The sequence below is a fragment of the Lepidochelys kempii genome, chromosome 1, assembly GCF_965140265.1.
Source record: "Lepidochelys kempii isolate rLepKem1 chromosome 1, rLepKem1.hap2, whole genome shotgun sequence".
NCBI classification, from domain to species: Eukaryota; Metazoa; Chordata; order Testudines; family Cheloniidae; genus Lepidochelys; species Lepidochelys kempii.
In genome coordinates, this window is record NC_133256.1 from 146,466,618 (window position 1) to 146,610,796 (window position 144,179).

The window sequence follows — 144,179 nt, forward strand, 5'->3', positions numbered from 1 at the left end:
GACTGAGGGAGCCACTGGGGCAGATAACTAGCTGGAGTTCGCAGACTTTCCTCAGTAAGGAGAATGAGGACGAATCCTTAAAATATTCCAGATATAGATTAGGAGGGTCAGCTGACAGTGTATGGTCTCTTGCTTCTTCTGAGCCTTTTGACCCACTTGAAAGAAAGCCATTGAGATCTAGCCAGAGTGTGCTTTGGCACATTCCTCAAGCATAGCTCAAGGCAGCACATATGGAAGACATAAACCAACACCAGATACTACTCAGGACATTGTGGATGATATAAATAGGTGATGAAGTTGCTTTAAAAATATCTGTTCAGCTGATTAGTAATAATAATAATAATAATAGTCCAGGTGCTACTCACAGCATGGCTTCCAGAGACATTTACCCCCAGATACACACTGGACCAGCAAGTCAGGGTGAAGCTGCCTACTTAGAACATTCTCCAGATACTGCACCTTGTTCGCTTGCACCCTGCTCAAGGTCAGAGGGGCTTCCAGAAGATGGGATGCCAGATGGACAAGCACTCAGCTTGGTTAATCCGCAGAATTTGCTTGATTCACGTGAAATGCTGATGTTGTCGGAGACAGAAACAGCAGCATCGCAATGCTCCTGTAATGGATCCTTTGCCGAAATGAGTCAGGAAAGTCCTGGCTTTATCCACGGGATTAAGGTGATTGCAGCATTATCAAAGAGCGCATATGGCAGTGGCACATTATCAGCTGCAGACAGAGTGTCTGACACTCATAAGGTAAAAAGCATCTATGTATGTGAGAGTGCTGAGAAGCAGTGTGTTTTCTACTGAATACAGGAACATAGAAAACAAAGTAGGGTTTTCATGGTTTGGGGGACTAGAAGTGGAATATAATGCTTTATTGTTAAAATTCAGATCACGTTGCTAGTGGGTGGAATTTCCAAAATCATCTCAAGGAGTTAAGTGAAGAGCTCCTATTGAGTTTCAGTGGGAGTTGGGCCCCTAACTCCTTTGACACTTGAAAACCCCACCCAATGATTGAATGTTTTTTCACGTGACTATTCCATGGCCTCTGTGGTCCCCGCTCCTTGTGCACAGGGGAGCTCAAGAAGCCAATAACAACTGGCATTGGTTGACTGTCACAGCTAAGAGGCCAAGAATTGAACTAACCTCTTGTACCTAGTGGTAAGGTGAAAGGTGATCTCACCCAAACAGCCTGGACCAAATTCACGGGGATAGTTGCATTCTGTGCTGTTCCCTCTCACGGGAATAGACAAAGAACCTGAGACTCCAGCACTGCCATTTGTCAGCCCTAAATTCACATAAACATTTTAAAGTAATGGAACCATATATAAATCTTGCTATCACCTCCCCCTGCTGCCTCTGCCTAACTAGCTAAAATGGGTGTTTGTTTTTTTCTTATTTCTGGGTTTTTTTTATTTAAATGCATACATATATCCTCTTAAGTTGAGAAAATCCACTCATTAAAAAGAAAAGGGAAGGGAAAAAACAGCTTCTGTTCATCTCCATTTCTAAAGCACACAGCAGGAGGGCTCGAAAGAGAGAATGGGCCTTTACAAAGAGCCCTGCTGTCTCCCACACCAGAAGTGAAGGAGGATGGAGGTTGGGAGTGTGCGGGGAAAGCCAAGGATAGGAGAGGCACAAGGACAGATGTGGGAGCAATGCTCAACACACTTAGAATGAGGGGGAACAGGAGAGGGGAAAGCAGCTTTATAGTAGCTACTAATCGTATTGCTGGGGTCAGGTAAGGCTGCGGAATTTTCTTTGGAGTTAATAGATGCTTCATGGGGTAAAAATTGCAGATACTCTTGTTTAGGGCTATATGTGGAGTGGGTTTATTGTGTGGCTGTTGATGGGCATAAGGAAGGAGGAGCTGCTTTATAAAAGCAGTTCAGGGCTGCACTTGGGGTTAAGAAGCACTGCAGCATGTCTTCTTGTTCGGAGATCAAAGTAGGAATCAGGGCTTCTAATCTGCCAAGTCCTACTGCCTGCCTCATCATCCACCGCCTGTGCAAAGTTGGGCTCAGGGAGAAAATTAAACCGACGCTGATCGTACCAAAACAAAGCAACGTCAATCTATTTTTTACTTGACTATTTTTAGCAATGCTTGTTAGCATGTGGTAACTGGTAGATTTTAAAACAATACTGTTATCAAGGGGTACAATACCATTGACAACCAGCTTCGTTATAGTTATTAGTACATGAAAAAAGGAACAAAAAGAGTTACCTTCAGCTTCACTCTGGCAGGAAAAAGATAGTTTACTAAACAAAAAGAGGCAACAGTGGAAAAGAAATGCGGGGCCTGATTTTCTCATTTACACTAAGATTCCTTTACATTCGTCTGGCAGTGCAAAGGGGTCTTCAGATGTGCTTTATTTACATTCAAGGCTACTTCAAGCCTCAGTGTACGTGAGAATCAGGCCCCTAAATTTCAAGTTAAAGATTTATTGAGAGTAAGGCTGTCAAGTGATTAAAAAAATTCATCGTGATTATTTACGTGCCAGATGCGCTAAAGATTCATATGTCCCTTCATGCTTCAACCACCATTCCAGAGGATATGCCTCCACGTTAACGATGGGCTCTGCTCGATAACAATCCAAAGCAGTGTGGATCAACGCATGTTCATTTTCATCATCTGAGTCAGATGCCACCAGCCGAAGGTTGATTTTCTTTTTTGGTAGTTCGGGTTCTGTAGCTTCCGCATCGGAGTGTTGCCCTTTTAAGACTTCTGAAAAGTCATGCTCCCCACCTCATCCCTCTCAGATTTTGGAAGGCACTTCAGATTCTTAAATCTTGGGTCGAGTACTGTAGCTATCTTTAGAAATCTCACATTGGTACCTTCTTTGCGTTTTGTCAAATCTGCAGCAAAAGTGTTCTTAAAATGAGCAACATGTGCTGATTCATCATCCAAGACTGCTATAACATGAAATATATGGCAGAATGAGGGTAAAACAGAGCAGGAGACATACAATTCTCCCCCAAGGAGTTCAGTCACAAATTTAATTAACACTTTATTTATTTATTTTAAACAAGCATCATTAATATGGAAGCATGTCCTCTGGAATGGTGGCCAAAGCATGAAGGAGCATATGAATGTTTAGCATATCTGGCACATAAATACCTAGCAATGCGGTCTACAAAAGTCTCGTGCGAACTCCTGTTCTCACTTTGTGGTGACATTGTAAGTAAGAAGAGGGCAGCATTATTTCCTGTAAATATAAAGAAACTTGTTTGTCTTAGTGAGTGGCTGAACAAGAAGTAGAACTGAGTGGACTTGTAGGCTCTAAAGTTTTGAATTGTTTTGTTTTTGAGTGCAGTTATGTAACAAAAAAAATCTACATTTATAATTTGCACTTTCACAATAAAGAGACTGCATTACAGTACTTGTATGAGGTGAATTGAAAAATACTGTTTCTTTTGTTTATCACTTTTACAATGCAAATATTTGTAATAAAAACGATAAAGTGAGCAGTGTACATTGTATATTCTGTGTTGTAATTGAAATCCATATATTTGAAAATTTAGAAAAACATCCAAAAATATTTAATACATTTCAATTGGTATTCTATTGTTAAAGAATGTGATTAAAACTGTGATTAATCTCAATAATTTTTTTAATCGTGATTAATTTTTTTAAGTTAATCGCGTGAGTTAACTGCATTAATCAACAGCCCTAATTGAAAGTGATGGCAGGTATTGTAATTACCTGTGTACAATTAACTCAAAAGAAAACCAGTGGAGAGCACATACAACCCAGAGACATACTGTATATTAATAGAGTAAATTTGCCAAGCACCAAATGTTGCTGTTTCAGACAATACTGAACCTTTCACAATAGGCTGGATTTCCTATCATCCCAAACAATGTGGGCAGAAATTCTCCTATGCTGTAGGCTGACAATTACCCTGCACAGTGTCCTTTTAAATAGCTGGATAGTACACAAGTTAGAATTATAAATGTTGGAGCTGGTCAAAATTAAAAGTGGCTTTCACAGTTTAATGAGTCCTGCCCCTTCTCTGTGCATTGAAGTGATGTTCTGAGCTGATCAGATTTTGCACGAAGCAAGTGTTCAGACCCTCTGATCCCCCTGATATTGACTGACATTTTGAATGGCAGGCCACAACTGCAGCTGCTCCAGCAGTCTTGCTGGCTGGAGCCTCATCTCTTGTGCTCTGTATTGTTTAAAGCCTAACACAAAGGGTGACATGGATGTAAATGGAAGGCAATGCCCTCGCACAAGGAGCTTTGGGGATGCTGAATTTGGGATGCATGAGCACAGAGTGACTAACTAAAGACAATGAAGGTAAAATGAAAGAAACAGCTGTTAAGTTTGGACAGGGATTTAAAACAAAAAACCTGAAATACAGCCTTTGTGCACAAAACAATTAAAGAAAGGGACCTTCTTGATGGCAGCTTGTCTAAAATAAGCCTTGTGTGTGTAAAAACCAGATAAATCATTCCACTTGCTACTGAGAGTCTGACGTGGTATGATGTTTGTGTGATTATATGCTGATGCCTAGAAGATGTTTTTGCAGCATATAGTATTTACATACCCTGAATACTGATTATCTGCCAGAAAAATACATTTATAATTTGATCTGCTTAACAGTCATTACCTTCAGGGACATTTTTGGCTCAACAAAGCTTAAACGACTGCAGAAATTTCATTTGACCAGTTCCTTTTCTCATCTTGAATGCACTGTGTTGCTCCAAGATCCCACTTCTATCTGTTGAGTCTTTTATCAATATTTATAATTTAGTCTTTGATGAGATCTAATTTTAATGGCTCTCTGCTTGTGTAACTGTTTATTCAACTTTAAAAGTTTACCCTATACAGATATAGGTGACTGAAAAAGAAAATGTAAGCCGTATCATAAGGATATAAATGTTCTAAAATTATACTTCTGGTTTAGGTGTTCATTCAAATACATAACCATCCACAAATTATGATGTATATATTATAGAGGTAACAAGCTATTTGCCTGACAAATTGTTTGCCTGACATTTAAAATACCATATTTAACTGGGTCTAATGGTAAATGGTTCTTCTATTTCAGCTACATGGTATATTTTTAATATATAATTTAATATGTGAACTCGTTCATTGTATCTGTGGTCTCAGCTGCTTTAGAGCTCTCACTTTGCTGCCAACAGCAGACTGTTAATAACTAAAATACCCTTTGTTATACTTTAAATACTAGGCAACAGAGACAGAAGAATCTCAGGATATATCCGTGCATCTGCTGCAATCCCTGGCTGAGAGAGCAGAGGAAATTAATCAGCTCATGAAGAAAGTGCAGATTGAAAACCAGCAGCAGTTGGAGAAATGGGGCCTGCTTTCTGCAGAAAATGAAAGCTTCAAAAAGGAGGTAAAGAGGATTTTACTCATTTTTTACTGTGACTTTTCTGTATCTCAAGTGTGTGATGCCTCATTCTGGTAAAAATAGCTGTGAAGTCCTGAAAAGAGAATGATGTGTTCATGCAAGGTTTGTTTTAGAATCACTGAATTGGAGAAATGTAGGGTGGGAAGGGACCTCAAAAAGTCAATAAGTCCAGCTCCCTGTGCTGAAGCAGGAGAAACTAAACCTAGACCGCCGATGACAGGTGTTTGTCCAACCTGTTCTTATAAACCTCCAGTGATGGGGATTCCACAATTCCCCCTTGGAAGCCTATTCCAGAGCTAACTACCCTTATAGTTAGAAAGTTTTCCCTAATGTCTAACCTAAATCTCCCTTGCTGCAGATTAAGATCATTACTTCTTTTCCTACCTTCAGTAGACATGGAGAACAATTGATCACAGTCCTTTTCAAACAGCCCTTAACATATCTGTAGACTGTTATCAGATCACCCTCAGTCTTCTTTTCTCAAGACTAAACATGCCCTCTTTTTTTTTTTTTTAAACCTTTACTCATCATGTTTTCTAAAACTGTTTTCATTTTTGTTGCTCTCCTCTAAGGGTATGTCTATACTACCCGCTGGATTGGCAGGCAGCGATCGATCCAGTGGGGGTCGATTTATTACATCTAGTCTAGATGCGATAAATCGACCCCTGAGCGCTCTCCCGTCGACTCCTGTACTCCACTGCCGCGAGAGGTGCAGGCAGAGTCAACGGGGGAGTGCCAGCAGTCGACTCACCTCAGTGAGTAGGTCTAAGTATGTCGACTTCAGCTACGTTATTCACATAGCTGAAGTTGCGTAACTTAGATTGATCTCCCCCTCCCACCCTCCGCAGTGTAGACCAGGGCTAAACTCTCTCCTATTTGTCAACATCTTTCCTTAAGTGTGGCACCTAGAACTGCACACACTACTCCAACAGAGGCCTCACCAGTGCTGAGTAGAGCAGGACAATTACCTCCAGTGTCTTACATAGGACTGTTCTGTTACTACACCTCAGAATGATATCAGCCTTTTTCGCAACTGCACCACATTGTGGACTCTCATTCAGTTTGTGATCCACTATTACTCCAGAACTTTTTCAGCAGTACTACCATCTAGCCAGTTTCTCTCCATTTTGCAGTTGTACATTTGATTTTTCCTTCCTAAATGAAGTACATTGCACTTCATTGAATTTCATCTAGTTGATTTCATACCAATTCTCTAATTTATCAAAGTCATTTTGAATTCTAATCTTATCCTCCAGAGTGCTTGCAATTCCTCCTATGGTTGGTGTCATCAGCAAATTTTATAAGCATACTTTCCACTTCATTCTCCAATTTTGAAAATATTGAATAGGACCGGACCCAGGCCTGACCCCTATGAGATCCCCACTACATTCACCCTCCCAGTTTGAGAGTGAGCCATTGATAACTTTGAGTATGGTCTTTGAACTAGTTGTGCATCCATCCTTATAGTAATTTAATCTAGACTGAATTTCCCTAGTTTGCCTATGAGAAAGTCATGTGGTACTGTGTCAGCTGTCTTCCTAAAAATCAATATATATCACCTCTACTGCTTTTCCCTCCACCTACTAGCACAGTAACCCTGTCAAAGAAGAAAATATAGGATGATTGATATATATAATTTTTTTTTAAATAAACAGCACTTTAAAAAATGAGAGAGACAAGTAGAACAGAGGGCATATTTCTTTAGTTTGATACCAGTAACGCTAGTTGATGTAGTGTCCTGATCTTGCTGCACTTTACACTTCTGCTGCTAAATGTCTGGGAAATTAGAGTCACCTGCCAATATTGCATAGAAGTGAAACCTCTGAATACATGCAGATAATTATCTGTGCTCAGGATCCCTTTCAACATGCGAAAGATATGAAATAAACGTATTGATATTGCACATGCAATTCTTTGTTACCCACATAATCCTTTGACTCGGTCTTTTGTGACCAGTACAGTTCAACTATATTTAATATTATGTCTGGGGAGAACCCAATATGACCTTAGAAATTGTAAGAGTTGGGAACAAATCTTTATAAACTACTGATGATTCCAGATATTTGTTCCCTTGTTCCTCTTTTGAAGATACCCAAAAAACAATAATAATATAATTGGAGATTTGTTGTTACTAGTCCTTTCTCTCCACTTTGCTACCCCCAGAATAGTCACAAGTAAACAGAGGGTTGCAAAACTCAAGGATGTGTCCATGTGTATATGGGAGGGGTTATATATTTGTACAATTGAAAATAAAACCATTTTTGTCTCAATAGCAGGGCAGTTAATTTTAGATTTGGTACTGTTGCATTGCATATACTTTAGTTTGATAGCTTTCCACTGGATGCTACATGTTCAGTGGGCAAATTTGATTCAATATTATGATTTTTTTTTCTAACAAGCAGGGTGTATAATTGCACACACAAGTTTAACAATTGCACATGCAGATGAAAGACCGGCATGCAAAAGTTACTAGAATAGACCCTTTGAACTTTCAGTTACCTGATTCGTTCAGTCACTGCAAATGAATGCAACTTGAGCATGGAATGTCCCACATAAGTCCTTTGAAAAGAGAGAGAAGCTTTCAATCCTCGGTTAAACAAAAAACCTCTAGTACTACAGCATCCCCCATAACCTATGAGCAGTGTGCACCTACTACCAGGGGGTGCATTCAGACAGAAAATCCCAGTTGCACCTCACGTTGATCCACAGACACTGAACATTAAACCCCCAAGTCGTTACTCACTCACTCTGGCTGGGGAGACTGATTGTCCAAAGTCATGTTCTAATTGTCTAGTTGGGCCCTTTGGATGTGGTCAGCAACTTATTACACCAGTTCCGAGTTGTGTCCCACTGAGATCTCACCAGCACAAAGACATTTTAAAAAACCCTACATCCATCATGCTTAATAAGCTAAAAAAATTTTTAAAAAAATTCTCTCCTTATCCTCTTCCCTGTCTGTGCTCAAAACAGACAGTTGAGGGGGCTGAGGAGCAAAGCAGCATCTAGATGGGGGTGAAGAAAGGCCTGGATTGGAGGACAGTGTTAAGTTGTTGTCTACTCCTGGAGTTCAGATGCCTGGCTGCCAGCAGGTTGTGGCCCACTGGTCACGGTCAACTCTGTCATAAAAAAGAGAAATTACAAAATTAGGAATTCTTCAATATCTCCAGTTTCATATTTGTGAAATGACGTGGTGAGTTGAAGGAGGCATTTGAATCAGAAACTGCTGCTGGGTAACAGCAGAAAAGAGGGACCCAAAGAGTCCAGAGAACTTCAGAAGAAAAAAATAAAAAGACAAATGTTATAAAAAACTAAGTTAACAATAAATAGATTCAAAATGGAGAAAACCAGTCTTTTACCATGAGCTGTGTTTCCATGGGAAGGATACATTGCACACACCCGCTTCACCTCACAAATAAAGGTCTTTTAGCAAGGATACCAGTGGGCAAATTCTTTCGACTCCCATTGAAGTCACTGGGAAGACTCCCATTGACTACTATGATGCAAATCAGGGCCAAAGTGCACTTTCTGGACCATTGAAGGCCATCAGTTTGTGGTCTCCTGTCTTGCAGTATACTTGTAACTGTGCCATCACCCAATCAATGCACACTCTGTTGCACAACTTATTGGCACTCTGTGCACAACTTATTGGCACACACAATGCCTGCTTCTCTAATACCCCTCCTCCTTCCCTGTTTCAAAGTAGACATGCCATTATACATTAACGTGATCACAGACATACATCCTTCAGAGCTGAGGAGACATGTTTATTTTGGCCCACCTGCTGTTGAAACTGAGAATTTGTCCTTGGTGTATATTACCCATTGACAAAGGGTTTTGATTGAGTGATACCTGGAAAAACAACTGACATAACCCCCTTTAATGACAATTTAATGCACTCAGTAACAGTAATGCTGTGCATAACATCAAGCAGGCAAAGTGAAAAAAATGTTATTTGAAGTACATTCAGTTAAGTTGATATAAGGATCAGTCCTTGAATAAAATCAAAATTATTCATTTAGCTGCAGTATATTGTGAAGTAACATTTAAAGCAGCCGCAATAACAAAAGCTACTCTAAACGCCCCAACATACAATTAATTCATTTTTTTCATCCCATTTCCTTGCCTCTCTGTTTCGCTTATGTGAACAAATAACCAACTTCAACCGAAAAACCGGTTATAAATTGGTGGTACTCAGGATCACAATGTGCAGCCATGCAGCTAACACCAGCAAGGAGTTCCTTTAAAAGGGGCTGTAGCAAATCTGGGCCACAGAAATGAAATGCTTCGGAAACAGATAATCTGGGCTCTTCACTAGACAGATGGCAATGGCTGGAAAGGAGATAAAAATAGTTTTGAACTGTTGAGCTGCTGCAGATGCATGGTCAGAACAGAAGATGCGCTGCAATCCTGAAACTCAGGGCAGCTTCACATTTTTATTTACTAAGGAGCATAAGAATGAAGGAGAAAACTAGGGAGTGAAGAGTAAACGTATGTGTAATAGTAAGAATGAAGAGAAAACTAAAGCAAGTAATAAAAGGAAGAAAACTCCGGAAAGCTGTTAACATTTCCTTGGTAATAAATGCTATTAATGCTAAACAAATGGATTTCATTATCAGGAGGCAAGGAGTTTTAAGGAAAAGATGACAACTCCCAGTCACCTCAGCTTGGACCACAGCTCACCTTTAGTACTACAGCAGCAAATTGGTATGAAGCAATGTCATTTATCTGGGTCTGTTGTTCCTTTTCTTTGTCGGACACATTCACAAATTAGCACATCTTTCACCCAGCAATTGGAAGCTACAGTAGAACCTCAGAGTTACAAACTGACCAGTTAACCACACACCTCATTTGAACCCAGAAGTACACAATCAGGCAGCATCTGAGACCAAAAACAAACAAAAAAAAAGCGCAAATACAGGACAGTAATGTGTTAAATGTAAACTACTAAAAAATAAACGGAAAGCAGCATTTTTCTTCTGCATAGTAAAGTTTTAAAGCTGTATTAAGTCAATGTTCAGTTGGAAACCTTTGAAAGGACCATAACATATTGTTCAAAGTACGAACAACCTCCATTCCCAAGATGTTCATAACTCTGGGTTCCACTGTAGCTTAAAACAAGGAGCTCAGGTAGAATTTGCTAAATGACATATGGGTATAAAATATCACTAAAGAGTTTTAGCAAGACTAAAAAAAAACAAGAACATTTAAGGTTGATCTGAACAAACTAGGATTATTATTTGTATTATGGTAGCACCTAGGTCCCCAACTGAGATCAGGGCCTTGTGATTCAGATTAAGAAATGATCCATGTTCCAAAGAGCAGACAAAGGATTTGGGAGGAAAGGGCTATGACATATAAGCAGAGTTAACGAAGGGATGATTGGGAAGTGTCATGTAGTTCCATGATTTATTGTTGCTGTGTTTCCCTTTCTTTCTCCCTCACGTTTTGGGTGGAGTGTTGGTTGGAGGACTTTGGAGGGAGGAGATAAGGTTTTTATGAGCCCTTGTGTCCGTAGAAGGGGGCTCTCCCTGCACAGTTCTTGGTCCAGGGACAATGTGGGGAAGGATAATCTCTATAGAGTCTAAAACTAGGCACAATAATGCTAAGGAAAAGGGAGGATCCCCACTGTACCTGTAACCTAGGTAATAGAGAGATTATTAATGATATGGAACAAGTTAATAGGAAAGATGGACATGTGGACTGGAGACATATGTTCAGTTTCTGGCTCCTTTGCAAACTTTCTGTATGAGCTTGGGCACAAAATCATAAACAACCCTGTGTCATTTTCCTCATCTCTTGTAAACCCTCGTGTAGGGGGTGTGCTGGTGGCAGGCTTCCATGATGCTGTGGGATTCTAGGCCATGCTACAGCCCAGGACAGGATGTTCAGGCACTGCTCTGACTTACCACAAGGGCTTGTTCAACCCTGGAGCAGCGTAGAATCTGAAGGACACAATGGTGGCATTTCTGTACTCCATATCCCTTCTGCCACGCCCTCCCTCCCGCACTGTTTCCCTGGTCTGTGCAGCTCAGATTTGCCAGGCTCTTCCTGGAGTTCCTGAGCTTTTCCTCTGCATAATCCAAAGAGCTTTAGGGCATTTTTGAAAAACAAATTCAACCAAGCTGTAGAAAATAAGAGCTTGTTACTTCCTTGTTGGGGTTTGTTCTGAAGTCATGAATCGTGGTTCCTGAGAGCATTTTAAAATTAATCTCTCCTTGTTCTGTCTGTTAAATGAAAATATTAAACTAAACATTTCCATTAAATTCTCATATCTTCTTAAGGTTCATATGCTGGCTAACACAAAATCTCTGGTACTGTAAGCAAGTTCTCTGGCCACCTATATCAGAGTTACTGCACCTTTATATTTACCTCAGGTGAAAACTTCTATAAAAACATTAACAAAAGAGAAGTCACATGAAGAGGGAGAAAAATCAGCCTCTGTTTTTAGATGTTACACTTTGAAACAGTCTCCATTTTGTAGGCTTTTAAAATGTCAACAAATTGACAGGTCATGTTGCATTACAAAACTGCTTCTAGGAAATCATGGTACTCCGCTATATTAGGTAAGGGCTTGTAAAGACTGGCTGATGTCCAGAGGCCAGGTGAAAAATTAAGAGGTTATTCTTGGTTTCTGACAGACCTCATGACTGTCATGTTAATATATTTTTAAAACACATTTCTTTTTGCACTCTGGGGTCCAATCCGGCACTGGGCACTGCTGCAGTGCCACTCCCCACATGCACAAAACTTCCTGCTAGTAGATCTCAGTGCAGGGTCTAGGCCGGGGGTTCTCACACTGGGGGTCATGTGAGGGGTGGGGGGTTGCCAGAGGGCACGAGGTTATCATGTGGGGGGGTGGGTCATGAGCTATTAGCCTCCACCCTCAAACCCCGCTTCACCTCCATCATTTACAATAGTGTTAAACATAAACAAGGTTTTTAAGTTTATAAGGGGGGGGGGGGTTGCACTCAGAGGCTTGCTGTGTGAAAGGGGTCACCAGTACAAAAGTTTGAGGACCACTGGTCTAGGCATACACGTACAGAAAATATATGTAGTTCTTTATCCAAGTACTATCTGAGAACTTACTCAGACCTCATCACCATTGTACCACACAATCATTGGACGGCATTCCCCCTCATAACTCTCTTCATGGTGTAACAAAACATTTTCCCCAGTTTATAGTTTATGCAAAGCCATACAAGGAGCCTGTGGCTTGTACGTGAACTCAGGTCTTCTGAGTCCCAGTCTAGTGTCCTATTCACTAAACCATGTATTTTGCTTTATATTGCCATATTAAATGCTATGGGTGGAGTAACGTGAGTCATGGAATTTAGTTGCAACTCTTACTAACATTAAAGGGAGCCACACATCAAAACTCTTAGCTTATCACATTGATCATTTATTCCTGGTACTCCACTTTGCCCTCCACTAACAAGCTGATCCAATATTTGTAAAATAACTGTACAAACAAAAAATGACTATTTAGAAACTTAATGGATTTTTTTCCCTTGAGCTTTCTTTTCATTATGTCTCTCCTCTAATACACAAATAAGGAATCATATGAGCAAAAATAGGGTAGCAATTCCACATGGGAATGGGCAATTTTAATCAATAGAACTTCTTACTAACTAAGACCCTGATCCCCTAAACACAGACTTACTAAACTCTAGGCACATTAATAGTTCCATTGACCTCAATGGGACTGCTCATGTGCCAGAAATTAAGCACCGAGAGGAGCGTACACAGGATCGGGCCTCAAAAAAACTTCTCCGTATTCAGCTTCATGTTGTCTTTCATTCCATCTATATTGCATTGGAAAGACACTTTATGGTTGTTCAGTATTTATTAATCATAAGATTCAGCACTTGCTAAACATTAAGCGTTTCTCAAACTTCATTGCACCGCAACCTCCTTTTGATAACAAAAATTAGTACATGACCCTGAGAAAAGAAACCAAAGCCTGAGCCCAAGCTCCGCCGCCCCGGGGTGTGAGTGTGTGTGAGAGAGAGAGAGATAGAAGCGCCAACGCTGAAGTCCCAGATGCAGGGGGTTGTAACCTGAGCCCCACCGCCCAGGGCTGAAGTCTTTGGGCTTCGGCTTCAGTCCTGGGCAAGTCTAATGACAGCCCTGGTGACCCCATTAAAATGGGGTCATGACCCACTTTGGGGGCCCGACCTACAGTTTGAGACCCACTAACCTCTAATCCCTTTGCCAGAGATGCAGCTACATTTTAGCTGGATTTGGTGTCAGAGTTAAGACTTAGGAGTTCCCAATTCCTAATTAGATGCTCGGAGCACTAGCCCACAGCTCTTTCTCCTTAGGAGTGCATTGTCAAAGAACGAATGCAAGGTATGTTTCCCTTTTGACATATCCAAGTCACACACGCTGATACGTTTGTTTTACAGCAAGTCTTAAGAATCAGGTTGGTGATCTTCTGGGGGCCAGAGAGGCTGCTGTTCTGGAGCTGGCAAATGCAGACGAAGAGATTTCACAATTGAAAAATGAAATGGCTCAATTAAAATCTGAATATCTGCAGAAGATAAAAGAATGCAAAGAAGAAAATCTTCTTCTCGAGGAAATGGTAAGGAATCTCCCAGGCCAGAGAAAACCTAGCTCAGGGGTGGCTCTGAGCCACATACGATAATCTTCAGAAGTTCGAGAGCCGGGACGCGCCTGCCTTGTGGGGAGGGAGGTCTTGGGGCTTCTGCCCTGTGGGGATGGGGGTCTTCTGCCCCACAGCTAATACCTTCTGGGGGTCAGGGCTTTAGCTCTGCTCCTACTGAAGCCCCGAGACTCCCCATCCTGCTAGGCAGAAGCCTGAGGCGACATGGGGGGGCACCTAGGGTCATGTTCCGCCCCCCCATCTTTGCAGAGTTTGCTGGCCCACTTGGTCACATGCTGCTGCCGGGCCTCCGCCGTGCATGGCAGCTTCTGAAGCTGGCAACCTGGGAGCTACAGCTGTGGGGAGAGGCAGCAGCAAACACCTGAGAGCTGCAGGGAGGGGCCACTGAGGGTAAAGAGCGTAAAGTTTGGGCTTGGGGGGCATAACTCAAGCTGTTGGGGGGGGAACCTTTAAATTGTGGCCCCCCCCACTCTCAGCAGGTACCAGTTATCTCTGGCAGAAGCCCTTAGCCCCATCACCCTGCTGCAGGGCAGAAACCCCAAGCTCACCCCACCCCAGTTGGTATGTGGAGAATGGGGAGGTGTAAGAAGAACTTGCACTGGCTGTGCTAGCTCTGTAGTACAATGCGAACATAAAGCCGAGGGGAATTTGAATTTGGAGGCCTTGAGTTTCTCCAGCTTTCCCTTCTGGCTGATGGACAGCGTGTTACTGGCAAACTCAGGAGAAAGCCACAGCCAGCCCAGTGTGTGACCTTCTGGAAAGGGGAAGGAGGGGGGGGAAATGAGCAGAGCTGTAAGGGGACTCAGTCTCACAGGTCTGTCCCTTCTCACAAGAGTCATTTACATTTTACGCATTAAAATGCATACAAGTCTCCGTTTGGTTGGCCAAAAAAAGCAACACAATGAATGTAAACGGCTGTCTTGTATTATAGCAAAATGAACCAAGGAGAATATCTGGTTTATCAAACAGACTCAGGCCTGTGCATTCTCTTTCCTCCCACTCCCACCATGCTGGCTTTGCACTGCGTTTTTACCAACTTGCTGTTTTTTATACAGTACCTCTAGTCTTTACAACAGGACATCAAGCTCCATCTCATTGAACAAAACAAAAGTGATCTGCTTCACGTACAGTAATTAGGCCCTGATCCGTCAAGTCCTTACTCCCGAGAGCAGTCCAACTGAAGTCAATTCCTTCCTCGCATGGGATTGTCCCTGTGCGTAAGGTTTCTAGGATTGGGCCCCTAACTGAAAGTAATGTCTCAATGTTGACAAAGTAGCTTCTTTAATAAAACAAACTTGTTTTTAGTAGTATTTATGAGCAATTGAGGAAAGGGCAATATGGTTATTTCAATTCCAGTTTTAAAGAACAGCACCGAAAGCTACTGGGAAGCATCTACACACACTGCTTTTATGGCTATAATAAAATTTGCTTTCAGTTTTAAAGGTAGGCAACGTAGTATGGGGATTTCATGATACACTTGGTGATCTGTATGGCTCATGAACACATGTACATTTCACTCCTTGGCTGATAGATTATTAGAGTCACAGCCTGCGCTTAAATGGCTTAACCATATTTTGCATAATGCCCTGCTATTACTCTATTAGCATCATTGTTGTTATTATATTTCTCCCGTTTTTTTATCTTATAGGCTTTCCTATACTACTGCAACTTCCCAAGCAATTATTCTTGCTGTGGAAAGCATGCAGGTAGAATTCAAAGCAATTCTATGCATTATTTTAACTCAGATCTGTATTTAAATGAGCATTACAAGAGCTCAGAGAAGATGTATTTGACTTCAAAAGCACATTTAAGAAGTTAGCTTCTGCTTTCTTATGTCTGTACTTTATATAATCTCAATCTCTCTCTCTCTCTCTCTCACACACACACACACACACAAATTTCTCTCTCCAAAATGTAAAATCTCTCCGCAGCTACTCTCCAGGCATTATCTAAATGCTATAGGCAATGAAATAATGTCATGCCTTTTTTTATTTTAAAGATGAACAGGGTGAGCAAGAGACACGCTCCACTAGCAACCTACGAGCAGGACCTGCATGAAGAGATTTTTCAAATAAGACGCGAGTCCAGGAGGTTGAGAGAACTCTGTCACCAACTAAATGAGGAAAACCACAGACTGAAAGAAGAGCTATGGGATGTTAAGAGGGAATACGAATGGCTAGCGCAGATGGCAACAGCCAGAAAGAAGGGTAAAGCAGGCAGCCCAAAAATGTCATTTTACAGTTTATTTCTCAGGCTCTTTAGAGGCCTAGGAAAAGACAAGCAATGAAATGCATGACACTGATGCACGGCATTTAAAACATTTTAATGGTTCTACTTGAAATGGTTAGAGTTTAAATAAAATACTTCATGAAAAACATGTAGCTCCCCTCTACAGCATGTGATATCCCATCATTTTGGAAGTAAAATACAGAGCAGGGTGTTCTAAACTCGGTTCTGTATTTTCTGCCACCGTGAAGTACACCATCTTACCCCAGGCTCTAATAAGAACAAGAGCTATAAAAGAGTGTCTTGGTGAAACGTAATGCACACTTGTTTTATTTCTAAGACTCCAGCTTTTACTGGAAAAACCAACTAGTCAATTTGTTTCAATTTCAGTCATTACTCTTCTTCCATATATTGTACCATGAATGTGGTGCCTTGCATAAGTACACAATTTACAACCAGGGCTGTACACTTCAGAACAATTTTTCTTGTTATGATTGGAACTCTGTGCCATGCCGATCACACTTGAAACTGGGCAAGCATGCCTTTACAGGATGGATGTTATTCACAGTTTGAATTCTATTATGTACACTCAACCCCAAGGGCTCAGGATAGCCAACAGGCTCTCTCAAGACAGGTTTCGGGCCTATAGAATGGTCCCTAAATCTTACTCGGTTAACTTTCTGCTGCTCTCATTTTAAACATTCCACCTTTTCGAAGCGACAGTTCCCCTTTAGCAAAGTTTTGAGCCCCAGTCTGAATGATCTTTGACAAATGAGAGACTGATTGAAACCAACTGGAAAACTTGTACGTGTAAAAAGGGCAAAGCAGGACCAATCAATGGTCCTGCTTGAAAAGTCATTGGGATGGGAGAATGAAGGACACAGCTATGGAAGAATGAATAGACAAAGCAATGGCACCATTCTGTGCATATAGAAGCTGGTTCAAATGCTCATTAGAAAGCACTAAAAAGTTATAAATGAATTAGATACACTTTTTTTTAAAGATGAATTGTATCCCTTCTGTCATTTACTGAGGGGACACATTTGAGCTACTGGAGCCCTTATTCATAAGAGAACAGCTACTGAGCATTGCAGCATGCACACATTCCAAAGAGTCCACATATTTGTTGCATTGAAAGCCCTGATTCAGCAAAAGCCTTAAACATATCCTTAAGTACAGGGCTGAAGCCCCATTGGCAAATGAAGGCCAAGGAAAAGGTTGGAAGAAGGAAATGAAGGATGGAGAGCAACAGGAAGAGCAAGGCTTATATTGAAGGGATAAAAGGAAGGAACAAGACAAAGCAAACAACCAAATCAGCACAGTGCACCTGAGTGAAAATGGTGGGAATTTAGATAGATTTTTAGCAATTAGAGGTGTTTCAAATCCTTCAAAGATCAAAACCTCCTTCCTTTACAAAGTTTAAACTTGAATGTTCAGAAATCAGCCTATTTATTTTTTCATTTCAGTTTTATTTGAAAAATGGTCTTGTTAATGTAAAAATTGCCATCTTTCGCCAGCGCTTTTTGAATCTCTAAAAACTACCCTGAGAAAAACTGAGAAGTGAAAGGCAGGTAATTTGACAATAGACATATCAATAGACAGTAGGCAAAAAAATAAACTCTGCATTCAACTACCCTTTTTTAGGCCAGACCACAACATTAATTCCTTGGACTGATCTTTGCAAGAAAGACTCTCAGACTAGAAGTCTATCATCGCAATATGGGTAAGTCATGGGAGAAATGCATGTAATCTTTTTCTATTAACCTTACGCTAGCCAGGGAATGACACTATAAGCCAGCAGTACACATTAAGAAGAAATGAGTCAAACTGGACATCATGGAAAAAGCTGCATGAAGTGTAAAATAATGGTATTACCATAATCAACACTTTACTCCCCTCTTACCAGAACAGCAAGTTGCACTCCAGCCTTTACAAGCCCCCTTTGTATTTTGTTTTTGTACTCAATGCCCATCTATGCTGAGCAATTCTATAGGCAGAGTTTTTACTACCTAAACAAGTAGTGGAAATACATAATAGATGTATCTTATTCAGTTTCCCACCCACAGAATGTGATAAATTGTACCTTCTTGTCAAAAATCTGTTTTAACCAACCAGTATGTCAGACTCTGTTTTGGATATGATGTGCTAAGATTTGGGCAATTCTGATAAGATGGTATAATTCTCTCCAAGCTCCCATCTGCTTTCACCAGCTTTGGAAATCTTTGTTTTGATATGAGTTGTATACCTCCTCCCCCCAAAAATAAACCTAATGATCATGGTCATGATCCCTCATGTTCTTTAAAGAGCAATAAACAATCAGTGGTAGTGTCTTCCCATATCTTTGCTCTTCGCAGGAAAGAAGGTTTACAAACAGATGAGATGAATGGCATTCCCAGCAGCAGAATGGTGTCTGTACTCGAAGTTTTCAGCCCCCGTGCGTGTGATGGTAAGTGATGTTGAGTTCGGAAATTGCCATGCTGGGATTCAAATTTAAAAATGGGCCTTCAGTGGCTTGTGCTTCAGTAATAAAGGTGTGATACTGGGATTCTTAGCTGTATTTCCAAAAACTTGCCAATTGAAGTCTTACTGGATTAACACGCACATGCAATGAGCTCTGTGCGGGCTCCTTATGCACAGCTCATTACAGGGCTATGGTGTGAACAAGTTAAATGAGGATCCAACATAAAGGATCCAGATAGAGTGGCTATCATTTTATCTTTCTGATGAAGAACTTTACTACTATTAGTGTTTTCCTTACCAGCTGCATAAGCACTAAGTTTCCCCCATTTTTTAATTTAACACCACAAAGTCCAGGGGTTCTCAAATAGGGGGTCACGAGGTCATTACATGGGGGGGGGTCGCAAGCTGTCAGCCTCCACCCCAAACCCAGCTTTGCATCCAGCATTTATAATGGTATTAAATATATTAAAAAGTTATTTTAATTTATGGGGGGGGTCACACTCAGAGGCTTGCTCTGTGAAAGGGGTCCCCAGTACAAAAGTTTGAGAACCACTGATGTAGCCTAACGCCTACATTTTTAAGCCAGCCACACTGCAGTTAAGGTTAAATGATCCATAACCAGTGCTTCTGAGATGCCTTGGTCTATAAGAGGTGATAAGAAAGAACTTCTCTTTTGTCTTCTTACCTTCATCACTTTTATGTGCTGTTCCTGATAGCTGAAATATTGCTTAAGATCCATAGTCCTGTACACCAGTTTAGAAAACTTTGATATACAAGTGATTTATGACATGAGTTTAAGGATGATGTTTTTTTATTGTTTACTGCTTTCTGCATTAGAGTGTTCAAATGTAAATAAATAATAAAATCACATTTATAGGCAAAAATGATGTGTAACTGTGTCAGAGAATGGAAAAAATAGCCTTTTAAACAAATTGCTTAGCTAGTATATTCCTTTATTAATAAATAGAATAGTAATTTTACTATTAAGCCTCAGGTTCGTCATAATAAGCTTAGCTTTGCTTTTCTTAATGTGGTATCAAATTCCGCTTTCTGTTTAAAACTAAGATCTGCTCCACCATCCATGATGGTGGCTGCTAGGTGCTACACCATTACAAACAACATAATAATACAAGACTATGAACCCGTAGTGAATTTTTACTGCTCAAAACAGTAATTGCATCTTTGCAGTAATATCAAGAGCTGGTGAAGTTGATATGAGCAAACCTTTTTCTTTCTTTAGAAAGGCAACAAGAACGTTCTAAAAGCAATGCCTCCTCAGTGTCTATGAACAGCGAGTCTACGGAGATTCTGATCACTGGATACCATGATACAGGCTTAAAGAAAGAATCTAAGAGAAACTCAAAAGGTACATTGTTTTAACTACATACTGATTAGAGTTGTTCATTAAAACTCTCTCCAGGTCAATTGATGCTTTTTTCTATTGCATTACATAGAATTTTTATTTCCAATACCTTTTATATCAGTATATATTCTACCTGAACGGAAGAGTTAATTCTGTGGTCAGAACCCTGCTGGTGGTTAAATAATCTTGCCATATTTTCACATGCAATCTACTGTTGTATAAATATTCAAACAAAGCATTGTGACTGACCTTTATTCATACTTTTGGGAAATATTTGTATCAGAATGATCACTGCTTCTCAGCTGGGATTACAATAGTACTTCTTTTTGAAAAAGCTGAATATTCACAATAGCAGTCAAACATGTTCTCTGATATATACAGTAGGCCCTGGGGTTCAGATACTGCACTGATAGGTACCCTGAAAGTACTTTAGATATGGAAGTGTGTTGTACAAATAACATCAAGGAAGCTTTTAAAGTAAATTCTAATCATTTAACTCTTGTAAGTATTGTATTTATTTAGTTCTATTTTCCCTAAGAAAAACCCACAAGAGGGGTCTCACCCTGTGAGGACCCTCTTAGACATACCATCTTTGTCTACCCATAGAAGAGGCCAGAGACCATACATGGCTTGGGATCTTGTAGATCACAGTGGGGTGCCGCAGGAGGCCGTTCCCATCTGCATGGAAGTTTTGCAACCCTGCACCAGCCCTGGTTTGGTGGCTCCTTGGCAGCACAGCCCCAGATTGATTTATTTTTTTGATCAACTTCCTCATGGTTGTGGAGCTCAGTCCCTGCCCTTCCCCCAAGCCTTCAAGGGGGGGGGTGGGTGCAGTGGCTTATCCTTCCTGGAAAACTAACACACAGACGTTCCCCTACATGCATTGATCCCTGGGAGATGAGCTGTTAGGTAAGAAAGAATCTGTGATTAATAGGGATTGCACACCTGCTGTTAGAGATTACTTAGCTTTAAAGTGTCATCTGGAATTTCCAAATTCATAGATCACTAGCTTCTTTTTTCTTTTAATTATGCAAAGTTAGGGCTTGTGAAATGCGCTGGCTCTTGGGTTCGGGAGTCTGAATCTGCTGAATCTATATCACTAGTAGACAGGAGCAGTGGCTATTCAAGTTCCCTGCACTGTCTTGAAGTACTTCAGCAAGGTGCTAGAATCATAGACTTTAAGGTTAGAAGGCACCATTATGATAGTCTAGTCTGACCTCCTGCACAACACAGGCCACAGAATCTCACCCACCCACTCCTGTAACAAACCCCTAACCTATGTCTGAGCTATTGAAGTCCTCAAATCGTGGTTTAAAGACTTCAAAGTGAAGAGAATCCTCCAGGGAGTGACCCGTGCCCCACAATGCAGAGAAAAGGCGAAAACCCCCCAGGGCCTCTGCCAATCTGCCTGGGAGGAAAATTCCTTCCTGACCCCAAATATGGCGATTAGCTAAACCCTGAGCATGTGGGCAAGACTCAACAGCCAGACACACAGGAAAGAATTCTCTGTAGTAACTCAGATCCCACCCCATCTAACATCCCATCACAGGCCATTGGGCATATCTACCACTAGTAGTTGAAGATCAATGAATTGCCAAAATTAGGCTATCCCATCATATCATCCATTCCATAAACATATCAGGCTTAGTCTTGAAGCCAGAAACGGACTACTCTGTGTATGCGCACAGTTCCAGTTCATGGCCAGTTAGTCTTTGGACCCACCTTTGAGACTACCTGTAACTCTGCCACTTTTGATGATAGGATATTTAGTTTATTTAGACAAATCAAACATATGACCATTAGAAATTGAATTGTGTCCGCAGTTAAGTTCACATGGGTCAGCTGATAACCACTTTTGCCCTAAGCGGAATTGAACCAGGGACTGGTATTGAAGAACTTCATCTATCATTATGAGCCATTCTGTTGATGCATCAATGTATTACTTCCAGACAGATAAGGCTAAGTTGCCGTTTGTAACCAAGTTTGGTAAAAATTTCTGAGGATACCTTTCTAGTCTTCGGTTTAGAAAATCCATGAACTATGTACAACTTCAGTGCACCCTCTGACCATGCTGATTTTATTGCTGCTTTCAAGATGGTGCATGTGAGGAGATCCCAGAACCATGTGATGATGATGTGTCTGCAATCAGCCAGCACAATAGGACACGTCATCGGAACTCTCTACAGCATGATGCAGATGTAACAGGCAGACTCTCTGCAACGAATACCTGCAGTAAACATGCCATGAGCAGGTAATTTAGAATTAAGCATTAAGTTAAATAATTAATTGTGATTAAGGCAAGACAGTTTTGCTAGACATTTTAAAGGTTTCTAATCCGATTAAAAATCTATTCTAAAATAAACCCTACCCAAGCAGAGCTTTCTATTATGTGGAAAGGCAGAGACTTCATGAAGTCTACTACAGACTCAGCTAGTGCTAATCTGCTTTCCCAGAAAATGCTCAGCAGCTTTGGCGATGGGCTGTAGTATAAAACCTTAACATAGAGATGCTGATGAGCATATCCAGAAACATTTCAGCTGTTCAGGGACTGGTAGAATTAAAGTCTCCCTCTCAATTTAATTTTCTGTGAAAAGAAGTGTGTGTAAATCTGCTTAGCTTCCCACCCTTGCCCTCACTTCCTGAGGAATTCGGAATGTTGTGTGAGGTTGAGGGGCTGCTTGTATCACCACTTTCGTAAGTCACTATATTGTTAAAAGCACTTAGTCTCCTGACACACATGCCAGTGGCCTCCCGTGTACAACAGCCATTGTTAAAACGTCAGTTAAAATCTTCAAGTCACTGTCCTCAAGCAAAGATCCAGCTGCAATGGTAATGATATGCCGTCCAGAATTCCCTGACGGGCCACACTTTGTGGCCTTGTCAAACCAGTGGGTGAAGTGGATTCAAGGGTTCAACACACGCTGCTTCTAGTTTCTCAACAGACAAGTTAATTTCAATCACTGTGGTGGAGCATGAGGAAAGAAGCAGCCATCACTCAAAACTGTAGGGCTTTGGTAGATCAAAACCAACACTATGAATTGCTTCTGGAAACTATAACTAGTACAAGACTACAAAGGACCTGTGTAAAACATACCATGCTAGAAGCCCTTTAAAGGAAGCACGCACCCACTTACTAAAGTTCTCAAATGGGCAACCCTGTATAAGGAACCACTGCTGTATGGCAGAGCATCAGTCGGCGGCAAAAGCTTGGATCAATGCAGTGAGGTCCACCTCTGACAGGAAATGTCACAACTTCCAAGCTAACTGTAGGTGAAAAGACCCTCGGCTACTGTGGAACCCAGGGGTAGTGGGGAATCCAAATATGAAGCTCACTTATAAGATAGGCATCCCCTTACAGTAGATGTTTCTTCACACCCATCAGTATCATCTTGATTCTCATCCACAAGGTGTTTCTGCAAATTTGCTCCTCTGCCCTCCTTCTAAGATAGGACCCCCTCAATGTTTATAACTTAGGTTTTTCAAACAAAGAAAAAACTAAATTGTATCTCACTTGCTTTGTGTGCTGTGCCCTTATCATACATCAAAATGTTCTTGTTTAACTAAAGAGTATTGCTGGTTTCACAACAGCCAGCGTGACTTAGCCTTGACCAAGAGGAAGAGTATCCAGGGCCATTCAGTCATTGGACGGAGGATATGGGACAAAGGGGGTCCTTTTTCTTGTTCTTGTTGTGAGGTGGACAGCTGTTCATTAGGAACGGAACAGTTATTTCACATAGGCCAGGAATAAAGAATCAGACGATGATATATTTGGTTACTACCAATCAGGGCTGGGATTGAAGTCATGGCCTCATAATAGATCGTGTTATCTAACAATTCTTTATGAGACATTTTTAGATATACTTTTGGTTTTAAAATATAGAAAAACCACTCAGCCTAATTTAATTTAGTGATTAGGACGGGTGCCGGGTTGGCTGCCAACGTCAGCGAAGTACTATAGACCAAAACCAGGATGGCACCGGCTACGCCAGGGAATGCTGACTTGTATCACTGTGCCAGTGCACACACTCCTTGTTCTCTGAGGACCACCTCAAAGGGCAAGAGGGTAGTACCATTTTCATGCTTATTCAGTCTGGTAGGACGAACAAGGTATTGGCGATCTTGTAAACAGCACAAAATTAAGGTAATATTTGACGAGTTATTACTGTTAGAGAAAAATAAGCAGTGTTCATGATACTTGTCGACTTCAGCTGAATCTTAGGTCAGTGACTTTAGCCCATTGCCAATTAAATGGCTGTATATTTGGGGGCAAACGTTTGTACATGGATGGAATTGGCATGATTGAGTACAAATGCTTCCAAATTTATAGGGAGCAAAACACACAAGCCACTAATCATTTCCACCTTCCCCTCCATCTTACAGCCTCTTAAATCAGCAAGCTTCCCATTCGGAACTCCAGAATATTAATTTCCTATCCATGAGCAATCGGCCCAGGACCATTCACTCAGGAAGTCTGTCATTTTAGGCATGAAGCTTGGAGGGGCTGAAAAAGAGTAGCACCTACAGAACCAAAGAACTTGTGCAGCTAGAGTTCTGATGTCGGATACAAAGCTATCAGTAGCTCTTAGGAGATGAGAGTTAGCTCCTGTTGGTCCAGGGATCACAGAGCGGCCACACATCCCTGCAAGAGTTCCATAGCCATCTCATTTTGCAATAGCAGAACTGGACAGAATGCCCATTGGGGAGCTAGCTGGGGCCAGCACTGGCTGAGGAAGCAGCCTGGCTAAGGGATGTGTAGCCTCACAGTTTCCTTTAGCAGGGTTCCTATGAAGACCCTGGCACAATTTAAAACTGGTCTTCTCTGATACAGCCCCAAAGGAGGAGCCAGTTCTGCTGTGTTGTCGGTATTCATGCATCAGTGAATGTAAATCCTGCCTCTGGCATTTGTACTGAATGATGGCCAAAAAAAAAAAAAAAAACGTTGCCAGCCCTATGTAACAAGAATTCCATCTTCAGTGTTGGCTCAGGCTTGCAGCCCTTGTGAACTGCTGCTAGAAAAAACATCCGAGGACTTTGCCCAGGAAAGCTTTTGTAGGGTCAGTTTTCTTCACCTTGTGCCATGCAGATCATTTTAGCCTGTTACGGTTCAGGTGGCCCATGGAGTACCTATTCCCTGAGTACAATATCCAGTTTGCTGGCACTCCTCAGTGTATTATTTATACCCTAGGTGGCACTTACAGGGTGCATCAGATTTTACAAGCTGTTCAAACATGCACTATTGGTCCAATCCTTTGCCCACTTAAGTCTATGACAAAGCTCCCATTGACTTAGATGGTGCAGGATCAGGCCCAAGTCCTCATAACACCCCCTTGATAGGAAGAGTAATCACCTCCATTTCAGAGGAGAAAACAGAAACTTGTGGACTTGCCCAAGGTCACACAAAGTCAGTGGCAGAACCAGGATTATAACTCCAGACCTGACAGACTAAACAGGGGACAGAGCTATTACCCAGCACTGCCTCTGCACTCTGGCATGCAGTGAAAGGCGGCAGGCATTCATCCGAGCCCAGCCCATAACACGGAGAAGGCGTCAGTCATTAAATTTCTGGAGTGTCATGAGTAATAAAGGAGACTCTCTGTTGGGCTTCGTGGAGAGATCCAACTCTTTGAATAGCCCCAGTCACAAAAATAGGAAATTAATCACAAAACTGACACCTCTCCTGGGAGCCACATCTGTTCTGCTCAGGTCAGCAGCTCCCTCACTCAGGCTGATAAAGATGTACAGCATAGTGTATTCTGATTATTGCTTCTCATCTAGACTGGTGTCTTTTGGTCCCTTCCTGCAGACATGTAAGACACTGGCTGTGCAGATACCACATTACACTATGATCATTTGGGTTTTCAGGGCTGGTATAAGTTTCTTCATGGTGTGAACTGCCTGCTTTAAACGCCAATACGTTTTTGAAGGACCTAGAAAGAAAAATCTTTTTGCAGTCAGTAGATTTAGCTTTGTGCAAGCTGTCGATTTCTTTGCTCGAGGCTGAGTAAGGTTTGTCTGTGTGTAACAAAGTCAAAGCAGTTGATAAATCACAATCTCAGCTAAAGGCCTCTTCCATTCTTTTACTTAACATATATAAAGGGAATTCAGACCTGCACAGGAATCCAAATCTGTCAGGACTGGAATAGATGCATGCACTTTGAGTTTGAAGAACTGTATTGGTTCTTTATCTCTGACCTTATGACCTTTTACACATTCTCTCTTCCCCTCAGTCATGGTTTCTCACTACTCCACTTTTCTCCAGAGATTCTGAATTTGGGAATGAGGCCTCAATCCTAGTTTTAGAGAATTCTTGAACTACGAACAGTTAGTTCAGAATCTTGTCCAATAAAGTGTGCTAAGGGATTTGTTAATCCTCTGCTTTGGTGTAAACCAGACTCCAAAGCTGTTCCCCAGTTTGTTTGCACACTAAGTTTTTATCAGGCACAACGAGAAATACTTAGGCTGATGCTTTATTAAGAAATGGAGGGGTCTGAAACTTTGGCCCCTTGGAGATGAGGGAAATGGGGAATATGCTGAAGGGAGGAACATACATGAATATTTCAGGATGGTGACAGGACACATTAGGCTTCTGATCCACTCATCCAGGACATTTTGGTGTACACATCCACCATAATATGCTTAGTTCAGGTCCTCTCATCTGGAATGCCTTGCTAGGCTCCTGCTGCCTAAGGAGAAGGCAGGTGAAGTCAAAAGTGTTAACTTAGGATGGGAGTGACTCTGCTAGCCTTAAATTTTGCCAGATGGCAAAATCACTCATCACCACATCTGCACAGCCTTCAGAGGTCTTCCCCCTTCCCAATTCCCTAACTTTCACAATGCTTAACTCTCCTTTGATCCTTTTATGTGTCATGGTGCCTTCCACAGGGCCATTTCTATTTGGTTCACAATTCTGGGTGATCTGTTTTAAGGCATGGTGCTCCCATGAGTTTAGTGAGCTGGGTTAAGCCACAGTCTCACGAGTAAGGTAAATTCTTGACACTGCAATTGGTCCAGCAGGCACCAAAAGGAGAAAGGGAGCGAAGTGAAAGAATTGAGAGGCCTAACAATTAGTGACAAAAGATTTACTAGGTCACCTATTCCATTCCCTGACCAAACAGGATTACTCCATATAATACACTTCTAGCACTTCGTTGGATTCATTGTTAGTAAGTCCCAAGTAATGGGCTTTCCCCAACTCATTCCCAGTGGAGATGCAAATTATATTTTTGCTATGGTTAGTAACTATGCAGGCAAGCAATGTTGCAGCAAGCAGTGATCAAGAAGTGCAGTGGGTCTGCTTATGCATTCCTATCCCTTTCTAGTGAAAGAATGTAACAGGAGAAAAATACAAAACAAATCTACCTGAGCTGCCTCTGTGCTGTGGTAGGGCAGAACAACCCTCCCTCCCCCTAGAAATCTTTGTGGATTGGCAATTGAGAATGAAGTTTTAAGAAATGTAAGAATTCTAACTGGAATTCACAGGGCATTTATCCAAGTGGATCACAAACACAAAGTTATTTGGTACTCTGAACAGAAGCCAGCAAACTGAGTTCTTCAGAATTTAAAATTAGTTTCACTCTTTTAGAAAAAGGTTTTGCTTTTAATTTTTTTCTTTTTACACCAGGACTCCTGTGGGTAAGGTGCTGTTACCAAGACGACCATTTGCACCAAGAAGTGTTACAGACTTGACAGTTGGAAATGTGGTGAAATTCTCCCGTCCAGCAGGGAAAATCAGTAAAGGAACTATCAAGTACTTGGGGCACCTGCTTGGGAGAGAGGACGTGTATCTTGGCGTAGAACTGGAGGGCAGCGAAGAGGGAAAACATGATGGAACATTTCAGGGAACACGATACTATTTCTGGTAAGATTAATCCTATAGTTACTTTAAACAAAAAAGCCTTTACTATTCCCCAGAAAAATATGTAATTTATGGTTCTATAAATATTAGGAATTATTTAATATATTTGTCACAGTATATCTGCTGATAAATAGCTTAGGTTTTATTAAATCAAAAATATGTATAACAAAGCAAATGTATTTTTAAAACCATTGATCCTGTTCTACTATAACTTTCATTTCAGTTATACCAAATAAGCAATGCAGATTTTATTTTGTCTGGCAGATGTTGGTGCACCAGAAGTGACAGTTCTTGTCTGTACCATTTACCTCTTTTCTGAATGGTCTACAGCAGGGGGTCAACAACCTATGGCATGTGTGCCAAAGACGGCACGCAAGCCGATTTTTAATGGCACGCTCCTGGCCAGACCGGCCCCGCTCAGCCCTCTGCCAAACCCAGGCTGGGACCCCGGCAGGCAGCAATGTGCCATTAAAAATCCTGCCTTTCCTGCTCTTCTCCGCCCCCCATGGGGGCAGGGTGAAGAAGCTTGGTCCTGCCAGCTGCTGCTGCAGGGCAGGCAAGCTCCCCCCCCACCCCCCCTCTTCCCCCAGCATGCTGGGTTCCTGCCCCTCCTCCTTTCCCTCCCTGCGACCGATCTGCTGATGGCCCTTGCCAGGGAGAGGCAGAGCCACAGCGCAGGAGCTGCTCCAGGGAGGAGACGAGGAGAGGTGGGAAATGGGGGTGGAATCAGGGCATATCCCCTCCAGCCCCCTGCCGTGAGCCGCTTTGGGCAGGGAGCGCCCCATGACCCCAGCCCACACCCCCAGCCTCCTGCCCTAACCCCTGCACCACCCTCACACCCCAGCCTCCTGCCCTGACCCCTGCATCCCCCCATGACCCCAGCCCTGACTCCAGCCCCCCCATGCCAACTCCTGCACCCCCCTCACATGCCTCCAGTTCCCTGCCCTGACTCCTGCACCCCCTACACATACCCAGCCCCCCATGCCCTGACTCTTGCACCGCCGCCCACATTCTCACCCCCACCCTGAGCACCAAACGGGAGCTCCTGCACCACCATCCCCCATTCCCACCTGCACCCTTGCACTGAATGGGAGCTGCCCAGGTAAGCACTCCACACCCAAACCTCCTGCCCCAACTCTGAGCCCCCTCCCTCATTCTAGCTCCTGGCCAGACCCTACACCCCAACCTGCTCCTTCACCCCCAGCCCTGTGCTCAGTGCACTCCCACCCTCAGCTCAGTGCAGAGAGAGAGGAAGAGACTGGGCTAGAACCAGGGAGAAGGTAGGTACCCACTCTATGTGGGCAGGGCCGGGATCCCAGACCGGCAGCGGGCTGAGCAGGTCCAACAGCTGGGACCCTGGCTGGCAGGAGCCGGCGGACAGAACCCCAGACCGGCAGCAGGCTGAGTGGCAGCAGGCTGAACCCACTGCTGGTCTGGGGTCCTGGCCGCCGGCCCCTTGCCAGCCGGGGTCCCAGCCGCAGGGCCCGCTCAGCCTGCTGCCGGCCTAGGTGAATGGAACCCCAGGCTGGCAGGGGGCTGAGTGGGTCGGCGGCATAAGATCAGCATTTTAATTTAATTTTAAAATGAAACTTCTTAAACATTTTGAAAACCTTGTTTACTTTACATACGACAATAGTTTATTTATATATTTTAGACTTCTAGAGAGAGACCTTCTAAAAACGTTAAAATGTATTACTGGCACGCGAAACCTTAAATTAAAGTGAATAAATGAAGACTCGGCACACCACTTCGGAAAGGTTGCCAACCCCTGGTCTACAGAATTATTATGGAGTCAGCAAGTTACTGTCATGTTTCTCAAAACAAGCAATTTTAATAAAAGTATCCTAGATTTTTACCAATTAACTAAGAGTAGGAGGGTTCCACCGCAGTGAATAGTCACCCATTAAACAAATTGCTTAGCTAGCAAAGTTTCCATTTTGCATAATACACTGAATTACAATACAACCATATTTTAACAAGTATAGTATATGCTGGATTAACCAGTTACTGCAGCTTTAGAAATGATGACTCAAAAAAGTGGAAAACAGAAACCAAAATATGGACGACTTAATATGTCTGTGTAACAAGATTCCATCTCCAATGATCAGACAAAAATCCCCAGATAAGTTATCGGTTTCCAAGACAAAAGTTTCTTTGATAATTAAGAAGCACAAGAGATGACTATTATAGATTGTTCTTACATTTTTCTTGAACAGCAACCATTCCTGTAACAGTTAAGCCGCATCATCTCCTGTGACGGAACACACCCAAATGCCCTTCATCAACAGTATATAACATTTTTAAAAGTGAAGTTGGCCACTACTTAGAAAGCAAAGCAAACATCTCTTCTTCTGTCCTTGAGGCAGCAGTCACTCCTCAAAGTTTTCCTGACCCTAAATCACTTTATAAACTGGATTTCGATTAGCCCTAAGAACCAACAGAGAGAGAGTGCATTTGTGGGAACTTCTTCAGGGCCACCAGAATAATAAGCAGAGAGCAGGACCAGGTACAGAGTCACCCCAGGTATCCCAGTTACACAACTAACAGTGATGGGAAGCATTAATGGTAATCAGGGACACAAGACTCCTGGCTGTCCTGGATCGTCAGTGAGAATAGATGGGACCTCTACTCTGAGAGATTGTTAACATCTCCTTTGACAAGCAGGAACTGCCCCCAAACCTAAAGCATGCCATTGTCTAGTTAGTATAAACCACTATACAGACCGAAATACGTATGGCATCCAAAACACATGAAATCCACTTTTGTTCTCATTTCTCCTTGTTTGACTATTGCTGTCCCTTGTTTAGGCTTCAGTCCTTCTTTTGTAGTCTTGTTAGTGTGAGAAAATTTTGAAACCTCAAAATTCTGAGGTTTTTGTAAACAGGAAAAAAAAAATCACATTGTTCTGTGGTTTTCTCCCCCAAGAACAGTATGATTCTTGAGAGACAATGAGCCCATTTTCACTGACAGGTCATCTAGCTTTGAAGTAAAATGAATAAATTTTCAAATTTATTCAGGATAAAAATTGTAATGCATGGTCTGGCCACCTGTCCCTGCTTGTAAGGTAATAGTTGGTGCACTTACCAATCATTTAGCATTTCCGAGACAAGACCAGAAAAAAGGGGTGTCAAGCCATAATGGTCTTCCAAGTTCATAACAAACACAACATTATGCCAAATCAGCAGACTGAGTTCAATCAAAGGTGAAAAAACTGGTTTCAACTTTGGTTTAGGGCAAAGTCCTACTGTCAGTTCTGCAAATCTTGGTATCAGTTGAAATATTGCATATTTAGGAGTAACAAAAGTTTGGAATCCAGATCTTTCAGATCCAAAAGCAGAATTTTATTCTATTAGACAAACCAGATTTTGCTATACTGATTTGCATAAATGAAAAATTTTCACTTTATGTAATTAAAATACATGTGCTTTATTTGGAGAGAGGGAGGAAAGCCGCATTTTGTTCTTCACTACTGTGGGGTTTTTTATATGAGCCTTAAGATAGACCTTTTGTGAACATTAACTGAATGTTTTGTATGGGTTTTTCCCCCCTAGCAAACCTAACAAAGGAGTATTTGTGAACTTCAGCAAGATCATTATGGCATGGGAATAATGAATCCAGGACAACCTATAACAAAAAATACCCTCTCAAATGAGCCTATGGACTTTTACAGCAAGTTACTGGAATGCTATGCCCTTTGACTATCTGCACAGAAATTATATTGCTATACACAGTGCATTTGCCAAAAGTCTATCGATGTATTTCCTACACATTTTATTAGAAATGTTTATTTTAAAATGTTTTCTGGAACCTTTGTAGACCTTTTTGTAAAATAAACATGACGTATTGTCATTCCTGAAGGGAGACTCTTTAATGACTTGATTGGAATTTACTTACCTGACAACAACATAGCATAATCAGCAATTTAGCAAACCTTCTAAAGAAGGAATTACTTGTTAAAACAAACACCTGTTCCTATAAAACTTCACACAGCACATCTATAATATACCAGAAGAAAAAGATTCATGCAACTGAAAATCTGAAGTGTTTCACTGATAGGAATGTTTTATGGAAATAGCTTGCTTTTTGCCTCTGTATATAATTTAAGACCTGATCTACATTAGAAAATTTGAGTTAATTAAACTGGTTCAAACCTGTAATGTAGCTTAATTTAAACCAGGATGACCCTCACTTAAATTGGTTTAAGCTAAATCAATTGAAATAAGGGATAAGCCACTTTAAATGCATCTAGAGGTTTGCACTGGTTTAACTACACCAATTTAAAAATTAATTTAGTTAATCCAGTAAAAAATTTTTAATATAGACAAACCATAGTTATCTCAAAGTACAGGACACACACAAAACCAAAAATCAACCTTTGCAACATTTTAACAACTGCAGATATTTGCCACTAACTTCATTATTATTTTAATGTTCAAATTAAAAAAAAATCAACTATTTGTTCACGTTTATCAGCATGAAGTGTGCTCTTAAAGTAGCATAACAATGAACAGATACAATAAATGCTTTCAGGAAAAGATACTTGTTTTTTAATTTTGAGAAATTAAGGGCTTGTCAACACACAAAACCAGCATTTGTTTAACTAAAGGTTTGGTTTAAAAAACAATGTACTGAAGCCAGTAAAAATCCCACCATGGACAATCATATCAGTTTAAATCTTGTTTATATTATTTTAGCATCAAAGCTAAACCAGAGTAAACCAGATTTAAATCAATGTAAATGTCTCACACATAAAGGTCTAGTCTACACCAGGATATTTACCAACCTAGTTTAACCATTATAATTGTTTGTGTGGATGCAAACCAAAAAAAGTACAGTTATTCTAAGAGTGTTGACATGAGGTGTTATAGAAGTAATCATGGCGGTATAATTATACCAGTATAGTAATTCTGGTACATTTCCCTAGTAACAAGACCAAGTTGTACCATTTTAAATAAATTAGTTTTAAAACTGCACCTTTAGTTAAATTAGTGCAACGTTGGGTGTGCCATTGCTAAGTAATTAGAAGCGTTTGTAGCGTGGAACAAATTCATATCTCATTCCATACTTCACATTCAGTACTTCAATTTCTATTTGGTGCTGATTTTCTAGCTCACATGCTAAGCTGATGCTTCATCTATTCACATTCTGTTGAAAGCAAAGTGTTAAAACTTATCTTGTTTCTTCCACCTTGCCACAACAAACACTGCAGCTGCAGTAAGGATATTAATGTTTGATTTGTAGGCTATGTGGGAGCAAAGTTTACCTGACCAGAGCTGGCTTCCTTTGACAAAACTTGATGAATGTGGGAAGTTTTGTCAATGCCACATTCTATAGGTCAGGCTCCTTGTAAGAGGTCATCTTTTTAGTGATTGTAGATGGGGGAGTAAAGCATGCAGGGAAGAGTGAGACAGCCTACAATGGAGTTATGGGGGACCGATCAGGGATATGGGAGGGGGGAAAAGGACTCAAGGTATGGGGGACCAACGATGATGGTATAGGGCGTGAGCAAAGCTCCTGAGGCAGCATCCAGAGGATGAGTGAAGGAGAAAGCAGAGGAATGTTAGTGTTTTCCAGACAGACTAGCAATGGTCCAAGTGCTCCATCAGTTCTTCTCCACAACCTAGCTAATCAGCAGCTCCTCACATACTAGACAAGGATGCAGCCCACAAACACAAACTTAACTGTGAACCCATAGCTAAGCTTGTACAGCGAGTATGAATTAGAGGACGTGAATGTGTGTGCTGCATATGTGGAAAGTAAATATAAGTTTGTCATGCAGCTAAAGAGTCTGCGTGTGGGCACTGTGTTTGAAAGTGGGGAAGACCTGTACACTGAGGTTATCCTAGTTGTTAATGTAGCCTAATTTGATGATTTCCTTGATTTTTATTGATTGCTGTAACACAAACCACACTTGAGCAACCTTAACGCTAAAGCAACCAAGTTTGTGTGTTGATATTATGTAAGGCAATCCCTTCCCTCATAGTAGGTTATCCCCCACACCTCTCCGCCCCAGTTATGCTACACTGGATTTTTAGAAGCTCAAACATTTCTTCATTTGCTACAAAACAAGAACCCAAGAAACTATAAAAACATTCATGTTGCTCCCACAGTGGAAAGTACTGCTCTCTTCACTGGCATTGGCAGCACCAGGAGGACCCATCCTTGCTCAGTTACAACATAATGGCTTACATTTTAGGCAATAGTCCCAAACTAGAGTTTTGAGCTAGGTTAAATTGGGGATCCAAAGTTAGCTTGGGATTAGTTAGCTTGACTGTTCCTACTGAAGTAAATGGTTAAACTCCCAATGAGTTCAATGGGAGAACAGTTAGGCCAACTCTGAGCACTTCTGAAAATCCTGCTCATGGAGCTTGAATAGTCCTCAAAGTATGGAAACCTTTTATTTAGAATTCAACAAACATCAACAAGCCACAATTTGAGACTGATTTTCATATAAATTAGATGAAATCAGTTGTCCAGCCTCGATACACTTAACCTGAGAAGCAACAATTAGTACCTACCTACCACCATATTTCATACAGAAGGGTTAAAAGGATCAGCTGAAAAGATTAATTCTTATAATACCTACCAGATCACATGACAAATCAATTTAATAAACTTTATAGTTTGAAGAAAGATACTGCGCTAAGGAAAGTACCTTTGCAGTGATTCAACAGTCACACCTGTCATTCTTAGGGAAAAATGACAAAAATTCTACACCATCATATACTTTTCCTCAAGAACTTGGTGGGGTGGGGGGGGGGTGGAGTTTGTGGAAATCTACAATATATGTTCAACTGCCATTAACAACAGCATCTTCTGGAATCAGAATGTTCTCTGGCTTGCTGCTGAAAGGAAGAGAGATCAAAACACTTTGTGAACATCATTTGTGCACAGTCCCAATCCTGCAATCTGATCTGCACAAACCACCTTTGACTTCAGTGGGACACCACACACCTCAAAGGTCTGCCCCATAAACCCACCTGCAAGTTTGGGGACCAATTCCAACACAGAACAGTTCAGAGGCAAATATATTGATTTACAAGGACACAAATGAAAGTTTGATATAGTTATGGGTTTATGGAGAATGCTACACTTTAACACAGAAACATGTTTAGTTGTCAAAGCAAGAAAATTTGGTATTTTGGAAATGTCTTCTACTACACATGAGAACAAATGCAGGATGTGATGTTTTCTTAGTTTATTAATTTATTTTTGCAGAAATCTGCAACTTTCCGAGTATGCACTTTCTGGAGGTACCACACATGCATAGCCTCTTAATGCTTTTGTACAATTTTATCTCTTGGTAATAATCTCATTCACAGCATATACATCTAAAATCTAGAGACATCGTATTTACAGGATTTAACAAGATCTAGTCTTGCTGTTTTAATGAAAAAATTTAACAGGGTTTCACACAGCAGGAAATATGGATTAGATACATCGGTGCCACCATAAATAAATAAATTTCAAGAACAGAGTTTTAAAAAATTCTTTAAGGTCTTGAAAATCCAAAATTATAATATTGCATTAACTCCAATGACCTCTTATTATTCAAACAAGTCAAGAAAAACCTACCTGTATTAATATTTATAGACAAGCAATGAGAATGCCCCAAACTAAAAAATATAGCAAGTTTCAATCATGGCCAACTTTAAATAATTATGTTAACATTTGGAAAGAAAATAAAATAGGTGCAGAACACAAGAAGCAATCTTGACTACAAGACGCTTTGTTTGCGTGCATGTCTTCTCTCTTTATGGGGTGGAGAGTCACAGTAGTATCACAGCATGTAAATTTTACAGTCTCAGAGAAGCAGTTAAGTATCTCTGAGTCTACCTTGAACTATGAAAGCCATTTTCACATTCCTGGGTACACCAATGAATATTAAAAAGGATCAAGATGACAATTTCATTTTTAACTTATTTGATAGTCTCATATTCTTTATTTTTTCCCCATTTTGTTTTGTCCCAATTTCAGCTCTTAAATATTTCTGAATTCAGTTTCAAAGGATTTTACAATCAATCTTAATGTCAACATGTGTTGCCATGGAAAAATTGAAATGAGAGTATAACTGGGATAGATACAGTAACTGAAAGCAAGCAATAATATATTTTTAAAGAAAACATGATTTAGTAGCACATGATTAGGAAGTACTAAGACTGAGCCCAGCTCTTTAAAAATTATTACACCTTCTCATCACACCTCCCATCTTAAGGGAAAACACACATACCACAGACACACAAATGCACAACTCAATCTGACCTTAGACTATATTTTACAAAGTATTTTCTTCTTAGCCCCTACTTGCCCTTCTTCCTCCCAAACAAGCAAGGTTGATAATTACATCAAATTTGAAGCATAGCCAAGTTTAGGATTTCTTTTGGTTTGCTATACCCTGAAATATTGTTCACAAGTCCCACTCTGACTAAAACTTTTTAAAAAACTGGTTGTAGGAATGGATAATTGATACTAATAGATGATAAATATAAAATAAGCTTTTATAAAAGTTAATTTAGATGAATCGTGAAATCCTTTTGAATACCTAAAGTCCAAGTTACCAACCGATCTAGTCTAATAGGATGGTTGAGGGAAAGCTTGTTATTAAAAATAAGTAGTGCATTAACAACACAACGGCATTAGCATCCTGCCATCCACATACCTATACAATCAAAAGTTTTATACAATACAGTGCATTTTATATGCCAGCTGACATTACGGTTTTGTGTGCATTAAATAAATATTACACAAAGAAACCTTTTTTGGCATAGTCTACATTTCAGCTGGAGTGTGAAAGGTGTTGCCTGCTTCCAAAAGCAAAATGAATGGATCTAATATTTAAATATAACTTATGTTCTAACAAACGAAAGATTCAAGTAGCATATATCGTTCTTTTACTGCTAATGTTTGTTCATTAATTTAAAATTTTCAATACTTCTTGTACAAACAACAAATGAACTGTAAAAAGCTCAAATAAAACTCAGCTTTGCTCTTAAAATCAACTTGCCCATTTGATGGCACTCTCTCTCACCCTCCCAACAGCATCTCCTCACAGGTTGCCTCTTTTCTGTCTTCTGCTAGCCGGTGACAGCTATAACTAAGACTAGAATGTCTTTGTAACACCAGAAACCATGCATTTTGGATTATTAGAGCTCACGGAATTAACGAGTTGCATGCATTTTTTTTTTTAATAAACAGCATCTACACTGTCTTAAAACAAAGTGGCACAACTGTTCTCCAGCATGCTACTGTTACTCTCATCTGATGACTGTCATTTTAGTTATTTTTGCTATTCCAGCAGAAACTAAAGCTGTTAAAAAGTCAACATAAATAGGATTGAAAATTGAAATCATACGAAAGAAAAGGCATCATCACTGAAGAACTATGACAGAATTGGTATTGTATTGAATACCTGAATATACATCAGATAATGATGTTGCTAATCTTTCAAGGAAGAAAAATGTTTTCGGTAAAATACTTCAGCTCATCTGTTTTCCACACTGTCCCTTCAGTTTTGCCACACTATCCAGTTATACAAAACAGAATTACAAAAATTTACTCTTATTTTTAACTTCATCTGGACAGCGGGGATTTTTGTTTTCTTTCAGATACGAGCTCCTCATCATACAGTGCAAAATCATCATCAACTTAAAAAGAAATCTCAGCTCTGATGCCTTTGACTTCATTTTGCTTATTAATGATGCACACTTCAATTGATCTCAAGCAGACTTATTAAATAGATTTTAGGTTATGCTGAAGATTTTACGATTGAAGGAACATATTTCAATATCATACCAGATAAAAGGTAGTTCCTGATCTGAATCACAAGATAGCAATTTTTGCTACTATCTTTTTAAACTGCATGGAGGGAAGACACCAGAAAGGCAATACAGGCAAAAACAACAAAAACTCTCCCTTTCAAATGCCGTGAAAACGTTAGATTTCACACAACAAAGTTACAGTGTAAAAATTCAATTGCATGGTACCAGCTTCTTACCGATATGAAAAACATCCTAAATCAGTCTCACAATTTCACATCATAATCATTCAGCTGCCCAAATCCAGAAGTTCTGATTTCACAAATAATGACTGCTTTAGTACAGCAAACTGAAGCATTTAAACAAAACTGATCATTTAATATAATACAATACATTATATGCATAAAAGTACCTGCATGGTTTTTAGTTTGCAAGTGTTTTGTATTCTTCACTGTATTGCAAACATTTCCTGACCAAAATTAAAAAATGCAGCACGCAACTTTTCCAGATCTGCCATCTGCTATTTTATACAGGCTGATTTATTAACAATGTGCAAATAAACCTTTATTGAAGAGCTAACATTGATTAATTCTTTTTCAGCTAAATCAGGATTGGGGCACAAAGTACCTTCTGTGCTGTAAACATCAAGAATTCTTCACAAAATTGGAAGCAGAAAAGGCTTAAGTAACAGGGTGCAAACACTTCTCATACATAATCATGGCTGAGCTCAAATCTTCCAAACAGAATTTGGAATAGTTCTGGCATTTGGCATACATTCACTGTTCTGCTACAGGGCAGTCTTAGGAGAACGTTATTTATAAAAGCATAATTTACTTTTAGCTTTACCACACAAGGACCAAATAAAAGCATGCAGCACTCTTTTCACCAGTTATATGGTAGAATTAGTTCTTAGTTAATTACCAGTGTTGACACTGCTTGGTGAGCACTCTACAAGCAAAAGGGATTGTAGAATCACCTCCGATTCTACTTTTTGTAAGGCTCATACAGTACCTCATTTTTGCACCAGAAGTCAATCTCAAAACAGCAAATTTTTGTGTAGACTTAAATCACCCTGAAAAAAAGCAGCGATTACAAATACCCTTCTCTCTGTTTTCTATATGTTGTAAAATTTACAGTTGCATTTTCCTGTCTTCTTTTTCAGTAGTTTACAATCCAGAAGCACAGGGAGCCTTTGTTTTCCAGCTAGCTGGGACCAGGTAGGTCAGCAATGGCTTCAGTTTGTCAGGATAACTGTAATATTTCACATCATTACTAAAAGTTCTATATTTAAAAATTAAGAGCCACTACGCAGTAACTGTAGCCACAGGATTAAACTGCAGCAGTTATCTGTTTTCCTGTATACATTCTTCAAAGAGTGAATCCTTTTCTGGTTTTGGCTATCCTTTCTGCTTTGCTCACTGCAATGGCATAAGAAAAGAATATTTCCCTCCCCGCCCCCCAAATTTATTCTTTAGGGCAGTACAAGTGGAAACAGTTTCACATCTTTTCCTCCCCCCTTGTAATCTGAAAATAGTTGACTGGCAAAGGCCTGGCAGATGGACTGAAAGGTTCCCCATGTTTCCTTCTCCTATGGCTGTGGGCTCAAGAACCTGTTTTCAACCTAATGCAGACCCTTTCCAGATTCAGGTGTAATGTGGCATTTCACACTGCTCACAGCGGTTTAGCGCTGGGTGGTTCAGAAAGGTGCAGCTATCACAATTCCATGGAGCCCCTTCAAAGTCTTCATCTCTTGGCTGAGTCTGTGGAGTCTGTTTGGAGCTGGTTTGATGCTCTAAAGAAAAAATAATGTTATTTTTCAAACAAAACCTTCATAAGAAAGCATACCATGCAATTTTAGTAAATATTTAGAGTAGATTAAGTAGATTTCATCTGCTAGCTAGTAGTTTTCAGCTGTGTTTTACAGACATCTAAATGGCACTGTACAACTGGATTAGGATTTGAAATTCAGAATGTACAAAATACATACATTATGTATTACCTACTGAGAAGGCAGTCCAAAGCTAATGGTTTTTAGCAGGGAACGACATGAATTCACCCCAAGGCCCATGTAAATGCTACTCATGTATGAGTCTGTACATGTATCAAAGGAAGGGAATTTTCTAAGAGAAAGTAGGTTTGAAGACTCCATGCTAAGTGCCAGGCATTCAGACCCAAAACTAGTCTGCAGTGGGCTGACAGCAAGAATCTTGACATCATGCAGGTCCATTGCAATGCACTCTTGCCCTGTGGTTGCCAGTAAATCAGTATACTAGAATTGCACGTAATACAACATATTTTGCTTTGGTTTGTACAAATATGCCACTAGTAGTGCCTACAAAACTTCCATTTAGGAAGAAGAGTTTGATGGTTCTTCCTTCTGTTGTCCTTTTACCTATTTAAACTACCTGCATCCTGCGTGTTTCATAATATTACAAAGAGATACTAACTTCAGAAGCCGGATAATTATTTTTAGTTTTTCATTTGATCAAAAACTCAAACTTCCAAAAGCTTTATATTTGTTCTTTGAGGCATGACTCCTTTTCCAATTAGATTATTCTTACCATCAACCAGAATTTAATAAAAGCCTATACTTTCACACAGCACCCAATTTACATATTAATTGTTTTACCCTAGTGACTTCTTCCAAAAGTCTTCTTTCCATATTTGTTATTAAAGGCTATCAGTAATTCATAACAAGAGATTTACCACAAACCCCCCCCAACAAATAGTCTAATTCACTTTCCTGCATCTAAAAGTTGACAGTGTAGAATGCCTCAGAGGAAGATAAATGCCACACACCTTTCCTACCCCTTCCTTTAGTCCAGGGGTGGGCAAACTACAGCCTGCAGCCCGCTTCCGGCCCATCAGACGTCTTTATCCAGCCCTCGAGCTCCCGCCAGGGAGCGGGGTCGGGGGCTTGCCCTGCTCTGCCTGCCCAGCGCTCCCCAGCCCCCGACTCTCAATTCGCTAGATGAGAACCATCTTTAGCACGCAGAGCCACACTGCGCAGGCGTGACGTCACCGCACTGTTTCCAGGATCAGAACCCCGCCCTTACATGGCTGCCCTTTCCCCACACGGCCGTGCACCCAATCCCCTCCCGGTCTTCTACGGCCCCACCTTTGAGAGCCTCGAAACCGCCCAGGGGCTGCACCTGTCTCAGCTAGGGTACCTGGTATGGCCACCTTGGTGTCACTGCCAGCAGCGCCCCCAGGTGTTCCGGTACTGCCCCTGTAGAACCCCCCCCCTTCACCCCACACCCCCGAGTCCTCCCTCCCCCCACCTTGGTAACATCCCTTAGAGAGTCCCCCCACGCTACATCCCAAAGAGTCCCCCTCCCCCACCGGGCATTCATGGCCCGCCATATAATTTCCATACCCAGATGTGGCCCTCAGGCCAAAAAGTTTGCCCATCCCTGCTTTAGTCAGTGATAAATTCCATGGAACTAGCATCTATGAAGTTATAGGGAAGGAACTGACGAGTCTGTGTTCCTAAACAAGATAAAGAAAGAAGGCAACACCCTGACAAGCAGACAAACATGTACAATATATTTTGCTAAAAAAATGTTCATAGAGGAACGAGAGAGAGAGAGAGAGAGAGAGAGAGAGAGAGGAGTTTGTGGGAAGATCTGAGGGAGGGTATATTCCCCTGGGAATTTATTTAGGAAAATACCTGGATTTGGTTCAAGAGCAGTCTGCTCTTCAAGAAATGTCTCTTATGAAAGTCAAGGATAAAAGGCATTTCTTGCAAATGTGATTCAACAGTATCCTGAAAAGGAAAACTTTTGAGGTTGGGCAATCATTCCAACCTTCTTTCAGTCTGGTGATAGAGTTTTGAAGATATTCCTTTGCTCCCCTTTCAGCAACGCCCTGAACTGGGGCATGACCCAACTCACACTGGTGTCAAGTAGCTGAGTGTCAGCAGTTGCTCATAAAATACCCTCAACATTTATTAAATATATGTGTTTAAAACTGATCTGTGCCCTAGGTCAAATATACTTAGAAATCAAACCTTTATATTTCACCTTTTTCTGCAAAAATCTAAAACATGTCATGTTGTCAAGACATACTGGAGAAACGAATTCTCAGGTTTCATTTTTCTTAATCTCAGATCTTATCCATTTTTCAGACAATTAGTATTTTGGCCCAGGTTACTTGTTAACTGCTTCACTGTCATGTCTTTGAATTTCTTACAAATTACTTAACCTGAATTTTACCCTTATGTTGGCACTTTCTAGAACAGTAGTAAAATACATACTTAGAAGGATGTAAATATGGCCCAAGCCTATCAAAGTCTGAAAAGTTTAATGAACTACAAATTGATTGTCAGTTTTTTAAATTGCACAGCATTGTCAAAGTGCTACAAACAAAGTACTAGTCACTTACTGTATACAGTATTTGATGTACCATTTTTACCACACAGCACAAACTAATTTACTTTAGATATTGTACACATTCCATCAGACCCCTGACCAAAGAACTGATTTCTGGCACCACACTCTGCTAACTACCTATTTAACCTGTATACTTTGTCTGATAATGGCCTGACAGGTACAGTCCATTAAGAGATATGCCCTTGTCCAAAAAAACAGTTTTAACATTACTATAATTTCAGGAGCTTAATCCAGCTTCAGTTTCTATGCACTCTACTTTTCTAGTCAATACATCCCGAGAGAAGGGAGGATAGAAAAGCAAGCACTGATCAATATCCATTGCTCTCATTTCATTTCATTGTCACACACTATCTTTTGAAACACTACGCCTTGTGGAATAATTGCTTTGTGCTGTTTTCCTGCAAGGCATCAGGGTAAAAAAAAGCAAAGTTTAGGTGTACCTGTGGTAAATTTATCCAACTCTCTGCCATATCCTGACTCCTGCCCATTCTCTACTTTGTTTTCCCTCACTCCCTTCCCCACTGTTTTACTCCTGTTTAAAGCCATAAGACAATTTAGGGTTTGTCTACAAAGGCCACAGTTCAAATGTAAATACCTAAACAGGCTCCTAAATCTATATTTAGGCTCTTAAATAAGTGTCTTGATTTTTCACCCACCCTAGCATGCTGAGCAGTAACTCCCTGGTGTGGACACTGCGAGCGCAAACTAAAACATACCTAAATTTGGGTTAATTCAGTCCTCTTTTAAACAGGACTAAGTTAAAGGCTTAAAGTTAGGCTCCTAAATCTGTACTTATGATGTTAAATAAGCATTCAATTGGATTTAGGCTCCTAAGTGTCTCAATCACTTTTGAAACAGAGATAGTCTCCTTAATCAATTAGGCATTGCAATGCTGAGCACAGCAACACCAAAATACCTTTGAAAACCTGGGTCTAAACGACTTGCGGTCACTGGGAGTCTGTGACAAAAATATGAATTGAATCCAAATCTCCCAGATCTCAATTCTGCGCCTCAACCACAGGATCATCTTTCTTCTGCTAACCACCATAGTATTCTGCAATCATACTATCCACAGGACAAAAGAAGTGAAGTGTGAACAGCACAGAGCAAATAATACTGACTAGGTTAGCCATTGCAAAGTTTTCAGTTTTGGGGGAACAGCCTACAACATATGGACCACAGCACCTGTGGGACTCCTACTACTCTGAAATATTATTAATATTATGAAATTTACTCTCTGTAATTCTGTGGTGACCATTGAGCAGACAATGTTAATGAGAAAAACACAAAATACCAATTCAAATTATGAATCTGTATTACTGATTTAATTTATGTATGCCTACCACTGCAGTTATGTTTATAAAAATCCCAGTAATGAACGTTACGGGAAGACTGAGGCATCCTAATCTAAATAGGAGTTAACCCAAATTATTTATTTTAAAAAATGTGTTAATTGGAAGTTCAAGTTAATCTGAAACCAACAGTAAAATCTTATGTACTTTCAGTTTCTTTTCTATTAATGAGCAGTATTATATATAAACATATGATCAGAATATTAATTTTAAACATATTGATAGAAAATAGCTTTCAGTGCCAGTGTTATTGTTGCTGTATCAACATAGATCTGTTTAAGTGTCTTAGCTGCACAGCTTGTAAAAATGTATAAACACCACAAGTAGAATGTTTCCGGCTACTACTGACTGTATAAAAAGAATTGCTTTAACACTTACTGCAACTCATGGAAAATCTCCTTCTCAGTGTGAGAACTACTAAATAACAATGAGATATACGAATGGTTTTCTTGGCCCTCATTTAGCGACTCACCTTTTTTACATGGTTTTGGTGGCACAACAGGACCAGGTTCTATATTATCATAAAAGTTGCTCATGGCTTTCGGATCAAAGTTACCTGGTAAGAGGAACAGAAATATAAACAATACTAAGCAAGGATATTAGAGAGCATATGCACAACAAGTCCCTTTTTACATGAAGCATGTTTACAGCTTATTGTATCTTTCATATCTTTCTGACTCATACCATATTATCCCATTGCAGCATTTACTGGGCAGGCATACTACTACACTGAAGAAACTAGCAGACTTGCCACATCTCCCTGAAATTCTGCCACTCTTCAGAACTAAGTTGATCAATAAAAGCTTCAGTATTCCACAGACTGCAATGATAACTAATAAAGGTTTAAATAAGCCAAATAATGCCTAAGAGAAAAAGGAGATAACGCTTCACCCCACCCATCTTATTTCCTATGAGGATGCCAATTGTTTAAGGAACTATATACCTAAATTGAGATCTCCTTGACCATATGGAAATGGAATCAAAATAATTGTGCCTAAAAATGGTACTGTTTTGTTAAGGATGCCATACTAAAGTTCTAACATTAACTTTTTTTTTGAAAATAAAGAAATTAATAGCAGCTGCTCCAAACTGCTTCTAAAAACATCTTCTCTTGAAGTTCAACTTTCAGTGTTGTATAAAGAACTCTCCTCTGTAGTGTTTTAATTTTTCCTCTGATATTTCAGCTGCTCTCCTAAATTTTCAGTTTACTTGCTCCAGATTAGTTACACTGTGTCTCTTCCTCTTCTGTGTCACATTTCAAAAGGTGGAGCTCTTAATAAACTGGCAGAGGAACGTACTGCAAACCTACTGTAACTGCAGATGCAGGAGAGAAAGGGTTGTGAACAGGAGCTGCTTCCTGATTGTTGGTTAGAAAAGCAGATGAAAATCAGTTTGGGTTTAAGTGAAGAGTAGCACTCATTTCTGAACAGTTCTCTCTGGTCATACCCTTCTGGGTATGAATCCCAGGGTGTTTCTGTTCTTCATTTTCATTTATCCTGTGAAGTTTCACTGGTCTTTTACATTTCCTATATTCTCAGCTGGACCTGGCACACAGGTTTAATTTTGTGGTTAGCAGTGATTGTGTATATGCCTAATTGTGAATTTGACACCTGTCAATCCCATTTCAGTGTTGGTGTTCTGATATGCAATTTATTTTAAATATGCTCATTTATAAAATGGTCCCCACAGAGAATGAGTTGTCTGCATGCTGTGAGAATTCGTTTTTCAGTTTGCTCTGAAAGTTTTGCAAGTTGTGTCCTTTGCTAGAGGACATTCTCATTCCATATTCTTCTAGCCTTTTTTTTTTGCGTGTTTCTATGGATCAGGTTTGAAACATCCAGATAAACGTTTAAAAAAAGGGGAGGGGGGGCGCTAAGATTCTGTTTGCTCTGCATGGACATCCAGGATCTCATGCCATTTTCTGTAAGAATTGCCACTGGAGCTCCTGATATCCTTCCCAAATTTCATCTCTGGCAGATGGGCTGGATGAATTCCAGTGGTGTTGTATAAAACCTCCTGCTATGAGTTGAGCACTTTCAGCTCCCTAGGGAGCAACTCAGCAATCCAGGAACTACTCAGCAACTTGCAGGATCAAGCTCTTAGTGAAATCTGAGTCATGTTCTATTTCTTTTAAATGAACTGATGCTAAGTCATTCGGGTATCGTTACCAGTGTTTAGACATTCGAGAGGTAGTTTATTTGCTCATGACACAAGTGTTTTGTTCTAGTCATCTGAAAGCTTTCCTCTATGTTTATTTCATGTTATGTTCTATTTCAGCTTTTACTGGATAAGAGGTTTTCTCTGCATAGCTCCAGTTTTGCTTTCTTTTCATAGGGCAGCTTCTATTTGGACAACAAAGTTTATTTCAGTGTGTTGGATTGTTTCATAGATAACTTAAAATGCAATTTCTTTTTCAGGACAGAGCTTCTAGGTGAAGGCCCCAGAGATTTACAATTTAAACTGATTTTTGTAATACATTTACCACAAATTTCCTTCAGTGTTTTTGAAAGTATCTTTTAATTAGAATTATTTGTATTTGCATAGTCACTATGGTCTTTTTTATCTTGTAAGGCTGCTCCATGTGTCTTCAAAATACAGATGTGGCAAGTGTGCTCCCAGTTTGGAAGTGGCAGATGTGACACAGCAGGCGCACACGTAGCAATTTATTTACTACAATTTATTTAGTGTCACAATAAGTCACAGCAAAGAGATACATTTGCAGCAACAATGAATATATCATGAACTAAAGAACTTGAGTATGGAACCATTATCAAGGTATGTCCATTTTTCGATTCAACTATCTTCACAAAGTCCTTTCAAATTGCTATTTACAAGTAATTACTTAATTTAATTTGGGCACACTTTTATTGAGAATTTTATTAACAAAAACCACACTATCCAACCAGCTTATAACTGACAAAGAAAAAAAGACAGGTTGTGTCTTTCATTCTGAAGTAATGATTTGATATCAGTAAAACCCAGTTTTGATAAAAAAAGGAAAAGAAAAAGCCAAAGATCTACTCACATTTAAACACACACCACATTAAAAAACTTATGTTTTACAAAAAAGAAAAAAAAATCAAGTCTATACCTCTAGACTGAAGGAGGTCAACTTCTTTCAGAGTACAGTCAACATTTATCTGGAGCTGTCTATTCAGGCTTCTCAATCTGGTCATTTCCTCAGGCTAGTAAGAAAGGACCCAAAATAGCAATTGTAGGAAAGTCAGCATCAACTCTAATGTAGATATAACAATTATTATATATGTCTCATATGTTAACAGTTCCTATTAATAATGTGACCGGGGCAGGGTTGCCAATGATGAGTAAGTGCAGCTGAAAAAAATCCATAGCGAATGACATGATTTCAAGGGAAATGTTTAAAAGATATTTTTAAAATGAGTTCTCCATTAGGTATTTTGGTGATAAATAAATGTATACAAATTAGTTTTAATATTTACCAGAAAGCAAATTGTGCTCGACTTTTAAAATGATCAAGTTACAAAATCTATGATGGCAGTTAAAGTACTCCTATCCCTTAGGCCAGATGCATATTGCCCTGAGAATCTTTGAAAGGTCAATGACCAAATTTTGTCGTCAGTTGAACTGGTCTAACTCCTAAAAAATCAATGCAGTTGTTACCCCAGAATTTGACATTCCTGTATGAACCCCAGAATTTGACAGTACTGCAGTCAGCAATTTTGTATGTTCAGCCACTGCCAGCTGAAAACCTAACATCACATAGTTAGGAAAATCTTAGGCCCTAAGAAGCAAGGCCAAATAATGGCATGTTTGCAGTTTTGCGATCAAAATAATAAATATAAAATAAATAATAAATGTATTATTTGGACAGCCATTCTTGGTCTTAAGTGCCTCTAACACCATTGACATATAAATGTTATTGTTATAACTAAAAATGTTTTAATAATAAAAAATAAGTAGGTTTGCTAAAATTAGGGGTTATTATGGTGACCCACTGAAAGTCACTATAAATTTGTGTTTTGTTTAAAGTTGGCTGTAAAAAAAAAAATCGGTGAAAAAGTTTGCTTTGGAGCAGTCCAAAGAAGTTTTCTTTGGACAAGAATCTGGCATCTCCGGCAGTCAAACAAAAGAGGGGACCCCCTAAAGCTAATCCTTCAAAGCCATTTCTTAACTTCAGGTAAATATAAATGTTTTAAAATGCTCTAAACCTACTGCAACAGCATATGTATGTATCTGAACTTAAAATCTAATAAAAAATAGTTTTAAATAAAAGCACTCTTGCTTGTATCAATCATTTATCAAACAAAAAAGATAAACCCACATTAATTTATTCCTAATACCACCTAAAAAAATACACAGTAAAGTTACCACTGCTTTGGGTTCCAAAAACCCTGGGTATAGTTACTCCAGATTTTTATCCTTCTAAACTGAAAGCAGCATCTAACCTCTAGTTTGTATTAATATTAGCAGCTGCAGATCAGAAGTTACATTTCCTTCCTACCTCAAGATTACATGCGTTACACCAAAACTTTTAGCCCAACATTTCTCAACTGTGCAGTGCTGCATAGAATGGATAGTGGGAAGTAAGGGATCAACTGATCCATTTCTGACATTTGCATATATTAATGAAAGTGATACATATGGACCTGTCCATACCAGAAACCATACCATACCATGTCCATACTAATTACTAACAGAAGGAATTAACAATGAGTACAGCTAAACTGAGGAGAGTAACTCCCATTAACACACTTGAGAATATCCAGGTGTGACCAGCCAAGTGAATCCCTAGGTGCCCTCAGAGCTTCCACACCAGAGGGTAAGAAGGGGGAGGTCTAAGAGGTACAGATATATTCCAAGCAGTGACAGCAGCCTGGCATACTGAAGCTCCTTTTCAAAAATCTCTGTCCTACATGCATAACCAAACTGTGCATGCCAAGTCTTAGGTATAAAAACTAGACTTCCTCATTAATCTCCTGGGCACTCACAGTATATTTAAAAAAAGAAAAGGAGTACTTGTGGCACCTTAGAGACGAACCAATTTATTTGAACCTAAGCTTTCGTGAGCTACAGCTCACTTCATCGGATGCATACTGTGGAGAGTACACAAGATCTTTTTATACACACAAAGCATGAAAAAATGGGTGTTTACCACTACAAAAGGTTTTCTCTCCCCCCACCCCACTCTCCTGCTGGTAATAGCTTATCTAAAGTGATCACTCTCCTTACAATGTGTATGATAATCAAGTTGGGCCATTTCCAGCACAAATCCAGTATATTTGAAAGCAGTCGTCATTCTGGGGTACAGAAAAGCAAACACATATAGGTTTCACTGTATGCAGAACAAAGTTTCTGAAAGTGTAGCCCATACGTGTTTCTTAAAGTACCAAATATCTGTTTATTCAAAGGAAGAACTGATCTTGCAGACAAATCACATAGCAAAGAGCAAAAATCACTTGCCAATTCAAAGAGTTTAATCTCCAAAACATCTTACTACATACTGTACTTTGTAAGCTGCTTGCATGAACAATAACTGAACAAGGGAGCTTAAAAAAAACCTGATGTTTACAAATACAGATTTCTTACTGTTGGGATTGAGGTTGTACAGCTTACTCTTCTAAGTCGCCTCTGCATAAGATTGTGTTCCATGCTATTGACTTCAGTTTTCAGCCGCTCAAGTTCCTCTTTCTCAAGCTTCAGTTCTTTTGCTAATCTCTCCATCCTTGCTCGCTGATGTAATAGCAAGGCTAGAGCAGTATAGGGAATAAACAGTCAATATAATGCACTTAATTAAAAAACAGAACTCTTACTTTGTGTGTAATATACACAAGTGACCTTTCCAAAATAATAGGTGAGTATAAACATGCAGCCACATATCAGTGTAAAGATGCTTCATGCCAACTGAACTATAGTTTAGGACAGTAAATTCTTCCAGAATAAAAATAATGGCTTTAGACAGTAATTTGAAGTTCATATTACCATTTTGGTCACTGCTTCTTTTTTTGTATTTGGTCTTTCTCCACTGAAAAATACAAAGGCACCTGTACAAGGAGACATCTTCTCAGGATGAAACAGCAACCTAATCATACTACCACTGCACTGTCAAGAATAAATACCAGAGGCAAGAATTAGAGTCTGAAAGACCACACCAGAACATGACCTCACAGCTGCTGTTTAATAATGTCATCTGATTCTCAGAAGACCTCACATATTAGCAAGAGCCAAGCCTGTATTGATTTTTGCAGTTCTATTAGAGACTATACAACAAAGTTTTTAAAAATTGCTTTTGCCCTTTGGAACAGTAGAAGGTTTAATTTCCAGTATTATAAATTCACTCATGTTCACAGGCAAAACTAAGGAGCAAGGAGAATCCCTTATTAAAGGAAGATAGACATAAATTAGTTACAAGAATCGTAAAGACCTTCAGGACCTTTAACTCTGTAGTTAAAGTTGAGCCATTCCTCCTAAATCTCTTTCAGTCGTTAATAACTTCCTCAAAAATGTATGCCTTTGGGATGAAATTTGTCATGTTCACAGTCTCAAGCTACAAGACTTCTGTTGTCATGGGTTCCTGAGGCAGTTGCTGAGCAGGTAAAGATAATCCTACTAGCTAGGAATAAATATTCAATTTTCTCTGACAGACTAGGCAGGATTTTCCTCAATATTTTTACTTTGATGTCAAATAGGAGTAAATACAGGTCACTGGTCTGAGGTTTACCACTTTCTGATCTACTTGTTTTTACTGATGCTCAACTGAAGAGGAAAGATCCTTCTTGACAATGGCAATTGACCGGGGAAGGCAAAGGGAAGAGATTTGCTGCTGGTATGCAGATGGGTAGACTGTCCAAGTAATGGGTTTGCCAGCAGGTTATTCCTATGTTTCTACTGTGAAATAAACAGAAAAAAGGAACGCACAAGGACACACTACTGAAGCTTGCAAAGTGCTATTACATGCAAAGCACCTGCAGTGTCTCTCCTTCCTGATCTCCATTCAGTGCAAAGAGAAATTAAAAATGTTAAACAAAACACTGTATGAAAAATACAATTATATACTAATTGGAAGAAAGGAAAAAACTCCACAGATGGAGCTAAGTGCAGACATGACAGATCTTACTGAGGCAGGGTAGAAAACAGAGAGGAAGAGCCAGGAGCATAAAAATACGGTATTTTTATTGGCTGACACTTTTCTACCTGAAGCAGAAATTCTAAACTTGGATTTTGTATGGACCCTCACATTTCAGAAGCCAGTAGCAATACAGGGATTGAAAACAGGATATCTTATTAAATAACATTAAAACAACAAAACCAGCAACAACCTTTCATAAAAACAGTGTGTGTCAGTTAAGAGAAGAGTTTGAAAGATCATAATTACAGTATTAATTTTAAAAAATTCACAACAGTAATGATACATGGCTCACCAATTCCTGGCTTTATATATTCATTCATCATCCAGTTTATACCTGACATATACAATGCCCTCTCATATGTGCTGCATCTTATTAGGATATAGCATCATGCAATATAATATATCACACTAAAGAAAATCAGTAGTGATGTATATATTTCTGTAACTTTTTCACCATGGTAGAGACTGATAGAAAAGTCATACACATTAATTTGTTTCTTAAATTAGCAAAATCCGAAGATTTTAAGTATATTCCTCTTTAAATCTCAGTTGTGCTACATAAGTGTGTAATGTAAGTTTGCAGAGGCTAAATATTATTGCTGTTGATATTTATATTGCAGTAGCACACACAGTCACTATTGAAGCCCCAACATATAGGAAGATACAGTTCTCTGCCCCAAAGACCATACAAACCTAAGAAACTCAACTGTCCAAATGAAGGAAACTAATTCCCCCCCCCCCCAAAAAAAAAAAAGAAGAAAAAGAAAATAGTATCTAGGGGGAAAAAACCACAGTGCAAAAAAACTGAACAGCAAATAAAACCTTATTTAGCAAGTAATTTTGCAATCCAGAACCCATTTTTTGTCTTAGTCACATGAAATCAGTTATATTTTTCCTGTACAATTGAGTTAATTTATGGAACAATAGTTACTCTGCCAGTTATTAAAGGTTGTTTGGAACTGCACGCCATGAGAGACTGTATGGCCCCGGCAGATAGGGCCAGGTTGGCAACGCTGCCTAGAGTAAATACTAACTGGCTCCACCTCACTCCTACTGATCTCTACCGTTCACAAAGTTTACTCCTGCCTGCTTTCAGTCCAGGAATCAGCAGGGGATGTTGTGTGCACGGAATGGAAACCATCTGGTACAGAGCAATTCCATGTTAAGAGGTTAAAGATAGCTCAGAGGCGACAGTGGAAATGAGGGCCAAATACTGCAGGGCAGAGTTAGAGAGGTGAAATAATGTGAAATAGGAATAAAATGAAGTGAAAAGAAAGGATAGGAGGAGGAGAGAGGAAAGGCAGATAAACTAATCTCATTAGAAATCTAAGTAAAGTATGAAGTAGACGGTTTGAATAATTGCTGCTAATTAGCATTATGACAATTAAAGCTGACTGGCTTGAATGCTTGCAGACTAAACTCTCTCTGTGCAAGTGAGTTCGAGTATATCAATCAGTTTTCAAAAGCTGCAACTCTGAAGAATGGTTTCAGAGTAACAGCCGTGTTAGTCTGTATTCGCAAAAAGAAAAGGAGGACTTGTGGCACCTTAGAGACTAACCAATTTATTAGAGCATAAGCTTTCGTGAGCTACAGCTCACTTCCTCAGATGCATATCGTGGAAACTGCAGCAGGCTTTATATATACACAGAGAATATGAAACAATACCTATTCCCACCCCACTGTCCTGCTGGTAATAGCTTATCTAAAGTGATTTCCAGCACAAATCCAGGTTTTCTCACCCTCCACCCCCCCACACAAATTCACTCTCCTGCTGGTGATAGCCCATCCAAAGTGACAACTCTTTACACAATGTGCATGACAATCAAGCTGGGCTATTTCCTGCATAAATCCAGGTTCTCACATCCCCCCCACCCCCATACACACACAAACTCACTCTCCTGCTGGTAATAGCTCATCCAAACTGACCACTCTTCAAGTTAAAATCCAAGTTAAACCAGAACATCCGGGGGGGGGGGGGGGGGGTAGGAAAAAACAAGAGGAAACTCTGAAGAAAGCACTTTTCTGCTCAAATGTTTGGGTAGAGTTTCCACACAATTCTCTTTTACTTAAGCTGTAGTTACTTGGTATTTGATATTAGGGCTCTCTCAAAGTATTTGTTGCCCCTATCCATAGAAAAACAACCTTCCTCTTTGCATCCAAATCCTGCTGAAAAACCATTTCTGCCATGTCAGTTATGATAAATTAAAGTTTTTTAAAAGTTTAAAATAACTAAATTATTCTACATTTAATCAAGATGTGGATTTGTCTTACTGTGCAATCTTAATATTTTATCCCCTGACTTCTCTTTCCTTTCCTCCTTTTTGTTTATTACCCTTGCTGGCTTGTTGGTTTTGTCTTGGTACAATGTTGTTGGTTTTGTGTAGCTATGAGAATAATTTTGCTTATTAAACAAATAAATACATCTGTTATAAGTTATTCAAATGTATTTTATTCAAAGGACAAGAAGTAATGGGCTTAATCTGCAGCAAGGGAGATTTAGGTTAGATACTAAGAAAAAAACTTAATTATACAGGTATTTAAACTCTGGCTTGCAAGGGAAGTTGTGGAATCCCCATCATTGGAGATTTTAAAGAATAGGTTAGACAAACACCTGTCTGAGATAAACTACGTTTCTTGGTCCTGCCTCAGTGCAGGGTGCTGGACTTGATTGCCTCTTGAGGTCCCTTCCAGCCCCACATTTCTATGAGTCTATGAAAATTATCTAATCCGCATTTAAATATTTGCCTCAAATTTCAACACAACTTTGTAAATGAACTATACAGAAAAGTGTTTGCCTTTGTTAGTTTTAAAATATACAACTTTTCAGTTTCTTCAAATGTTGTCTTGTTCTCTTATGGAACAAGATGGTTTGTATGGCCATTTATAAGAAATCATTAGAATTTGACAACAATCTCATCAATTCATATTTTCCATGTTACATTTTAAGAACTTCTAGTACATCAAAATCTCTTGGATCACACAGGCCGAAAGTTATCTATGTTCTTCTGAATAGGTTCAGTGTCTCTTGAGACACAGCTAGTAGAGTCCTGGACTGTAAAATGCAGTTTAATTTGCTTTTTAAAATTGCAGTAGGCAGTTCAAGAAATTTACCTTGAGTATAAGCGTAGTCATCTGATCCAGAACTGGAACTCCTCTGGTATTTATGGATTCCTTTTTCGCCTCCAGATCCTGGTATTACTGAAATGGGCTGAATAGGTTCTGGTGCTGCAGAACGTTCCTCTTGGTCCACTAAATTTAAAAGATTCTCAGTCTGCACTCGACCTACTGTGATTTTAAACACTGTTGAGTTTGGCTGAGATACCATTACCCGGGGAGACTGCGTTAGTGCACCTGTAGGTCCAGTTGGTTGTGTGTAGGTAATATATAATGGATTAACATTAAATGGTGGTTTTGGTTGACCTGACATACCTCTAGAAGGAGAGCCTGAAGGTGGAGTAGTGGCTGCATACAGCGGGTGCTGGTTTCGTTGAGATGGTTGATTATTTATTGGTGAAGGACTTCTATTCATTGCAGTCCCAGGTCTTTGTGGTGGCTCAACTGTAATTTCTATCTTGTTCATAGAACCTTTGGATAAGCTAGGTCCACCATAAGGGAGATAAGATACTGAGTGACCACCCTGTTTTTGATAACTCTGGGGCGATTGTTGATATGGATGGGGTGGAACAGTTGAAGGACTAGGAGGCATAAACACATGTGAACTCTGATGACCTAATTGGGTAGGCTGTACCTGATGCTGAGGAGAGCCAAAAGGAGAAGGACACTGAGATGCAGGTGGTGATTGATAAGTTGGCTGAGGAATCTGGGGCTGTTTAGGAGAATACTGTGAAGGTTGGTAGTTCTGTTGATGTGGATAAACAGGTAGCGGGCGTGGAGTATAATGTGGAACTGGGCCTTGTGGAGAAGAATGCCACTGTGCATTCTGAGGAGTCTGTCGTCCTGAAGAACTTTGAGACGTCTGCCTAATATATATAGAACCAGGAGTCCCATAAAGATTGCTTGGAATCTGTGGAAGAATTTGTAAAGCTCTGGGTACTGTTTGTCCAGAGGGGAGGTTTTGTGATAATGTAACAGTAATAGGATTTGTATTGTACCGAGGTATGTGCATATATGTAGGAGGATGAGGGCCTTGCATAGCAGATGTGTTCATTCCTGGTGGCATGGAAGATGGCTGTTGAGGTGGTTGCGGAGGAGGAGTAGCTGCATTTCTAGTCTGGTCATTCATGAAAAATGGATTGTAATTAGAAGAAGCTGCCACAACAGCTGGAGCAGAGTGTGGTTCTTGAACTAAGCAGATCAGCTGTTTACCCGCTGTGCATTGTGGATCAATATGTCCATCACTTGAGCTATGTACCAGTGTACGACCACCATTAAGTTGAGCTCCTTCCCCTGCATGGTAGCTGGAAGGGGGATGAATACCCAGGTTAATGTGCAAAAGGCGATTCCTGTTCATTCTGCTGTCATCAGGGCTATGGTACTCCATATATAAGTATTTGTTGCTCTCCTGCGCAAGGACTCGACAACATGCTTCAAGGTTGTTGTTGTTCTAGAAGTAAGAATTGACACCAATTATCTTCAAATTACATTAGTAACTCCAATCAGTATATTCAACTGAAGTTCCAATTAAGCTTAGCTTGAACACATTTTAGGGATAACACTTCACAGTAGCTGGCATACCTATGACTCCCGAAATAAATTAAAGATAATCCCTGTTAGACCATGCTATATAAGAAGTATGTGGCTCATGTTACTTACAGTGAAATCTTATGATAACATAAGCTACTGAGTGACCCACATAAAATCTAGCAAGTCCAAGTTAAGGGAAATAGAATTTGGTAATGGTTATAGCTTTGGCATTCATTCCTGAAATGTTTCTGTTTCTTTAGAAAAGGATGTACATATATTTAACATTATTTCAAATGAGAAAATACTACAAATTAGAACTATTTCACAGCTTGAAACTGAAGTGTTCAAAACAATATTTCAAAGAGGATTAGCATATTACAGCCATCCAGTCTCCATGATTACTGAATTTGCAATCCTAATATGCATCTTGTTTAACTTTGGTTTGTTCTTCCCATTAGCTGTAATTTAAAATAAACCCCAGTGTTAAAAATTTAATTTTAAAAGTGTGTTCACAGTTTGAATGTATTCTGTCTAACTTTCCTTGCAACTGGCCTCCCCTGATTTCTGTCCTTTATCCCTTAGCCTAATTCACTTCGATTTACTCTTTTGATCACCTTCCTCTTTCTAGAAAATAGTTTCAATGTAGTAAACAGCCACAAATACTCACCAGGACTGAGATGTTTAATACAATATACAGAGACTTGGAAGTATTTTCTAAACAGAGTTTAAAAACTACTTACAAATAGTCTGAAAATGGTGCATACTAATATTTTATCATCAGTAATGCAGATTGAAATCTGTCCTTTGTGAAGAATGTTTTTTAAAGATAAACTACCAATATTCTGTGTCAAATTTAAAAAATGAAATCTGAAATATTTTGCCCAAATTATTAACTCTTACTGGTTTGGCTGTCAAACTAGAAAAAAAGGCGCTTTTAAATACAATTAAGGATGCTAAAACAGTGTACTTACCCTATGACATAGTTTATAAAACCCAAGCACTTAAAAGCAAGGAAAAGTTAAAAATACAATAAATCTGATATTAGCCAACTGATAAATACATAATTTAGAACCTTTAAAATGTTTGGAAATTAATAGCCATTTTCCAAGACTCCTTATATTCTGACACTGCATCTTCAACTATTACATTTTCTTTAAAATAAATAAAAAAGCACGCTGAAAAAGCTTGTGCAGCCCTCAGAGGAATGAAGAATCCAAACCCCTTCAAATTTAAGGAGGGGTGTAGTTTGGACTGCACACCCTGGACCTAAAGCTACGTAAAGTTTTGGTTCTGAGTCAAAAACAAAAAGGGGCTTTTTTCCCCACTTCAGTTATGGCCAAATTCTTACAACAGCTGTTCTAACGCTATCTTGGCCATCAGAAGGTCACTCAAGATGTGGAAATGTTGTGATTTCTACTATTTTTCACAGAAATCTTACAGATTTTTTTCCACATTTTTAGAACAAAATCCAAACAAAAACTGTGGTTCAGCCTTGAATCTAAACCCTAATCTAATCTGTACCTGATTGCCTTTAGTCACATTTGACAATTTCTGACCATATACATTTTATAAAAATTGATCCCAAGATTGGTATTTTCTACAGCATACCATAGATCTCAATAGGTCAAAAATAAAACACAGTTATCAGGAAAAAAGTAAATGTATAGATTCATCAAGATCTCCTCTGCCACTGATGCTACATTTTTGAAGGGTTCCAGCACTGAGGAATCAATTCTAATTAGTAAGGAGTTTCACATTTTTGATTAACAGCCATCACTGTAGTCTCTGATGCTTACTGTCTTACGATAAATATATATATTCTATCAATAGACTTATGAGTTACAAATAGCTCTCCTACTTAGGTGATCTGCGAATGGTGTAGGCAAAGTCATCTTTATTCTAGCACTATATTTCGGATGACCTCAGTAACCAGAATAAGAAGGATGTACAGCATATTCTCAGCTAAAGATCTCCTTCTCTCTCATCTTTGGCCCTGTGAAGTCCAGCCCTGTTCACATCTTTGGCTCTGACACATCACACCATGCACCATTCTTTTAACACCAATTTCCATGTCTGTATTTTGCTGGATAACGGAGCTGTCGTAAGTGGCAGGTAGTACAGCATTAAAGCAGGGTCCCCGTGTTCCAGCCCCATAATTACAGATGCAACAGAGCAGCATCAGACACCAGAGAGCACAGCTAACTGCTGCCAGACAGCCACCTGTTACCTAAGCAGAACGCAGTAGAGTCCACGGCGCCCTCAGGTCACATAATGTGACAGACACGAGGGGGAAAGACAGCAGCTAGGAGACATTCCATGGAACACACTATCACCTGTCTAGAAATACCCCATATTATTGGTGTATCCAAGACTTATATAGTTTTAAGTATTTGGAATATGTGGTGTGATGACAGGTCAGCCAATGACTATTGGTTCATCTGCCTTTTTAATTGACATATTGCATAGCCTTGGGCCAGGTCTACATTAGGGACTTATGCTGGCACAACTATGTTGGTCAGGGCTGTGAAGACGTGCGATCCCTGACTGATACAACTGTGTAGGCAGAAGTCCCAGGGTAGGCATAGTTACATCAGCTGTGTTTTTACTAGCATAGCTTATTTCAATCACACAGAGTGGTTTTGCTATACCAGTACAAAGAGCAGCATTACCAGATTACCTGCAACTATACCTAGAGTGCTTTGCATACCGATATTCCCATACTGGTAAAATGCTCCTAGTGTGGACATGGAAGCCTTTTATATACTTCAAAGACTACAAAATAAAATGTTGGAATACAATATGTTAAAAAGAACCCTGTATTCAGATGTCCAGAGTATGTCTGGATACTGTACTTCGGAGACACAGGGGTCCTTTAGCTTTGTCAAATTACAGACATCGGATAGTTCAACTGGTTCATCCAAGAGATCATCTACTTACCAGTACGGAAGAAATGACTATGTCAGAGTAAACGAAGTTCTGTATTACAAGAACATCCTGCACTTCTTATCTGAAAGCAGCTCAGAACTATAAAGGGTGGAGATACTGTATGCATTCGTTTCAGCAGTAATGAAATTGCTGGAGCACTTCTACGGTTAAGCTGTGTCCCCATTTTGATTCCTCCTTAATGGCACTGCTTGGGGAAAAGACTGCAATTTGACTTGGCAAAGGGGAAGTACGAAAGCCATTCTGACCATCCAGGTGGCAGACAAAAGGGGCAACTCCAAAGGAAAATGTTTAGCCTACTACATAGAACCCAACCCTCCTCTCAAAGAAAAAAGGAGGGGATATTCAGGTAAAAAGTTCAGGTAAAAAGTTACCTCTGGTATGCCTTCAGCAGTAACTACCCCCACCTGCTACTTTCCTTGTCCCTATATACTGTCCTAGGTCAGGCGGTAGGGGGTGAAGAGCAAGGAGAAACAGGTGAGTGGAGGCACTGCTTCCAAGGAAAGAAGCAGGCATATCAAAGCCACCATCTTTGGCTCTCACTAGCACAGAGATTCCCAAACTGTGGGACGCATCCTCCTAAGAATGTTTGGAGGGGTGCAGTGGGGCCCAAGTCAGCCCTCGTGGGGGGGAGGGAGTGCCACCCAGTCCTGTTCCAGCCCCAGCTCTGCTCCAACCCTGCCCCCAGCCTTGGCTCGGTTGTGACAGGTAAGGATACCAAGTCCATCTCGCCCAAGTGGGAGCAGTCAGTATGAGGTGTACTCCTTGTTATTTTTACTAGGATTTTTGACAGTAGAGCCAATGGAAAAAGGCATACAGAAGGTCCTTGTACCACGGAAGGAGTGCTTCCCCATCCCTGCTCTGGAACAGTATTGTGGACATTTCTTGTTCAGGCAAGTGGTGAACAGGTCTGTGGCCAGTGTCCCCACACTGCTTGAAAAGGTCATGAAGTACTGCTGGGTACCATTCGTGGTCGTGTGGAACTTGCGACTGAGATGGTCTGCTATTGAGTTTTGTGTTCCCAGAAGGTAGGCACGAATAGCGTGATGTTGTGGGAAATGCACCAGTTCCATAGCTTTACCGCTTCTGCACAAAGGGAGGGCAACCTTGTTCCTCCCTGTCAGCATATGTAATACACACATTCTGTGTTGTCTGTTAAGACTCTAGCGTGCGTTCTCTTGATCAGCAGGAGGAAATGGACGCAGGCATTTCTGACTGCCCTGAGTTTAACGTGGAGGGACATCTCCATGGATGACCATTTGCCTTGTGTTGTAAGGTTTTTTAGATGTGCACCCCATTCTAGGAGGGATGAGTCGGAGGTGAGAAGTAACGATGGGGAAGTTTACAAAAAGGGAATCCTGTTGTAAACTTCTGCTGAATTTTTCCACTGAACCAGGGAGTTTTTGACCTTGGTGCACAGTGACACAGATGTGTCTAGTCTGTCTCTATTTGGTCTGTAGACTGAGCTGAACTACATTTTCAGGCACCACATATGAAGCCTGGCATGAGGTATAACTGCTGCACATGCTGCCATATGTACGAGGAATTGGAAGCAGTGTCTGGCTGATATTTGAGGGCTGTTTCATACTCTCTTTAGGAGCGTGGTCCAGGAAAGGAACCTGTGCTGAGGCACAAGCGCTTTGGCCTGTAACGAGTCCAGGTCAGCCCCTATGAAAGACAGGTGCTGTACAGGGGTGAAGGTTGATCTTTGGACGCTGATCTGAAGACCCAGTTCCATGAACAATCTATTACAGTCTTGGTAACCCGGCGGGCCTCATTAAAGGAGTGGGCTCTGAGGAGACAACAGGTCAAATAGGGGTAGATCATGATCCCCCTGGGAATGTAGGTTAGCAGCCACTCCTGATTGAACCTTGGAGAATACTCTCAGAGCCAATGATAGCCCAAAGGAGAGTATTCTGTACTGACAGTGGTCTTATCCTATGGTAAATCTGAGGAACTGTCTGTGGGATGGTAGGATTGAAATATGGAAATAGGTGTTCTGAAGGTCAATTGCTGCAAATCAGTCTCCCTGTTCCAATGCTGGAATAATTATTACCAGAGTAACCATCTTGAATTTTTGAGCCTTGACAAACCTGTTGAGTGCTCTGAGGTCTAGCATGGGTCTCCAACTGTCATTCTTCTTGGGTATCAGGAAATAGCAAGAGCAAAAATCTTTGCCTCATAGATGCTGGGGTACTGATTCTATGGCTCCTAATCGGAGGAAGAGATCTATTTCTTGTTGTAGTAAACTCTCATGAGAAGGGTCCTTGAAGAGGGATGGAAAAGGGTGTTGGGGCAGGAGAGGTAAAGTTGGATGGAGTACCCATTGTGAATGATTTCCATCCATCTGATGTTATACATTCCTAGGTGCTCCGGAATGTGGCAAGGCGGTAGGCAAATGGGCAGTATAGGTTGGTCAGCTGCAGCGCTTAAAGGGAGTGGTCTGTTGACACCTCAACCAACACGTCAAAACTGCTGTTTTGAGGTGGCTGGTTGTGCTGTGGAAGACTGTGGGCTCGATGGTTTGCACCTGAAGAATCTAGATTTCTTTCTCTGAGGTTTGTAGAAGCTTTGAGTTGGGTATTGGCAGGTGTGGGATTTATGCTGGGGCTGCAGACTAAATTTTCTTTTTTGTCCAAGTATATAGATCCCTAAATGACCGGAGAATAGCCTTGGAATCTTTAAGGGTGTAGAGGTATGTGTCAGTCTTTTCAGCAAACAACTTGGTGCCTTCAAAGGGAAGGTCTTCAATGGTTGTCTGCACCTCTTTAGGGAACCCAGAGAGGCGTAATCACAACGCATTTCACATAACCACTATAGTGAAGATGGACTGGGCCGCTGTATCAGCTATATCGAGGGCTGACCAGAGTGTTGGTTTGGCTAATAGTTGCCCTTCCTGGATGACAGCTCAGAACTGGTCACACTCTGACTCTAGGATCTGATCAATAAAGGTGCTGAGCTTGGAATAATTAACACAGTTAATAATTAACATTTGCTGTTAATGCTTGATAATTTGCATTTGAAACTGCAATGTGTCAGAGGAGTAGGCCTTTCTCCTGAAGAGGTCAAGGTGTTTCCAATCCCTATCATAGGGGACAGATCTCATTTGGTGCTGGCAACCCCGGGAGTTTACGGCATCCACAACAATGGAGTTAGGGCGAGGGTGGGGAAAAAAGGGGTTCTGTCTCCATAGCAGGGAGATTTTTATCAGCCCATTTACACATAGGCATCACCGATGCTGCAGTTTGCCATATAGTTTTTGTGGGGTCCAGGAGAGCCTCACTGATGGGGAGGGCTATTCTGGAGGACGAGGAAGAGTAGGATGTCAAGGAGTTTGTGGTGAGTATCTTTTACCTCCCCTAGGTGTATCTGCAGCATGTCTGCTGCACTTTAGCCAAGTCCTGGAAAAGCTGGAAATCATTGGCTAAGCATTGTGGCGGGGGCATGACTGCCTCATCTAGAGAGAAGGAAGCTATGTTGGTTTTCGATGTAACCTCCTCTTTGAATCCTCCCTCTTCTTCCTCCACAATCTTCGCTGGAGGTTCAGTGACCGAAGGAGAACATCTCGGGGGCTCACGGATGTAAGCTGGAAACCCAAGAAGTGTGTGGTTGATATGATGCCCAGGAATCCCAGTAGGGCTATTGGAGCAGTGGGATAGAGCCTGGTGGTGCCCATGATTGGCTGTACAGGGGCTGATGGTATGCCTGAGGAGCCCCGAATCATAGAATATCAGGGTTGGAAGGGACCTCAGGAGGTCTTCTAGTCCAACCCCCTGCTCAAAGCAGGACCGATCCCCAATTAAATCATCCCAGCCATGGCTTTGTCAAGCCTGACCTTAAAAACTTCTGAGGAAGCAGATTCCACCACCTCCCTAGGTAATGCATTTCAGTGTTTCACCACCCTCCCAGTGAAAAAGTTTTTCCTAATATCCAACCTAAATCTCCCCCACTGCAACTTGAGACCATTACTCCTTGTTCTGTCATCCGCTACCACTGAGAACAGTCTAGATCCATCCTCTTTGGAACCCCCTTTCAGGTAGCTGAAAGCAGCTATCAAATCCCTCCTTATTCTTCTCTTCTGCAGACTAAACAATCCCAGTTCCCTCAGCCTCTCCTCATAAGTCATGTGTTCCAGTCCCCTAATCATTTTTGTTGCCCTCCGCTGGACACTTTCCAGTTTTTCCACATCATTCTTGCAGTGTGGGGCCCAAAACTGGACACAGTACTCCAGGTGAGGCCTCCCCAATGTCAAATAGAGGGGAACGATCATGTCCCTCGATCTGCTGGCAATGCTCCTACTTATCCAGCCCAAAATACCGTTAGCTCTCTTGGCAACAAGGGCACACTGTTGACTCATATCCAGCTTCTCATCCACTGTAACCCCTAGGTCCTTTTCTGCAGAACTGCTGCCTAGTCATTCAGTCCCTAGTCTGTAGCGGTGCATGGGTTTCTTCTATCCTAAGTGCAGGACTCTGCACTTGTCCTTGTTGAACCTCATCAGATTTCTTTTGGCCCAATCCTCTAATTTGTCTAGGTCTTTCTGTATCCTATCCCTACCTTCCAGTGTATCTACCACTGTGTCATCTGCAAACTTGCTGAGGGTGCAATCCATGCCATCCTCCAGATCATTAATGAAGATATTGAATAAAACCGGCCCCAGGACCGACCCTTGGGGCATACCGCTTGATACCAGCTGCCAACTAGACATGGAGCCATTGATCACCACCATTGAGCCTGACAACCTAGGCAGCTTTCTATCCACCTTATAGTCCATTCATCCAGCCCATACTTCTTTAGCTTGCTGGCAAGAATACTGTGGGAAGACAGTGACAAAAGCTTTGCTAAAGTCAAGGAACAACACGTCCACTGCTTTCCCTTCATCCACAGAACGGGTTCTCGTCATAGAAGACAATTAGATTAGTCAGGCATGACTAGACCTTGGTGACTCCATGCTGACTGTTCCTGATCACTTTTCTCTCCTCTAAGTGCTTCAGAATTGATTCCTTGAAGACCTGCTCCATGATTTTTCCAGGGACTGAGGTGAGGCTGACTGGCGTGTAGTTCCCAGGATCCTCCTCCTTCCCTTTTTTAAAAGATGGGCACTACATTAGCCTTTTTCCAGTTATCCGGGACTTCCCCTGATCGCCATGAGTTTTCTAAGATAATGGCCAACGGCTCTGCAATCACATCCACCAACTCCTTTAGCACTCTCGGATGCAGCGCATCCGGCCCCATGGATTTGTGCACGTCCAACTTTTCTAAATAGTCCCGAACCACCACTTTCTCCACAGAGGGCTGGTCACCTCCTCCCCAAGCTGTGGTGCCCAGTGCAGTAGTCTGGGAGCTGACCTTGTTCGTGAAGACAGAGGCAAAAAAAGCATTGAGTACATTAGCTTTTTCCACATCCTCTGTCACTAGGTTGCCTCCCTCATTCAGTAAGGGGCCCACACTTCCCTTGACTTTCTTCTTGTTGCTAACATACCTGAAGAAACCCTTCTTGTTACTCTTAACATCTCTTGCTAGCTGCAACTCCAGGTGTGATTTGGCCTTCCTGATTTCACTCCTGCATGCCCGAGCAATATTTTTATACTCATCCCTGGTCATTTGTCCAATCTTCCACTTCTTGTAAGCTTCTTTTTTGTATTTAAGATCAGCAAGGATTTCACTGTTTAGTAAATATGGCAGGCGACCAGCTTGGCTTTTCTTTCTACACATCGGGATGGTTTGTCCCTGAAACCTCAATAAGGGTTCTTTAAAATACAGCCAGCTCTCCTGGACTCCTTTTCCCCTCATGTTATTCTCATAGGGGATCTTGCCCATCAGTTCCCTGAGGGAACAGGCTTCATAGGAAGTATAGAAGGAGGATGACTAGAAAGTAGAGGTGCCTGGCAAGGTACCGGAAAAGACTCACGTGCTTGGAGAAGACTTGATACCGAAGCTCCAGTGCCAAGAAGGGGAGACTCTGGTATATCAGATACGCTGAACTCTCTTGAGTGCCAGAACTCCTGCAGTCAGGGATCTCACCAGTGCTGGATGGCTCACCATTGACAGTGCCAACGGTACAGAGCATACCAGCAGGATCTTCTTAACCATGTGCTCCCTGCTCCTGTTTTTGTGTATTGGTACCATTGGCTCAGAGTCTATGCCCATCAGGTCTTTAGGCGCATCAATACCTGCTGCTCTAGACCCTCGTAAGCTATGGGTACCATGCTTGGATGGCCTTGGTGTCAACAGTACTGACAATACAAAGCATGCCAGAGATCTTTTATGGCTAGCTCAGGGCTCACAGCTCTCTCTTTAGATGTCTTACGAGAGGGGTCCATGGCTGATTTCTTCGACCCATAGTCCCTAGATGTCGAGGGCTGCAGAGAAGTCTCATGCATTCTGGGCGACTCCTGGCACAGATCCAAAGAAGACTGGAGGGCTGCCTCCATCAGACATTATCTTCTGTTTGATTTCCCTGTCCTTTCAAGACGTGGGTTTAAGTTGTTGACAGAGACCACAATTCTGCAGCATGTAGCCTTCCCTGAAGCAGCATACGCATCAAGAGTGTTCATCTGCCACAGGGATGGCCTCTTTGCAAGAAGAGGCACTTCTTGAAGCCTGGTGAGTTGGGCATACCCTGTTGAGGGAAGGGATCCCCAACAAAAAAGGGGGGGGAATTAAAAGTTTTTCTTTTTTAGAAGATAAAGAAAAACTACAACTAAGACTGAAAAAGACGAACTAGCTACTAAAAATGCTAAAGAAAAGGAAGACGTTAACGATCTCAAATGGACTGCTGATGGCTCCGACTCTAGCCAGAGGCAGTTGAGAAGGAACTGTGGGGGTTTAGCCTGCACATACTGGTTAACCTTATGGTGGGGCACAAAGGGAGAGAGCCAGACACTGATATCAAAGTTTTCCAACCAGCAGCACAGGGACACAAGCACCCCTACAGTGGAGCACCCATAGGGGCATTACTCAAAGACAGAGACAGTTTCTTTAAGAAAAATGGCAAGGGCCTTACTGCTAATAAAAAATCTGGTCTTGTGAAAAATCCAGTAACCCACAGTTTCAATTCAGGTATGAGTGCAACACCTGCCTACATTGAATGGCAGAAGAGAAAAAAGGAGTTTTCCACTCTCACATCCTGAGATGACAGAAACTTGAATAGTGTCTTTCTGCTCAGCCACAGGGAATATCCACTTTCTTTTACCCAAAAAATAAACAAATAAATAAATAAATATTTCAATAGAATGTAAACTCAAAAAGTTTGCTGTTCTCCAAGTTCCTGTTACCTTTTAGAAACTTAAAAATCCCCAGAAGACAACTATGAAATTGAACTGATTTCTAATCAGTCTATTACAAGGGGGTTCCTTTTTATGCTACAACAATAAATGTACGGTAACTGTTACTATGCTACTGTATTCTGCTGCAGCATACCTGGAGCATACACTGAGACACCACCCCTTCTGGAATCTCAGGGAAACGTTGCCGGAGGTCATGGAGTACCTGCACATCAAGTTGCTGACTACCCTGCGCCATGCCAGACTGATGTTGTTCTGGGATTCTCAAGAATGGAAGTCAATAAGCCTTCCAGTGGATATGATCTTCTGATGCTTCAGGCATTTTCTATTGGGAAAAACAGACAACGATCATCATATTTATTAAAATACATCCTAATTCATCCAAAGTAAAAGTGAAGCTAACTACATTCTCCCTCCACCAAATGAAGTTTGCGTATAGACAACCTGAACTGTTTTTTAGATTCACAGATTGAAAGGGGCATGGAATAAACACAGAAACTGAGTCATGAATTTCTAATCCCAGATGTGCATTAGACTCCCTCAGTTTCCCCGTTGATAAAAATGGGATTAATATTAATTTACTTCTCAAAGACATTTTGAATAGTTAAAAGTTTGTGGTGTTTGAGGATATGATGAACTATACAAGGGTTCATTCATTATTTTAATAATAGAGCTATGTGCTAACAGTGACAGAATAGAAGTCCAGGTGGTACAATTACCAGTAGTATTTTAAATTATGTATTTTAGCTAATAATTAGATCTCCAACTCCCGCAGTGCACAAACACCACCACCTTTAAATGTATACCACTAACTAAAATTAGACAACAGCTGAAGACATCAGATAACAGATTTTGTAGCTCAAGTCTACAAGCCTTTCTAATAAAGTATCTGTTTAGACACTTCAGTAGTTCAGGCATAATATGTACCCTACCTTAAAACTGCTCAAAATACAGAGCAATGTTCTCTGGATTTAATCTCTTTCCTTCTCATATCATCTACTAATTAGAAAGAAAAAAAAAATACAGGCACCATTTTTGTGACCTATATAGGAAAATAATTCTTGCTGACTCAAGCAATTAGCCAACATTATCTAATCTTGCACACCAGGAAACAAAGCCATGTCTGCTTCTATTCCATTATGTTAAAAAAATAAAATATTTTCAAAATAGAAATAGGTGTTAGTCTCTAAGGTGCCACAAGTCCTTTTCTTTTTTCAGTAGGAAAAGAATATTTTCAAGCCTTCAAGTCATGTGGGCATCCAAGATATCTCTGGGGAAAGAAGAGTGACCAAGAACATGCAAAGTGATTTTAGGATTACAGTAAGTATTTATCTTGGGTATTCATAAAACATTTATCACCTTCATATTTAAAGGCAGAGAGAAAAGTGTCTACTTTCGTGTCAGGATTCTTTTATCTAGTAGTATTATAACAAGTAGTATTTGAACCAGAATAAAAGTGTACAAAGGACACATGCATCTTGAGTAAACAAGGTTTACCCATTTTGACTAATCAACACAATACTAGCCTGAAATACTGTAGCTGAAGTCAAAATACCAAGCCAAGGATGCCTTCTACAATTCTGGCCAGAAAGTAACTAGTAATATTAAGTACTTACTATAGCTACATTTCAACATACTTTACAAACATTAACTAACCCTCAAAACCTTCTTGTGAGGGAGTTAATATTATTCTCATCTGCCAGATGTGGAAAGGAGACAAGGGTGTTCTATAGCCTGGGTTGCTGACTTAATTCTTTGCTCAGAGTAAGATTATGCACTATCCAGCACAACAAATTCTTCTGAACGTTTCCAGACTTCATTATGAGACTATCATACTTTAGGGTGGACAGAATCTTGCATGTGATTTGTAGATTTTTTTCCAGATTTATAGATAATTTTTTCACACTTTTAGCCTTGACACTGTAAGCATGGCATTAAGAATGTTAAAAAACACCTAGATAGGAATCTTAATTGAAAGTAAATTGCATGAGCCTTTGCTACCCACCTCACCAAAGGATTCTCAAGACTGAATTAAGCTTCTCCCCATACCCCCCAAAATTTCAATATTTCAATATAGCCACTTAAGCAAGAGACTATAAATTGAATATTACACTTTATATTGCACATCAGGATATTTTTGGCAGCTATAAAGTACATGTGTTTATAAAATAATTACTTCAGTGGTAGCAATAGTATTCTCTCCAAAGGTTTGATGCTCACTGTATTGGTACATCTAATTTTGAAGCATGAACTTTTCAGCAGAATATGAGCACTTAAAAACTTGTTCTGTGAAACACTGCCACACAAACGTCAGTGTCATTCCACAGTGAAAAGCTTAGCTGAACTGGGCAGAAAAACAGACTATTCTATTTTATGACTTGTATTTGTACTACATAAAAAATATGCATTTCAAAAAAATGCATTTAAATGCATTTCAGAAATGCTATGTGCCGAGGTAACAGATTCTTCCCAAGCACTCTGAATGGTCTTGACAACAGCTAGTTTCTTGTACCATGCAATGGTCTTCCTGGTTGCATTATATGGCTGTAACATTTGGTCTAATTTTATTAACATGTCTAATCAAAGGTGTGGAGACAGTGAATAAGGAAGTATTATTTATCCCTTCATATAACACAAGAACCAGGGGTCACCCAATGAAATTACTAGGCAGCAGATTTAAAGCAAACATAAGGAAGTACTTCTTCACACAGCACAGACTGTGGAACTCATTGCCCGGTGATGCTGAGAAGGCCAAAAATGCAGCTGGTTTCAAAAAAGGAATAGAAAACCCCATTGAGGATAGGTCCATCAATGGCTATTAGCCAAGATGGTCAGGGGCACAACCCCATGCTCTGGGTGTCCCTAAATCTGATAGCCAGCAGCTGGGACTGGATGACAAGGAGATGGATCATTCAATAAATTAGCCTGTTCTGTTCATTCCATCTGAGGCATCTGGCGACAGCCACTGTTGCAAGACAGAATACTGGGCTAGATGGACCACTGGTCTGACCCAGTATGGGCATTCTTATATTCTTATGACTACTTTATGTGGAAACTGCCACTTTTGGCAATGTACCCAGACCTGAATAAAAAAAATTATGAAAAGGCATAAAGATCTTTTCATGAACAGATGTGCCCTTCATAATCCTACAGAAACTAACACATCAAACCAACCACAGAGAAAGGAACTGTGACAACTGTAATGCTTTAACACAAATTTAATTAAAATTGCATCAGTTAACTTGGTATAAAATGTTTGAGTGGACAATGTCAAACTGTTTAAACTGAGATTTAACATATATTCTGGCCTATCCACATTTTGTTTAGACAAGCTTGTCCTGGTCCATATTGAATGGTCAATGGCCAACAGCCCTGTCTGTGAAGAGTTATCCTCAATATAGAACCATATTTCCTCGGCAGGGTTTAAACCTAGCTGTGTTCAAACTGAGTTATAACACTGTTCACTGGGCTCTGTATAGGTAACTAAACTATGTTTAAAAACAGGTTTAAAACTGTGCTTTAGTCCAGTTAGAAACTTATGCTAGAACTTTTTAACCCAGTCTGGCCAACAATGAAGACATCCAGTGATCACTAGTGTTGACCTGACAGACATTTTACCACTATCTCATCTAGGCAAACAGTAGACGAAATAGTAAAAACAGCTGTGACTGATTGCACTATCACTTCCATCAGTCCTAGAGCAAAAGTGGGACAATTTTCTGATACTCTCAGGGCAGAAACAGACTAGCAGCCAAACAGCCATACAACCCAATTCAACTGTGTTTAAGCAACATTTAAATGCAGTTGTTAAATATGGTTAAACTTTGCACAGAGTTGGTCAGTTGTGTTAAAACTGAATTAAACTGAACTGTTTAAAAAGCCATGTTTACACTAGTTCAAAAACTAAGTTTGACACTAATATGCAAACTCTTCTGTAGGAACATACAGAATCAGATGAGGGATCCATTAAGTCTGCTATCCTGTACGTGACAGTGCCCACAACCAGCCCCCAAAGAAAGCTTCTTCCTAAACGCCAATAGGTAAAGAGGTTGGTTTGTGCCCCTGAAGCTTAACTGTTTAAACTCTTTCCAAAATCTTGGTGTCTATTTTGTTTATTTTTTAATATTTAATTTTGGATATTCTTCTCATCCATATAAATGGCTAATTCCTTTTTGTATGATACGAAGCTCTGGCCTCTCACTCTTTACCTCACCCCAAGAACTCTGTTCTCTAGGGCCTTTCCTACACTATTTTTTTCCCCTTTCTTTTAGTCTCTAACCACTGTCAAGATAAGATACTTCATTATTTGGAGCGTTCTGTCACTGAAATTAATATCCATTAAAGCAGAAACATCAGGTCAAAGGTTTGTTCTCCTGCCACATTTGATGCATACTATTAGTGAACGCTACCACTCACATTCCATACTACTCGTTGGGATCAATAGGACAATCTGAAGAGGTGAAATGTCTTTAAAATCATCATGATATGATGTAAGCAATACAGTCTGCCATAAAGGCACTGTACACAGCTCAGTTGCTGGATACAGAGTTCAGCTCTGTCCACAGTGGTAATGCCACAGTAACTCTATACCCTTTTGACTTCAAAAAAGTAGAGAGAACATTGTCTGAACCACTTTCTTCAAAGGTCAAGAGAGTGCTCATTGATGGGCAGTAGCTAGTTGGGAAGGGATCCTCTAAAAGTCTCCAGATCTGATCTCCAATTAGCTCTATACGACAACCACCACTTACCATACGGGAAAAAGAGTAGGGCGACTCTCAGAAAAGAGGAACTCACTGCAATCAAGCTTTGTGTTTCCATTAAATTCCTCCCTCCCCACATGTTAATACAGTGCTAGGGTTCCACTGTCATAAAACAGTGAAATTAAAACCCCTCTGTAAGATAGAGGGAAATTATCTGAAATCTAGAAAGATGATTTAAACATAAAAGTTTATGCATCAGATATGTTCTGTAAAGTTTCTGTAATCAATTGATACCAAATGTTTCTTGAAGGTGCTGCCAGGTATGCTAAATTTACTCTGTTAGCAGAGACATCAAAAAGTTACAGTACTCAGCAATAAAATGCTGATTTGTTAGCTTGACATTATTTAATCAAATTTGAAATTAATTTAAGCATTCCTTCAGCATTTAGGAAGCTCGAAAGTTACTGAGTTTAAGATAAAATGGCAACGACTGCTGCAAGGATGAATTGTGTTTTGTGCATTTTTTTATTTAATTATTCAAATATGAATTCAGTAATATTGTCACTGTAAGAGACATCTGTTAAATTCTTGTGTTACTGTTCAGCAATGTCAGTTTGGTCATATTACTGAGTGCTACTTTAACAAGTGATTTAAAATGTTACTTTTACCATATACTGTATATCTGCAGGATGTTTTGTTTAAATTATAGGGGTTTTTTGTTGTTAAAATCAGTTTTCCCCGTTGCAATCCAATTCTGAACATTTTTATGTATTTATAGTAAGGATACTTAATTGCTGTCAATGTGTCAAACAATTTTGATAAAAAAAACAAAAGCAGATTTCATAGAGCACTATATATAAGGAATTGTGGATAGTCACTGATATTATGCTTTAAAGTCTGTGACCAAACAGGGAAAAGCAGGTTCTCTCCTAGACAGGAGAAAAGGTAGCTCTCTCCCTGCCTTCAATGTAAATTAAGGCAGCAGGGAATCAAAACAATAGATGCTCCATTTGCATATGAATCAGCAGGAAGATGGGAGGTCAACAGGAAGGGAAAAACAGCAGGAATCCTTCCTGCCTCTTGTAACAGGGTCAGTGAACTTTGGGAGATATAAGCAGAAACAAAAAGCCTTGTGGGAGTCAAAGGGCCAGGGCTCTTGGAATCACAGAACATTGTATCCTTCATCCGAGGCGGCTGAGGTCTCTGGGAACTGAATACAAGTGAGAAATCTTCTTAGACAAAGATTGTAACTTGCTGAAATTAAGTTTTAATCTCAGAAATGTATTTTTACTTGTTTGTATGTACTTATTTTTATCTTTGTAAATGTTTGTATGTACTTATTTTTATCTTTTGACTCATTGTACTTGGTATCATTTAAACCTATGACTATTTAATAAACTTGTTTTATTTTTAAAATAAATTAAACCAATTCAATGCCGTGAATGAAATAAGAGTGTTTGTCACAGTCTAATTAAATTAATGAGCTGCAGCATATCGTCTCTTTAAAGGAACAATGAACTTAAGGTTCTGTAAGTGTTCAGGGAGAGGGCGGAACAGTGCAAGGCAGACAGCTTTGGGGAAGTTCAGGACTCTGTGTGTGTGGGTGGCAAGTGTTGGGGTTACACTGCAACAAAACCAACTGAGTCATGGAAGCCAGAGGGTGACCTGCACGCTTGTAGGTTGGCTGCTGGTGTCAGGGTTGTCAGTCACAGCAGCACAGCACTGAAGGCACCCAGAATTGCAGGGCAGACAGTGACACAAACCCTTTTTGGTCTGGGCTGAACCCCAAGGTATCAAAAACTCCTTTGAAAACCCCAACCAAATTCTGACAGTGCACAAAAAGAAGGAGAATTCCGCTCAACATCTCTTAGCTGTGTTGGCTCTGCAGGACTAAAACGGAATAAAAGTGGTAAATGTGCATTTTTACGATGAAGTAAACAGATATAACTCAATACATACAGGGAGAAAATCTGATGTCTAAGATATTGCTATTTTTATATAGTATCTTTACAGAGCAAAAATGACATTGATTTCAGTTGCATATTGAAACTTATTTGGAAGTTAAATAAGCTACCCCTTTCCATAATTTTTTCTGCTCTCCATTGCATTAAATGCAAGATGTAGGCACATTCAAGATGTACCAGATGTACATTTGCAAAACGCTGACTTAAACAATCTAGGTATGTTAGAACTAGGATTACTGCTATAAATGATGTTAAAACAGAATAGATCATATTTATTTGTATATGGAAATAGCTAACTATTCCAACCGTCTTTTATACACAACACACTGCTGCAATGTTAATCCTTAATTGTTTGTATGTTTCCATATCTCAAAGTCTGCCAGCTCACAACTCAGTTAACCCTGTTTACAGATCAATGACTGGCAGCAGCATGCGATGGATCTGCAAATTTTGGGTGATATTTATTCCACTGTTCCAAGTTCTTTATTCTTCCTGAAAAAACACAAATCTGAATCATACAGAAAAGTACCAAATACTAATCCCCTACCTGAACAACAAAGAAAATGCACAAAGGAAAGCCTAAATGCCTGATGTTGAGGAATGGAAAATATTTTAATAATGACTGAGAAGATTGAGATCAATGGAGTAGAAATGAAAACGTATGTTTAAGCATGTAAAATCTGATTCAATTAATCCAGAGCTATATAGTAGTCCTTCTGCCAAAAAAATGATATCTTGTGGAAAGATGAGATATTGTCCAAAAAGAAATAGCAATTCTATAAGTAAAACGAGATCACAATCAAGTCAACAAGCTACTAGCCATTAAGATCTCTCTCCTTTGTATCTGATCTACAATAGTCATTCATTTTTATCAATTCATTTGTTTTTTCATTACCTAACCTATTATGAGATTGCAACCATATCAATCTGAATGCTGTTCAAATTATGCTTGCTTGATGATGAGCTGGCTGGACAGCCAATTTTTCACCATTTTGAAGTAATGAATTGTGAGAACTTAATCTACAAACAAATGTAGGGTGGGTATCTGGATCTTCAATTTTAAATCCTAAAAGGCATACAATTAGGATTATGTTCCATGAGCAATATTTCAGCCTTCTTCCTGATATGGGTTCAACCTGTGTGTCTGGATCAGTCATGATACCTAGATAAAAATCCCACACCTTCTTAAATAATTTCCAATTTGTCCTTACGTGTTCCGTTAATTTATTTTTAGTGTGGAAATCAGGTTTGGAGACTGAGTCAGCAATGTCAGTCTCTAGCTAGTAAATCCCTCCAAAGCCTCCTTTAACTGCTTTTGTAAATTTACAGCCTTTCTGTGGAGCAGTTATGTAAAAATGTGCTATATGCTCACATATGAGAAGCTTAGAATGACTGAACTTCAGATGTTTTCCTCTACTTCCACTTTAATTTCATCACATGAAAAAATGGCACAGACCTCCTTCCTGTGCTTTTCTCAGCATTCCTAGACATCATCTTTTGCAATTTGGCTGGTGTTCTGCTTTCTTTTCAGATGTAAAATTAATAGCATTAAGTGGGATTTTATTCTTCCCTTTACAGATGATACTTGTAACCAATATCTGGTCATTTCTCATGTTCAACCAATCTTCTTGCCCTAGTATCTAATACAATTCTTTTTGTTCTTCCTTTGATTTTCTCCATTTCTTCTAACAGCATACCTGAAAAGAATGCATCAAGAGCGAAGTGCTTTGGTCATTTTTAAAAACTGCTCATCTTGTGCTACATCAAAGTCAATATTAGCATAAAAGAAAGCTGCAACTCTTTCTCTCAAGTTCATGTCTTTGTCCTCTAGCAGTTTAAAAACTGCTCAGAGGCCTAGAACAAAGACTTAAATGATCACTGCACCTACATTTTAATGATGGATCTAACTTATCACGAGTCTGTTCTTCCTTTCAATAAGTTTTATTCAGTGGCACATTAGATCATGAAGAATCCAACACAATTATTTTCTGTACTCTTCAGAGGAGTATTTTTTTCAACCCTGACCATATTTACTTTGCACTTCAGTTCATCCAGTTGCTTTTTTCCTACCCCTTTAGACTTGTGGAGTCAGAAAAAAAAATGTATTGTCTTACGTAATTACCTTAGGTAATTAAATACATTTATATTAATTAGCAGCTTTCAAATGTCCTACATTAGAATGGAATATCAAATACCAGTGACTTCAACACTTTGAAGACTGAAAAACCCAACCAGTTTTATTCAATAAGCATGTTCTCAAATGCCCTGGTTACCTCCAGAATTTTCTAGGTTCCAACAAACCGAGCGCTCTGCCACCAACCCCCCACTCTCAATCAAAAAGAGATCACTTAACCCAGTACTCACCCATCTCTGCCTAATTAGTGGGCTCCACATTCCCCTTTCCCTCTGTGTTTCTAGATAATTCTATAACTTGTTTCCTAATAAGCACCATAACCTTGATGCTCTCGTCATATCTCCCTTCAACTTTTTAGAATTGCACAAGTTTTTATTTACAGAAAAATTTCTAAACTTCTCAAATAAAAAAAACTTTCCCAATATATCTTAATTTCTTGTAAATACTTCAGAATGATATATAAAGAAAGCAACTGTGTGTGTTTTTTCCCCAGAAATCAAACAAAAATGATTATAGGTTGGGGTTTTTTTTAAAATGGCCCTTGTAACTACTGATGTGAAATCATATCCAATTCTCTAAAGCTGAAAGGAGGCTAAGGCAGACTCTAGATCACATTCTCTTCACTGAAGCAGCAGCTAGCACAGTGCTCAGCATTTAGTAAAGAGCGTCACTCCACTATTATAGTGTAGAAAATGCAGCTCATTGACTCAAATATATATTGAAAATAATCTGGAATCCATTTTAAATATCAAAGTAAGTAACAATTTGAGATCCTATAAAAAGGTATGTTAAATTAACTTAAAGTTACAGTAACAGTCATAAAATAAACATCCCTTAATAAAATCCACCATTAAAAGACAAGGAGTCTTCTGACTGAAACCCTATATTTAAGGATGAGTTCTTAGCTGAAACCAAGTTTCTAACCTGGACTTCACTCCTAAACTAAAATGAACACCCATGATTAAAATGCTGGAGCAAGACTGGAGCAAGCTTCTGAGCTAAATTTAACTACCAGGCTGAAGTAAGATCCCAGGGCTGGAGACCAGTTTTTTAGTCCCTTAGCTCCGCACTTTACTGGTTTTTGCTAATCAGCTCTTTCCATACGATTTCAATAGGAAACTGCAGCACTGACATCTAACGGATTGCATTGTGAAAACTGTATAAATACCACCATTTACAAGCCCACTCCCATGACTCAAAACAGAATCCAACCACCAGCAACAAATACATTAAGTTAATCCTTTCACTGATCTACTATGCCCTGGGTTTCCACATTCTGCAACTTAATTCTTCACAGGGAGAGTTCCCCCTTGATTTTGTAAGAGCTAGTCTACTAGAAGTGCTACCTTGGTGCAGCTGTGCCGCTGTAGCGCATCTGGTGAAGATGCTCTATGCTGACGGGAGAGAGCTCTCATCAGCATAATAAATCCACCCCCATGAGAGGCAGTAGCTATGTCGACAGGAGAAGCTCTTCCACCAACATAGCATTGTCCACACCGGTGCTTTCCTCAGTGCAACCTGTGTGTCTCAGAGAAGAGGTTTTTTTCCACACCCTTAAGTAATGTAACTTATACCGACAAAAGTGCTAGTGTAGACATCGCCTTATTCATACTCCTGAGCAATGTAAGTTATACCAAAGTAAGTGGTAGTGTAGACCTGAACTTAACCCAATGGTGGGCAACCTGTGGCCCGCAGGCCGTACACGGCCTGTCGGGGTAATCCGCTAGTGAGCCGCGAGACAGTTTGTTTACATCAACTGTTCACAGGAACAGCCGCCCGCAGCTCCTGGTAGCCGCGGTTTGCCGTTCCCAGCCAATGGGAGCTGCAGGAAGTGGCGGCCGGTGAATTGAAAAATACGATTTCTTTTGTTTATCATTTTTACAGTGCAAATGTTTGTAATAAAAAATAATAATATAAAGTGAACACGGTATACTTTGTATTCTGTGTTGTAGAATAAATCAATATATTTGAAAATGTAGAAAAATATCCAAAAATATTTAATAAATTTCAACTGGCATTCTATTGTTTAACAGTGCAATTAATCACGATTAATTTTTTTTGAGTTAATCGTGATTAATCAACAGCCCTAAAAAAAGCAATAATTTCATCCCGATAACAAATTCTGACTGACATATGACAATGACCACCTTGCCATCTGTAATGCCCATTAAGCTTACAGATCTTAACTTAAATTAGCAATAAAGAAATTCATATGTTATATGATATTGCTTTGATTTATGAATCCTCTAAGAATGCAGGTAAAGTCCTAAAATAATGTATTCTCAACCAAGTCACCCAGTAGAACACTGTACATTCTTTTCTCAGAAACACCATACATAATCAGTTCTCTGGTATTCCAGTGAAGCTGAAGAGTAAAAACAGTGATCTTAAAGATGAAGCCTAGACATTTAATCTTAGCACACATAATCTAAGCATATTTCTTGTAGTCTATGTAGCATAGGAAGTCTTCAGAAAAGGCTGCTTTAAGTGTAAGTTTTTTCCAAGCAATATCTAATCACTTTTACAGATCAGTTAAGAGGTCAGATTCAACAAGCAATCTGAAACGATACTACTATTTAAGCCAGGGGTTCTCAAACTGGGGGTCGGAATCCCTCGGGGTCACAAGGTTATTACAAGGGGGGACGTGAGTGGTCAGCTTCCACCCCAAACCATGCTTTGCCTCCAGCATTTATAGTAGTGTTAAATATGTAAAAAAGTGTTTTTAATTTATAAGAGGGGTTGCACACAGAGGCTTGCTATGTGAAAGGGGTCACCGGTACAAAAGTCTGAGAACCACTGATTTAGGCATTACAAAACACAGGATTCCCAGAAACTGCCTACTGGCAAAGAAGTGGGTTGTTCAGAGGTTTGATTTACTAGGGTAAATAAATGGGAAAATATTCTATTGCACTAGGAAGTTTGCTTGTTACAGTGTAAACCAGCAGTTCCCAACTGGGGGTCCGCGAGCTCTTTCGGGGGGGGACCCCGTAACTGAAACCAAGTGCCCCGAGTTCCAGCACCGAAGCCAGGAGCGGCATAGGGCTGAAGTCGGTGGCCCCCCCCTACCGCAGCCAGGAGCGGCGCGGGGCTGAAGCTGGCTGTTTTTATATGAAGGCTGGTGAATGGGGAGGAAAGGTTCTGCTGGCTGGGATCTGTTTTGAAGCCAGGTGTTAGGGGTGAGGAGATGAGGGAATACTGCCTGACAGCTGAGCCAGAGGTGTGGCTGTTGGGAAGAGATGGGAGTTGAAGGGAAAGAAGCTGTTCAACTCCTCCCCTAAGTTTCGCCACTGCCCAAATCATGCTCTGCTCCAGGAAAGTTCTGCTTTAAAAGATTAGGCTGATCACCGTAGGTGATTCCACATAAGTAATAGCATACCCATAAAACTCTCTCAGCTCCCTTGCTGCTTTGGTTACATACTTCTAAAAAAAAAAAAGACTACCCACCATAAACTGTATGCCAACAACAAAACATCAAAAGACAAGAAGGAAACTAGCTCAGAAGACAGAATTAGAAAGCAATGAATTTAAATACAAGTATATTACTATTTTTGGTTTGTTGCCTAACAGAGCAGAGCCCAAAAATGAGTAAGTTCTTGGTCAAATGTCTAGTCTATACTCCTAGGCAAGATGTATCATTTCCCCTCACGCTCCTCAATACTCCAGCAACCTTGTAAAGACAGTTACTACTACACATTTTACAGTGATTGTAGAAATAAGTGACCGGGAAGGAAAGGTTGCCAGGACATTAAAGCTTTTATAAATAAGTACGACACCTAGGTGACAACCTCATTCCACTCCATGAAATCTGAACATAGCTCAAGTTAAATTCTCTTTCATCAAGGATTAACTAGGCAAAAAAAAAAAGGGGGGGGGTCTTTAACATTTCATCCCAGTCATGTCTACTATCTATTCAGTAGTCATCTGCACCCAATTATAGCCTTGTAAACATGACTGGCATGTGACCTGGCTGCAGATGCAATCATGTAATCTCACACTCTAATCCTTTGAACAGGCTCTGGAACCAAGACTGGCTCAACTTCAAACTTGCCTGGAGTGCCACTATTAATTAGGTTGACTATTTAAGTAGTTTAAGTGATCTGGCTCCATTGACAATGGGAAAAATATAAAGAAGTTTTGTATGTAACATTTTTATTTATTTAACCACTCTATTTAATGATTACATTCAGTGTAACCGTAACAAAATTTCGTTTTCTCCAAAACTCATGCCAGATAAGTCTCTTTACCCTCCCTACCAAAAGGTGAAGGCAACGACAAACTTATGGAAATGTATCTATAAAAGTGTTTGCCGACTGGAACATCTTGAGACTCCAGCAACTGGATACAAACAATGTGGTTTCATGTGTACACATGTAGCAGCTTTTCTGTCATACCTACCACGCCACCTAACCATGGTTATTAAGTGTATTCTGGGAAGCAATGCCATATGTCAAGGCATATGAGTATTTCTTTTCCAAGAGTCCCCAACCTGCCCTAAATTATCCATCTAGGATTAAAGGATGGCTTACACAACTCCATCTCCTGCCTCAATGATCACAGTGACCAGTTGTTGTGGAGACATTCCTAGCACTGCAGGTTGCTACATCCTCCGGATTCTGGAGTTTGCTGCTTAACAGCTTGGAAGCAGACTGGGCAGAGAGTTACACTATAAAGAACAGTCTCAATTGTAACCTGAAAACAAGGTAGAGGAACACACAGAATTGTGTCCATTTAAAATGCCAAACTAAATCACAAAGAAAGCAGACTTCCGGCAAAACAGAGCTCAGCCCACTGCTGGGAAAATACAGTAATGATCTAAACCAAGTGCAACTGGTCGAGACCCCAAAACGCAACTAATCACTTTTGACTGTATGTGTGGCATTAGCAACTACCTTACAATTGAAATTCACTCAGATGAGGAAGACTGTCCTTCTGGACATGAGTTGTCATAGCACTTTGGAGACTAGCCAAGAATGCAGACTACCACTTGAAAGCTTTGGCATGGGAAAGACAATGAGAGAAATAGTACTGCAACAAAGTAAATGTTACTGATTCATCATTAAAGTTAGCAATGCCAATCAAGTCATTGAGGGCCGTGAATGATGTGAAGACTTCTTAAAGTATGCTGGGGCTACTAATGGAATTCATGTCCCAATTCTTTGTTCATTTCCCCTCTCAATCTGCAGAGCTCTACAACCATAAAATAATGCTGTGGTGGATCACAGAAGGTGCTTCACTTGCTCACCTGTCATGATTCAGGATACCAGAATATGAAATAATTAGACAATGAGCAGGAAAGAGTAGATAAGGGTGCCACTGATGCAGTAAAACCAAGAAATGTGATATTTCTGTGCTAAATGCCTTGGGGACCTTAGCTTACATTCTGTTGCCTTGCAATACTACGATTATGAGATGCTAACAATTAGCAATTAAACTACTACCTCTCTAGTGTCAGAAAGGTGTTTGAGTGCATCCTGAGGGTCTATGTAGATGCCTATTGAAGCAAAATTATATTGACCTGACATATGTCTCTAGTCTTAGCTAAATCCTCCATAACATTTGTGAGCAGATGGAAAAATGCACAACCAACACCACAAAATGGGATATTGCCTATTATCCTAGGCAAATTACTACAATTGTTGGACACACTGTACGGTATGCATGATGAGGGATGCCACGTGCCATTATTTTTTTCATACCGACACTGCAGTAGTAGAGTGCAAAGAGGACACAGATCTCCATGTTTCTGTGCTTACGCTACATGATCTTTTATTCCTTTTATCTTTTTATAGATTAATCGGCTGTTATTTAATGACTGCTGTATGTAATAAAAGGATGATGACTGAAAAGTGTTTTCATGGATTCTATGCAGACAAATCATACTACAAAATAAGGTTGTTTTTCTTCATGAAACACTGATAAACAAGTTTTTCAAAACAGAGCCCATGTTGGAAATGGAAAAGAATGTTTAAAGCACAAACATGTTGTTTACTTACAGCTGAGATCACGTTCGGGGATAATTCTTGTTGTCCTCACAATACTCATAGAAAGCAGGGCTGCACTTCTGAGACAGGTAGGGTCCTTCATTTTAGAAGAAGGAAATGACTCACTGCCACTGAACTCATTATGACATTGATGGGAGATGGGGCTGGAGCAGTGTGGGGTCCCCATCTGTGGCCTGGGAGCAAGTTGTTTATTCGCACCACAAGAGTCATTGCCTTAAACTATTGATTCCACATCCTCTAAGAGGCATCCATCTTTTCCTGCATCTTCCTTTTTTTCCAATCTCTTCCCAGGCCTCTCTGTTCCTTTCATTTATGGCCACCAGACCAGGAGAGCGGACAATGTCATCCTCATGATCCATCAAGATCTAAATGGGATCCACAAATATCTTCTTTTATTGTTCTTCCTCTTCTGCCACAGAATATTAAAATCCTCTGAAGCTATCAAAGGGAATTTGCTACACACAGATTGTGCCTGGACAAGCATGACCTAAGAAGTGCTAGGAACAGATGCATACTCAGGTTGCCCAATATACTGGGATGTTAAGGGAAAAAAGTTGGGAGCATTTCACTAACAATATAATATCAGCTTCAAAACTGATACTCCTTTCTATGGACCTTTTATCCCCTGATAAGAATCATGACCATGGCATATGTCTGTCCCCCTCAAAGATAGCCATTTTAAAAAGTCAACTGTATTTTTTTATTTCACTTTTTTGAAGTAACAGAAGGAGGTTTAAAATCACCAATACTAGCCTTGCATCAAGCAAGGCCTTTAGACAATGGCATTTTAAAGTTAATCATTTCAAATCTACTAAATAAGTAAGATACTAACAACATTTTCCCTTTGTTACTAATGAATGTTTCTCTGAGCACCTATGATCTCCCACCAGGCAAAGAGCGATCCCCACCTCTATGCTGTGGGACCAAATTTATAATAAAAAATAAGCTTCATTGCAATTTAACAGCCCAGATAATCCATTTGGGTTCAGAAAGACCATGTGTTGTTGCTGTCAGAAGATTTCTGCAGGGCCTCAAAAAAGATGCAAGCTAGGATAAATTTCTACATCAACCAGACAGCGAAGGAATAAAGGACTCCCCAGCAACAATATACTACCACAGAGATTGGCAACCTTTGGCACGTGGCCCGTCATGGAAACCCAGTGGCAAGCCGGGCTGGTTTATTTATCTGCAGCGTCTGCAGGTCCGGCCAATTGCAGCTCCCACTGGCTGTGGTTTGCTGTTCCAGGCCAATGGGGGCTGCGGGAAGACACATTCCTCGGCCCGCGCCACTTCCCGCAGCCCCCATTGACCTGGAATGGCAAACCGCGGCCAGGGGAGCTGCGATCGGCTAAACTTGCGGACGCCGCAGGTAAGTATACTGGCCCAGCCTGCCAGAGGATTTCCCTAACAGGCCGCATGCTAAAGGTTGCCGATTCCCGTACTACCATATAAACCAAATGCCAGAAGCCAGAAAGTTGTATGGCAATCCGGTGCGAACTGGCTTACTTGCTGGTACACACAACCTATAGCTATTGAGTAAGCAATTCATGTAATATATGATGTGGCTGGAAAAAAGAACCCCGAAGTTAACCAGGCACACTGTCAGCTTTGCCAGCTTTCAGGAACACCACAATTTTGGCCCGTTATATGCAATCTCACCGTGATGCAGATTTCACCTGTCACATTACTGGAGAACAGAACAGGAAAGTTTACAATGCTATGCAGTTTAGCAGAAGATGTACTGAACTGCAATCCCATAGAACATGAGTTCTAGTCTCAGCTCTTCCACAGGCAACTGTTACTGTTTTTGTTCTTAACGACTCTTAAAATGAGCCATGGTTTCATCCCTTGGGAAGGGGGCAGATAATGAACAATGGTTTCATGAAGCGATGGGGAAGGGGACTATGCACTAATTTTCCAGTAAGGTAAGGGAACTTGCACAATGTCACGTCAGATGGTGCTAGGAGTAGAGAATACAGAACCTAAGTCCATAATAGAACAGAAGCAACTCTTTCATTTTGCCTATAGTCTTTCAGATGAAATGTTTCAAATTGGGTACTTCTGTAATCCACAGTAACACAGCGTAGATCATACAGCTATAAGGTTCATGACTCTGCTGTTACTTCCATGCTAAGATACCTGGCTGTTTAGGTCAAGTGGTGGAGGCACCTACTTTTACTTCTGGGGATTCAGTCCCCCAAATTACACAAGCAGAGATGGTGTATTACTCCTGAGGGAATTCTGCACCATTGTGCACACGCAGAATTCATGTGTCCCATGGATTTTTTTTATTCTCCACAGAAAATATATTCTGCGAGAGATGCTCTACAGTTACACCTTCCACCCACCAGGGGCTACTGTGACACCAGAACACAGGCAGCCGACTCACTGGCTGCAGTCAGCCAGCAGCCGATAGGGAGAGAGCAGAGGCTGCATTCCTCACAACACCCAGCCTGCAGGGCCAAGTGCTGTGGCAACGGGTTATGTGGGATGGAGTGAAAAGAGAGTGGGGTACATGGGGCTGCTGGGTGGGGTGTCACAGACTGGGGGTGCAGGGACACATGGGGACAAGGAGAGGAGGGGTGACTGAGTGGGGGTGCTGGGACACAGGGAAAGGAGGAGTGGCTGAGTGGGGGTGCTAGGGCACGTGGGGACGGGGGCAGATGTGCCTGACTGACTGGGAGATGCTAGGGGTCATCTGCCAGGGTCTGCAAGGGTAGGCTTCCCAACTCCCTAACAATCCCTCCCCTCCCCAAAAATTGTTCCATACTTCTCCCACCCACACACAACAACCCTCCAGGTTCACTCCCAGGCTCCTTCCCAGCAATGACTTCCGTCTCCCTCAGCTCCTCAGTTACCCTGACTCCCCCAAGGCTTTGCACTGCTTCTGAGGGGTTAGGGAAATACATTTCTGTATTGTACTTTTAATGAATTACTACTCAAAGTTCTGTATTAATATGCCTAATAAGGAATCTATTTGTCATACAACATTTCCTGAATCTTTTTTGTTGTCTGTATTATTAGACATACTTCTTGACAGGTATTTTGAAATAAATTACCAAAATAATTAAAACTGGCATGATTATATTGTGTTATTTTGACAAATAATATATGCAGTCAATACTACCTCTATTAGCAGAACTGCTTACTATCTTAAGATGCTCAGATACTATGGTGAAGGAGAACTTGTAAAAACCTATTATTTATAGGTTTATTATAATTGTTTTTATTTAAAACCTATAAAGTTTCATTTCCCCCCACTACTGGAAGTTTAACCTAAATTAATGTGTTGGCTTTGCCTGCCCTCTTATAGATGCAGAAGACTCTACTTGTTCCATGGCACCAGCAAAGCATAGCATTTCAGAGCCCAGAGACCAACTTATTTCCTCTGGAGTTATTTGTGTAGCTCGTCACAAAGAAAACACTAAAAGCAACAGCAGTAAGTGGACAGATTAAGAGTCTCCTACTTCTGAAATGGATACTATGAAAATCCTTTCATTGAGAGAATGGCAATTTTTCTGTATTTTATAAACAAATGTTACTTATAGCATCCTTAGAAGTCGTCTTATAGCAAAAGACACATCAAGCCTTTCCATTATAACTTATCAAAAGTTTATATATAATCTCTGCCATATATAACAACTCTGGATTGAAACTTGGCAATATTTCAGTCCAGAAGCAATTAAAAACGAAATCTAAAAACCAAGAGTAGAATTAGCAGGTCAATACTCTGACTGCACTGAGTATTTCTATATAGCTTAATATATTTCTATTTAATTAAAATTGCAGGTACAAAGGAGCACTATAGTATAGATGACAATCATTAAATATGAAGGGATCTCAACACTACTAAGTAAAACATCAATCAGCACATTTTTATTAAGGAGGCAATCAAATACTTGAAGATATCAACAGATCTGTGCTAGAGGAGCTGTTAATTGATACGCATTTCAGTTTAGAATATGAATACAAGTGGGAGAATGGACATATCCCTAAGGAAATTTATAACACAGTTCAGGCAGCATCCTCAATAGTAAGGCTGCCCAACACTTTGTTATAAGACCCTATTTTCAGATACTTATCCTTTTGCCAAATTATTATGCTAGAATTTTCCATGCTGGATGTATGCCTTAGTCAACTTCACTTTTTGGGGGGTAAGTTTCACCTTAAAAAAAAAACAAAAAACAAAAAAAACAGCCATATACAGGAACAAGATTAGGGAAAAAATAAGTTTTGCTTGTGTTAAAAAACCAATTGTTTCACTGAGAAACTATTGCCTCCAGGCTTTGGATCAAGGGCTTGAAATTTGGTTGGGGTGGGGAGGGAGTGTCACCCTGGTGTTAGAGCTGCACCTTCTGTAGTCCCCATGAATGTTCACCTAAATTTCACCAAATTAAGAGTCTCTAAAATAAGTCAATCAATCACAGCTTGCACACACTCATTAGAGGCTTACCAGAGTTTGGAAGCTAAACTCTCTGAAGATCTCATTTGCAATCAGCATGCTCCATTCCCTTAGAGCTGCTTTGTGCCAACTGGACTGCACATATGTCATTCCCACAGAGTGACTGAGCATGCTCCATACTAGCAATGCAAATGATGAGCAGGAGTTTCCCTGCAATTGCTCCTTCTGGTTTCTGTAGTACCGGGCACAGGCATTAAGAGCTGGGAGACCATCTCCTCTCCTTTCAGTGCCTCTGCTTGCTGGCACCAAGGCAGCACAGAAGAGAAGGAAGAAGCAACCACACTGGAATATGGAGTGCTGAGGAAAGTGGGGAGGGATCAGGGCATAAGATGTGGAGAAGAAGGGAACTAGAGAGGAGCACAAGGAACAGAAGAATCTAACCACTAGAGCACATTCCTTTCCAGAACCTAGAACTGAATCGGAGTCTCTACATTCGTCTGCTATGACGAAAAGCTGTGTAACCCAAAATGTGTCACACCCCTCTCTAACAGCTTGTCCACATATAGAACAACAGCCTATTAATGTTACCAGTTATTCAATTAGCTCAAAGTGGTAGAGGTCTATGCTGTGGATGTAAAGGCCCAAACCCTGAAGACGACCTAAGCTGGGGTCAATGTGGTTCCACATCACAGAATTTCTGTGGAGGGTTTTAAAGTTTTTTTAATTCAGAAATTATATAAAAACATGTTAGAAGAACATTAAGGTTGTAAAGTAAGCACTTAAAAGATAGCAAATGCCAAAATTAGGGCTATGCAATTTTTATTTGACTCTTGTACATGCATTATGATACAGACTACCACCTGATCACATACTTTTCCCCCCCAGGACCCCTGCATTATTCAATGAATGGGTAGTTATTCAATGTATAATTTTATCCTCTATTCACTGTGTGGCCGTATACCTTATTTACCACACACACATATCCTCAAACCCTGCACCGAATACAAATATATTAATTTCTATGTTTCTATGGTACTCTGACCACAGTATCATTAAAGAAACATTAAAGAATTTAGCTTCACAACACCCAGTTGTAACTGGTGGTGAGATCTCCATTTTACATATTGGGAAACTAAGGAACAGAGATTAAGATAAAAAGCATCCACTGATTTTGCGTACCTAACTTCACATACCACAGGACTGATTTTCAGAGTACTTAGAATATGTATAGCACTAGCCGCATGGCTTTCCTCTTGACAACTGAAAGGCCTGCAGCTAGCAACCCGGATTACTGAAGAGGCACACCTGAAAGATCAAGTGATTCCATTGTAAGAGCAGCAGAAAGCTGCAGAGAAGGGGTGGGGAGAACAGGAAACTGCAGGGAGTGAGAAAGACTCCTCCAGGGGAATTTGGAAGTCAGAGCCAGAAGGCTGAGCTCCAGCCAGATAAACCCTGGGAGCGGCAGCTAAATTGGAACCCAGCTCTGGGAAGGGGGCTGAGGACTCCCTACCTAAGGGGAAAGACACTGAAATGGGGGGTGAGGCCAGGAGAGCCAGACTATGTAAGGACTACATAAACTGGACACCAGGAAGGGAATGTTTTGAATTACCTTTGGACTGGGTGTGTAACAGTATAAGCAGCCCCTTGAGGAAACTGAGGCAGCCTGCCTGTAGAGTAACCCCAGGCACATGGGAAGTGGATTCCCTGATACAAGCACACATGTTCAAAGCACAGGTTCAGTTGGCTTCAGTTGCAATCACGAGCACTCAGCATTTCTGCAGATCTGATACCAGATGTCTCAGGTTGGGCACCCAGAAAATGAGAAATATGGACTTAGTGGCAAACTGAAAACATTTTGGTTTAAGTGGCTTGCTTAGCTTCACACACAAGAACTCTGTCGCAGAGGCAGGGACAGAATCTAATTCTCTAGCATGGCATTTAACTGCAACAAATGAGGCCACAGTCTTCATGACAACAGTTTCCTTCAATATGCAACCTCCATTAATTCCCTGAGTACAGTCCATCCTTTGTGCTGAATAAGGCATAGGTGCTATGAGAAAAATAGGATAGAACTTGAAGTTTTAGGGTCCACCCAGACCAGGAAGGCAGTCTCTCACTGCCTGCCCTACTGTAACTTTGGGTCCTGACACCAAATCACCAGCCTACAAGAATAAGGCCTCATCCTGGTTCTCATCAAACTTTGCAGGCTGACATCAACACTGATTCAAGTTCCAGGTCTCCCCAAATTCATCCTCTCCAAGTTCTTAATTAACAGACACTTGGACTATTCTCCTCTTGTTCATCACTCCCAAAGTCCTGAAACTAGCCCCCCAGTTATCATATCACTTTTGAACATAAAATCCACAAAGTTTACACACCAGAGATCTGCTTGGGATGAAAACAAACAAAAAAGCTTATTTAATAGAGAAATCACATATTCAAAGATGAAATAGTAAGTGGAACGTAAGCTTACACAGAAAACAAACAAAAATGCAACCTCAGACTTTACATGATCATTTTAGAAGAGGGATTTTATCTAATATGGGTTCCCCACTGACTTAAAACAGTTTCTCAGCATACCCCCTTGGCTGTAGCAGCGATCCTGCCTCAAGACTATACCCCAAGTTCTGGATGTTCTTCAGTTCAAACCTTTTCCATTTTAAAAGATTTTACTCCTGGGGGAATTCTGTGCCACTGAGCAATTCAGAATTTTGCAAAAATTAATGTTGCGTACACAGAATAGGGTGACCAGACATCCCGATAAAATCGGGACTGTCACGATATTTGGTTGTTTGTCCCACGTCCTGACCGATGTACGGCATTTGTCCTGATATTTTGCTTCAGCAGCACTGGCTTTTTTTTTGCTTGGGGTGGCAAAAAACCTAGAGCCGGCCCTGGAAGAGCCTGTGGCTGCCCCCTCCAATATTTTGTTCTTGTCATCTGGTCACCTTACACAGAATTTCCTCTACCCCCCCACCCCCACAACATGGGCTGCAGAGATGTTGGCCGCAACTAGGGGCCGGTGGACCTGGCAGAGCACAGCTCATAAATAGGAGACAATGCCAGCGGGAAGGAGAGAGAGGGGGAACTGGAGGGTTCCCATCAGCTGCAGTTCCTGGCATTCCCTGAAGGAAGGAAGTGGCAGCATACAGTAAACTCCATGCAAGCCCAGGACCCAGCATCAGAGTGCTTCTCCCTCTGAATCCCTGGCCTCTGGGGCATAGAGGGTGAGAGTGTCTTGGCAGGGGGAGGGGTCCCACAGCTGGGCTCTGGGAGTGGAGGGGAGGGGGCAGAGAAGCAGGAACTGGGTTGTTTACCTCTACTCCTGGGGGGATTTTTGTGTGGGTCTATCATTAGACATATTTGCTGACAGGTATTTTTAAATAAATTACCAAAATAATTGAAAAAATGGCATGGTTATATACTGTTATTTTGACAAATAAAATTTTCAGAATTTCGCAAAATTTTAAAATATTGTGAACAGAATTTTTATTTTTTTGGCACAAAATTCCCCCAGGAGTAACGTTTGTATATTTCTTTCCTTTAGTCACTATAGATATTCAAAGGGTGTGGGGGGAGAGGGGGGAAAGGGGTGAAATGATCCCTCCTTTCTTAGTTTTTGAATACTGTGGTTTTCTTTTCATTTTCAAGCTCTTCCCATTTGCTTTGATGGTTTCTTATTGTTTTTTCCTGGGCTGTCAATGGCTAAGTGCTTGAAGCCATGTCTTAATTTCTAAGTGCTTGACTTTGCAACTTTAACTTTTTCAATGTAGATTTGAATACAATATGAAAACCAGATTTGCCTTTTAACATCTGCAGTTGCCATCACTATGTTGTATTAGATAGATAGCAAACAGAATTTAAACAATTAAGGATACACTTTGTTAATTATCATGATACAATGGTAACAACTCTGCACTGTGTTGTGAAAATATCAATTTTTTGTGGTCGTACACACTTCAATTCCATACAATGAGACTAATGGGGATTTTAAAGAATCAAGACTTTGAATTTCACATTTTCTATATAACATACTTCCAATTTTTTGTAATTTGTTTAACTCTTGGGTTTACAAACTAGAATATACTTACAAAGTTGACTTTTTAAAAGGTTGACTTTTTAGTTTTGATGTATTGAAGCATCTGTCAGAAAATGCAACAGTTTTGCCAACACCTAAGTAAAAGAATCAATGACTAATTAGATGTGCAAGTGGGGCTAGTTTGTAAAATGTTAGTTTTATTAATAAAGAACACAGTCACTTAAATAAAACACTTAGTGAATGTTTGAGAGCTAAAAGACATCTAAAGTTTTGATGGCTCACCATCATTCATTCCTCTGAGTTTTTGGAGGACATATAAAATGCTTTTTGAACACTATATATATATACACACACACACACACACACACACACACACACACAGACCAAAGTAGACTGATTCAATACAGGAACCAGTCAATAACAGTTACACTTCATTTCCTAAAACAAGTATATTTCCACCATACAATATTAATTCTTTATTTAAAAAAATATACGTTAAACATTCCATTATTAATGGATAGTTAAAAATTAAATGTCTTCTCCTTAGCTTTATTCTTTTTTCCCTCTTCTCCATCATAGTACAATCAATATTTTAAGAGTGCCTACACCCTTTTATATACTTAAAATGTGAATTTAATTCCTTGAATTTGTATGGTCAATTTTAGTTACTTATGTGTGCAAGTTAGATATGCAATTGCAGAAAGATTCGGAACCTGCAACTGCATAGATGGCCGGATTTTAAAATATTTTGCCCCAAGTGTAAGCTTAATATAATAGGGAAAGGTATCCAAAATTATCTAAAAAAATATTTTTTTTTTAGAATAATAGGATCCACAGATCCACTACAATAGGATTGCAGCCCTGGAGCAAAACCAGCTCCGTCAGGCACTGGCAACGGAAGACTGCACCACCTCCTTAAGTTCCTTCTACTTGAGACAACTTCCATAGCCAGGATAATTCAAATCTACTTTCCGAAATTACAGATTGTGTTAAATATACTCAGGGGTGGGGAAGGAAACAAAAATTTCTCTTACTGCAGAGCATGATAAATTCCACCTATTGACAATAAACCTTAATCCTTGGATATCAATTTCTATTTCTATTCTGGATGATCCATTTGTCTCCTGAGTGGGCCAGATCTCTGAGCCTTGCTACCTGAAAAAGGAAATTTCTACATAAGCATGGATAAGTTTTCCTATTCTTCATGCTAAAGTCCACAGATCTGTTGCAACAGGATTTGCATAGCAGTGTGCCTCCAGGGCAGAAGGCAGGATCATCATGTAAATATGGACATCCAAAACAAGGTATAGTACATACAATTATCTACTCCTGCTCAGGAGTGGAGAAGACTTCTTCCAGAAGTAAAAGGGAATTGGCTGACATTGGTCATCCTATGTGCAAAATCTGGTGAACTATCTAGCAAATCTCAATACAGAAGACATGACTACTCTGCCCTGAGACTTTCAGTGATCTCAAGGACTAGACTTTGATGCTTAACCAAAGAAGGAATACTTCTTGGGAAGGAACGTTGGTGACAGTTGAAAAGATTATCTGTCTGAATTAAAAGTACAATATTTGGGTCTCATTAGATAAAGTTCCCAACTTCAAATAAAAACCTAATCTGATAGAAGGTAATAGCCATATGGAGGCCTTCTCTAATGGATAGGAAGTATAATGCATTTTATCTCGGTAGTGCTGTAAGGAACAGAATGAGGTTCCAAGGTCATACCCTATGTCTTTTTCAAGGTTTATGCACTAAGGAAGAATTTAATGTTGGGATATGTACAAAACTTCCCCTTCTTGAACATGTTGAGAACATTATGCTACACAGACTTAACCTTTTTGCTTGGACACTTATAAATCCACAATAGAGCCTTCCTAGGAGAACTCTACGGAAGTTATACTATGGACTTTGCACCAGCCCACAGAATAAATTTTATCTGTACTTCTCCACTGGGGTCCATAAAGCAAAAAAAATCTCTTCCTCCAAGTATTCATTTTAAAACCTGTCTGCTCCCAGATGGAGGACAGGTCTTGCAATATGTTAATTTGCTAGGTTAATCATACCTGAGAGCCAAAGTCTCTTCAGCAAGAAAGACATGAACACTCTCGCTGCTGCTCTTTGTATTATTCTGCAGAGGGGTGGAAAAGGAAAGACGACAGAGATCTCTCCCAGTTTTGCAAGATGTCGTTCACCACCTCATATCCGAGTTCCTTACACATAGTGAGATCTCAGAGCACTTGATTTAGGATTTCCAGATTCAAAGAGTTCCGTCAACAGCCCACCAAATTGGATTATGATGACATTTCTGGGTGCAGCAGCCACTCTGTTAATATGACTTCCGCCATTTAAATCTTGGTGTTCATCTCTTCCTCAGTGGGCAGTGCATGTTGACAGAGGTTGAAGTTTTGTTCTATACTAGACAAAATTTCAAGTTGAGGTCTTATCACAGACTTCCCAGGTATTATGAAAACGCCATCAGAAATATTGTCTATTATGACTGAAGAAGGAGCAGAGAGCCCTGAGACCTCAATGAATCACTGTGTCCCAGCAGGTGGATACTGTGTTCTCTCTTTCTGGTACCTGAACTGAATTAGAAAGACCCCTTAAAAGAAAAATGATTTTCTTCATTCACTAGCTGTGGGAGTAGAGAATACAGAACCCCAGCTAGATCCCTGCCACTGGATGAGATAGGGAGGAAATACCCAGATTTACTGGATAGGTATCATATGAACTATCACTGAAGCATGCTTGTGTATAAGATCAAAATTTTAAATAGGCTCTAATAAGAATTTGATTTTTGTTTTTGTGACATCTCTTGTTAACATTCTTCTGACAGGAGACCTTGTATTTGATAGTATTCTTCGTCAGCCCAGGCCTATGCCTGGGTTTCTTGGTACTATATCTGTGTTTGTCGTGAATTCAAGATATTCCAGATCATTGTGTCTTTGCTTCAAGCTTTCTCGCTGTACAGAAACCTTGAACTGAAAAATTGTCTGGGGAGAGAAATGAATTTTTCTTCTCTCCTAAAGCCAATATTATTGCTACCATGATACTGGAGAGACCCCCTTGAATGACAGCCAAGATCAAATGGTAAGGATTGAAACTAGGAATGGAAAAAGGCTCCTGTTCACTTGCAAACATAAGAATGGTCTGAAAGTGTTAAAATAGGAATGCTTTGAAGACAAACCGCTACTAGGGACTTTAGAGGTTTCACATAGGGCCTTGCTCAGCTTTTCCCTGATTCTCTGAGGGTAGAAATAGGATGGGAAGTGGATTGCATTGCTCCAATCTGAAGTACACAAGGGATGAGAACATTAACATTGTGGCCTTTCCCTGGGTTGCTGAAACTTGGAACGGAACAAAAAACTGTTCCTGAAATCCTTGCATGGCTCTTTTGGGTACCCCCTCCGGACAATGTCCAGTTACCTGATTTGAGCAAAAACAAAGGTAGCCTTTTTCTTCCCAAACTGGCACGAATCAGGGGGTCTATCTCCAGATAGAGCTTGTTAGGAAACCCTCAGATAGCGCTGAGGCAACAGAAATTCTATACTGAACCTGCACTTGTTCTAACTACCACTTGCTAAGAGGTATTTTCTCCTGCTGTACCTCATGAACTGCTTCAACTTGCCATATAACCTTTATTTCTTTCTACTATGTCTGGCAGGAGTTGGGATTGTAAAGCAATACTCCAATGACTCTGAATAGTCTCAGCTTTCCCTAAAGTTTCTCATTGTAACAGGTAACTGATTTTTCCGAGTGCTGATGCCAAGGAGGACCAAACCCTCCTAATGTCTGCATGAAACAGATCTGAATCCTACTTTTTTTCTTCACTCCAGGGAGAAGGAAGCCCTTGAGGCCATGTGATCTTTAGGTGGCACTGAGCCTTGCAGCACTAGCCACCCCCTCGCTTGAGAAAACATACCGGGGCACGCAGGGTGTCACATGACCGTTTAGATTTGTTTATTTTTGTTGGCATGGTTCATGAGCTTTCATGCCCAAATGAGGGGGCTGAGATGCTGTCTGTCTGGATTTGGTTGCCTGTGAAAGGCCACTGTTTCAGGTAAAATTCTCCCCCCAGTTAAAAAACACCCAGTCCCTGACCACTTGACAAACAGCCATATTTATCTTCCGCAGTGATACCATGTTAAAACATTGATTTTTAATAACTACTCCCCCATTTCGCTACCCACTCTCACTTTGGCCAACACTGGTATAGATACACATACTATGACTCTCTCATTCTTCATGTTTTGATGAGCAGCAAAATATTTACTAATGTTGGCATTTAAAGTATTATCCCTGTTAAGTGATAATAGAAGAGGGTGAGTTCATTGCTTCAGACTCTCTGCAAACTCAGACATCATTGTAATTTATGTCACGATTTTAAGATTTTCTGTGCCATCATAACAACTACAGACTTTCATTAAAACAGCAGAAAGAAAACACTCTGGAGAACCATGAAAGCACTGTCCTTTCATCCCTGGCTAGCACTTTGTTTCCCCACACAAGAGGGCAGGTATCACACTCTGGGCAATAATACTTTAATAGGTCTTCAGTATTAGCAGTATGTTAAGCAGCTACTGAATTCATCTAAATATTAATGACTGCTGGAGAAACAAAGTATTGTTTGAGAGTTCCATAAGGTATCGGTCTTCTTTCCAATAAGTGTTATGTTCACACAGTCATTTTTAAACAACTATAATCCAAAAAGTCACTTGCAGAATTTAACCAAATGTAAACATTGTTGGCCTTCCCAACATTAACTAGAAAAGTGAAAAGGCTTTCCTAACTCAAAGTAAGGAGGTAGGTGAGAAGAGAGTTAAATGAGGCTCATAACAGCCACATGCAAAGTCACAACCAAATCATCTGTAAGTTTTCCCACATTTACACATTTTAATTCTGACCCTATAAACCCACCTGCATCAAATGGAGCCTCCATGAAGTCAGCTCGCGTGTACAGGAGCTTGCACCATCAAGGGAGCTCTTCATTATTGTGAAAATATCCTACTTTTTCAATATGATATGTGCAAAAGTTAACCTTAAAAGTATTTTAAAGATTCAACTCAGAAAAATTAATCTAAAATCTAGGGCTGTCTAATTGCAGTTAACTCACGTGATAAACTCAAAAAAATTAATCACAATTAGAAAAATTAGTCGTGATTAATCACAGTATTAATTGCACTGAAACAAAATATCAATTGAAATGTATTAAATATTTTGGATGTTTTTCTATATTTTCAAATATATTGATTTCAATTACAACACAGTACAAAGTGTACAATGCTCACTTTATATTATTTTGATCATTTTAGAGTGCAAATATTTGTAAACAAAAGAAATAGTATTTTTCAATTCACCTAATACAAGTACTGTTGTGTAATCTCTATCATGAAAGTTGCACTACAGTACTTGTATTAGATGAATTGAAAAATACTATTTTTATGTTTTACAGTGCAAATATGTGTAATCAAAATTATAAAGTGAGCACTGTACATTTTGTATTCTGTGTTACTGAAATCGATATATTTGAAAATGTAGAAAACATCCAAAATATTTAAATAAATGGTATTCTATTATTATTTAATCATGCAATTAAACAGGATTCATTATTTTAATTGCTAGACGGCCCTAGTAAAAACATTTTTCACATGGATGCTGTGACAAGAAAAAAAAAATTCAGTTGGATCTTGATTGCAGGATCAAGGCCTGTGTGTGCAGATGCTTGCTTGCTCGCTCAGAGCCCATATTGACTTTAGTGGTGCTCAGCATGGATGCCAGGATCTGCCTAGAAGAATTAGATTGCAGGAGCAGGGCCTTCATTTCTTCTCTGGTTCTAAAGCATCTACTCTGATTAGAAGAGCAATTTGCTACACATTTTTCAAAACAAAAACACAAGAATCAGTAACTATATTCCAAGTGCTGTCATTGCCCAAAAGACTGCAGTTTTCCAAATATGTATTAAAGTTTTTCCTTCTGATGTTTACAATAACAACTTCTAAGAATAACTGAGCATGAGAACCAAGAGAGACCACAAGTAAATAAGTGGTCATTTAGCTTAGGTCACAGTTTCATATTCAGAACTACAGTGTTGTCAAAGCCCATCTTTCTTATTTGTATCTTTTGTTAAGCACTATATTGTGCACGTCAAACCTGGCAATAATTGGCACACTCCACTGTGAAAGACAATTACAGCAAATATCTTAAATTGTATGCAACATGCTGTAAATTTTAATAAAACTTTTTAAAAAATTAGGAAATCCATCATCATGACAAATCCCAAAGGGACATGGTCTCACAAACTGAGCTCCACCCGGATCACTCTCTGGCAAGGTGCTTGAGGTGGTCTGGTTATATATTCAGTTTATGTCCATCACTGGCAATCTTGTCATGCCACTAAAGCTTTTGACACCCTTGCAATTGCTGGTCATGTAGGAGCATTTATTGGTATACACACTTCAGAATTTGTTGATCCTTTGTTCTATTAATGTATCCATATCAAGAAAGCCACTGAAACTAAACAACAGTTGATGGAGGCGGTTGCTGCATTTGACTTCAACTATCTCATTTCTGAGCTTGTTCTTGATACAGAATAGCTCATGAAGATGACAAGAATCAGAAACATCAATCAAGTGTTCTTCAGCCTTCCACGTTTCACTTCCATACGACGGAGTTGGTATAACTGTGGCTCTTTAGATTGACTCTCTAGATTTAGATTGATGAGATTACTGGTTCTGTGGATGAAGGGAAAGCAGTGGATGTATTGTTTCTTGACTTTAGCAAAGCTTTTGACACGGTCTCCCACAGTATTCTTGTCAGCAAGTTAAGGAAGTATGGGCTGGATGAATGCACTATAAGGTGGGTAGAAAGCTGGCTAGATTGTCGGGCTCAACGGGTAGTGATCAATGGCTCCATGTCTAGTTGGCAGCCGGTATCAAGTGGAGTGCCCCAAGGGTCGGTCCTGGGGCCGGTTTTGTTCAATATCTTCATAAATGATCTGGAAGATGGTGTGGATTGCACTCTCAGCAAATTTGCGGATGATACTAAACTGGGAGGAGTGGTAGATACACTGGAGGGGAGGGATAGGATACAGAAGGACCTAGACAAATTGGAGGATTGGGCCAAAAGAAATCTGATGAGGTTCAATAAGGATAAGTGCAGGGTCCTGCACTTAGGACGGAAGAACCCAATGCACCGCTACAGACTAGGGACCGAATGGCTAGGCAGCAGTTCTGCGGAAAAAGACCTAGGGGTGACAGTGGACGAGAAGCTGGATATGAGTCAGCAGTGTGCCCTTGTTGCCAAGAAGGCCAATGGCATTTTGGGATGTATAAGTAGGGGCATAGCGAGCAGATCGAGGGACGTGATCGTTCCCCTCTATTCGACATTGGTGAGGCCTCATCTGGAGTACTGTGTCCAGTTTTGGGCCCCACACTACAAGAAGGATGTGGATAAATTGGAGAGAGTCCAGCGAAGGGCAACAAAAATGATTAGGGGTCTAGAACACATGACTTATGAGGAGAGGCTGAGGGAGCTGGGATTGTTTAGCCTGCAGAAGAGAAGAATGAGGGGGGATTTGATAGCTGCTTTCAACTACCTAAAAGGGGGTTCCAAAGAGGATGGCTCTAGACTGTTCTCAATGGTAGCAGATGACAGAACGAGGAGTAATGGTCTCAAGTTGCAGTGGGGGAGGTTTAGATTGGATATTAGGAAAAACTTTTTCACTAAGAGGGTGGTGAAACACTGGAATGCGTTACCTAGGGAGGTGGTAGAATCTCCTTCCTTAGAGGTTTTTAAGGTCAGGCTTGACAAAGCCCTGGCTGGGATGATTTAACTGGGAATTGGTCCTGCTTCAAGCAGGGGGTTGGACAAGATGACCTTCAGGGGTCCCTTCCAACCCTGATATTCTATGATTCCCCCAAAATATCCCCCCAAGCCCTACACCCCCTTTCCTGGGGAAGGCTTGATAAGAATCCTCACCAATTTGTACAGGTGAACACCGACCGAAACCCTTGGATCTTAAGAACAATGAAAAAATCAATCAGGTTCTTAAAAGAAGAATTTTAATTAAAGAAAAGGTAAGAGAATCAGCTCTGTAAAATCAGGATGTTAAATACCTTACAGAGTAATCAGATTCAAAACAGAGAATCCCTCCAGGCAAAACCTTAAGTTACAAAAAAACACTAAAACAGATATACACATTCCATCCAGAACAGCTTACCTTACCAGCCATTAAACAAAAAGAAATCTAACGTATTTCTAGCTAGATTACTTACTAACTTAACAGAAGTTCTGAGGCTGCCTTCCTGATCTGTTCCCAGCAAAAGCATCACACAGACAGACAAACCCTTTGTCCCCACCTCCCCTCCAGATTTGATAGTATCTTGTCCTCTCATTGGTCATTTGGGTCAGGTGCCAGCTAGGTTACCTTAGCTTCTTAACCTTTTACAGGTGAAAGGGTTTTGCCTCTGGCCAGGATGGATTTTATAGCACTGTATACAGAAAGGTGGTTATCCTTCCCTTTATATTTATGACACTTATACACCAGAGTAACTCAAGAAAGAGAAGGAAGGATTTTTTTTTGGCCTGTTTTATACCAAAATCCAGGATACCTCTTGTGCTTTATTGCTTCTTGCTCAGATAGTGTGCCTGAACTAGACACATCCAGCTCCTTACTGAATTCTTTGGCAGAGGGCTGCAAGATTGTTTCCACTTGTGTGAGGACTTCAGTTTACTTCCCATTTCCATGCAGAGTCACAGAGATGGGGAGATTGAACAGAGACTATTCTAATAGATCCCTTTGAGAGTCAGAGGTCTGGAAGTGCCTTGATTTCTCAGAACTTGCTTTCCTTGAAGGTTTGGTTCCCTTCTTAGGTCCTGCTTGTCCAGCCTTTTGAAGAATGTCTGGATTGTAGGTGCCCCTGTTGAGGCACCGGAGGAAAAAGGATTTTTGCTCGGGGAAATAGTTCCCATACTTAGGGATGCAAGCTACTGGAGAGAGATTGCCCATAGAAAATGAAGCTTTACGCTATGAAATATTTCCCACTTCTAAATGCATGGATATGAAATTAAGGGCTTAACGGAGAGATCCCAGTTGATGGACTGATGACCTATCACTTGCACTAAGGGGAGGAAGGCCATTGGGGTGCACTACTTCAACAGGTGGAGATGAAGGCCCCTTAATAGTATTTCATGTGTCTGCTGAAGGTCCCTTAATAGTATTTCATGCATCCTTGGGGCTCCATATGGTGGTGCTCTCCCACTGTGGATAGGGAATAGGCAACAGTAGCTGTACTGTAGGCCCAGATTGCTAAAGCAGGTTTGTGCAGTTTTGGCTTTGTTTTGATAAGCCACCCAGTCAGTGTTCCAGGCCAGGGAAGCACATGGGTAAATTTTTCAAAAGTTCCTGAGCCCCATTTTCAAAATAATGAGAATTATTTAGTAGCCTACGTCCCATTGACTTTCAATAGGACTTAGATGCTCAAGTCACTTAGGGTATGTTTATGCAAGGATAAAAAACCCATGGCTGGCCGGGGTCACCTACTCAGACTCACGAGGTTCAGACTCTGGGGCTGAAAAATTGCTGTGTAGATATTTGGGCTCAGGCTGCAGCCCAAGCCCTGTGAGGCCATGTCAGTTGACAGGGGCCAGCTGCGGGTGTTTAACTGCAATATAGACATACCATAAGTTGCTTTCGAAAATTTTACACTGCTCCACCGATCCTCCTTTCTCTATTCCCACTTTATCTTTGCCACATCAGATGGGAACAAGGGACAAGGAGGCTACTCTCGTCTACTCTAGGAAGTGGCTATGGTCACTAGGCCCTGACTGCAGAAAATGCAAAAATCTGTTCATGTGTTCTACTGGATACTTCACAAGAGTGTGTTTTAGGGGTACACAGTGCACAAGAAGAAGAATCTAAGATACTTACTCTTTAAATAAAGAATAAATCCCCTTAATATCTTCTTAGGAAGTCATATTTCCAGGAGTGCATCTCTGCTGATTCACTTGCAGCATCTGTTTGAGACAAGGTCATTTGCATGAGCTCCAGCCAGAAGCAGAAAATGTTTCCATTTTAGAGAATGGGAGGAAATAACTGAAGCAAGAAAGAATTATTATGCTGCATAATTCTGGAATGATTACAAAAGGTGGGTAATCTTTTGAACATATAAGCACCGATTTATTTTGTGTTTTAACAAGTTATATACAGAGCTAATAACTTAAATCCAGCATCATCAGAAAAGCTTTAGAATACTATTGAGTAGCATCACAAAGAAGAGGCAAGTTTACTTTCCTGATTGATGAAAAAAAATACCACCAGAAGGTTATCCACTACAGGCGGTTAGGATTCCATCAGCACTACTGCCTATAACACGGAATGCCACATCAAATTCAGCTCCGTGGCAGTAAGTTATTTCATAAAACTGAGAAGCAAATGTGTGCAGCCAGTATATGCTTAATGTTTTCCTAATTTTTCTGCAATTTTAACATTTAGTAAGATGTATACAATTAAACATTTCCCTATTATGCTTCTCATAACTCCATCAACTTCCCATTTGTTAATAAATTTAAAATTACATGTCTAGAAAGCTTAGCTAAATACCAGTAATGAATTGCAGTAACATCTTTCAATAATATACTCTATAAAACTATCTTCAGCACGCTTACTGCAAATATTATAACTCAAATATTTTGTACAGTACGTGCTTACTGTTAATACTGCAACCACCACCAAGATATCAGACAATTAACATATTCAGTTGCAAATTTCCATAGCCAAGTGATTAGTAAAATACACTTTCCAGACTAACTTCCACCTTCAAGTATTTTATTAATATTTCAGTATAACTGAAAATTGAATTACTACTTATCTATGCCACATAATTCAGTGCTGCTCCCATGCACACAGAGAGATGTTGCCATAAAAGCTGGGTCTCATATGCAGCATATGACAAAGGGTCCCAAGTACTGATATATGACATAAAATGTTATGAAGTCACTTCTATAACACAAAAAGCCCAGGAGTTGGGGGAGTGGGGAGGGAGAGCCTTAGTAAGTCCAAATATTCTCCTTCCACACGAGTTCTCATTTTCTGAACAGAGCAGGGTGAATAAAAATCAATGATATTGAAAAAAAATTAAAGTAAATTGGATTTTTTTATTTAAATTGGTTTTTTTTGATAAAACGCTTTTTGAGGAAAAAACCTAACTAAAGATAGTTTTAATTAAGATATATCTGAGTTATAATGTATCATCATGGAAGACAGATTATAAATTCTAATTCTATAGTATAAACAATATATTCATATAATGTTTAAGAAAAGTTTTGTAAATGAGTTCCAATAGTTCATGGATTAGGGACCCAATTTTATGGGGTTCCAGGGGCTTCTGTATAGATTATTTAGGTTAATCTTTCTATCTACCCAATGAGACAGTGCTCAGTCTAGAAGATACCATCCAAGATGCTTAGTTTTGCAGTTCTTACTCAAACTGTGGATTTGTGTCTCCAGAGGTAACATGCTTGTTAACAGCAAAAATGTTTTAAAATAAATAATATATAGACGTGAGAAACAACAGACCTCAACCCTACTGTCCCTCTGAAAATGTGTGTACACAGAATCAATCTCTTACCTCTCTCTAAAGTACAAAGTTTCAAAAATGAATAGAAGATTGTTGGGGATGGAAGAGATCTGGACAAAGAGAAGAAGCCCGGAAGGAATGTCACAAGGGTTTTGAGCAGCATATTCCCAAAGTCTTGCAGTCTTTCTGAGTGAAGCCTTCATTGATTTGAGATCTACTATATCATTCTCTCACTAGAAGGGAAAAGGTATGGCAGCAGGCTGTAAAAGAGACCCAGTTTGGGAATATTTCAATTAAGTTCCTCTACCTGTGGGTAAGACAAACATGCATACAAAATGCAAACAGTGCCACAACGAAATGCAAGGCCTGGTTGCCTCAATGAAACAACATCATGAGAAGTGTTCCTTCTCAGGAGGAAGCTGTGTTGAAGAGGATGAAAGGGACATGTCTGAACATGCAGGATCTTCAGGTTGGTAAACTTTTTTTTTATTTCACACTACTTTCTTAAGGACTGCCTATCTTCCTTCTGGACTATTCTTGAATTCTCATGTTTGAGCAAAAAATATAGTTGTTACTCTTTGGTACTATCATTTTAGATGCAGTTGGGATAAAAAATAAATAGCTGAAATAGGCAGATCTTCCTTTTACAATTTCACCTTTAAAGTAGTACTGAGTGTCCGTGAATGCAATGAGTAATACTAAATGAGCAGTAAGGTAATAATAATTAAATAACTGCATTGACTTATTTTGTTCAGGAGAATCCATCATCAACATACAGGATTCTGAAGACTATCCACATTCAAGATCTATAGTTTCAGAGTTATCTGACAATGATAGCATTTCAGTCATACCATGTATGTCACATGGCCATAGTATATCACTTGTAGCAAAAAGAAAAAAATATCTCCATCATCCAGAAACAACCAGAGATAAGTTTGTGATAAGAACCAGAAGATTACAAAAAGAGGTAATTGATGAAAAAATTGCTCAGTTTGTTTATGTAATAAACTCTACTTTCCGTATGATTGAGAACCCACACTTCATTAACATGGTTCAGTCATTAAGACCAGGATACTAATCCTCCCAACAGAGCAGATGTTGCAGGCAAATTGCTGGATAAAGTGTATGAAAGAGAAATTTAGCAGTGTGCAAAAGGTCTAGAGGGTGAAATTGTTAACCTGAGTCTTGATGGGTGGAGCAATGTCCACAATGATCCTGTCATATGTGCTTGTGTGACAACAGAAGAAGGAAGGTCTTCCTTTCAGAAACAATTGATACATCAGGAAATGCGCACACAGCTAAATACTTACAAGTAGTACCAGTAAAAGCTATAACAAACTGTGAAAAAAAATTCAAATGTCTTGTATGCATCTTGGTCACAGACAACGCTGTAAATGTATCCAAGATGAGAAGAAATTATTTAGAAGAGAGTGAAAAGAGTCCCAAGCTAATAACATACGGTTGCGGTGCTCATTTGATGCACCTCCTAGCCAAAGACTTCAGTGTTCCAGAAATAAAGGCTAATGTTGTTGAAATTGCAAAATACTTCCGTAACAACCACTTTGCAGCAGCTGCTCTGAAAAAAGCGGGAGGAAACAAGCTAACTCTCCCACTGGATGTGTGATGGAACTCAGCAGTGGACTGTTTTGAGCACTACATCAAGGGGTGGCCTAATCTGATGACAGTTTGGGAACAAAATCATGAAAAAACAGATGGCACTGTTATAGCCAAAGTTCTCAACATTGGGCTTAAGAGACATGTTGAACACATGCTGAGTACCCTGAAGCATACTTCTGTAGCCTTGAACAAAATGCAGGGAAATAGCTGTTTTATTGCTGACACTGTTGAAGTTTGGAAGGAACTGAGTGAGATCTTAAAAAGAAAAATATGCAATGACAGAGTTAAATTACAAGCATTAAAAAAAAGAAGGGGACAAGCACCATCTCTAGCTCATTTTCTTTAAAATATTTTCCATACTCAGTACCAGGGTCAAAATGTAACTGCTGAAGAAGAGGAGTTGGCTATGACATGGACATCCAGCAATCATCCCTCCATAATGCCATCTATAATAAACTTCAGAGCTAAGAGTGAACCATTCAAGAAATAGGTGTTTGCTGATGATATTTTAAAAAAAGTCACACCAGTGAACAAGTGGAAGTCACTTAAGCACTTGGATTCAGAGACTGTTGAAGTGATAATCTCACTTTTAACAGCAGTAGCTTCTTCTGCCACTGTAGAAAGAATATTTTTTTCCTTTGGACTAATTCATTCCAAATTGGGAAATCGTTTGGGACCTGAAAAAAGCAGGAAAGCTTGTTTTTCTTTTCCAGATTATGAACAAACAGGAAAATGAAGGTGAAAACGACTGAGTTAGCTGCAGAAGGCAATATTTTATGTTTCTCATGTTGACCTGGCTGAAGTAGTTGATTTAATTTTTGTGGGTTTTTAAAAATATTTCATGTAACTATTGTAACAAAAACAAACCTGATTTTAAAAAACTTGAATGTTTAACTAAATTCAAAAATTCATATGCTTGTTTTGTTAAAATCTTGTATGTTTGCTGTTGAAGAAAAAAAATCCAGAATACATTACGTTGTTTTAGTTAAATAAAACAATTTAAATGCTTGTCTGGTGATGTTCTCCTCCTAATACTGCATGGCAAGAAAATCCTCCAAATATTAATGATTAACCTTGTCATAAACCTACAGCTAAGGGTAGCATAAAATCCCTCCTTTACCTGTAAAGGGTTAAGAAGCTCAGATAACCTGGTTGGCACCTGACCAAAAGCACCAATAAGGGAAGAAAATACTTTCAAATCTGTGGGGAGAAGGTTTTTGCTTTCTCTCTTTGTGTGTGTTTTCTCTGAGACAAAGAGAGAGACCAAGCAAGTAATCTAGCTCCTACAGAATGATACATTTAACTTACAGAAAGAGTAAGTAATAGCAAGGAAATGTGTTAGAGTATCTTTTGTTTTAGCTTGTGAATTTTCCCTGTGCTAAGAGGGAAGTTTATCCCTGCTTTTTCTAACTTTAAAGTTTTGCCTAGAGAAGAATCCTCTGTGTTTTGAATCTTATTACCCTGTAAAATTACCTTCCATCCTGATTTTACAGAGGTGTTTCTTCTACGTTTTTTTTTTTTCTTTATAATGACTTCACAAATATCTGCTTCAGTTACCTTTGGTAAATGAAATAACCAAACAATCATTCATTTTCTGATATAGCTGTAAAACTAATCTGAAAAGTTTTCAAACTAAATCACTTAAAAATATATAGTGTGTACCTTCTAAAAAATGAAACCAACATCTAATACATATGAAGAATATGTATTAAGGTTATAACAACAAACAAGAATGCACTTTTATGTAGAAATCCATGATTAAGTCACGTCTTCCTGACTAGTGATTTAAATCAATTTGACTTAAATCAAATCCACCCTGCTGGGAGCCCAGCTCTGAAGCCACTGCCAGCACCAGTGCAGAAGTAAGGATGGAATAGTATGGTATTGACATCCTTACTTCTGTGCTGCTGCCTACAGAGCTGGGCCCTCAGTCAGCAGCCTCTGGTCGCCCAGCTCCAAAGGCAGCAGCGCAGAAGTAAAGGGTGGCATGGTATAATATTGCCACCCTTACTTCTGCGTTGCTGCTGGCGGGGCGCAGAAGTACGAGTGGCAATACCGTAAGCCCCCTAAAATAACTTTGTGACCCCCCTGCAACTCCTTTCGGGTCAGGAACCCCAATTTGAGAAATACTGGTCCCCATGAAATCTGGTCTTTTGTGTGCTTTTATCCTATACTATACAGATTTTAATAGGGAGAGATCAGATTTCACGGTCATAAATTTGGTAGGGCCCTAGTTATGATAAGGATGAGGACTAGAAATATCACCAGCCCTATTAAGTTTGTATAGGTATCACTGAAATGTATCATATTTTGTTTTACCAGATAGTTGTTGTGATGCTTTGAGGCCACAAAAAAACAACTTTATGTCTTGAAAGCAAATATTCCGAAGTAGTCATTTTAATGTGTTGATGGTATCATTGGTTATCCCTATTTCTATAACGGCACCATGTGACTGCTCCACATCACACCTCATCTTGAAGACGACACAATCAGCCTTCAAATGATGTATGATGTGCATGTGTGTAGAGAGGATACATTAAGTCGACCAACTCAATAGTGTCTGCCACTCAGCTAACACATTTATCACAACCACTGTACAAAAAAGGGAAATGACCAGAAGTTCTTTTTAATACATGCTCATACTATTGGGAATTTATATTTCCTAGCATAATGAAAACATAAATCCACATATTTTACAGTTTTGATGTTTTTTCCTAGATCACATATTATAAAAAAGTAAATAAAAAATAAAGCAAATGGAGTGAGCCAGTTTTTTTACAGCATTTTATCTGGACTGATAAAAGCTCTGCCTCTAGGAGATGCCTGTAAACACATGTAATGGCTAGGAAACAAAATATTCAAAGCAAAGAAAGAATAAAAACTTAAAAGTCGTTTGGAGAATAAGATAGGGAGATTAAAGCACTTGTGTTTATTTTAACAGGAGGGGAAGCGCAAAAAATATAGAAAGGATATAAAAAATTGCTGCAAGAGTTTTTTCCTGGACGGCATTCATAAAAAGAAAAAAGTTTGTGATTTTTTTTGGTGCTTTCCTGTCAACGATCTACTGCCACTTTCCAGGCATCTAATCCCTACAGCAACTGAGAATATGGATAGCAATCTCTAGGGTGGACTTCAAGAAGTCCACAACAATCACTATTCAGGTTTTTAATAAAGTGCTCTAAGAATCTTCTCATTCAGTCACACAACCAATCTTCCATTTTTATACTATACTGTCAAACTACTCAACTATGATTACTGTGTTACCTTGGTCATTGTAAGACAGTTCACAGGGGGAAATAAAAAAAATCCCAGCTTGTTGGATCAACTTATTTGGTAAAACTTGACACAACTTTATAAAGTCTACTTACTTTGCAAATTATATTTGCAAGCAATTGAACTTTACTGCACTAATTCTACCTTTTTTTAAAACTTGTTTTAAATTTTGGAAAAAAAAAAGTCTGCACACCTATTGGATCTGAGTCAATTAAAACATTCAGTAAACTGAAGAGCAGACATATATAGTGGGATCTATCAGGTCTAATACATGCAGAGGTGAAAGTAAGCCGGTCCAGTCCAGTGTACCGGCAAGAGCTAGTACGTTGTGCCGGACGGGCTTCCCTGGTGATGATTTAAAGGTCCCAGTGCTCCTGCCACTGTGGGGAGCCCCGAACCCTTTAAATCACCTCCGGAGCTCTCTTTAAAGCGCCACCGGAACTCTTGCAACAGGGCTCGGGCAGGGGCTCCCTGCAGTGGCCAGAGCACCGGGCCCTTTAAATCCCCGCCTTAACTTGGCAGCCGGGCTCCAGCAGGGATTTAAAATGTCCGGAGTTCTGCGGCGGCCGGAGCCCTGGGCCATTTAATTCACCCCTGAGCTCCCAGCCGCCTATGCAGCAGGTTGATTTAAAGGCCCCAGGGCTCCCAGCCAAAGCCCTGGGGCTTTTAAATTGCCTCTTCCGGTTAAGGCCATGCCCCTTCCTGTTGAGGCCACGCCCCCACTCAGGACTCCGGCATACCGGTAAGTCCTTTAAGTTACTTTTACCCCGATTATACGTACAAGAGGGGACAGGATCAATGAAAAAGATTGAGAGAAAAAGAAAGGTAAAACATCAAAGACTCAGTGCTCCAAAAATATTGGATTATAATGCCTATACCAGCATCATACAGTTCTTCTTTATCCACCATATCTACGTACTCTTCAACTTTAGCATATTTCTTGCAGCTTTCATCTTAGTGGGATAAAAAACTGAATCAGTGGCAAACTTCTGAAATCAAATTGCCTGGCATACATTAAAACAGTGGTTCTCAACCAGAAGTACATGTAGCAAATCTAGTACAAACTAAAAATTTCATATAATCACTTGCTTATACTGCTCTATATACTACACACGGAAATGCAAGTACAATATTTATATACCAATTGATTTATTTTATAATTATATGGTAAAAATAAGTAAGCAATTTTTCAGTAACAGTGTTCTGTGATACTTTTGTATTTTTATGTCTGATTTTGTAAGCAAGTAGTTTTTAAGTGAGGTGTAACTTGGGGGTAAGCAAGACACATCAGACTCCTGAACGGGGTACAGTAGTCTAGAAAGATTGAGAGCCACTGCATTAAAATGTTAACATCAGAGCCCCATCTTTTAAGTATTGATTGATACTAGAATGAGGTTACAGCCAAGATATCTATTTCATGAAGAATAAGCAGACAGAACAGGACATTCAATACCACAGAGGTTTCTGCATGTATGTCAGGCCAGAATTTGTTCAATTTAGGACACGTATGTGACAAATTTGCAGACAGTTGCTGGCATCTTCAGCATTTGCTCTCCTTTGCAAGACCTGCTTTAAATAAATTATCTGAGGTTCAGTAGAATCTATTGAGGATCTTGTTCTGAAAATAATTGAGAGAGCACTTCTGACAGTCATATAAATTTCTGCCCCAGGCTCCAAGAGAAATTTTTATTTTGCCTAACTCTCTCCTTATTTAGCTGTAATCCCTCACACATATTAATTGCATCTATTTGTATGCAATCTCAGCAAAATGGTTATCATCAGTCTTTCACAAGAAAGCCTCATTTCCCACATTCTTTATACAGACAAGATAGCACAAAATATATATAGTTTTTAAAATGTGGAGCATGCAGAAGATATGTACTACACAGCCATTAAAAGGGCACCCTCTACTGAAAAAAAGTTATTAACCTCTAATTTTTTGCTACTGTTTGTTGCTGAAAATAAACACCCAATATTAGTTTGGTTACACTGTGCTAGGCAGCTTTACTGCTTCCGCTGTATAATTTGCCCATTTGGTTTTTGTGAGCCTTCCACATACCAAAGGGGGAGAAGAAAATATAACTGCAAAACCACAAAAATTGGCAGACATTTTTGTTTTCTACATTTGGGTCATTACCCCCAATGAAAACGTCAAAAGGTGCTCAAGAAAAAAATAATATGGAGGCTCTGATACACAAAAAGGAAACCTCTCCACAGGTTTTATTCTCCATGATGTATGTATGTTTTATTGGATTACTTGACAAAAATCAATGTCTTTCTTGATATATTAAAGTTAGACACATTACCTAGTTCAACTACAACAAGAAATTATTCCAGATTCTTATTATTAATTAAAGCTCATCTTACATTGTCGGAAAGATGTTTCTAAAAGTAAAAAGGTCATTAGACTCAACTACTGTACAGCATGAGAAAGTGTACACAACACATTTAACATACCCAAATTTTATTAAATTTGGAACTGTATTACACTCATTTGTTTTGGACATTCACTAAAACTTTTCAGTTTTATATTTCAAAAAAATCTAATCATAGCAAACACTGAGTTGGTGTTTGATTGTTGGCTGTTATGGAACTGTTGCTCTAAAAGTAAAAACTTTTTTTAAAACATGTTACCCAACTTAGAGATATAAAGGTTACAAGTACAATTTTATTCTGAACTTCTCAGTAAAAATGGCTTTAGGAAGTTCATGTTTATTATTTATTGTGTTTCCATATCAAAGGGGTCATAAAGTGACATTGACAAGCCCTAACACCACACTACAGGACTCAAAAACTTGACTGGTTTGTGTCTGGATGGTGTCCCACCACCAGAAATACAGTTTCTGCAGGCCAGACAATAATGGGGCTACTCAACCTACTTCAAGTTAAGTACTAGTGTAAATCTTTGCATGATTGGGGCAACTGTCTTGAAATCATGGCCCTCAGTTACATCCTACGCAAGTCCACTTAAAGCTACAGGGTTAGCAGAGGCAATATTGAAAGTAACGTTTGGCCTGCAGAATCTTTATTAAGTATGATAATGCAAAAGCAAGAAAGGAATCTTGCCAGATTCCAAGACAAGTTTCTGCTTATGAAAAACTGTTACTTGTAAACCGAGAAAATATGATATAAAATCACAGACAAACAAAACACTACTTGCTATTTTTACAGAATTGCTTTTCAGATTAGAACTGTGTTTTAAGCTTGAAAAAAAACAACTGAGGCAATAAAATTACTTTCTATGCACACTTAAACTTAATATTGATAGATTTTTAGGCCAAAAGAGACCATTATGACTACCTATATATGGCCTCCTGCATAACACAGGCTACAGAACTTCACCCTTTAAGTCCTGCATCATGTCCAGTAAATTACCAGCCTGAATTCGAAACATATCTGAACCTGTCATAATTAATAATTTCTTCAATACCTTCTACCACTATAACATGCTACTTTTCTTGGATACTGAAAATTCTTTGCCAAGACCACCTGTGATAAAATATCCCAATATGAAGTTGTTTTGTTACAGTTCAGCTAAACTAAGAAACCTGCTTTTTAGGAGACTTTCTAGATCAGTGTTTCCCAAACTTGGGAAACTGCTTGTTCAGGGAAAGCCCCTGGCGGGCCAGGCTGGTTTGTTTACCTGTTGCGTGCGCAGGTTCGTCGATTGTGGCTCCCACTGGCCACGGTTCACCGCTGCAGGCCAATGGGGGATGCGGGAAGCGGCGTCGGCTGTGGGACGTACCAGCCGCTGCTTCCTGCGGCCCCCCATTGGCCTGGAGCGGCGAACCGCGGCCAATGGGAGCCGCGATCGGCTGAACCTGCCGACACAGCAGGTAAACAAACCGGCCCTGCCTGCCAGGGGCTTTCCCTGAACAAGCAGCATCCAAAGTTTGGGAAAAACTGTTCTAGATCAATAAGCATGGACAAGTTTATCAACACCTAAGACGAAGTGTCAGTTTGATAAAATCACTTTTAGCTATATAATTTAGGCTATCCAGACTTTTCAATGTCACCTACTTCAAGAGCTCCTTCAGCATCTTTTTCATCTTATTTGCAAACCAATAGTCTCAGGGCTTGTCTTCACTGCAGAGTTAACTTGAGTTGTAACTTGAGTGTTTCCCCTAACTCAAGTCCCAGCCATGCAAAAAAACATTAACTCAAGCTGACTGGCCTGATAGGGGCATCGGCTCCAGTTAACAACTCTCAGCTGTTAATACAATAAGACTACATCTACACTACAGCTGGAACTGACGCTCTCAGATCGATCCACCGGCAGTCGATTTAGCAGGTCTAGTGAAGAACCGTTTAACAGCAGATCGCTCTCCAGTCGACCCTTGAACTCTACCCCGAATGAGAAGAGTAAGGTAAGTCAAAGAGTGTTTCTTCCACCAACCCCCCCCCTCCCCAAGGTGTAGACCCCACGGTAACTTGACCTAAGGTACATCAACTCCAGCTACTTTATTCACGTAGCTGGAATTGTACAGAATAGGTCGACTTACCACGGTAGCATAGACATAACCTAACACTTGAGTGGGGCTGCGTGACATTTCACTGTGGCCATTCTCACTCTGCAGTCACGACACAGCTTCAGTCAAGTCAATAGTTATTTTTTCTTATAAGCCACACCACTATTATAAAAGGCAGAAAGGATCCCTTGGTAATACACAGCAGACAGAATAGTAGTATGCCATGCCTGCAACCTCATTATCATGAGTTCAATTCACAACTTAACCTGCAGAGTATAAAATAACATGAACAGGAGAGAGGGAGAATTTTTATTTTACAATTAAAAGCCATAGTTCCACTTTATAATATAGATACTTAAAACATGAAATATAAACACAATTTTTCTACCACATTTATAACTTGTTTTATAAAATGAGCAGAAGCTTAGCATCATAAATCTCAGGAATTTTACTAAATAAAAAAAGCTTTTTATGTTATTCTACTGTAAGTATCAAAATGAAACTTTTTAAAAAAGGCATGTTTTGCCTTGTAAGAGTGTTTAATTTAAAAAATACTCAAAACTTAAACTGCTCATATATACCAGTTCTAGGCTACCAGTCTACCAACTGACAATTCATACTTTTTTTTTTTTTGGTAGTACTGTATGCCAGAGCTAAAAACATGAAGATTCTCTACTGATAGTTGATAAATAAGCAGTGAGATTTGGCCTATTAATATTTATGTAAAATGAAAAATGAAAAAAAGTCATTGTAGAAAATCATGCTGACAAGGCTTCAGCAACCAACATTAAGTGCATAGCCTACTGTAATCATTAGAAAAGCAACTACCATTTTTAAATGATTCATCAGTTTAAAACAGGATATAAATAGCAAACGATGTTAACTGACAATATAATTGAACACAATCTTCCTAAACGTTTTTACGTAGACTTACAGAAACATTAGTACAGTGTCTTGCTTTACTTTATTAAGGACAACTTTTCAACTTGACCCATCAAGGCCATGTCACTTTTCCAGAGATAAAGAAACCATACAGAATGTTTCTGAAACTTTAAAATTCTAAAACTTTAAGATTATTGGGGCATATTTAACGAGAGCAAAAAAGGGGAAAAAAATCTGAGACGGGGGGGAAGTTGATGTAGGATTATAATTCATGTCTAAAGGGGTATAAACATACTGTCAAACAGCAATTTCAAAACAGCCGCAAAGCATCTCTACTAGGCGTAATTAGGGTCTGTCTGCCTCTCTGATGTGTGTGACTGATTACAGAACACAACACACAGGAGCTCAAGTCTAGCCCGGAGAGAGGAGTCCGGCCAGAGCACAACCAGGCCATTGTTACCTCTTCTATGCCCAGAGCCAAAACCACAACAGCAGCAGGCTGCGGACTCAGCATGCCGAGGAATGGAAAGAGGCGGTGGCAACTCTCCCACCTGCAAAGACTTACACCAGAAACAGCCAGACAATAGCTGTGGCCCCACGCAAGACGCCACCTCCCAGTCCCAGACCCGCGCGGCATCACCAGGCAACCCCCACGCCGCCTCCAAACACACACAGCCAAAGTTTTGCTGTCCATAGAGTGTGTGTGTGTGTGGGGGGGGGGGGGTGGAGGAGGCACCACACACCCATCGCCCCCCCCTCCCCAGCCCGTCAGAGGAGCGGTGGGTGCCCCGGCTGGGAGCCGACAAGGAACCGTCACCGCAGCCCAGCCCCCGATTCCCCCAGAAGCCCCAGCCCCGGGGCACCGATGTCCTCGCCCGCCTTCGCCCCCGGAACACCCCCGCCCCTTACCGTGCGCTGGGGGGGGGCGGCGGCGGCAGCAGCATGCCCGGCTCCCCCTCGCTCTCCGCGGGGGAGGGGCGGGGGCTGCCGGGACGCCCCCCTCCTCCTGGGTCCGGCGGGGGCGAGTCCCCCCTGTCCGCTCGCGGAGGCGGGGGGTGGGAAACTGGTCTCCGGGCAGCGCGAGCTCAGAACAGGGGGCGGGGTGGGGGAGGGGGGGGGCTGAGGAGCCCTGGGCGCGGCCGTAAAGCGCTTCCGGGATCCGGGCCGCGGGCCTGGCGACAAGGGGAGGGGCCCGGCCCGCTCTACCCAGGCGCCAACATGGCGCCGCCCAGGCCGGCTGGCCGCCGGCCCAGATATCGCGAGACCTGACGAGAAAAGGGCTGGCGCCGGCGGATAATTAAACATGTGAGGGGTGGGTCAGGGGCTGGCCGGGCTCGCGCGCGATTGGAGCGTCGGGCTAAGAACGGTGGAGACGCGCCCTGCCCGCGCGGCGTGACAGCAGCTGCAGGGGGCGGGGCCCGCCGGGGGATGCTGCAGCCCGCTCAGAACACACCACGCGAGAGCGAAGCCGCTGTCAGGCCCGGCTCGGCAGAACGTGGGGCTCCCGCGCTGAGCCGGCCCCTGCGGAGCCCGGGGGAGGTGCCGGGTTTTTCCCATGTCGCGCTGGCGGGGAAGGGTCGCCAGCTCTCTTCCCTTGGGTGCGCGCCGCAGCCCCCGCCGAGCAGCCCACGTTAGCGGAGCTGTGGTGATAAGGGTTGGGACGGGATGGTGACCCATGGAACGGGAGGGGTCTGGTTTGCATAGCGGCCAGGCCGAGACTCCAGACCCAGGCTGGTGGAACTACCTCACTCAGGGGTGCGAAAAACCCGCCCCTCTGGGGGGCAGCGTTATACCGTGTGTGTGGAGAGCGCTACGTCAATGGCAGAGCTGCTGCTGCTGATCCCGCCACCACCTCTGGTGGATTAACTCCGCTGGCGGAGGAGGTCTCCCGTGCCCGTGGCAGCGTCTTCACGAAAGCACTTCAGCTGTGCCGCGGTAGCAATGTGGAGGGAGACAAGCCCACTGTTTATAAGGTGAACTCGCCTACGTTGACGAGGGCCATCACTTGCTGCTGCGCGCAGCACCTTCTGGCCCTGGTGTGTGGATCTGGAAAGGAGCTCTTTGCAGGCCAACTTGCCCTTGATGCAAATTTTGAGCTTGCTTTTAATTAAGTCTATCCTGCATCTGTTCCATTTGTTGGACCATTTATACCTCATTAGAGGAAGAAATAGCTCAGTGGTTTGAGCATCGGCTCTCTACAACTGTGTTTTAGCCTGGTGTGCTAAGTGCAGATGGCACAATTTAGAACACGTTTTTCAGATTTTTTCCCCCACACTTTTAAGTTTTCACTTACAGATTTGGAAATGTCATTTTCTGATCTTTCAGTCGCACCTTGATTGTTGCAGAATTCCTTGTAGAGCTGATCCATGGTAATCATTTCCTTCGTTCTGAGTGCTTCTGTTACAACTCAAGGTTTGACAAACAAAGCTTCTTATAGAGGCCAATACCTTCATCGTTATGATGTTAGAAGAGACCCTGAACCAATTATCAATGTATAAATGCAAAGTCATAAAACTTAACGAAGTCTTGCTTTACCTTCACTTTTTGTTGTGGTAGTATTTTTTCCATCAGTTGTTTGGCTTTGAATAAAAAAACAAAAACAAAAAAAACAGTCCTCTGTAGGTTTGGCATCTTCATCTTAACATGGCACATCTATATACACATCAGTAATGCATAGATTGGATTCCTTCAACTGAGTTGAAGACACAAGCCAAATTGTGAAAAAAACATATGTAAATGTCCCTAATGCAGGAATACTCACCATCGTTGGTGAACAGTTTCTTTTAGGCTACTGGGCAAGTCTCCCCTAGTGACTTGAGGTTGGCTTCAATTGCTTGCCAGTTTCTCAAAAGTCAGTTGACTGCTGGGTTAAGGGATAGCCAACTTCTATTCACATATCACTCTACTTCTTTCCATTCAATTTCAACAAAGAAAACAACCTGAATTCTTCTTTGAGCTTTGTGGGGACAGAAAAATGGTTGTAAATTTTCAATAAAATCATTTTTGTTTCAACTGATAGCCAATCACTCACATTTGCAAGTATTGTGGGCTGTGTGTATGGGGAAGTTCATCTCCGAATGCAATCGTTTTCAGCACATAACAACTGGTACACCAAGTTGAGTTTACCATAGTTCATATTTGCATTATCATCAGAGTATGCAGTAATACAATTAATGTTAAGCTGGTGTTTATCTAGGCTGGTCTTTATAACACAATGAATGCCTCTTGCAGATTCATCATAGTCTTCATAAAAATTGAGCAACTTGACTGAACACCATGTGATATAGTAAAGTATTGCAAGCTCCTCAGAAACATCTTTCTGTTCTCTTTACTTGAGGTGTCAGTTGCTATGGCAAAATACACAGGCTGTTTTGGTAGAGAGGGTAATAAATCCCATAAACAATCCCTCACAGACTTTGGGACCGAAACATTAGTCACTAATAGCTCTGCCTTGTTTCTTCCACAAGACAATTTGTTAACATTGACATCCCAAAAATATTTCGCTAGCTAGCTTATTGCCGTAGTCCATGCTCTTCCAGCTAAGGCTGTGTTTAACTGTGTGGTAAACAGCTGCAATTTCACACTGCAATTCTGTCTCTTTCAGTGTTTGAAGAGACAAAGAATTTGCTAATATTTGTCAGACGTTTAATTTGTATGTTTTTCTCCTATAAGTTTTGCTTATATGCCTGATGAATTCATCAGTGAATGTATGGCAGCACAAAGTACAAAAGGTTTTACCAGACTTTCTACTGACAGGTTTTACCCAGCTGTATTTTTCTTCCTATTGACATTTTTATATAGTCTCTTCACTTTCTTCTCTTTAGGCCCAGGACTGTCTGAAGTTCCCACTAATATTGCAAGGCAGCCAAGCTGCTGCATCTGGTCCCACTGGACCCTTCTTCTCGTGGGTGGCTCCTCCCATAGATACAGAGCTGCAGGAACTGAGCCTGGACGTGACAAGTTGGAACGCTCACCGCACTGTCCTGGCCAAATTCCAATATGCAGAATTACATTCGGGATCCCTAAATCTGCTCCTTCCTCCCCTCTGCTGGAGTTGCTATTGCATAATTAGCTTCCCGTTCACATCCTGTCCTAAATCACTATATGGTATTGTAGCTGAACGGCTGACATGTTCCACCCCAGAGCAGATGCTGTTTGAAGGTGAACAAAATCCTTCCTGAGACAAATCCCAATGCCCGCTTTTCAGGAGAAACTTCCACTGAGGCCGGTGAGAGTTTTCACTGAGTGGCAGTTATAGAATGATACTGAAACCAAGGTCGTAAAAGACCTTGAAATTCTCCAGAATGGCAGGCACGGCATATGTGGAGCTTAGGAAAGGGACTTTCCTCTACCCTTCCCAGCTGAAGAGCTGCTGGCGCCACTCAAATTTGGCTGTCCACTCTCGGTCCATCTACAAATGGTGTTGTAACTTAGTGCACGGGTTGAAATACGGGAGAAAAGGAGTCCTGTACTGATTTAGTATTGGGCAGCCAATTTTTCATTAAAATTACAGATGGCCCTTACAACACAGGTCTTTTGGGAATCCAACCCTGGGAGAGGCAGGGAAGCAGGTGCTGCCCCCAAGGGTAGGAGGCCATGGGACAGGGTTGTTGCAGAGCAAGCTGGGACTGAGAGGTGGCTGGGCCAAACCTGAGCAATGCTGTGACCCCATGCGCCAAGTCACAATTCTCGGAATGGGAAGCCAGGCCCTGTCCCACAGCACAGGAGCTGCAGAAACTGCTGCTGTAGGATGAGTTTTAAGTCATTTTATACAATCTCTTATTTAGTGTTATTTTGCATTTGTGGAAAACATGGGGCTCTAGCTGCAGTAATAATATTTGTCCTCCTACTTATGTTGTGTGCTGTAATGGGGCCAAAGGGTTTGCATAGGCAAAGAGTCATCATGAGGTTCTTGCTATTGCAGGGTGCGTGGTGGCCACCTAGGCCCAAAGACATAAAGAACAATTGTGTGAGAAATACAGGATACGGTTTAATTTCTAAAGGGCATCAGCCCACGCTGTCTTATTCTTGATATAGATCCATACATACCACTTGTTTGTCAGACTGTGAGCCCTATGGGGTAGGAACTGATCCTTTTGGCTTCTCTGGCATGTGCCTCACATTTTCTGCCACTGGGGTTTAGGTTCCTGTTAAAACTGAGGCAAGTTAATTAGTCCCACAGTGAATCAGCAGCAAAGCCAGGATTAGGTATTAAGAGTTCATGCCTTGCTCAGGCACTTAGCCAAAGGGTTTTGACATGTTCACACTGTGTGGACCACATCTTAAAAGGAAAGTTTGTCTTGTTGATCCACGTCCTCTTCTATGCAAGAGCGCACAGACCACTTCCTTTCCTATTCATGTGGCAACTACAGCAATTGATTACATGGAAAAGTAATATTAGGAAAGCATTGAATATATATTTTAGCTTCTTTAATGTGATTCAGCAGCTGGAAACAAGGAAAGCTGGTATTGTGTCATCAGCCAGTTCTTTTCAAACAGCTGTTTAAGAACTAGTGCATTAAACTATGGTCTGAAATATGTTTGTGTGTGTATATATTTTAAAAAGTAAAATATACTTTGAAAAAGTAGGCATCAATACTTACTATTAAAACAGGTAACTAGAATGGAATGGAATGGTAAAGTAGAATGGAATTCACTGTTCAATCTAGTTACAGTAAACCAAACCTTCTAGATGAAAATACCCTTGAGTTTATTACTTATGGCAGTAATTATCACCAGCCTTTGAAAGGCCTCAGGTTGGGATTTAAATTCTATATTCCCCTCATTTTTAAGAAGAGCAAAAATCTAGTTAGTTCTGCTTCCCTTTCCTTTTACTGAATAGCAGTCTGAAAGACCCATTTTCCTATTTTGGAAGAAAGCAATTTCATGTATGTTCATGTCTTAGAATCACAGTCAGCAAGGTTAGTTGATAAAAATGACATTATGCCATTCCATTTTTATTTTCTCTCAATGATTTCTGTATTTAGTCCTGGGGAAAATCTGCACCATTGCACATGCACAGAATTTATGTCCCCCACAGATTTCTTTGCTTTCCTGTAGAAAAATGACTTTCTGATGAGGAAGCAAAGGGAAGCCACAAGAATGGTAACGCGACTCTTCCCAGCACTATGTTTCAGGTGCCCAGGGCAGCTAGCAGAGAGGTAAATCACTGTGGGGCAGGGGCGGAACTGGGGAAGACACGGCTGGTGGCTCCTACCCTGCCCCAGGTTCAACTGATAGTCCTGGCAGGGCCGGGGAGGACAGGACTTCCTCTTCCCCTGCACAGCATCTGGAGCCAGGTCAGACCAACTCCCAGATTTCTCCCGCAGCTGCAGGAAGCTCTGCAAACTCCGCACCCTCCCTCCCCTGCTTCTTGCGCCCATAGGTCCTCCGCTACAGGGGGAGGGATCCCTGTACAGGGAGCTGCTCCCCCATGCACCGAACCACCATGCATCTAGACGCCGTCATACCCAGACTCTCCCGCCGAGCCTCACCCCTCTGCACTCAGAACCCCCTTCCTGATGAGCCCCACTCCCCCTACACCAATCCAACGAGCCACCCACACCCAGGTCCCTACCCCACTGAGCCCCAACCAGCTGCACCTGGATCCCCACCCCACTGAGCCCCACTCCCTAGCATCTGGACCCCCCCACTGAGCCCTCCACACCCAGACCCCACACTGCTGAGCCTCTATTACCTTCACCTGGACCCCCCTGCAGAGTCCCATTACCGTTGCACTCAAGCCCTGTCAGGGTTCCCTCCCCACTCAACTCTGGGGTACAGATGTGGGGACCCGCATGAAAGACCCCCTAAGTTTATTTCTACCAGCTTAGGTTAAAACCTCCCCAAGGCAAAAATCCTTTCTTTGTCCTTGGATGGTATTGCTGCCACCACCAAGTGATTTAGACAAACATCCTGGGAAAAGGGCCACTTGGAGTTCCTGTTTCCCCAAAATATTCCCCTAAGACCCTTCACCCCCTTTCCTGGGGAGGCTTGAGAATAATATACTAACCAATTGCCTTTAATAAAAGTACAGACCAGACCATTTATCTTTAGGGCACTAAAATCAATCAGGTTCTTAAAAGAAGAACTTTATTATAAAGAAAAAGGTAAAAGAAGCACCTCTGTAAAATCAGGATGGAAGGTAATTTTGCAGGGTAATAAAAAGATTTAAAACACAGAGGATTCCCCTCTAGGCTCAACTTCAAAGTTCCAAAAACAGGAATAAACCTCCCTCCTGTCATAGTGAAAATTCACAAGCTAAAACAAAAGATAATCTAACGCATTTCCTTGCTTTACTTACAATTTTTGTAATCTTAGATGCTTATTTCAGGTAGGGTTTTAGGAGAGGTTTTTTACCTGCCTGGTCCCTCTCTCTGTCTCGAGAGAGCACAACAAAGAGAGCCCAAACAAAACCTCCCCCCCCCGCGCACAGATTTGAAAGTATCTTTTTTTCTTATTGGTCCTTTTGGTCAGGTGCCAACCAGGTTATTTGAGCTTCTTAACCCCTTACAGGTAAAGGAGGGATTTTATGCAACCCTTAGCTGTATGTTTATGACAAGTCCACAACAAGCCCCTGTGCATCCAGATCCCCCACACACCCAGTCCCACACTGAGCTGCCCGCACCCAGATTGCCCAATACAGAACCCTCTCAACCCACATCTGGATCCCCCCACACTAAGCCCCTCCACACTTGGATCCTGCCTTGCTGAGCCTGCCTGCCCACACCTGGAATGGAATCATAGAATATCAGGGTTGGAGGGGACCTCAGGAGATCATCTAGTCCAACCCCCTGCTCAAAGCAGGGCCAATCCCCAATTTTTGCCCCAGATCCCTAAATGGCCCCCTCAAGGATTGAACTCACAACCCTGGGTTTAGCAGGCCAATGCTCAAACCACTGAGCTATCCCTCCTCAGGGAGGTTGATATTTTCTGGTTACTAATATCTGGCAGTGTTTGGGACTGTTCAGACAATAAGTTTGAGTAAAATCCCCTAAAAGACTTAGTCAAATCTTAACTTTTGTTTATATCCCTCTTTCCCTTTTGAAGTAAGAGCATTACAGCCAAGACAGATGCCTTAATTATTTTTCTATTTCAACTTTCAGTCAACACATGTGACTTTGAGGGGACTGAAGAAAAAGCTTCTCTCTTGTCTAGGTGTGATCATGGGTTAAAGAGGTTCTGTTTTTAAAATGCAGATCACAGGGGTTCTATCATGGAAGAATAAACGCAGCAACACAGAAGTAGAGAGATCCAAGAAAACTGTGAGAAAGTGAAAGAGATTCTTAAGATTGCGCTGGACCTAGTTTTTTTGTTTTGTTCCTCTGCAGGATTCTTCTCCATCCATCATACTGAAAGTCAAAAGCAACTGGCATTTGATATGATATGCCCTACAGATGGATACATAATATAACACATAATATCATTTCATAGTAAATGAGTGGGATTATTCACCACTCTTAATTATCTTTGCCATATCTCTGTTGTGCCTCAGCTCAAAGGAGTATACAATGTCAAGCATATATATACTGGAAAGATTCACCTTGGTATTCTTCAGTTCTGTAACTAATTTTCCCAGAGTGGCAATAAGCATTGACAGCACTATGCTCTGGTTTTGAAGGTAATTCTTTTCACACAGATTATCAAAGAGACACTGCAAAGATCATCAGAGGTGGTGCCAGCATGCCCCTTTAATTGGGCTTTGATTCATGTTTCAGAAGAAAAAAAAAATGCAGAGCCTGTAAAAGCTCCAGGCCCCATTTTCTCGGTTACATTTTTTCGTTATGTCTATAGTTTTTGAGGTTTTGCTTCCTTATACATTTTTAGCATTACATGTTGAAGGGTGGAGGCATTATAGAAATATATCCCCTCTACAAACAAATACATACCCCCCAAAACATATGAAAAACTGAAATCTTAGTTATTCCAGCATGTTTATTTTACTGATATTAACTAGCATTATTGCCACTATTTTGCTACAGGCATATTCATCAGCACTACCTTGTTTTGAAACATTGACGAATCAAGACAATGAAACATCTATAAAATAAGAAGCATGGTGGCTTATAGAGTATTTTCTGATTATATGAGCAGGGTGGGTAGTATGGAAGAGGTCTGAACTACTGGCAGTCACGATGTTCTTAAAGGGGCCACTAAACCTAAAAAGACATGCTTCTTGCTTATGTCTCAGTGCATTTTTATACTCAGGCTCACAGGTATTTGTAATAACAATGGGAAAAGGACGTGTGGGCTTGAGGATTTGTTATGGGGGAGGGGGGAGGGTGAGCTTGCCTTTAACCTGCATGAGACTTACGTTTGGTTTTGGTGTGATATGACTGACAGACTTCCCTTTTGCACTTTTCATTAACCTTGGTGTCCTGGTCAAATGCCCTTCAAACTCATGTAAAGAGATTCTGAATTTTCCCTGTAGTTTCAATAATTTAAATTGGAGATGTTACTCTACTGTTCCTGTTCTAATGCTGTTGTGTGGTATTATGGTGCACTATAAAAGTAGGTGCCACCTTTCCTCAGAGGTGGCGGTACTTCATCTGTGGGGGGGGGGGGGGGGGAATGAGTTGTGTGTGTATCCATCTCACCACCTGTGACCTAGTCAGACTGGCAAAATGACTTATGACTAAACAGATATATCTAGATGGATGGATATGTAATTTTGTAAAATATATTGGTAAAGCTTTTTGAAATCCTCATGGATGAGCGGTATTATATATTTGTAAATCATGAAAGAACATCACATGCCCTGTTCTTAGTCACATATCGTAGGTGACTTTGATGGATTGCAATCCATTCAGTGTCGGACTATCATTTTTACTTTTTCTTTAATGGGATTCAGTTGTGACTGAGTTGTTCTCGTGGTGACACTGCTTTTTCCACGCACGAGATTTTTCATGAGATGTGAAAGTTTAGGCATTTGAAAGAGATCGTATTTTCTGAGTTGTTCTGACTGCCTGTCTAAACTAATAATCTCTTACCATCTATAACCTAGTCAAACTGGCTCGACAGCTTAGGAATAGACACAATGCCATTTTAATATGTGAGCATGAAAATAGGCAGCCAGCAGATCAACACATCACATACAGTAGCATCATGTCTGCTTGGTGGGGAGAGAAATCTCAGACAGAAACACCCAAACCTGCCAGAAACACACAAGCTGTATAAGTGAAATGCCATTACAAATCTAGTCTTAACTGGAGTACTTTTAAGAAATAACTTTTCAGGCCATGTAGAAAGGTGCTGCACAAGAAATAAAGGGGAACATTATTTGGCTAAGGACCAAATGTTTCTCATCGTTTCTCTCCCTCCCCTACACATCCTGCAAGCATGCAGGGCCTAAAGTATGGTGCAACCAGTGTGGGTCTACTGCAGGTTTGGGAGCAGAGTGCTTAGGTTGTGAACAGGATACACCTTCAGGTTAGGGGTTGTAAATCTTATGCAAAGTCTTATAGAATTTAACAGCAAACATTTTTGAACCGTTCTATACAAATTCAATTGAGAATTTTAACCCTGCTGTAGAATTCTATACAATGGCTCAGAAGGGAAAAAAAACCCTCCTATTCTATTCAATTCTGTTGTGTTTTTTAGTCATTTCTATCAAACTCCAGTGGTTTCATTGCTATTAGAGTCTAATGGGGAAGGCCCAAAGAGTGGTTTGTTGGAGGGACATGAGACTATGCAGATTCAATCAGCCAAAAAAAAAAAATCCACCGAAGAGGTACAGAGCCTTTAGGTGCTGTTACAGTACATGGGCTGAAATAGTGGTTGCAGAGTGGCTACATGCATGCCCCATATATTTTGCTAACTTAGATGGAAGATTTTGTTCTAAGCCACTTTGCAAGGGCCATTTACTCAGCCTTTTCACAGGAGACCAGCATTAGTCCCAATATAATAAGCTAAAACTAAATCTATAATAAGCTAAAACTTGATCCTGAAGATCTCTACCATCCCATCTCCAACTTCCTTTTCCTGGGCAATGATTGATAAAAAACAGTAACCACAACATGTAATGTCAGCCAACATCCTGGATGCCTTACAATTGGTAGAGAGCAGGACACAGATATAACTCTAGTGGCACTAAAAGATAATCTCCTCATGGCCATGAACTAAGATCTTATACTGCCAGACCTCTTTGCAGCCTTTAATACATTCCAAAAGGTATTACTAACACACCTATATGACATTGCAGGAATAGATGGGCGAGGACATAGTGGCTCTATTCATTCGTCTCTAGCAGAACTTATAGTGGTGATGGGTAACTACTCCTTTTCTTCAAAAACCCTCACCTGTAGGGACCCAGACAGTCCCCACTTCTCTTCAATATCTACAAGAGAGCACTGGGAGAGATCATGAGAAGCCACAGGCTTAGCCACCACCAGTATGCTGCTGATACTTAACTATACATCTCATTCTCAACTGATGCAGCCACCATCTCGACTAACATGTCAGAGTGCCTCCAAGAAATCAGCTCTTGAATGAAGGAAGCTGGCTCAAGCTGAATCCAGGCAAAACCAAAGTGATGTAGTCACAAAATAGAAACACATCAAAGAACTAGCTAAGACGTTGGCCACTGAAGGCTTCAACCTCCATTCATCAAACCTGTGTGAGGCCTTCTCACAGAGCTGGGATGAGCAGGAAAGGTTAGTTTCCAAAAATGCCTCCTTTCAGGTCTAGCTTACCTGGAAACTTCATCCCTTTCCCCTGGCAAAGACCTGGCCACAGTAATATATGAATTTGTCAGCTCCAGGCTGGATTACTGTAACTCACTGTATCTGAATGTTAAGATGCTGCACAGGCTCTAGCTGGTATAGGAAGAAGCTGTCCATCTTCTATAGAGCCACCGTGAGCACATCATGCCCGTCTCTCCACTTCTGATGCCATTTTAAGGGCTTGGTTCTTATTTTTCAAAGCAATTAATGGATCAGGCCAGAGCTATATAAGCACTATAAGGTGGATAGAAAGCTGGCTAGATTGTTGGGCTCAACAGGAAGTGATCAATGGCTCCATGTCTAGTTGGCAGCCGGTATCAAGCAGAGTGCCCCAAGGGTCGGTCCTGGGGCCGGTTTTGATCAATATCTTCATTAATGATCTGGAGAATGGTGTGGACTGCACCCTCAGCAAGCTTGCAGATGACACTAAACTGGGAGGAGTGGTAGATACGCTGGAGGGTAGGGATAGGATACAGAGAGACCTAGACAAATTAGAGGACTGGGCCAAAAGAAATCTGATGAGGTTCAACAAGGACAAGTGCAGAGTCCTGCATTTAGGACGGAAGAATCCCATGCACTGCTACAGACTAGGGACCGAATGGCTAGGCAGCAGTTCTGCAGAAAAGGACCTAGGGGTTACAGTGGACAAGAAGCTGGATATGAGTCAACAGTGTGCCCTTGTTGCCAAGAAGGCCAATGGCATTTTGGGATGTATAAGTAGGGGCATTGCCAGCAGATCGAGGGACGTGATCGTTCCCCTCTATTCGACATTGGTGAGGCCTCACCTGGAGTACTGTGTCCAGTTTTGGGCCCCACACTACAAGAAGGATGTGGAAAAATTGGAAAGCATCCAGCGGAGGGCAATAAAAATGATTAAGGGACTGGAACACATGACTTATGAGGAGAGGTTGAGGGAACTGGGGTTGTTTAGTCTGCAGAAAAGAAGAATGGGGGGGGGGGATTTGATAGCTGCTTTCAAACTACTTGAAAGGGGGTTCCAAAGAGGATGGATCTAGACTGTTCTCAGTGGTAGCAGATGACAGAAGGAGTAATGGTCTCAAGTTACAGTGGGGGAGGTTTAGGATGGATATTAGGAAAAACTTTTTCACTAGGAGGGTGGTGAAGCACTGGAATGCGTTACCTAGGGAGGTGGTGGAATCTCCTTCCTTAGAAGTTTTTAAGGTCAGGCTTGACAAAGCCATGGCTGGGATGATTTGGGGATTGTTCCTGCTTTGAGCAGGGGGTTGGACTAGACCTCCTGAGGTCCCTGCCAACCCTGATATTCTATGATACATTAAAGACTAAATTTTGATCTATGAACCATTGCTCTGCTGAGACAATGCAGATCACAAAGCCCAAGACGAACCATTTGAGAGCAGGGACAAAGCATTCTCAGTTGCTGAGGCATGGGGATCGAGCTATGGCACAATCTTCCAGAGGAGATCAGGAGAATCCAGTTCTACCATCTTTAGGAAATGTTACAAAGTGTGCCTCTGTGAGAAAGCCTGTCCACCCTAAGTGATGCTTATAGTATAAACATCCCTTCTGTTTCCAAACCCCTATCAACCCCTTTCAAAAAACACAAACAAAAAACCCCAACCCAACCAGAATTTTGTCCCCATAAAGTGAGAAGGGCCAGAGACTCCATGAAGTCCACTAGGGGCTTTGCTATTTCATGAAAGTGTTAGCCTACGATAACACTTTTAATTTAACAGAAGATTAACAAGGTTGTGGCCCGCCCTAAAGGAATTGCCAGGGGGCTTTTCTCCAACCCTAGAGCAAGCTAGTCTTGCTAACCCCTGGAGGGACACAGAAACAGCCTTCTGCTCCAGGACTGACACACACAAGCAGAAATTCTTCGAAAACAGAAGGCTTATTTCTTTAACAGAAATTAAAAAAAAGTTTAATAGAGCAAGCAAAGATATGTAGGATTTAACAAAACATAATAGAATTATATTTAAGAACTATACAATAAAGCGGCACAGCAAAATAAAAGACAGATTATATGGAATATTTCCATATCACATCTGGAGGATACAATAATTACTTTTAAATGTTATATTTTAATATTACCAGTCTGTGAGCAGTGATCAGTATGCCGCAGAATGGGGTGGGGTATATCTCACTCAAAACACAGGTATCCAGCTTTATTGACAGACAGACTCAATCATTCCTTAGTAATACATAGGAAAATCTGACTTACACTCTTTCTTCTAAAATTCTCCCTGTTACATCGGATGGGCCGTCTGTTCTGCCAATAAGATGTTACACAAGCTGAACGTGCCACCTTTATCTTCAACTGCAGCTGCTGCTGCTACCTCAGACGCTGTGGTAATGGCGGTTGCTGCCTGCAGGTAGTTGCTTGGTTGTTATGGAAGCTGCAGTGACGCTTGTCTCAGAAGCCTTGGCGGCTGCTGCCTTAGAGGCTTCTGTAGCTACTGGGCTCTAAAGCTGCTGCCCTCTGGAAGAGTCTAGTGCTGCTGCTGCAGGTAGCGGTTCCGAAGGCCGTTGCCAAGGCAACCTCAGAGGTCTGCTGCTGCTTTTCCAGACTCTTCTTAGGATGCTGCTGCAGTTGTCCCGGCTGCTGTTCTTGCTGCTTGTCGAGGCTTCTGATCTTCACAAACCCCCAAAATCCCACACATAAGCCTCATGGCTGCTGGCCTTATAGACTGGTTGCTCTCTCAAGGTCTGCTCATTAACATAATGTACTAGCCTGACTTTAGTCAGACAGCTTCTAGATATTAGTATAATTCTTCTTCCTGTCTAAATCCTCCCCTTTTTATTAACATATTTGTACTTCCTGTCTCCCCATGACATCATAGCTATTTTTAGCTAGGAAAAGCTCCCTGATGCCATCTTGGATTCTAGATCTTTCTAAGTTCTTCCTTCTGACACCATCTTAGAGTCTAGATCTTTCTAAGCTCCTCCCCCTGACACCCTTGTTTGCTAGAACTTTCCACTGTCATTCCCGTCTCTGCCATTTTGGTCCTCCATGTTGGATTTTCTAATTTTGAACTATCATTAATTTCTACTGAATTACTGCCTTAATCTTAAAAACTGACTACTGTTTTATGCAAGTCAAAGTGCCCTGATACTGTCGCCACCTTAATTATGTCAGTTGGGAAAGGTAAAAATTGCTATGATATTTAAACCCCTTTCCAAGGTTTTTCTGCAAGCCTTTATTTAAGGTGCTGCAAGGTATCTCAGAACATTCAGCGTGAAATCTCTTGTTACAGAAGGTGCTCAGATACAAGGATTATGGGTGGCAGTATAAAACCCAAAGAAATCAAGCTACTCGATGCTATCACAACCAAGCAGTGTACAGGTACAGGCAGGTCAGCAGGGTGCAGAAATATGTTCTCATTAGCTTTCTGGCAGCTTTTTCATGAGTAATGGGGCAATGAAGGAGGAAGAGGAGATAGGAGCGCTGTTGAGTAACACTAACACAAATGCGATAGGTGGTATTCTTCCAGCTAACAGTTTCAAAACCGTAGCATTGTGATTGGGAGAAGAGAAAATGAATATGGAGTATTGCTGACAAACAATGCACGAAAATAGCATCTTGTAAATATTGTTTTTCACCCTGAGATGCAGCTTTCCACTGATGAAAAAAGGGAGGGTGATACATTCTCCCTCATGTCGAATAAAAACACTCACTCTGTTTAATTTGTGCTTACCATTTTGTTTGTCATTAATGCTGTTGTAGATGAAAATAATCATGGTGCCTTTTCCTCATCTACTCCTGGAAATGTTCTCTTCATCAAGCCACTCAATCAAATGTAAAAATGAGGCACTTGTTCATTTCTGAACAGAGAAAGTAGTGTACAGTCAAATGGGAGAAATCATCTGCAACACTGCAAGAAACACTTTTCGGGCAGCCAGCTTGTTTCTTTCATTTTTGATGCAAAAATAAAATGAAGTAACTATTTTTATTGGTGTTCCCCACCGTATGCCCAAATGCGTCCCTTTCACAATGCAACACACAATGGGTGAAGGAGTATTAATGATTGACCCAACAGATTCTTATCTAAAAGCCCAATCCTTCACCCATTGAAATCAATGGGGGCTTTGCCACTGGCTTAAGTGGGGGCTGGATCAGCACTTTTAGTGGGCAGGAGTAAGCCACCAACTTGAGGGTTAGATTGTATTGTCACAGGCTAATGATCCATAGAAAATTCTATCCCCAAACTATGATGGTTAGAGTCACCTCTTTCCATGACAATCTGTCTCATTCTAGACCTGTGCACCCTTGATCCTCCTTCCTCTGCCTGCATACACCCATTCCCTCCAAATGCATAGAGCGAAACTTCATGTTACTCTGAGCAACATGCAACATCCTTGGACTTTTTCTCTTGCAAATACGTCGATATGTATATATGACCTATACCATGAGTAGCAGCTATTACCTCCATAGCTGCGGCCCTGACTCTAAGATGACCATACACATGTGACTTGACTTCCTGTGGAGCCCTATCTACAAACTCTTTTTGTGGAGGCACTTCTACATGCTTGGCCAGAGGAGTGAACATACAACAGTTTCTGCCTTCAATTTCCTTCTGCTATTTCTGTCTCCTGTCCACTCTAGTTTTCCTGCCCCTTTCCTCTTCTCAGCACTGTTCAGCAGAGGGGAGCCTGTAATAACTACAGTTGGAGCTGGACAAGGGTTTATTTTTAAATTTTGACAAAAAAATCATTGAAATTTCAAGTTTCAATGAAAAACGGACAGTTGACAAAATGTTCACAACCTTTCTCTCCCCTCCCCCGCACACACTTTTTTTTTTTTTTTAACCTGGGTAGATTTTCAAGGGTTTAAATGGCACTCATGCACCAGGCACCTAGAAGCCTTTGAAAATCTAAGCCACGGGGTCTCAAACTTCATTGCACCGCGACACCCTTCTGACAGCAAAAACTACTACATGATCCCAGGAAGGGGGGGGACCGAAGCCTGAGCCCCTTTCCCCCAGGTGGGGGGGACCAAAGCCCCAGGCAGGTGGCCTGAAACCTGATCCCTACTACCCAGGGCTGAAGCCCACAGGCTTGGGCTTTGGCCCTGGGACCCAGCAAGTCTAACACTAGCCCTGGCGACCCCATTAAAATGGGGTCATGATCCACTTTGGGGTCCCAACCCACAGTTTGAGAACCACAGAATAACCCCAGCTCTCCAGTACATCAAGTGATGTTATTCATCCTTGAACAGATTACTGTAAAAAATTTAAGAAAAACTGCAGGATTTACACATTCTAAATTTGAAAAGAAAAAATTCTAAAAGTAAGAAGCCTTGACAGAGAGATGGCTTGTGAGCTGGAACACACAGCATGGCAATACAAGACTGATAGGATTGCCTTTTTTGGTATACCTAGTACATACGAGTACAAAATCCATAGTCCATTTTTATCAGTTTGTTTAAATAATACCGTTTCAGACTCACTCACGTTGGGCCAGATCCTGGTCACATTGAACTCATGGGCCACTTGCACATAAGCTGGCACCAGGTGCATAAATTACACCTCATTGCACAAGTTACTCCTCCTGCAACCCAGAAGAAATTCACGTGAAAGGGTGGGCAAGCCGCTTTACATTGCAATCAGATACCACTGCAACTCTGTCAGTGGTAACTTCCTAAGGGGTGTAAATCACTGCCCTGGCCACATCCCCTCCCTGGATGATACCACCAGTCTCTTGGGACCCTTCAGCAGGGAGGAGATTGAGACTAGTTTGTACCCTCTCAAATTCCTCCCCCATTGCAATCTTTCCACCAATGGGTGCCTTTGCCAGGATTTACATAAACAAAAATAAAACATACCAAATTCTGTCTGAGTGAAGCTGCAGGACCCACAGAACTCCTTCTGAAGTCAACATGATTTACAAGGACTGTAATTTATGCTTGGATTCTCCAACCATCTGGTTATATTTAAGAATGAGGTGATTATAGGACAATAGTTGTATATACTCAGTTTTGGACACTTAAAAAGATAAAGGTAACAGTATAAAGTGATTATAATGTATAGATATTTAAAACTGAAACCAGTCACAGGGGAATTTGTTTTTCTATTTTGTGGATTTCAAAATCCAGAAATTTATTGCAACAAATTTAACCACAGACATAAATGGACTTTGTTGGATGCTGGGTTTGGGCCTTAATCACTGATAGAAGAATTAAAAGCAAGAAATATTCTATGAATGAGAATTCAAAATATTACTAATCACATTTTTGTTTTTGTAGAAAATCCTTTTTATTTAGTTTTCAAGTGAACTCCCTCTCATTTGAATTATGACAACATGAATATTGTGATTGTGTGTAATTTTTAGTTGCCAGTGACACATTCCCTAGATATGAGAGATACCTGTAAGTGTCATTTACTTGTTTTCAGTTCTCTCTCTCAGAACCATCTGTCATTGTGGGCGGAGAGATTTATCCACGTTTCTCTAGGATACTCTCAGGAGGCCAATACCCCTGAAATCAAATGACCACAACAGCGTCTAAAAAGACCTGTAGACTTATTAAAGTTTGTTAACATACCAAAACAGCAGAGTTGCTCTCTAGGTCTAGGTTACTAGAGGCTACGTTATTTGAAATTTGATGTTGTGTATCTAGTAGTCCAAGAACTCTCCTTTTACTATCTTGACTGAATCCTGGAATCTTAACTAAAACAAGGGCTTTTGTCCACTCAGTTTAAGAGTATATTGGCATGAGGAGCCCTGTAGTTAAGACTGAGATGGACATTCTAGTCTAAAAACCTTCTTTTCATCCGTTTATAACTTTCTCCAAAATGTTCCTTTTTGACTGAATTATGTTTTATTCTAGCTCTTTTTTTTTAAAGTGTCAATTAAAAGTCCCAATCCTGCAACTGGGTCCACACAGCCCAAACTGCTGTACCTGTATAATCCCTGTTAACTTCTGTGGGGCTCCATGCAGGCCCAGGGGTTCTTTTGCTCATTACATTTTGCTGGGCCCAAATGCAATATATTATTTGCCAAACAGTACATCATATTGCCTAGATTTCTGTGATCAGGTAATGAAAGATCTTAGACCAGATCCTCAACTGATGTAAACCAGCACAGCTCCACTGAAGCCAATGCAGAGTAATGCTGAACTTACCAGATGAAGATATGATCCTATACAAGAGGGCAGAATAAATGGTATGTATTTAGGGCCTCATTTTCCATTGTCTTGCACCTTGTGTAATCATTTATACCTGTGCAGAGTGAAATCAAAGTGTGTGTAATGCTCCCAGGACCAGAATGGTAGCATTTTGCCCTGGGTGTAGTCACTTGTGTAAGAAAATGGAGAATCAGGCCTTCACTTTGAATAATTGGACAAATATCTGCCCCAGTTACACCAGTGCAGCCTCAGGGAAGTTACATGCATGTAACTGAGTTCAGCATTTGGCCCACAATTTGTGAGGTTGTGTGTTATTAACTTGTTTGAATGATCACGCATTTTGCCACTGTAGTTAAAATACAGCTCCTCCTGAGAAACTGTCAAATCAAAGTATTTCTTTTGGTCATAGGTTTAGCTAAAATTTGATCTTCCTTGCAGTCTGAAATGGTTCAGCTGCTTACTAAACAATACTCTGTAGGGCGTCTCTCTTACTCTAATCCAAACTCCCACCCCAAAGTATTTTAAGATGGTAATGAACATGGGTAATTAGAGGCATTCCTGCCAAAGTTTGTTTAGTTATACAGTCTATATGTTCTTACAGGTTTCAGAGTAGCAGCCGTGTTAATCTGTATTCGCAAAAAGAACAGGAGTACTTGTGGCACCTTAGAGACTAACAAATTTATTTGAGCATAAGCTTTCGTGAGCTACAGCTCACTTCATTGGATGCATTTTTTCCACTGAATGCATCCGATGAAGTGAGCTGTAGCTCACGAAAGCTTCCATTCAAATAAATTTGTTAGTCTCTAAGGTGCCACAAGTACTCCTGTTCCTTTTATGTTCTTACAGTCATTGATTTGTATTGTTTAAAGTTGCCCAACATTTTTTGTTAATAATTTAATTTAATTTCTATGCTTAGATGGTTGCTCTTCCCACCCACTTCCCACCTGCATTTTGCAAGATACTCAATTAGTCACACAATACTCACCAAGCAGAATCACACCCTATTTGAATATGCTTTGTTCATCAAAATCCTTGTGTAGGATCTTGAAGATCTACTGTATGCTTACAAGCAAATCCTTCCTGTGATGGAGCAGCTGCCCCTCACTGGTTGGCAAAGGGTTAATAGCAGCCCTTGGAGCAGCTGCGCAGAACCCAGCCAGGCTGGGCCCTATCAGAACAGCTGTAGGGCAGAGAGGAGCGCAGTCTCTTCCTAGAGTGTGAGGGAGAAGAACTAGCTGCCTGTAGAGAGAAGTACCTGTCACAGAGCAGTATTGGGCAGAGTCAGGGGAGCAAGCGGAGCTCCAGCCTGGCTGGCTCCCAGACTGTGGCCTTAATACAGGGGCTGAGTAGGTGCTGGGGCTACAGGGAAGTGGCCCAGGGAAAGCACGTAGTGGCAGAGGGGAAGGAGAGGCAGTGAGCGGCTGACAGCTATAGGATCCCTGGGTCGGGGCCCAGAGTAGCAGGGGGGGCTGGGCCCCCCTCTTGCCCTACTGGCTGCTGAGGGAAGTGGCCAGCCAAAGAACTGCAGTTTGCCCCTGAGCAAGGGGCTGGACTAGTGGCTTCAGTTTGCCACTGAGGCAAGAGGCCAGGCAAAGGATTGCCGGTTGCCCCGGAAGGCTGGAGAAGACAACAGAGTTGGGGCACTGCCGGAGGACCCATGCCCTGAAGATGACACCAAGGTCCGGGAGCAATGCGGGTCCCCACAGACAGCAGAGATGGTGGAGAAGCAGTGATGGAAAGTGAGACACCACAAGAGGAGGGTGCCCTTCTGAGGGGCAGAGCTAATTCCCAAGCAACCAGCAGGAGGTGCCACAGTGGTGAGCACAACCCATTACACTTCCCTTCAACACATGAGCCTAAATGTTAGGCTCTCTCAACTGAGGGGAGCCACTCCATGACCATTTTTGCAGGCTGAAGGGTGCAGCATGACCCAAATGTAACTCCTATCTTCTAAGCTGTGTGGTCTACTGGATAGAGCACTGGATCAGGACTCGGGGGTCATGGATTTCTTGACTTTAGCAAAGCTTTTGACACGGTCTCCCATAGTATTCTTGTCACCAAGTTAAGGAAGTATGGGCTGGATGAATGCACTATAAGGTGGGTAGAAAGCTGGCTAGATTGTCGGGCTCAACGGGTAGTGATCAATGGCTCCATGTCTAGTTGGCAGCTGGTATCAAGTGGAGTGCCCCAAGGGTCAGTCCTGGGGCCGGTTTTATTCAATATCTTCATAAATGATCTGGAGGATGGTGTGGATTGCACTCAGCAAATTTGCGGATGATACTAAACTGGGAGGAGTGGTAGATACGCTGGAGGGGAGGGATAGGATACAGAAGGACCTAGACCAATTGGAAGATTGGGCCAAAAGGAATCTGATGAGGTTCAATAAGGATAAGTGCAGGGTCCTGCACTTAGGACGGAAGAACCCAATGCACAGCTACAGACTAGGGACCGAATGGCTAGGCAGCAGTTCTGCGGAAAAGGACCTAGGGGTGACAGTGGACGAGAAGCTGGATATGAGTCAGCAGTGTGCCCTTGTTGCCAAGAAGGCCAATGGCATTTTGGGATGTATAAGTAGGGGCATAGCGAGCAGATCGAGGGACGTGATCGTTCCCCTCTCTTCGACATTGGTGAGGCCTCATCTGGAGTACTGTGTCCAGTTTTGGGCCCCACATTTCAAGAAGGATGTGGATAAATTGGAGAGAGTCCAGCGAAGGGCAACAAAAATGATTAGGGGACTGGAACACATGACTTATGAGGAGAGGCTGAGGGAGCTGGGATTGTTTAGCCTGCAGAAGAGAAGAATGAGGGGGGATTTGATAGCTGCTTTCAACTACCTGAAAGGGGGTTCCAAAGAGGATGGCTCTAGACTGTTCTCAATGGTAGCAGATGACAGAACGAGGAGTAATGGTCTCAAGTTGCAGTGGGGGAGGTTTAGATTGGATATTAGGAAAAACTTTTTCACTAAGAGGGTGGTGAAACACTGGAATGAGTTACCTAGGGAGGTGGTAGAATCTCCTTCCTTAGAGGTTTTTAAGGTCAGGCTTGACAAAGCCCTGGCTGGGATGATTTAACTGGGAATTGGTCCTGCTTTGAGCAGGGGGTTGGACTAGATGACCTTCTGGGGTCCCTTCCAACCCTGATATTCTATGATTCTATGATTCTGTTGCCCAACTCTATCACTATCCTGCTGGGTGTCCTGGGGCAAGTCATCACTTCTCTCTGCCTCAGTTTTATCACCTGTAATATGGGGATAATGATACTGACCTCCTTTGTAAAGTGCTTTCAGACCTGTGGATGAAAAAAGTGTTATACAAGAACTAGGTAAAATTAATTATGTGGGGAGGGCTGGAGGATCTGCAAAGGGTCAGTTCCTCTAGCCTCATCCTGCTTTGCCTGAACTGCACAGAAAAGCACCATAAAGTGGAGTTCCACACCACATTCAGGGGTCCATGCACCATGATCTCCTTCCCCAAAGCCTGCTTCCTTCTTGTACTACAAAGGTGCAGCAGTTTTGCTGCCAGAGGCCCTGCATGACCATGAAACAGGAGGCAGGATTTGGCCCTAAATAGTAGCTTTTAGGTACACAGCTGGCATGCCATAATTAGAATCTCTAACTCAGAATGTTTATATGCTTTGCCATATTAGTTGAATGCACTTTGTTTATTTACATGAAAATAAGAGTTGTATAAGCAAGGCTAATCAGAAAAGGTTAGTATTTTTTTGTGATGTCATTAGGGTGAACCACAACAGACATGAAATAGTTAAAACTTTCACACTGATGCTCTCCTGATATCTTGTTTCTGAAAGGAATATTGTTAGTATGAATGTGTTTTCTAAGTGAGCCTTGACTTCATAAATGGCCCCATCTGCAATCATTCAGAATAATGGGCCATATTCGGTGCTGCACCTTGCAGAAGACTTAGCCCAGGTGAGGACGAAGATGTCTTTCTGCCATCTTTGAATTCTAGACCCGCCTGAACCTGCCTAAAGCAACCTAGGGCCCACAGTGGGTCACTGTTGTGCATGTATTCATGGTTATGTTCATCCATATACAAGAAGAACAAACAGAAATTGGCATTTAGTGCAAAACGTTGCTGTCATGGGGCCAAATTCACCCTCAGTTACACTTCTGTCCCCTTGGTGAAGTCACTGGAGTTGCACAGGCATGCATAAAGACAGAAGGACATGTTACTTCTAAGCTGGCCTTTATTCCCCATGGAAATGACTGCAGGATTCTGTTTCAGGCTTGTGAAATCCTTACATAAAGAATCAGTCTTAGTATGTGAAACAATTCCATTCCTCCCACCTCTACAGACATAACCCATTCATGTCCACCATTATTAAGCCACTGTTTACATGATCAGCTTAAGGATTCTGTGAAGAGTAAACTATAGGGTTAGAAAAATTGCTTCTCACCTACCTGCCCATTTAAGGCATCTTTCATGCTGGCAAGAAGGATATGTCACCTCCCACAAGGCCATATACCCCTCCCATTGTGTACAGTATTTAATTGTCAATCAACTTTCTGAAAAAAGTTGATATTTTAAATGTGACTTATGACATCTGTTGCTTTTCTTAGACCTCCTTATCCTCTCTGGTTTCACTCCACTTGTTGTTTGGCTTTGCTTCAGACTGGATAATGAAGAATTGTATTAGCAATGCAAATACTGGTACTGCATTAATATGTGGCAAATCCCCAGACTTTGCTGGTGACATTGCGCTACTGAGCAACACCCCCCAGAAAAGTTAAAAACAAACAAACACTGACAACTTGGCAAAAACAGCAGACCAAGCAGGGCTCAATTATTTATGCTAAAATATCCTTGAAACCCAGATGTCAAGCAGTAACATCACATTAGAAGGAAAAAATATCAAGGAAGTAGAACAGTTTGCCTACCTTGGCAGCTCTATATTTGCCAAGGGAGATCTCAAGAAAGAAGCAACATCGAGGATAGGAAAAGTATCCACAGCATTCGCTGAACACAACATATAGAAATCAAAGATAAACAGCACCAGAACAAAAACACTTTTTTTATTCAAATATAATCTCAGTGCTAACACATGGCTGTGAGAGCTGGAATTCTACTAGTGTTAGTAAACTAGATGCTTTCAAAAATAAGGGCCTAGGAAAGATTCTGGGAATTAGGTGGAAAGATGTCAAAGAGATCTGAGAAATCATCAATCAGCAGCTCATTTCCACCTGACTCAAAAGAAGCACTAGACATATTTGGGGCATGTACTCTCGATGGCAACATATAGACTCCCACATGAAGCTATCACGTGGAAACCAACTGGTGTGAGAAAAGAGGGAGCCCAAAAGAAATCTTAAGAAGAACCCTGAGCACAGAGGGCAGAATAGTTCTTCTCTCTACCACAGAGCAAATGGAAGCAACAGCAAATGATAGAGAGGAATGAAGAGTGGCTTGAGAATGGTGTTTAAAAGAAAAAAGTAGATCAATGCATGTGTCTTCCTATGCTGTCTCAGCATCTGATTCTTCTCTCTCCCCGTAAACACTTGTTCATCTCTCTCTCCCTTGCTTGTGTTCTCTACCGCTTGCCCTAGATTTTAGGTCTCTCCACTCTTGTCCCATCAGAATTTCTGTATGACACCATGGTTCTCTTTTCTTTCCCCATGACTTTCCTCCTCTCTCCATCTAACAATTCACACCCATCTTCTCCTCCTCATCTACTCTCACATAGGGCTTAGGAATTTTAATGGACAACTAGTAGCTAGAGAATTACATCCATCAGGCAAAGGAGTGTAGTGCAAGATTGAGGGGAACACCAGCCCAGTGAGAAGCCAACCCCTACCTCCAACTGCTGGGAAAGAGGAAGCTGCTGAGATTATCTACCAGAGTGCTGTTGCTGGATCAGATGGGGAAGGGTGGGGGGAAGAATCCATTTTTAATATCAGCAGTAAGTGGAACATGGAAGAAGGAGCATTTGATCTGTTTCCTCATTCCCACCCAAGAGCCTCTTGGCAACTGCAATTCATTTACATTGATTTATAACAATGCATGTCTTCAACGTTATCTTTGCAAGGAAAAGGTGTAGAAACTTATTTAAACTGAAAGTGGAGATCCTCCTTTATATTCATAATCAGTGGGGCCTGCAGATCAGCTATGCCAAGACTTGCAAGGATCTTAGGACACACTCAGAGCACAGAAGCAGGCATAAAGATGTTCTGGCCTGTTTCATATATCATCTGGATTTCTCCTCATGGCAGCACGGCAAGGAATGGATGAGATTTGACCCTTGAGTACTGTTGTCAGAAAGGTAAACAGCTGAGACAAGGTGTTTTTTCTTAAGCCAGACAATGTGTTGCTAAGTCAGGATTTTGGAACTTGGTAGTGTGTCTAATGCAAATAAGATTTAATGTAACTGTCTCGCTCTGAAACACGAATGCTCCTAGCAGATTCCAAAAATAAATTCAAAACACCCCTGTGCTTATAAAACAACCAACCACATCCCATATCAAATCAAAATAGTTGTGCATGTTTGTACATATGTCACTGGCAATGACAGACACTGGGCCAAATTCTGCTCTTGGTAACACTAGTTTATCTTGGACTCACCCCCATTTCTATATTTAAATGTTTGGGTCGTTCTACAAATACCCTTGCAGGACTGCAGAAACAGCAGACTATACAGTTCCCCTCTCTTCCATGAGATTTTGTGATGTGGAAACATGGATATTTTTACAGAATTAGGTTTCTAGCAATCAACGTGCTCTCTGATTCTTCCATTGATGTTACAGCCCAGTGCGTATAATATCACAATCAGGTGGCAAGTATGTGGACATGAATGGGTTATGTCTGCAGGAGTTGTCCATTTATAAATGGAGACCTGCCTATGTCAGACATACTATCATCATTAGAAATGTTGATTCTAGGTTAGAATGGAGGTACATTAGTGGCGCATTGTGAGGAAACTTGAATTTCTACTGCCTCTTCTATAGCTGTCCTGGAAATTAAACAGAAGACTTCAATTCACTAGAGATGTCAGTTCAGAACTTATCATAAGCACCAAAACGCATTTAAAAATACCCATATTGTTTGTTAATTTCTAAGGCAATCCTCTCATCATCATCTTTAGCTTTTCTAATCCAATTTTATACCCTGCCAGTTTTACTTGATATTTTTGGGTTCTTCTCCATTTTGGAATCTAAATCTGAGTGAGGTTTACAGCATTAATTGGCATGTTGTGTGCGTGTCATTGAAGATAATGGCATAGTACATATTTGCTTTTTGTGGCATGCCACTTACGCTGTGTCAAACTAGCAGTGACTAGTGTGGCTTCAAAGGCATGTCACAATCAAAGAACATGTGGTTGACATATTTACATCTTCACTGACATTTATGGAATCTGCTACAAAAATGATGCTCCACTCTTTTTTTGAAACAAACATCTTTGACAGTATACATGACTTGTTTGAGGATATAGCGCAGTGAGGGGCTGCAAGATACTACACTGATCTTTGCAGTAATACTGAAGTAAATGGTCATTGTGCAGTAAACAGTAACTAGGATGAAATCTGACATTTGTCCTTTCTTGTATCATAGGCTGATAATTTGTGCCCCTATTGCAGCTGCAGAGAAGTATATTCTCACTGGCTTCTCATCAACAGCTATTTACAAGGTCTTCCATGCTAAATAAGGCCCCAGTCCATCAAAGATTTTGCATGCTTAACTTTAATGAAACTACTCACATACCTGAAGGTACTTCAGTGGGTTGACTCACTTGTTGAAAGCCAAGCACATGCATGTGTCTTTGCAGGATCGGGATCTAAATACTCCTATTTTCCTTATTATGCTTGTTAAAGAAATATCCCCATTCCTCTTGTTCAGTACTTTGAAAATAATTCATTCCTACCTCGTCAAAGGCTTGCAATGTGAAACATTCATTTTCAAAGCTATTTAATTCAACTATTTGGAAAATACAATCTGACTAGTAAACTAGAAGCCTTTAATATTTTTTCTAAGTATGTAATGTTTCGAAGTGACTGGAACTTTGGGAAAAAAGTCTATGGGTCTTATACTGTGGCCATAGCTGAGGTCCACACACAGCCCTCAGTCCATGTGCAGAATTCCCACTGACACACTATAAATGGGTCTCCCTTGTTGGCTCTGTACAGTCAGGGGCATTGTTCAGTCACAGACTCAGGAAATCATCAGTTCACATTTGAAGTTTACCTTTAAGGCTTAAATCCCCTTTGTTGGCCAACCACTAAATGACAACATAATGCTTGAGTACTTCTGACATTACATCCAGCAGAAGACCATAGAACATCTATGCAACAGATAACGAATTGCTCCATTGCACACGCTGATTTGTTACTATAAGGCTATTTCAACTATTTTGGTTTTTATTTTAAAGAAAACTTACAAATGAAAAAGTTACCTGGACTTTGCAGACAGATACAGGAAGAAAAGGTATAGCGGTAGGTCAAATTGGATCTTAATCTGGAAAATGTCCCAAATACAGTATTGTTCAGTCTCCCCAGTTGGTACTTTGTGTTATGCTACCTTATAGAAATTGTCATAGTTGTATCTTTAAAAGGACAACAGCTTTGAATATTTGAGACTTTGCTGATCTACAGTTAATAAAAGCAAGAATAAATTTGAGTTACATATAGCAATAAATGAATTAGACTACTGATGAAAACAGCCTGCCTGATGAATGAAAGTAAGTGTCTTAGCTGGTAGCCGATTGCTGCAAAGCTTCAAGTAACAATGAGAAAAGCAAAAAATATTGGTTCATAAATGGGTGGAGAACACTAAGGAATTTGGAATAAAATATCATCTGAAAATACAAGGGTTATTCTCTAATTTATTGTATTATGGTGCTCCCTAGCACTTGGAGTGCATCCTTAGTAATAAATGAGTGACATTCAGAAGCAATAATAAAGGCAGAATATAGATGATACAGTATAGATGATCCAACACAACTGTAATTGTCTGACAATGTCTACACTACAAACTTAAGTCGACTTAATTTAAGTTGACATACAGTTGTTTTTCATGTCCGCAGTACTCTTTATTGGTGGTGCGTGTCCTCACCTGCATTGACTTAAGAGGTGCAGTGGGGAGGCTGAGAGTCTGGGCTTTCAGCTCCCTGAGCCCGGCTGCCACCTAGACTCTCAGCGTCTCGCTCCCAGCTGATTAGCTGAGGGGGAAACAAGAGCCTTGGTGCCAGCCTGGCTCCAGCTGGCTAGCTCTGCAGGGAGCAGGGAGTTGAGCGCTCCGGGTGGTAGCCGGACTCACAGCTGGAGCCCCCGCACCTTCCCCATGGTCACAGCTCCCAGTGCACGGTTCACAGCAGGGAGCCTACCAGCTTTTCTTGTCAATTTCACTGCTGCCTCAGACTCCTGGGGGCACTGGGGCTAGCAGCTGAAGCTATGAAATTGACAAAAAAGGCTGCTAGGCTCCCTGCTGTGAAGTTGAGCCCAGCACTGGGCTCATAGCTAGGGTGGTCACCCAGGGTGGGGGTCAGGGACTCCAGCTGTGAGCCCAGTGCCCAACTGATAGTGGCGGGGGTGGGGGGGGGCACTGTGAGCCCAGTGGGAGGATCAATTTCATGGTTGGGAGCCTACCAGCCTTGCTTGTCAATCTCACAACTCCACCTGTGTCCCTTCTTGCAGAGCAGAGCTGTGAAATTGACAAGAATGACAGCCAGCAGTGGAAGTAAGTAAGGCAATGCATATATGGACTCTGCTACACCGACATAAGTGCTACACCTTTCACGGAGGTGGAGTTATGATGTCAGTGTAGCAGGGCACTTACATCAGCAGGAGCAAGGCTGTAGTAAACTGCCTTAAGTGGACCTAACTCTGTAGGGTAGGCCAGACCTCAGTAGCAACTAAGGTGAGTCCTGACTGACATTTATGAAAATGAACAAACAGCTTTTACCTGCAGCCAACACCTGTGAGGAACTCCTTGAGCCAAGTGAGAAGTAGTCAGAGGATAGAAATAATTAGAGAAATGCACATTTATCAGTCACTAACAGAGATGGATTTTAAAAAGTGTATCCACCAGTTATAATTCAGAGCTGTAAGTGAAGTAATTGGAGTTAAATTAATGTAAAAAACAGATTCAAATGGGGCCTCAGATTTTCAACAACAGGTATAGTCTTGGGCAATCTTTTAGCAAATTTAGCTTAAGATTGTTCATTCCTCTTTGGTTTGGTGACATGATCTACTTTTTAAAGCTGTGACAGTTACTGCAAATCAGATTTAAAATATCGTTTCTTGGACAGCAGTAAATATCTCCTCTGTTTTAAATGAAAAAAAAAACAACAACCCCCAAATATGTTGTTGTGGGGTACTGCATAATAGCTCAGATAGGAAAATTCTCTTACACTGCCAAAATCTGGGAGGAGGGGGGATAGAATCAAAAGTTCTGCAGCAACTACTCTGGCCCCTGAGCTGGAGAAGAGCCTGTAAGTTCACTCCCCAACTCCACTCGCCACACTCTATACAATAATGCAGAGAGTCCTTGGATAACCTTGCAATCTGAGCCCTCTGTGAACCAAACAATTGGACTCTCTCAACCAACTCACTCTTCATAGTCTCGGCCCCTTTCCCTCATGCAGCACCCTAGGCAAGACCATATGGCCAGGGGGAAGAGAGAGGACAGTGCTAAGCAGGCAGATGACCTTTCCTCCATATTCTTTTATGGGAGAAGAGGAGTGTGCGCGCAGAGGGTTTCCAATACCTACAGCTTATAGGGCACAATCTACTCTCATGTTTTAGCTGATCTGAGCTCTCCTGAACTACAACCACGCTAGTCAGCATTAATTCACACTACGGAACAGTGTTGACATATCCGTAATGCTTTTTGTATAGCATCAGACAGGTGAATTTAGATTTATGCTGCAGCCAGCTACATGCTGATCGACCAAGATATACAGAGAGCTACTAGCTCTTGTGACAAGGAACACTGCATAAAGGTATAGGCGAGAATCTCCAAGGCAACTAAGGCTGCCAACTTTCTGAGCTTCCGGTTCCCCGAACAAGGTTAAATTAAATTGTCCTTTAAGGATCAGAGGACAGATTTTTGAAAGGATTTTTTTTTTAAACGAACAAGAGGAAAATTATGATTTTTACCAAAGGAAAAAAAACATACAAATGCCTATCCTCTCTTTTTACACTGAGAGGCAAATGTGTTATGATCCCTTACATTACTTGTTACACTGAGAGACACTGATGCACAAGCATAGGAAGTCAGAGGCCCTGAATTCTGCCACCATGTGGTTAAAGGTGGAATGCTTAGGCAATCCTCTTTTAAAGGCAGTGAACAGAAGAAGTCAGTTGTGCCTTCACTGTAATTTAAGGTCTTATTTTTCTGCCAGGAGATGCATGAAAGATAAGGAGGGAAAAAAAAGCTTTTAAAGAGAAGAATTTACTCCATAGTTACAGCTGAAAAGGCTCTTGAATGAGGGACTTTTCACATAAGAGGTATAGGTCAAGTGTGACATAGGTGGCTTTGTCTTTCAATAAAAATGCATTACTTACCTTAGTTCAGGTACAGTCATTGATTGAAGAATATTTAGGTTTCTGGTAGCACTGTTAGTTATGCCTAAGTATCTGGCTGATCAGGTATATGTTATACAACACTTTTTACATTGGTCTAGTCTGTAATCAGAACTAGTCCCATAGTCTTAGGCCTTGTCGCCACAAATTTTGTACCTATTTAACTTTAGTTTAAAAAAAAAGTGGTTATACTGGTACAACAGAGCATGTATGCCGTTATACCTGTATAACATTTATACCCATAGAGCTTATTCTTGTATGGGACGGGTACAGCTAAACAGGTATAGTTAAGTAGTACAACTTGTGCGTTTAGGCAAGACCGTAGAAAAAGTACAAGGATGACCATGTGGTAGCAGCATCAGTCCCCTTCCTTCCCTCTACCAGGAAGCTCCCACGATTATCCCCTTTACAGAAGGCTCCTGTCTCTTTCATCTATTCTTCCTGGTCTATAAAAGAAAGTTTACTACCAACACTTCTACCCACACTGTTTTGACCACTTTGGAGAAGGAAGCGGGCATCCTTTGTAAGGGGTGCCACATGCAACCTTCCGAACAGTGGTTCTAGTCAAAGTACTAAAGATAAAGCCAGTCAGGAAAGGGAACACATTTACCCCCCAAAAAATTCCCACATTTTCTAATCACACTATCCTGATCAGCCAGATACTTAGGCATAACTAACAGTCCTACCAGAAACCTAAATATTCTTCAATGACTGTACCTGAACTAAGGTAAGTAATGCATTTTTATTGAAAGACAAAGCCACCTATGTCACACTTGACCTATACCTCTTATGTGAAAAGCTTATGCATCATTAAATTTGCCACTGAGCCCATGAAAATTAAAAATTTTAGCTGGAAATTGAAAGTTATTCCACATCTCATCAATACACACTCCTAGCACCAGCCTATACATATTTCTCAGTCATTACACTTTTAAATGTGTCTTGATGTTATTTTCTAGCATTCTTTGTGCATTTGTCAGACACTTGCAATAATTAAATGACAAGTTGTCCAGAACTGCACATACCACATTACGAAGCTCCAGAAAGAAAAATCTGCTCTTTGACTTCCTTACAATGAAGATAAACACAATAGTAATTTTATGGTACTTAATTTAGATCACTGAGGAACTTAAAGTGTGAAAGATGAAGACTCAGTGGTCCTTCAGGTGGACAGACTTCCATCCACATGAGGGACATGCAGATATAAGCACTATGACAGCATCTCGTCTGAGGCTTTCAGACAATACCAGTTCTAAAGTGAACATTGGTCACAAAAGAGAGAAATTTCTTCTCTTTTATTATGGGCCCTATTCTCCACTCCATACTCATGTGAATACTCCCACCGATTTAACTTGGTCAGCATGAGATAACTTGGAAATACAATACAGATGATTTAGCACTTGAGATGAAAGGCAAATATTAGGCAATTTATGATTCATTCTCTAGACAAGTTTTCTAGATCTGCTGTCCATATAGAATTAGTGTCTCCTGCTAGCAAGCGTTTTATTTTCTTTGCCTGTCTCTTAGCTTCTACAGAAGATGGTCAAGACAAGTTTTCTATTATTCTTAATTTATATTTTGGAGGTGCCCTAAGGCCTTAGTTCAGAAGGGGCCTCAATATGCTAGGCACTATACAAATGCATCAGAAACAATCCATAAATCTGGGATAATACATTTGGTTTAAACTGCAGCCTTTTTACAAATTTACACTTACATGCTATGGCTAGTGGCAAATCGGCTTCAATAGAAAATAAATACAGCAGTGTATTTTGATATTGGCTGAGCTGCTTAGGAAAGGTAGGTGTCAGAGTTATTTTACATCTACTTAATTTTGTTCAGCAGATATAAAACTGAACACAGGGCATCTTTGAATGCCAGGACAAGCATGTTTGTGGTGAACACAGGCTTACGACATTATACAAAGATATTACTTGTAGCATGAGAACTTCAGTAAAGTTCACGGGCATTATCCTGAACACTCCTCCTGACTTCAGTTTACAATAGTAATATTAGCCCATGTAGCCTCCAGTCAGTTTCAGTCTCCAGCATTTTATATACTAGCACAATGCCATGGTGTTCAGGTTCACTAAGCTGCAGTGCCAAGTTCAAAATCATTAAAAAACAGGTTGTGTGGAAACTTTAGAGAAAAGCCAGATTCTTTCTCCAGCCTCTCCCCCATGGTCCCTTTGGAGCTCCCTTTTACTCAACAGGGAGGATTAGACTGAAGTACTGAAATGATTCCTCAGCATCTAAGTCCCAAGCCTCACCTGTAATATGGAATCTGATTGTGCAAAGTACTGGGGGCCCTCAGTTCCCATTGGATGAAAAGTAAGTTAGGTTTGTTCATAGTGAAAGAAGGTTGCAATCTAAAGGTGTTGTCAGTAAGACAAGAAAGGAAAGACTTTTGTCTTGGAAGGGTCTCTTTTTACGATATTTGGCACACTAACTCTTATAGCTATACATGCATTAGAATACATTCTCCAGAAATGTTGCTGGAATATTGGCAAGAATAGAGGAATCCTGCATCTTGACAACTTCAGCCCATTGGTACATGGAAATTCTGATTCTTATTTATATTAAGGTCTCCTTGCATCACTCCAGCAGTTTAAAGGGGCTTGAATGGGGGTGTAAATTACAATTATGTTTACACTTATAAGGCCACTTTTCACTGCCAACCAGGGAAGTACAAAGGGGCCTTAGTGTAAATGAGAATTGGGAGTAGACGCATGTGGACGGAAGTGGATATCAGAATTGCATTCTTTAGGCTGAATTCTTCATAAATGTAAATTTAAAGAGACTATGCACTTTAAAATTATATATAGTGTCTACGTACACTTGACTTTATATATAAAAAAAAAACAGGGCAGTCCTAGTTCTTCATATAATGTCCCAGTGTCCTTAGAACTTCTTTTGGGCTGCCTGAAGTGTCCTACTTTTTCATTTCATCAATCACAAGGTTGAAGAGTTTTATATAATTTAAAAAAAGGGTTTGTTCAAGAAACATTGCTGCACCAAGCGGAGTTTGCTCTGTTTTGAGCAGAAACAAACAGTCCCATGGAATAAGCCTTTGGTGTGATGAAGAGTGACTAGAGGGAGAAGAAAAGTCAAGTGAATGTAGACACAAGCAAAGCTCTTCTTTTAATCTAAGTGAACGTTAATGACACTCGTTTAATGTTTGAGGATAAAGTCATTTACAACATTAAGTTACTGGGACACCCTCCACTTTGAGAAATATGCCCGGAAGACTGCCAGCTTTAGAAGCCATCACAGCACACTTTTAAGTGCTGTTTTGTGTGGAGAGGAGTCTTTTGCAACCCTGAAAAATACCACCACAACTGTGTCCCTGGTTTCGATTGTAGAAAATCTGGTCATTTTCTGTAAA

The 144,179-nt window shown here is 40.8% G+C and overlaps 2 protein-coding genes across 6 annotated transcripts; one reads left to right on the plus strand and one right to left on the minus strand.

Annotated features, from left to right (window-relative positions):
* The first annotated feature begins 368 nt into the window (after positions 1-368).
* Positions 369-31,763, plus strand: LOC140905182 (uncharacterized). Its single transcript, XM_073328017.1, has 11 exons — positions 369-752; positions 5,198-5,365; positions 9,997-10,084; positions 13,786-13,961; positions 16,003-16,210; positions 17,874-17,952; positions 18,440-18,675; positions 19,930-20,055; positions 22,147-22,303; positions 27,674-27,910; positions 31,459-31,763. The coding sequence occupies exons 1-11, from the start codon at positions 369-371 to the stop codon at positions 31,514-31,516; spliced, it is 1,917 nt and encodes a 638-aa protein (XP_073184118.1). The 3' UTR covers positions 31,517-31,763.
* A 3,332-nt stretch (positions 31,764-35,095) lies between these two features.
* Positions 35,096-111,658, minus strand: TAB3 (TGF-beta activated kinase 1 (MAP3K7) binding protein 3). Of its 5 annotated transcripts, XM_073357812.1 has the most exons (9): positions 111,355-111,655; positions 98,557-98,642; positions 88,677-88,758; positions 65,520-65,708; positions 53,622-55,074; positions 48,971-49,131; positions 46,497-46,590; positions 43,878-43,961; positions 35,096-39,454 (listed from the first exon to the last, which is right to left on the minus strand). In XM_073357812.1, the coding sequence occupies exons 4-9, from the start codon at positions 65,619-65,621 to the stop codon at positions 39,306-39,308; spliced, it is 2,043 nt and encodes a 680-aa protein (XP_073213913.1). In that variant the 5' UTR covers positions 65,622-65,708; positions 88,677-88,758; positions 98,557-98,642; positions 111,355-111,655; the 3' UTR covers positions 35,096-39,305. The 5 variants fall into 5 exon arrangements, with proteins under 5 accessions (XP_073213913.1, XP_073213922.1, XP_073213930.1 ...); XM_073357821.1 differs by lacking the exon at positions 88,677-88,758; XM_073357829.1 differs by lacking the exons at positions 88,677-88,758; positions 98,557-98,642 and having other exon boundaries at positions 48,998-49,131; positions 111,355-111,658.
* Positions 111,659-144,179: the final 32,521 nt, after the last annotated feature.

Excerpts from the sequence above, each read along its gene's own strand:
- LOC140905182 (XM_073328017.1), top strand. The coding sequence starts at position 369 with ATGGCTTCCAGAGACATTTACCCCCAGATACACACTGGACCAGCAAGT. Across the intron at positions 5,366-9,996 it reads ATGAAAGCTTCAAAAAGGAG|GAGGCAAGGAGTTTTAAGGA; the intron begins GTAAAGAGGATT and ends TTTCATTATCAG. Across the intron at positions 22,304-27,673 it reads AGTAAACATGCCATGAGCAG|GACTCCTGTGGGTAAGGTGC; the intron begins GTAATTTAGAAT and ends TTTTTACACCAG.
- TAB3 (XM_073357805.1), bottom strand. The coding sequence starts at position 65,621 with ATGGCGCAGGGTAGTCAGCAACTTGATGTGCAGGTACTCCATGACCTC. Across the intron at positions 49,132-53,621 it reads TGACTACGCTTATACTCAAG|CCTTGCTATTACATCAGCGA; the intron begins GTAAATTTCTTG and ends ATACTGCTCTAG. Across the intron at positions 43,962-46,496 it reads TGACCTCCTTCAGTCTAGAG|GTAACTTTGATCCGAAAGCC; the intron begins GTATAGACTTGA and ends TCCTCTTACCAG.